The sequence below is a fragment of the Sciurus vulgaris genome (genome assembly GCF_902686455.1).
Source record: "Sciurus vulgaris genome assembly, chromosome: 3".
NCBI classification, from domain to species: domain Eukaryota; kingdom Metazoa; phylum Chordata; class Mammalia; order Rodentia; family Sciuridae; genus Sciurus; species Sciurus vulgaris.
This window is the reverse complement of record NC_136463.1, coordinates 156968796-157112974: the sequence shown is the minus strand read 5'-3', so window position 1 is coordinate 157112974 and position 144179 is coordinate 156968796. Positions and strand designations below refer to the sequence as shown.

At 38.9% G+C, this 144179-nt stretch overlaps 1 long non-coding RNA gene across 1 annotated transcript; it reads left to right on the top strand.

Moving 5' to 3' along the window:
* Nucleotides 1-48137: 48137 nt before the first annotated feature.
* Nucleotides 48138-126983, top strand: LOC306655929. The gene is made up of 3 exons (XR_013762356.1): nt 48138-48238; nt 93174-93356; nt 125640-126983. It is a non-coding gene; the product is annotated as an uncharacterized lncRNA (long non-coding RNA).
* Nucleotides 126984-144179: the final 17196 nt, after the last annotated feature.

Below are 144179 nucleotides of genomic sequence, written 5' to 3'. Positions count from 1 at the left end.
TATGCACTGAACTTGTTGAAAATTTTACCAAGTTCTATTTTGTATTTTATTTTTGTTTCTTTATATAAAACTCAAAATGTGTTCATGTTGTACAGGCTGTTTTTAGTGTAATTTTTTTTCTTGTTTTTTGGATATCCATTGTCCTCCTTCCTACTCTATTCACATTAGACCTTCTTACCTCAAAAGATTATCCATGTTAGCAATCCAGTATACACACCTTCCGTGCACATACACATCTAAACACATATGTGCTAAATATATCCATATACACAGAGGGGACTTTTGATGGTGTTATATGTTATATGACGTGAATTCATATTATACATAATTTCCTGTATCTTGCTTATAATGTTCTCATTTCCATTTGCAATGCACATGAATACTCTTTTGCCCAGGTGTAATGGCTCTTTATGTTTTTGACAAACCAATGCATGCCTTCCCACTGTTACTTTAACTTGTATTTCCCTGACTTGTTTGTAATTTTGAGAATTTTTTTTTTTTATGAAGTCTGCTGCCATTTGGATTTTACTCTTCGGTAAGTCACCTGTTCGTATCTTTGATCCTCCTTCTATTGGGTCTTTTTCTTGTCAGTGTTAAGGAGACCCTGTAGGTTGTAGCTATCATTCCTCCTCTGAATGCTAGCAGGGCACTTGTATGCTACAGTAAGACTCAGCAATGCCTTGTAGAGCTCTTACTCTTCACTCAGATTCCTTGGGGATTCTTCTGTGATACCAGAGTGTGGATGTATTGAACGAATGGTGTTGCCATGGTCATCTTCTCATTAAATTATTACTAGAGTGCAAATGAAAAGTAAAAAAAAAAAAAAGGTACAGCATTTTCCTTCGATATGCCATAGATCATCTTGTATGTCACCTGGGAGAAAGTGCCCACTTGTTTAATTTCGAGAGGAATATACAACCTTCAGGTAACTTCGTTGTGAACTTACTTCTTTCAAGATAACACCTTATTTCGATGAAGCACTATAGGGACCTATTCAGGTCATTTAGGACCTCATCAGTATCTCTTTGATCACTATTTTTCTAAATGTTTTATTAGAAGACACACATTTTTCCCTGACTGAAGTGAGGAGAGTAAGAAGGGGAACGAGGAGAGGGACTTTCAAAGTCATCTGTCTCACATTCAGTGTAGCAAGATAGCAATAAGTAAAAAAGAAAATTGCACAGTTGGGTAGGAAAGAAAAATTACTCAGGAGTAAGGTTTAACCTATAAACTTGCTGGAAATGTGTTACAAGTCTAGTATTGAGCTGTCCTGCAGCCAAATAAAAGAGGGAAAAGCATTGCCCATAAACTTCATAGTGCTCACATGTTAAATATTAATCTGTTGCCCAGGAAACAACTCCAGTACTCCTATAATTTGACCAGAGATTACATTTTTTCCCACAGGGTTTTTCACAGGGAGCATATGCTTGAGCCTTGGCTTTTCCTGAAGAGGAAGCTGACCAAGATTGTTCTCTTGGTTTCCTCTAGCTCTCATATACTCTGACGTTTTGCATTATAGTGATGGCTTTTGCATTTGTAGTTTAAATTCTCAGGTATCATCCCATAAGATACGAACTGTGGACCTGTTCTTCTGATTCCAAAATTTAGTTATGTAGAATTTGGCAGAGCTAAATACAAGACATCAAACTAGAAGAGCTCTCCTTAAAGCTTAATTAACATAGGTCTTTGTAAGTACTTCTTATATTCTATATCCACGATCTGTGGACAGTGAAGGACTTTTCATATCAAAACACTACATCCTCAATGGTCATTATTGTAGGAAAAAAACACTCCTCAATGCTATTGTTGATAGAGCAATTTGCTGAATTGTTTTTATGTGGAATAGCTCCAAAATTTTTTTAAAAATTTTTTTGTTTTAATTAGTTATACCTGACTGTAGAATGCACTTTGATGCATCATATATAATGGAGTACAATTTCTCATTCTTCTAGTTGCACATGATGTAGAATCCCACTGGTCATATAGTCATATACGTACATAGGATGATAATGTCTGTCTAATTCTACTATCCTTCCTACCCCCATACCTATCCCCTCCATCCATTCCTCTAAAACAACTCTTTTCTTCCCTAGCTGCCCCCCACCTTATTGGGAATTAGGATCTGCATATCAGAGAAAACATATGGACTTTGGTTTTTGGGGACTGGCTTATTTCGCTTAGCATGATATTCTGCAGTTCCATCCATTTACTGGAAAATGCCATAATTTCATTCTTCTTTAAAGCTGAGTAATATTCCATCATATATATAATATATATTATATATATATTTATGATGAAATATATATGGAATATTCCATCACAATTATATGATGTAATACATATATATGTACACCACATTTTCTTTATCCACTTTCTGTTGAAGGACATCTAGGTTGGTTCCATAGTTTAGCTATTGTAGTTCAACTGCTAACATTGATGTGGCTGCATCACTTTAATATGCTGATTTTAAGTCCTTTGGGTACAAACCAAGGAGTGGGATAGCTGGGTCAAATGATGCTTCCATTCCAGGTTTTCTGAGGGATCTCCTGCTAGTGGATCTTTTTCCATAATAGTTTTAATTAATAACTATTATAGAATAGTTCTAGATTTATAGAAATTGGGCAGAGAGTACAGAGGTCCCATCTACTCCCTCTCTCTCAATCACACTTTCTCCTATTATCAATAGTTTGTATTAGTGTAGTACATTTGTTATAACTGATGAACCAATAGTAACTTATTATTAACTAACAACTATAGTTTTTATTAGGGTCCACCTTTTGTTCTATAGTTCTTTAGTTTTTGCCAAATGCATAATGTCATGTATTTAGCATTACTGTATCACATAAAATAGTTTCACCGCCACAGCTTTAGGTAGGATGGTCCCAATGTGTTTTAACATTTTTAAATATCTTCTATGGGGATTTATCATTCATGCTTTAAAATAAAAATTATATAATGCATGAGTGCCCCTAAATATGGCCACATGTTTTAACTTAGTATATGGATAATTTGTCTTTCTTAATTTAAAATATGGTTTTTTTTTTTTTTTTGTGGAACTAGGTTGTCATTTTCTATAGACATAAAATGTTGAGGGTGCTCAATCCCATTATTAATTTATTGTTCCAAAAGATCATATAGCTTAGCACCAACATTCTGATGTTACAACAAGATGTTAAATTAAACATCTAAGACAAAGCACCTAAACAGACCTTTTCTAGGAAGCATTGTTATTTTTCAAAATATTTGATGAATTCAACAAAATGAGTGAGTCCTGCAAATTTTGAAGTGTTGTGATTTGTACCCAATAGTAAGCATTTCTATCCCAGAAATATGAAAGCATGCAATGCTTATTTTATTTTACCATCTGTCCCTTAAACTTACTGTGCATGCAATTAAAGGAACTAAGATACACTGACATGCCTTTACTGGATGTTTCCATACTGTTTCCTGAGGTCACAGGGGCACCCATGGTCATCAGTTAGACAAGTGAACACATCCTCAGTGAACATATCCATATGAGTCAAAAGAGATATTTATATTTATTTGCATGTGATTTTTCATTTAGCTAACAAATATTCCCTACTATGTGCAAGGTATTGGGTTAGATGTAAGAACAAAAGACTCTAGGGATGAGACTGATGAGACAGGTAAGTTTAAAGGCAGTTACAAGAGAAGGTGAATGTATATGAATCTACTTTAGAGCTCAGCAGTGGTTAAAGCCTCATTTAAGAGCTGAATAAGTTGAGACTAAGAAAGGTCACACACCAAATGAACACCAGAGCCAGGAATAGAATTGACTCAGTGAAGCACACCTACCCTGTCCTTTTTCTTAAATGACACTATATTGTTCTGAAAGATGTGTGATATCTTTAATATTTTAATTTGTGCCAACTATATTCCTTGGGATAATAGTGGTAGAAGGAAGATGCTTACCGAATTCTAGTGAAGTTTAATTTAATTTGCCTTAGATGACATTGGAGCTAAAATTGTTAGCTGAAAGACATACATAAGGAGGTCTGAAAACCCAAGAGTATTGTTGTTACTCTTTTCCAAGTTTGCTGCAGATTAGAATTTCATCACTGGAGCTAAAAGCAATGGGGACATGTTGAATTACTTTTCTGATTGTATCTCAAAAATTTTTCAACAGCTGAGTTTATTTTAGGCATTAATCTTTGAGACTGTCTCAAGAAAATACAAAAATAAAATGTTGTTCAAATAATAAGATCTTGTAACGAGTTCTGAGGGTCACCTTTGTTCAAATCTGGCTCAGAAAAGACAGATGAACCATTGAGCAATTGAACTGTATCTGTTAAAATTGACCAGATAATATATGTGTCTCCTTCTTCCTATCTCTTCATCTGAGTGATTCACACCAATGCAAATTCTGACCTACCTCTATTATTCAGTTTAAGAAGAGAAAGTATAAAAGATATATTAGTGCATGGTGCTGGATCAGTCACTGTCCTGATTTTATCTCTGCCTTTTCCATTCTTTAAAATGAGATTCTCCATTTTTCTTGAACTTTCACGTTTCTTCATTTTTATCATGCAGCGTCAATAATTTCTCTATATTTGCAGTTAAGTCAGGCTGTAGGATAGATCAACTATATTTTTAATGGTATACATGAAATGGCACTGTAATATCCCAAAGGCAGAAGACCGATTTTATTAAATTACAAATATATGTAGAACATTCAGGGATGCTGGAATTATAACAAATGGTACATCATCTAACATATGGAATAGAATGTTTTCTCAATAGCTTAAAAATTGCTTTTATAGTGTGACTGTCATAAAAGAACTTTAAGTTGTATTTAAAGCAAGCTAATAGAGTGCAACATGCACTTGGAAGACATGTTACAAGCTTAACCAGGTTCTGGGGAGTTTTTCCTCTTTGTGTAGGTCTTGCATCTAAGGATTTACCTTAACCTGTGGTCCAACTGAACCAGTATAATAATGATTCAAAGATCTCAGAGTAACTCCTTTTTGCCTTTTACAGTTTACAATAGTGCTTTCATACAATTATCCTGTTTATGACCCACAAGGGATATGACTTCCAGCACCTTACTTATTATGCATATGGTGCTTTGTCCTCAGGGGGCTGAGTAGAAAGGAACTGACACTCTTGGATGCCTACTATAGGACTCATTGCTGAGAGCTCCTTTTCAGAGTCTTTTTGAATCTTTTTGTTACCAGAAGATGTAAATGTTCTGAGCATGAAGCACTTCACATCTTAATAAGAACCAATCAAGTTTGAAAGTGATGAGAAAAGTGGTAGGGAAAAAAAAAAAAAAAAAAAAAAAAAACCAAAATCATTCCTTTTATTTAGTCAGATCACTGTGAAAGAAAAAAGCAAAGTGAACCTGATCATGGAAAAAAGATTTATCTTTCCCAAGAAAAGTTTGAGAATATTTTCTAAAGTTCCCCTTTCCTCCTGGACATAGAGCATAATAATTTATGTGCACATTTGAGCAAATAAGCAAAGTATAATCCTAGTAGCAGACATTGTCACAATGGTTGCCCTGGTTAAGTACACCAGGAATCACTAAGTATTTCCTCACAGGAGACTTCCTTCATCTCTCAGCTGAGGGTATTGGCTGGTCCTGGGAGCATGTGGACCCAGTTTGTGAGTCAGACCGGAAGCACTAGAGAATTAATGTCCCAGAAGTCCCGCCCACCAGGGAGCGATGGTTGGTGGTGAATATATTAGTGTGGGTCCTCTGAGAAGTGGACATTAAGAGGATAGTAATGGATATGCAGGGGAATTACTTACTGTGCAAAGGAAAATAGGGAGGGGGATCAGGAAGTCTGGGAATGGCCCCAGGTCACAATACAAGTCTGACCTGGAGAGAAGTGGATGGAGAAAATGTTGGATAATGTGTTATATACTGTGATGTGGTCTTAACTTTCGGCAGAATTAACTGTCAGGAAGTCCTTGAGCCACAATCAACGAGAAAGGAGGAAGGAAGGAAAGAAAGAAAGAAAAAAAGAAAGAAAGAAAGAAAGAAAGAAAGAAAGAAAGAAAGAAAGAAAGAAAGAAAGAAAGAAAGAAAGAGGGGGAGGGAGGGAGGGAGGGAAGGGAGGGAAAGAAAGAAGGAAAAAGAAAAGGAAGGAAGAAAGAAAAGGAAGGAAGGAAGGAGGAAGGGAAGGATTCCTAGTCTCATAGGTACAGGTTTGCCTGAGTATACTCAACCTTCTCAGTCACCGACAGGGAGCAGCTCATGGCAGGTGAGGCGCCATCTTACACCTGATGAGGGACTTCAAAGCCTGGCCACTGGGCCTTAGTCAATTAGCCTTGTAGAATTTGATCTGTACGATATGTACCTTCCAGTGGCCACACTGAATAAAACTCAGGCTCTTGCTTAGAACTGTTTTTTTCAACTTTAATAGCACAAGAATGTGGTTACTTAGTACCAAAATAATCATGTCAAAATAGCCACAGAAATATTCTACTTATCTCTGAGAGACACACATGACCCAGGTACGTTTTGCCTGATGGTGGGGCCATGGGCTGACGCAACAAGGACAGAAACATTTGACTGCCACCCTGAGCCCATCACCTGAGCCTGGGGGGTGCTCTGCTTTCCCACTCTGGCAGAATTGAATGAGTTTTGAGTTTTAAATTCTGCTTTATCTTCAACACTCTACTAGAAAAACCATCAGTCAGGTGAACAAAATTGGGGTCTAGTCCCTAAATTCTCAGGTTGGATTTCAAGGTCAGTTTGCCTGAAAATTACAGCAGCAACATGGATGAGCATGCTGCATTGTATGTTGACCTCTGGGGAAGGCCACGGGGCCACTCAGGCACCTCTCAGCTTCCCCTTCAGGGACCCTCAGCGAGGCGGGCAGCTGAAACTGCTTTGTGTGCTGCGTGACTGCAGGAGGCGTTCCTTGCCCCTTCCCACATGGCTGCACTTGAGCAGCAGTTGAGTCATGTCCTTACAGCAGCTCCTCGTTCTTTCTGAGTCTGTGGGTCTCCCAGCACTAGAATGGAGATGTGCCGTCAGTGGTAGCCCTCCTGAAAATCCTCTGATCATAACTCTCTGCTGCATTTTTTCCCCATTTCAACCTCAAATAGTCGTGGGGGGAGGGTAAGAGTTATGGTATTGATGAGGCTTTATGATTCAAATTGGTATGATTCAATCCTTATCACCATGATAAAAGTAAATATATTTCAACACTCAAAATTAGGAAGAATATTACCCCAGAGTAAGAGAAAATTGTTCCCAAGAAAGGACATTTTGTGAATTTGTACTAACATTTATATATTAAAAAAAAAAAAACAAAAAAAACTTTCACTACCAATCTGAGAACCTGTGTTTGGGAACGATTTATATGAAATATCATAATGGATCTTTATTGTGTGCTCACTCTGTACCAGGCACTGTGCTATTGCTTTACAAACAGTATCTCATTCTCACGATAACACTGAGGTAAATCCTGTGAACACTTCCATTTTACAGCTGAATAGAGAGAGGCAATGAGGATAAGCTCATGCAAGATTATACACCCAGCAAAGAGCAAAGCCAGTATTCAAGCCCTGCACTTGAACTCCAGAGTTTACGTTAGAATGCTTTAATTTACTGCAATAATTCTTAAAGTGCAATCTGGGAACAAGCAGCTTCAGCATCACCTGGGATCTTGTTGAAAATGCAAATTCTTGGGTCTCACTCCAGACCTATTGGATCAAAAATGAGGTGGGACCCAATAATCTGCGTAGTTAAAAGACCTCTTAGGGATCTCAAAGAAGCTAAAATTTGGGAACCACTGCTGTAGGTCATTCCAAGATATGCACAACCTCATAACACAGTAATTATTTTCAACTTATTTTATAGCTCTTCAGGGAATATAAAACACTGTATATTTCCTAATGATGGGACAGAGTCAAGTTCTTGGATTTTTCTTTTATTCTTTATAGTACAAGTGATACTGTAAGCCTTCCTGAGGCATATTAAATTGGAAGGGAAATGCTACCAATTGTCTTGAATGACATAAGTTCAATTGGGTATAAAGATGAGATACTAGATTAGAGAACTTTTTGAGATTCTTTGCATTTCTGGCACCCTAATATTGCTCCTGTCTCTCTTTGCATGTGTTTGTGATAATCAGGAATTACATGAATATAAAACTAATATAGCATTTTGCTTGCATGTGCGATAATCATTAAAAACACAGCATGAATCATAGCAACATATGGCATTTAAAAATAAGGTTTTCAATTGTGCCAGGAGATGCAGAGCTCATTTTGATTTGCCAGAGTGTGTATTACTGGTAAGCAAAGGTTTGAAGAAGGGGCTTTCTTTGGAATACATTAGAAAGAGTTTTTTCCTTCTATGCACAACATTGACGTTGTACTTATCTTACAGAGAGTGAGATCAGCCAGAGAATTCTCAAAACTCGATTTTCAAATAAAGCCCTCTAGAAATATGCAGCATTATTATTATTAGAAATATTATAGCACAGAAACCCCACAACTGAATTACATTTCACATGGTAGACTCTGGATATTACATGTGATTGAGCACAAACAATATGCTTTGGAAAGTATCAAGATTTATAATTATAAGAAGAATTTGAAGTGCATAGGTATTCTGCAGTTTCTTATCAAAGATTTAATTGAAGACTTCCTTTATTTCCCTATCTCAATGATGGCATTATATGCCCACAACTGAAAGGGAGAGATAAACAAATTTCATGCTCATTTTTAATCTCTTTACCAGTAACAACATCCTTACCCATCAGGCTAAGTTCTCATACATAATTTGTTAGATTATTAAGATTTAATAATAACTATTCACAGCAGTCCAAAGGGTAATTTACTATTAATACCATCCTCCCAGGTATTTCTATTATCTTTCACTAAATATAATTGACAATATATACCCAAAATGCCAAAGTGTTCTTCCCAGCAGAAGTTTCTCTAGTTTTTAAATTTTTTTTTTAATTTTCACTTTTTCCATTTTCTTTTTCTTTTTAATTTTTTTTTCTTTTTTGCGTAGGCTCTGTCTACAAGGGATAACATGCTAAGAAGAATAACTTTTATTGAGGTTGCTGGTGATTTCAGGAAAAAAATTAAATAAATGAACAATTTTGCCTGAAGATACATTTGTTTTATTTTTATATCTTTGACTTTAGATGCAAGCTACAGAAGTAGTTCTGTTGATTCCAAGTTTAAAGAATTCTCTCAATTGATTTTAAATAAAAGGAAGGATTTTTGTTATATGGTCTTAGAATATTTTCCTTGAGAGGGTGGTCAGGACTCGGGAATGGAAGACCAGAGTGAGGAACTCATGTGGACTCCCCTACCATAAGACCCAAGGGCTTTTGCTTATGCTGCACACCTTTCTTGTCCTCCCTTCTCTCTGCAGATTCCCCTAATGCATAGCACCAAATCAGATGCCTTCAGGGCTGCCACCAGCCCATATGGCTCTTACACATCAATTAGAAATAGATTTCCTTCCTTAATACACTTTGATTCCGTCAGTCAGAAAATTGTCACAATACATTGATTTTGTAGTAGCAAGATCCCTTACTGCCAGATAAATGTAAAAATGAACATAACAAAAATTCTAACAGCTGCAATGCAAATGGCATCCCCTGAGATGTGATTATTTGATGCAGTACACAACCTGCTTTACTGTACACGGTGCTTTGACTGCCATGATCCTGGTTTATATCTTCTTAATTGAAACCAGGAGCAAAAAAAGGAAAGGGTCAATCAGGGATGGCATATTATTAATTCAGTGGGAGTCTAACTAGCACCTGTATTGCATCTAGAGGAAGTAGGTGTCAGGCATAAACATGACTGCCAGGTGGGATAACCAACCATCCCAGTTTGCCTGAGCCTCAGAGATTTGGGGGGACAGGTAGAAGACTAAAAACTGAGGAAGACCTGGATAAACCATGCAAGTTGTTCCCACTACACTGAAGACCAACTCTAATGCATTGGGAATAGTTCTCAACAGGAAGTGTAGGTGAAAAGACACCCAAACAGGGTATAATACATTTCATCTGTATTATTGTTTTGGTTGAATTATCAAAGCTAGTTTGTTATTTTGACATTGTGGAGGCTCAGTTTGGCCTTATAAGGCTATCATAAAATATCCTGGTAATCTTTATTTGTGTATAGTAGGCTATATATCACAGTGTTATTTCTTTTCTGTTCAAATTCTATTCCAGCAAAGGAATTATTGTTCTATATTAAATTTGGGGTTTTTTAGTCTTGACATTTTGCTTAGGTTCATGTTACTATTGTTTTTTTTTTTTACGGAGTTTTTGAAATGTTATATTCTTAAGAACCTTCAAGAGAAAAAAAGCATTTGTGAACTGGGTTGTAGAATTTGTTATAGTTTTTAATAAGGATGGATATTTATACATGACATGTAGATAAATAATAAAACATTTATTTTCTCAAATTAATGTTCCCATTCATTCTGGTGTTTGACACATAGGGACAAAAATATGGAGCAGGATTGGGCTCCTTTTTGGTTGCAGAGCAATGAAGGACAAGGATTATCCTTGGAGTTCTACTCCCCAACAAAAATGAAACTTAATTTTGATTTATCATTTCTATCTTTTGCACAAAAGAAACCCAGAGACAAGTAAAAATAAAATGTCTTACCTGTAATTAAAATTACCTTCCAATTGTTTTTTTAATCTCTAACCCACTTTAAGACCTACAGGAAGAGGACTTATCAAAAATCTTGAATATCTACTGAAAAACTTCATTGACCTGATACTGAATTTTCAAATGAGAAAATATATTTGGTAGCTAAAACAAGAGTTAAAAGTGAACTTCGATTCCTGTTGAGGGATAAGGTACACCACTGAGGGGGGGAAAGCAGAGGAAGCGAGAGTGTTGGAGGCAGAGTGAGATCTTTCCCTGATAGAGAGAAAGAGGTGGAGAGATGGTGAAGAAAAATGAAGAAGGGAGTAGAGCCTCTCTTTTTTTTTTTTTTTTTTTTTTTTTTTTTTGTAGAAGCAGCTCAGCAAAATCGGTTAGTGGAACAAAACAGAGATAGATCTCATTCCACTTCCACAGAGTACCGACTGTACCAGCTGCATCACCAACTTCCTTCTCTTTCTCTGAGCTTCGATACCTCATGAATAAAATCTAGATGATGATGCTTCTCCTGTGGGGCTGTGGTGGAGGTTGGACACGTCATGCTTGAAGGTCTGACACTTAATGATTGCTCCGTAAGTGAATTCTTTTGCTTATTCTTCAGAGTATTTTTATTGTCTTTGAAATGCTAATTATATGGTGCCCTGTTGCTTTTCCAGTTTAATATGATTCAAATAATTTATGGAAGTGAGATGCTCTGCTTGGTTCTAGAAGGGAAAAGGTACAATATTTTTCTTAACCTAATGTTCTCAAAATCCGATTAGAATGAGGGAAGTGGACAAATAGATGTGTTTGCTAAGGCACCAGGGCTGACTTGGCTGGAGTGGCTTAGAGAAGGTGACTTCAAGCTCTGAGATGAGCCTCAGGAGTATTTCATGGGCATGCGAATCACCGGTGGATCTGGTTACACTGTAAATTTTGAGTCAGTAGTACAGGGTGAGTTCGGAGATTCTGGATTTCAGTGAGCTCTCAGATGATGTCAAGATTGCTGGTCAGCAGACCACACACTGAGTAGCAAGTAGAGAAGTGGTTCCCAACCACACTGGCATGTTAATGTCACTTGGGGAGCATTTAAAAGATGGCTGATGTTCAGTCCTCACCTCTGAAATAGTCTGATTTCATTGCCTAGGGAGAGGGGCAGGCCTCAGAGTTCTCAAAGGCTCCCAAGGTGATTCTAATGCACAGGCTGGGCTGAAACCACAGTCTTAAAGGATAAGCTGTAACTTGCCAAGAGTCTTTGGCAAAGGAGACTGCTTTGCAGAAAGGAAGAACAGCATGTGGGAAAAACACGGATGTGTGGATCCAAATGGTATATTTAGGAATCGCACATCATTCTATTTGAAACTGTGGCTGGAGTAAAAGATGGGTGGGGGTGATGGAAGGTGAGACTGGGTGGGCAAACTATGTTTCTTCTTTTTTTTAACTTTAAACTACATATTGTTTATCCATTCATCTATTAATGGATACCTGGGTTGTTTTGACTGTTGCAAAGAATGCTGCTTTGAACAGGAATCCTACTTAGAGATCAGAATAACATGTGGAAATTTAAAAAAATCACTGCTGCCTGGTCCTTAACACAGGCCAATCAAATCAGAAGCTCTGGAGATGAAGTTCAGACAAGATTTTTTTTGTGGCTTTAGACCTCGTCAAGTGATTCTTGCTGTGCCACCCAAGTGCTGCCCAAGTGCGCCCTGCTGATTTGCATAAGGTTAGTTGAATTTAAGTCTTGGGGCAATTCCTTTAAGAGTTAATGTAGAGGACAGTCATTGGAAGGATGGTTGAGAGAGCTTGGACGCAGTCGCCAGTCTGAGAGTGCAATTTCATAAGGTCTTCGACAGGTTTTAGGAATTCTGATGTCAGGAGCCTAGAACTCCACTTCAAAGAACACTGACTTCAAGACCACTTAGCTGACACAGACAGTGCATGTCTTTGGAGCATTTTGATACTCCTATACATCTTTAATTATAAGAAACCATTTATTACTGGAGGAAGCAAATAAGAGAATAGAGGTGACCCAGAAAAGCTACTCACTGTTATGAAAAAATAATTCATCATCAACATCAGCCATATAATACTTGAAATAATAGTCATGCATACATCAGCAAAGAATCCTGGGACTCCCTCTCCTACTTTCTCATTTTTCAGTTCTTTCCATTTTGTATTAATTAGTACTGATGTTTGAAGAATTTTACAACCTGATTGCATCTACTAGTAACTTGAAAAGAAAGCAGCATTAAGATGATTGAGCATCGGTCTTATATTCTTTCTGACCCTAATACTCCATCTGGATCACAAATGTGTATCACATAGAGACTTCATCAAGTTGTGTCCACATTCATTACACTGATGTTTATTTTTTGAGATAATACTTTAGATCATAATATTTTAACTCTGCAGCATAGATACTTAACTTTTTTAGAATTAGACTGTTTCATGTCTTGTTGTCTCCAGTAACACTTTCAGGAGTGTTGATCAATTATTCCACATCTAGATGCCTCCATAATGGAGTGACAATGTATCTTCCACATCCTCATGTTCATGACAATAAAAAAGCTTTCAAACTCATCCAACCTTCTATGTTACTGCACGGCAGGGTTATTGGTATTTGATGTGTCAGACATAAAGAGAATTCTGTCTTTCCAAGCATGGTCAGAAATGCACTTCACTTAAGTGTAAAATTATGAAGGATGTAATTTTGCACTCAAACTTTGATTACAACAATTCTTTCAATTAACATGTCCTTGTTTCTTGTTTGCTCTGGTCCACATATCTTGACAGTCTTCTTTTTCCATAAAGGAACAAAAAGTGGCTGGTGATATATCTTTGTGGTACTGTTCTTGCCTAGTGTGTGCGAGGCCCTGGGTTCAGTCCCCAGCACTGGGAATTCAAAAAAGTGTGGGGAGGGAGAACAAGCTGAATTTTGTCTAAATAAAGCTTGGAAAATAAAAAAAGTTGGCAGTTTTATTACTCTTTCTTATTTTCATTATCCTCTAAGTTTAACTCCTGTATTTTGACAGCTTCAAAAAATACTCTCAAGACTTTGCTGTATTCAAAAAATGAGAGGTTCATGGGGAATTTTAATTTTTGGATATCATACAAGGACGTATCTCCCTTTATAAGGGCTTCCTGAAGGAGCGTGGAATGGCAGTTACCTGTCATCCTTGGGTGTGTGTACAGTGTTTGCCTCCCCCGATATCCAGGGATCTTCTATTCTGGGTTAGGGGGTTCAGTCTTAGTCCAAGCATCCACAGAAGCTCTTACATGCTATAAGATAACTTAGAATACCTAGGTGTGTTAACCAGCCATATTTTGGGATTAAAACCAAACCCAAACCAGAATGACCTGTAAATGGATCTGGCCCTCTTTAGAGGGACTTTCAGGCAAATCTTACCAAAATGAAGATGGAACATAAACACCTACACATTTCTTAAACGATAAATGACTCAGGGATATTTAAGCTAGAGGGCTAAAATGTCTCAGTCGGTGATCTACTAGGAGATTTTTAGGATCTGGAAGAATGCCAGGTCTTGCTGTACATGCAATGAGTGCCTTGGTTCTTTGAATCATGATAGAGCCTCCGAACTTTGAGCCAATTTTCATTCTTGGGAAACAGTCCCGTCTCTTGGTTAGAGGAGAGAAGCAGCATTGCCATTCAGTTACAGCATCATTGTCCTGGCATTTGGTTTTGAACAATAGCGTTTGTACAAGTATTAGAGCTTACAGCAAGAGGAAAGACCTTTATATATATATATATATATATAGTGTCTTTTCTAATGGGAGCTTCTTGTCAAAGTGATAAATGCTGAAAAACTATTAAATTTTAAACTAATAAGACCATCAGAAACATACCTGCCCAGTGGGAGTTTCCAGCAAAAGTCTTGGTCAAGGCCAGCCTTACTGTTCCAGCAAGTCTTCAGCAGACTTGGTGACCTTTTAAAGTCCCTCTGCAACCCATGTGGTGCTTGGTAGTTATTCAGACCACTATGCTTGTCAAATCATTGTTATTCAGTGAATGTAAGGGATGATAAAACAAAATAAATTATTTAAATAATACTAATAGAAACAAAAGCAGCATTCATTTTTGTGGATGCAATATCTTTGTTGGAATAAGCAATTCCTTGAGCAGCAACTAATGCTAATGGGAAGCATTAGTTGTTTTGGCTGCATGTCACGCTGTGTGTTTATCTGATTCTCAGGTTCAAAGATATTGTACAGCCTGAGCCTTTAACTGGTCTACAAGTGTTGTGTACCCTGTGGGGTGCATGTGCTCACAAATCAACTAACCTCCTTTTCTCTTTGCAAGGAATTTCTCATGCAAACTCAACAAGTTTCATTTCATGAATAATTTCCTCCAGGATGTGATTGTGATTTGCTGTAGTTTCCTTGTCACCTAGGCAGAAGCTCACAAATGGATAGTATATCTTCATGGATTTACCTCTACCCAAAGCCAGGCTTTCAGTATTGTAGTTCTGTAAAGCAAAGCTTGTTATCTCCCCAGAAAGAGAAACATTAATCAAACTCCTAACATTGATGTACAATCAGAAGATTAATTCTCATGAAAGTTTAAACCACCTCCTTGGATTGGATGGTCAATTTTTTAGATCACACATCCTGGTCTGTTAGGCAAATCTACACAGGAAGGGCACTTGATAATCAGAAGGTTAGCTTTTTGACTTCATCAAAACTATCATATTCTTTTTCTGTGTCTGCTACTTTAAGATTTGATATTTGCATTCTGATATTGCTACCAAGGATTTTACAATGAAATAGGAAAATATTTCCCTTTTTGCTCTATATTGTCACTTTACAATTGGTAATTGGGAATGTATTACAGAACAACTTTTTATAATAAAATCAACATAAAAAAAGAATGGTATTTATGATTAATGCTTTATGCACTAACAGCTAACATTTGTTGAGTGCTTACTTCGTATTAGGCACATTCTACAGGCTTTCTTTGTTTTCGACTTCTACTGTCCTTGCATGTTAGGCAGTGTTCCAAGTGTTTTTACATATCAACTTATTTTATTTTCCAGGAGATCAGAATTATCGTCATCATCTCATCTTATAGGAGAGAAAACAAGCCCAGAGGGATTAAGTAATTTGCCTGAAGTCACCAGTAAGTGGAAGAACTTGGATTTGACCACAGGCTCAACCCCCAAATATACCCGACATACACTCCCTCTGCTCCTTGGGGATGCATCTGGCACACTCTCACACACTGATTGAAGGGACCCTCATGCCATGACAAAGGAGACTCAGAAAATGTTGCTTCTCACATTCCCTTCCTAGATTTAGGGGCTATGAATCCCACAGTGTTGACCCATGCCTTCTTGGAATATATCAGCCCCATTGAAGGGTTGTTGACAAGCCCTGATCTTGCTGCTGTCTTTCTGGGCCATATTTGTTAAGGTGACTTTTCCACATGTCTGATCTCACCCATCATGGCTGACTTTATTGGTCTGCCTCTCAAGAGTCCTGGGGATGATCCTCTGACAGTATGGCTTCCACTGTACTACCTACAGACAATTTCAAAAGTATTGGGAAAATATACACACAACGAAACAGTGATTAAAAGTCAAAGGTTAAGAGATGAAATAAGGATAACATGATGAACAAAATCATAATATTCCTCATAATATATAGCCCTGGATTTTTTGCTATTATGATTGTAAATGCAGTTCTGTTATTATATATCTTTATTTGAGCACCATGCTTAGCAGTTCACAGCTAATAAGAAACAGTTATTGAAATCCGAAATGTAAGAGATAGAAAAAGTAATGGAGGTACAGACCATACTTAGACCAAAGATACAACTTGCAATTATTCCTTCACATCTCTGAGAGAAAAATCACAAATATCAGTGGAGCAGACAGTTCGCAATGACAAAATTCTATCAATATCAATTGGTGGAGGGTATTCCACCATCAATGCACTTTTGGTACCCAGAGGCTGTGGATGTGTCTGCACAAAAGCAATCATTCTGAACAGCCAGGGGCTTCCAACCATCTCAATATTTATTACAATCTATGGGGAAAAGGAGGTTTTCAATGACTCCCCTATTTAATTAGGAGATTTTGAAATTGTCAGAATAATATTTTACTCTATATTGCATGACTTACATGGCTTGTATACATTGAATATTCCATTTTAAATCTCTATAATAAACTGAACTTTGATTATTCCTGGCATTATTTTGCAATTTGTATGATACTTAAGTATCCCTAGATGTTTTAAGTATTTAGCACTAAAACACAAAAGATATTTTGAACACAAGGAAACCACCTAAATATCCCTATTGGAAGGAGAAATGACTACATCACTTGTTACTCAAAGCAAGTAATATCAAACTTGAGAAAGAATTTACTACTAATATAAATTTACTATACACATTTATAGAATAATTTATAAATAGTACTGAAAAGCTCAAGGATGACAGTATAATTCTCTCTGCTTACTTCTAAACTCTGATTTGCTGAAGTCTGTCCTAATTAGTGGATGCCTTGTTCTGGTTGATTGATTCCTGCCAATTATTAAATATTTCAATTAATTTCTGAAGCAATTGTTAAATATTTGTAATATTACTTCTGCTTCAACCCATGCTTTTAATAAACTCCAGTCAAAGGGGTGCTGTAAAACAATACTTTTCCTAGCAGTCAAAGGACACACTTGGATATATTTGTACTCCAATTAATTTCATAGAATAAATAATAAAAAGGTCACAGAATGGAAAAATAGTTGCAAATTTAAAATCAAAAGATTTTTTTTATAACAGTAAATAAGCACTCAGTTTTACTCCGTGGCAGCCATTGTTTTAAGCACTTTCCATAAATTGACTCACTGAATCTTTCCACAGCAAACTGTGAGATAGGTATGATTGTTATCACCATGACAATGATAAAACTGAGACACAGATGATTGAATAGTTTGCCCAAGTTTATAACTTCATACATGGTAGAGGCCGAACTCAAATCTAGGAATTTGGACCCAGAGCCCTGCTTTCAATATTTGTTCTCTATTGTCTCTATTATAAAAATTGGTAAAAGTTTATATGAACACATACATTTTAAAAAATCTCAAAGGGATGAGCTGAAGAAATACATACTTACAGCAATAAATAACCAGAGAAAAATTGCAGGCTTTGTTGAAATAGAGACACAGGAATAAAAGTCATTTGACAACATTCTCAAATTAGCAAAAATGAATAAAGGCGAGAATGCTGGTTTTATAGGGGACATGGGAAATCAGACATACTGTCGGTGGTGGCTGGCATGAGGCATTGATGAAGCTTCTGGAGAATAGTGTGAAAATTGCGTTCTGAGAGATTTTGAGTGATAGCTCATTTCCCATTCATGGAGGAATTCCAGTTTGGGAAAAATGCCTCAAAGGAAATAACCTAAAGAAGAAAGAAATAGGTGATATCTTATAAAGATGTTTGTGTCATTGGTACATGGAATAGTGGCAAATTTGATAATGACTGAGTTGAAAACTACAAAAAGGAAAGAGCTAAACAAACTGTAGTGTGCTAAGAACACAGAACATTAAATTGGTCTTAAGAAGCATACGAGCTTTAGCTGCATGTAGAAATATGAGTGGAATAAAATGAATCTGAAAATAGAATAGACTCCAAGATAACACACACACTGATTGCAACCACGGAAAAAACATGTGTAATTTGTTTAAAGCCTAGAAAAAATGACATATATAAGAACTGAGTCTTTATTAATGCAGATTTGCTTCTTTATTAATCTCACGTTGCTTAAATTCTCATTGGCTTGCTCCCTTGTGTATGAGAAAACAAAAGGAAGAAAGAAGGGAATGCATTTCAAAAACAGATTTGTTTTGTCCAAAGGGAATTGTGTTATATATCTCTGATCCGACCCCGTATGGAGCTGCCTGAGAACCTCATCTGATAGCAAACACTAGGGTAGGGCACATGAGGAAGAAAAAAGAAGGAAATGCATGTAAGGTCAGGAAAAATCGTCTGAGCATTCATCATAGTTGGCTGAAACAGGCAAGACAACCCCACCCATAACCAGTCACAAATGGCCTGCCAAGTGAAAAAGTAAAATAGCAGCATATGCTGGAAATTTTGCTGTTTTCATGATATGCAGAGACTTAGAAAAATTACATATATATATATATATATATATATATATATATATATATATATATATATATTTCCTTCTTTTACACTGCTGAGAATCCAGCCTGCCATTTACTGTGATTCTTTCAGACTTTTTCTGGGCAAATTTTCCACTTTCTTCTCACCCTGCATAGTGATCTTCAGCATCCAGGCTGAATGTGTCTGTCTGATATTTCAGAAATACCCTTCTTCACCCGAGCCTGCCTCTATCACCAACACCATTTACCATGTACTGGGTGCTCTATATAACATCAGATTTGCTTCAGTTGGTGTCATTATGAATATTAAAAATAGAGTTTTGAAAAAAAAAAAAACACATAGACGCCTCTATGCTGTGCATTTCTCCAAGAAGCACAACCCTGCATAATTTCTCAAATGCAACCCCCTTTTCATCTTGCCAGCAATTTGGCAGTTCTCAAAAGGTTACTGCTCTGAATTTGTTTTCTTTGTAATCTTGCAGTCCATTTGTTCTTCCTTAATGCTGAAAATCTATGTAAGATCTTGACCTCCATATGCCATACACCAGTAGATTTACCCTTTTCTTGGAAATTTTATTCTGTACTAAAATAAGAAAAAGAATGTATTTCATGATTTGTTAAAATGGCACATGGGCTAAATGTTTAAGGTTAAAATCGAGGGGATCTCCAACCTTAGGTAGGACTTAATTATGCTTCTAAGGACTGATGTCTTTGAGAGTAAGTATCTTCTGAAATTTCTAAGACACATTAAAAAAAAATCTTACATCTGAAAAGAAAAGTGCAGTTAATCTACTAAAGCTCTTGGTTACCTTGCCCTGAAGGAAATTCCACCTCTATTTTAATGGCCACATGAAAGGGAATGATTATAGGATCATAAACCAAAACTAAAAAAGTGAAAAGTCAGCCTTACTTACAAAATAATGGCGAGATAAGTATTTAAGTGAAAAGTAAACTTTTTTCCCTGGCCATTTCTTATGCATTGATGCCTGGAGTTTTTCCAAGTGTTCAACAGGTTGCCACATTGTAAAATGGGGCCAGCAGAATCTTAAGGCAAATTCCCCAACCCCAGGAGATTTTTCTCTAATGGAAAGAGATGAAGTAAATAGAAAACAATAAATGCCAAACTATGTGGCCATAGGCATGTGGGGAAAGGAGAGAGTTGCTGGTCTGGATAAGTGGGGATGTTTCATAGGGGAAGCAGGGTATGAGGCTGGCCCTGGAGAAAGAGAAGGCAAGAGGAGAGCAAAGAGGGATGAGAGGAAGGGGGTTGGTGGGCACCGTGGTGGTGTGCCAGGCAGAGAAACAGCATGGCAAGGCGCAAGAAGGTAGTGAGTGGGGTGAGTGTGGGCATGGCCTGGCTGGATGGGAGACCCAGGCCGTGAGTGACTGAGGATGGAAAATGGAGTTGTAGACTCAGTGAGGCTGGCACTAGAGAGGAGTCTCAGGGTCTTCTCTAAGTCACTGGACTACTGTGACTAATTCTGCAGTCTCTGGATTCCTTTAGGAAGTCCTTCTGGGTTGATGGAGATACTGAGACCAAAGCTAGGCAGATGTTCCTCTCACTCAAGAAGGTGTGGGTTCAGAGCAAGCTGTTTTCTTAGAGAAGGAGAACAAAAGGGAAGTCTAAAGAATGCTTCAAAGAAAGCAAGGTTGTTATGTCTAGGAGAAGGTATGGGGGAGCAGGTAATATTAGGGATTTTACACTTGATCTTATACTGTGTATACTTCTGGACAATTGTATATCTATTAACAAAGGCCATGCATTCTTTTTATAGCAAATTAAAAAATGTGATCTTGACATTTACAAAGGACTTCCAAAGTAATGCTACCGCGGGCAAATGGATTAAGTGTGGAAGGGAACTGGATTATTCCTGGCAGCTATGTCTGTGCCTCTGTGCACACTCACATGCACAAACACTCCTCTAGACCTGAGGTGCCCTAGACCTCGATCAACTGGATTCTGTCTCTGGAATCTGTGTATTGGAGGCCCGGGGAACTGTTTTGCCTCTTGCCTGCCTATCTGTCTCTCATTCCTCTATGCCAGAAAGATCTGGTCTTTGCTGCTGCTTCTCATTTGTCAGGGGCTCCTTGAAGATATTCTGCTGAGTCTTCCTTGAGTTTCTTCTGTCTAAAGTCACCCCTGTCCTTTGCGTCCTGCCAGAGCCACGCAGGCTGCTCTGTGATCCATCTTCCACACTTGTCGAACTTGGTGAACCTGACTTGCAGGCAGAAGTGATCCAGTGCTGGTGGATTGGCCCGGTGCCAGGACTCTGTTGACTGCAGCGTGGTGTGGATTAATGTTCAGGGAGCTCACATTCACTAACAGGCAATCAGACTTTCCAACTGATTTCATAATTTATAGAAGTGATGGCCCTGCCCCTATAATGGTGGTGGCATCATACATACAAATTAAGAGGCTGCAAACTAAATCAAGCCACAGAGCCTTTGCAGGCTGCTTGTGTGCCAGCTGGTCAGCAGGAGCTTTGTGACATGCACAGCAAACAGTGAAGAGGCAAGGAGGTATTTGTCTGAACTCTAGAATGTATGCATGGCTTTGCATTGAGAATGTTCTGAGGGGAATAAACCACATTTTATGGGAATGTACAGAGGGTTGGAGAAAAAAGTGTTGGAAGTAGTGTTTTGGTTAATGATCACCATGGAAGAGGAACTGTTTCCTTTAGATTCAGGTTGAAGATCTTAATGCTCAACCAGAACAGAGGCATGAGAAGACAGCAGCAGCCTCTTGTGTACCATATCTGCACATTTCATTTTTGAAACTGTCTACTATCTGACCCCTCAAAAGTTTATTTTTTCCTTAAAGTTCTTAGTTTTTTAATAGAAGTAACATGTATGACATGATGGAATTTTATTTAATTCTTTATTTCCTCAAAGTATTTAAAATAATTAAACTAGAAAAAGTCGAGTCCTTTTATTTTACAATAAGCCTTTAAGTGAAGCAAAATCCATCGATTCTGAACAACTCATGCATGTATATTTTTGACCCTAATTGTAAATATTTTGGTAGCATTAAATGAGATGAAAATATATGATATATATGAGACTTTGGGTAAAATCCAAATAGTTGATAAAATTCTTTTAGTAATTTAATGGTTTGGGAAATAATTTTGTCTTTAAAGAACTATTACAAACCAGGCATGGTGGCCCATGTCTATAATTCCAGTGGCCCAGAAGACTGAGGCAGGAGGAACACAAGTTTGAGGCCAATCTGTTGACTTATCAAGACCCTGTCTCAAAACAAAAAATAAAAAGGGCTGAGGATGTAGCTCAGTGGTAGAGCTCTCCTAGGTTCAATTTCCAGTATCCCCTCAAAAAAGGCACTGCGTTAGGCAGGGAAGTAAATATGTCCTTTCCTCTTAGAGCTTATGTTGTAGTGGGAAAACATAAATGAAAACGCAAAGAAATACATTCAATAATCATAGAACATGATACTTCACAGACAATAAACAAGGTATTTTGGGGGAAAGTTCAGGGATGTGGGAAGGAGTGAGTGGTCAGGATGGACCTCTCTGAGGTAGTGATTTGGGGGCTGTAACTTAAAGCATGCCAATGAACTAGAAATGTTCGAACGAAAATGAAGAGCATTCCAGGCATAGGGAACAGCCAGTTGAAGAAATGAACAGAGGCCAGTGTGCCTGGGGCTAGAGGTAGTAGAATGAGGATAGTAAGGAAAGCTCTGACCAGATTTTGTGGAATCTTTTAGACTATTATAGAAATATAAATTTTGTTCTAAGTGCAAAAGAAAGCTATTGAAAGTTTTTAAAAATTAGTATGTAAAAGTTGCACATATTAATGGGGCTCCATGTGATATTTCAGTACATACATACAGCATACACTGATCAAATCATCCTCCCTTTATGCACCCCACACCCACTTATGAACCTCTTGTAATCACTATTGTGCATTCAGTTTAACATTATTTTTTAACTTTCACATGTGAGAGAGAACATATAGGATCATGTAGATAAGATTTAAGTAGGAAAGTGATCTGATCATATCGGCATGATCCCATTCACATGGAATCATGTGAGGAAAATGGATGGGAAAGGGCAGAAGTTGGAACAGAGAGGTCCCAGGGGAGGATACTGGGGCAGTCCAAGGAAGAGAGAGTGGTAGTTTGATCTAGTGGGTCATTGACAGATGGAAAGAAGTAGAAATGTTTATGTTTTCAGGTAAAACTAATAGGACTTGAATCAACACTAGACTAGAAGAGAAGAAGGAAGGATGACTCTTTGTTTTTTGCCTTTAGTAATGGTGGATAATGGTGCTTATGTCCAGGGATGGGAAGTCTAAGGAAGGAACAACCTTACAGAGCAGGTGGATCAAGAGCTGCACTCTGAGATCTAGGTTTGGATTCCAATATAGCTTCCAAGTGAAGATGTCAAATGGGAAATTGAATATGGGATTCAGAAAAGTCTGTGCTTGAAATATAAATATGGAGGCTATCAGCAAGGGGATTTAAAGCTAAAGTTAAGATGAATTCACCAAAGGACAGTGGGTAGATAGACAAGAAGACTTAAAGTGTTTCAAGAAAGAAAAGGTAGATAGAGAAATGTCCAGAAAGGGTGCAGACTAGAAGATAGAAGACCATAAGTAAATTGTGTTTTGGAAACAAAAAGGAAAAATGATCAACTACGTGAAATGCTGCTGAGAAGTCAAGTAAAATAAGTGAAAGAAACAATCATGAACTTGGTAACTTGTGGAAAAGCATAGTTTCAACATAGAATGAAGTGAGGTGAAATCAGAAAAACAATGAAGGAATAATACAGATAAAGCACAAGCAGTAATTCATTTGTGGAACTTGGGTGAAAAGAAGAACCGGGAAACGGGGAGCTGCCAGAGGGGGAGTGTGAGGTCACAGGACTGCATTTCTTGTTCTTTTTTAAAGATGGAACTTTTTCAGCAGAGAACTGTTTACATAGGTTATGAGACAGCCACACAATGGAACCATTCAGCTGTAAAACAGAATGAGGAGGCCAGAACTGAAGTGAGAAGGAACGATCTCCAACACCTACTGTCCAACGAAAAAGATGAGCACAGAACAATGTGTGCAGGATGAGACTTTTGCTTTTAAAAGGGGAAAAAGAATATACACATCTGTGGAACTATACATATACATTGAGTATTTAAAAAATGATACGTCAGAAGGTGAAAGCAACATTTACCGGGAGGAGAAAAAGGGAACTTGAGTAAATTGGGAAAAGAGGACTCTACTTTGAAAATCTTTTTGTATTTTTCAAAGTTTGAACAATATGAATGCATTACTTTTTCAGTAACTAACTGAATACATGCTAATACATGTTCAAACTGTCAAATGGAGAAAGTGAACCATTTGATGGTGCAGGAATAAGGAACAATAACCAAGGAGTAAAGTCTGGTAGAAGTGAGAGGACAGAGTCTTAAGAGCTGTGGTGGAATAAATCTACCGGGACACCTTCCACCAGGAACAAACAAGAACACTTGTGTCCTGTGTAACAGAAGATAGTGGGAGGTTTGTATTTTTGATAGTGGAAGGATGGGGATGTTTTGTTCATTAGGTTTTTATTTTGTGAATGAAGGAAGGGGCACCAGCTCAGAAATGAAGATGTTGAGAAATTTTAATTGTCTCAAAAGATGGTCTATATAGGGAAAAGAATATACTATCTGTGTAAAATTGGGTGGTCTCAAATTTAAAGAAAAAGCAATAAGGCAAGTTATTTAGTGTTTTCCTGGCACACTGAGCTGGCCAGGTGTATGTCCAAGGAGCAGGTATGGTTGGAGTGTTACCATCCCAATATGACTGATGCCAACCAGGACAAAAATTGTGGGTGTCTGCAAAAGAGGGATTCAAAGAGGGAGCTTGGAATTGAGCTGGATAAATTGGAAAGCAAAGATCAGTATAGGGGCATGAAATTAGTTAAAAATAGGTGGTTTCACATCATGTACAACCACAACAATGGGAGTCTGTATTAATATATGTAGAATATGTCAAAATACATTTTACTGTCATGTATAACTAAAAAGAACAAATTAAAAAAATTTAAAAATATAGGTGGTTTCAACAGATTGGGGGTTTCTGAATAATTGGATGAATTATTACAAGAGGGATTTCACAAGGAAGTGAGTAGGAAGGACAGGAAGTGGTGTCCAACTCTGATATAGGAAACAATAAATGGCACCATTTATTGGCACTCTTTCTCCGTGCCTAAAAATAGTAGAGAACACACCTAAAAGAAGAGGTAGCTGAGGATGGATTAAAATGTTTGTGAAGATGATGACAAAACCCATATAGTCTGGTCTGGGCTGTTATATGAGGCCTTGGGGTAAAAAAATGACCTGTGGAGAGCAAGACAGTGAGCTGAGCTCTGAAGTATTTCATGAAGATGGAGGATGGAGGTGGTGACTGTAAAATAGCTGAAGAGGAGCAAAGGAAGTTTTGAGTTTCATCTGAACTGGGGTATATTGTGTTAATTAATTAAACTTTATTTTTTTTGGGCACATAATAATTGTACATATTTGGTGGTACATTTGATAACTTAATACATGTATACAACTCACAAACTAGAGGTGCAATAAATGATTCAAAAGCTACAGTGTGGCATGGGCCCTAATGAGTGGCGTGTGGAAAATAGAAAGCACAGGAGCCCCTGCTGGAAGGATGTGCAGGGGCAGCACCATCCTCAGGGGGAACGAAGACAAGAGGGTCCCAGAGGTCTGAGAGAAGAGTTTGAAAATGCAGAGGTGTTTCCTGAGTAGGCAGGCATCCCAGAGGGCATAGTGATATGTAACCGATATACATCTCCTATCTTCTTTAACCTCATTTCTTTTTCACTTAGCCAAACATCCACACCTTTGCACCTGGAGCAAAGGCTCTTATCTTTTGACCTGGATCCCCTGGCTCAATACTAATTCAGAGATGTGCCAAGCGGAGGCCAGCCATGACTCCTTCTTGGTTTTCCTGTGTTGGAGGACATTACCTAGCAACTCTGAGTGTTCTGGGTGGTGACCAAGTGTAGCCCCAGGGTAAAAACATTCCATGCTAGCCATGTAAGGAAAGAATTATATCAAGAAACTGTAGCTAGAAGTTGAATATAGCATCATTCTCACATGCAAGCAGGTATAGTCTGTCCTGTATACCTAGGCCTCTCCCTTGCACAGGGGTAATTAATGCACTGTAGTCACTTAGGTTGGGTGACCACTGGTGGTCTACACTGCTGAGGGATGAAAGTGGAATTGGAAGTGATAAAGGGGAAGAATGAACCAGGTCAAACAATTGCTCCTCAGATTTAAAAACAGAAGGGGGAACAAGGAGGAACTTGATTACTTATTTCTGGAGTGGTAGAATCCATGAGTTTTATAAGGCTTTGCATTGGCATGAAGGTTCCTGCATGTAAGAGGAAAGGGCCTTGGGAAGCTTTAATAGAATGCCTTGGGTACTTATATGTGCAGTGCCTGAGGCACGGAGAAAGAGTGCCTGACTCTCACCTCAGAGTCCCTACCATGGAGAAGCTATATTTTAGAGAACTTGAGGTCTGGACTACCTAATGCTTTCTGCCAGAGTCAGAATGAGAACTAGAGGGCCTTTAAAAAACTTACCATCTCTTGCTGGGCACAGTGGCACACATCTGTAATCCCAGCTGCTTGGGAAGCTGAAGCAGGAGGATCATGAGTTCAAAGTCAGTCTCGCAACATAGAGATACCCTAAGTGACTCAGGGAGACCCTATCTCTAAATAAAATATTTACAAATGGCTGGGGTTGTGGCTTGGTTGCTAAACACCTCTAGGTTCAATCCCCAATACCAAAAAAACAAAAAACAAATTAAAAAACTTACCACGTCTCCTTCCTTCTCTATACCTAAAACTCTGCAACTCTAAAATCCCAAAGAGGGACCCTCTCCTTCCCCCTAAAATGAGCCACACCAGCTGTTTGGTCAATTGAGTCTGCTGAATAAAGCAAGTTTGCTGATATAAGCAAACCTCTGGATCAGGAACCTCCTTGCCATTTTGCTTCTGCATCTGTCACCTGCCTTCTCATCTCTTTGGAGTAGGTATACAAGTCTTTAAAGCAGGAAGGTTAAAAGGACATTTTTACCCAGCTGATGTTCTCCAAACCAAAATTGTCTATGATGTCTGTCGAGCAGAGCAGAAATGATTAAAACATCAGGAAAATATGGTTCCAAGAAAAGTTTTCTTAGGGAAACTGCACAATGCAAGCCAGCTCCCAGAACACTCTCCTCTTGCGCCATTGCCTGACTTTTTGAAAAGGAGGACTTCACTCATGACAATCTTGAGGACTCCCACATATAACCCTTTTCAGCTTCAACCAGCAGGGTCTCCATGTTCTCTTCCAGAGCCCTGAAAGGAGGAGGTCCCCCTACTTTGCCCCTCCTCAGCAGGAAGCAGTCAGATGTGATACTGACCCCTGGATTTACCCCGATTCATTAGCCCTTTCAGAGTCTGGAATGAAAGATATAAAGAATAAATTTAAGGACATTTTCTGTATCTGCAGTTCTTCCCCCATCTGCCTCGTCAGGGTTATATTAGAGCTTTAGTCATTTAAAATCTCAGGCCTCAGCCAGAGCAAAGGATCACAAAGGAACTCGAACTTGACTGGCACCTGACCCCCCCATCCAAATGGGTCAACTGACCCCAATACAATAGACCCCAGGAAATTCCTTATTCACATTCCTGTCCCACCCTAATGGATCCATGGACTCCAATACAATAATCCTGGGAATTATCCTCAGTCCCACCCTAAACAAAGCCTATATAACCCAGCCTGCTGCCATTTTCTGCCCTGAAAATGAGCCATGCCAGGTGTTCAACCTATTGATTCCACTGTTGACTATTGAATAAAGAAAAGTTTGCTGATCAAAAATAAATAAATAAATAAATAAATAAATAAAAATAAATAAATAAAATACCAAAAAGGCCTTAGTACCAAGCCCCTTGCTTTGCTATCCATTTCCTGAGCTGGTATACCTCTTCCATCTGAGTACTCTGGGGACTGGTCACTGCTGTTTTCTAGTTCTAGTTTCTAACTGTAACCTATAATTTACAAAGCTGAGTTTCACCTCTTTTTGAACCATCTTTTTTTCTCTTACAAGATCAAAAACTTCCCTTTAATTCTGACCAACTCTAGACAATTCTCAACTCACGTAGAACCAGCTCAGAGATTCACACTGGTCTTGGAATGTAGTCATGGAATACCCCTTGCCCCCTCTTCTTTCCCACCCTCTTAATGATGCTGATAGGATATACAGGAGTGGTTGAAGTTTCGTTCTCTTTCTCTTTCAACATGTAAGCAGTTGCAGTTGAAGGGATCAGAGAATTGGACTTGGTGATAGTGATGATACAAAATATAACAGCAAATCCAGGACAAGGTGTTGACTCATCATCTCAAGTTAAAACTGAAAATACTTAAGCAATTATAGAGGGAAGCTTTGGTTGGGGCAAACTTTGGTAGCCGATCAGAATCCCAAAAGACACAATCCCGAACACCATAATCCCAAATGTTGAAATTTCAAAAGATCAAAATCCCTGAAATCTTAAATTTGAAAAATTATAATCCCATGAGATTAAAATCCCACATATCAAAATTCTGAAAGCTGAAGTTCCCAAAACTGCATTTCTAGTTGGAAAAAAAAAAGGCTTTATTACAGGTAGAAAGCCAAATTCTGGAAGAGAGATTAGTGCATTTTCAGCTGGGCCCAGAATAGTTGCATCACATTGGGGAATGAATATCTAGAGATCTGGTAAAGCATTATTTTTGGGTGTGTCTGCAAGGGAGTTTCCAGAGGAGATTATTATGTGAATCTGAGTGGACTAGGTGGGGAAGATCTGCCTTCAGCATAAGTAAGCACCGTGTGATCTGTGGGACAAAGGGTGCATCAGTCTCCCTCTGAGAGCTAGGACAGAATCGTCTTGGACATCAGAACCCCAGGCTCACTAGAGTTTGAACTCCAAGACTTATACCTGAGACTCCCTTAGGGCCTGTTTCTTCAGGAAATATGGTCCGTCTGCTCATAACTGTTACACCTGTGTGGTTGTTGTTAGTGTACCTGAGTGTTTATGATTGCAAAAGTACATATGTTATTGTTGGCCTAAGAAGTATTCTGTTGTGTTTTTTACCTTTCTCAAATAAAACCCTTAAAACATAATAAAAGCCTTTTAAAGACTTTTTTGAAAGTATTTTTTCCAGAATGAGTTCAGGAATTTGGTCTTTGGAGATTTTATACTTTAAGGAGTTTAGACTTTAGGAATTTTGATCTTTCAGGATTTCAACATTTGAGATGATGGCATTTAGGATTGTGTCTTTCAGAATTTTGGCCCAAAGCTGAGGTATGACTGCAGGGTAGATTTTCTGCCAAATGGTGTGGCACTACCTCTTGATGGCTTAGGGAAGAGTGAGCACTCTATCAGTCAAAACATGTTGGGGATGAGGAGAAAGGAGTCTGTGCAAAGTTGGACTTCTGCCATGGACTCAGAAAGATACTGGAACACATTTTGCCCTGGGAAACTTAGATACAAGGATGCTCAGGCTGTTACGGATTCTACAGACACCACTCTGGTACCACAGCGATAGGACTTTGTACAACTGATTACACAAAGGATTGAATGATAGAATCTCAGCCGGTTGCTAGGAACTAATTACATCAATTTTCTTACTCATGGAGCCGCACATGAATGTGTGGCTTTAGGCAACAGAGTGATATCTTTGTTCTAAAAAACTGGTCATCTTCCAGGCACACAAGGCCTCTCTTCTTAGTTCTATAATTTTCTTCAGACAAAATAATTTTATGGATTGGCTGATTGATTGGTTGATTGTCCTGGGGTTTGGACCCAGGGGTGCTCTACCACTGAGCCACATCCCCAGTCCATTTTATTTTTTATTTTGAGACAGGATCTCGCTAAGTTGCAGAGGCTGGCCTTGAACTTGCAGTCCTAGTTTAGTCTCTTGAGTAGCTGGGATTACAGGCATGCACCACTGCACCCAGCCAGACAGAATGAATTTCTAAAACTAAAAGGTAGCCCAATTCAGTGGGAGGAAATTGGACCTGTATCATTGCAAAGTGCTCAGCCAGTTTCTGCAATGCTTGTGTAGTGACACACATGAAGGTACTTGACTGCTTGGCAGCTTTAATGAAGATGACAACCCTTGCTGGTCACAGCTATCAGACTAGCCCTGGCCCAGAGGAAGTCTGCTCTGAAAAGGTGATGCCTGAAAAACAACTCTTTCTTGGGCTCTTCCTGGTGCGGGTATAAACCCTAATTACTCACTATGCATTTTCTTTTCTGTAGGTTCATTCTCTCTCATTTGGTAAAACTGAAACGTCAATTGATAGGACCATGATTTTCACCAGGAGGATATGTGAGTAGAAGGAATGTGTTCTGAATTCCACTTGGAATCTGCAGTGAACAGAGCTTTCCATGCAAGGATTCTAAATTAGGCCATTGAATCAAAAAATCATGTGATTCCCATTACAATCAATAGTTGCTCCTATTTATACATCTATAGCCAGGTAATAGTAGGATGGATTCCAAAATTATCGCACTAGACAGCTATCTCTTAGAACCCTTGATTTTCTGTTCAATTTTCTCCTGGACATATAAAAACTGTATAGCCATTAATGTCATGGGTATCACAGAAAAACATGAAACTCGGTTTCCTCAATCTATAAGCTGTTTGACTTTCTTCATAAGAAAAATCAGGAAAATCCAAGGAAACCCCAGTGTAGTTCTTTGGCATTTGACAGGACAGTCAAGAGTTGTATTTTCTGATTCCAAGTGTTCAAGGCATCAAGTACAAAAGTGAGGGAAACAGCTTGATATTCAAGATTACCATAACCAAACCAATATTTCCCTCAAGAGTGAAAAAGAAAGAGTAGTGCTTAATAATACATGACACAACTCCCACCCTTGGCAAAGCAATATTTTAAAACTAAAATTATATTGTAATTAGCCTTTCAAAAATGTGAACACTTCAATATAGGAGTCCATTAATAATCCAACTGCTGCTGCAAAGCATGTTCCTCCCACACGAGAAACTTAATTAAACTCAGCTTCTCATTCCAACAGTCAGACAGTCATGAAGAACAGGTGGCTCCCAACTTAACAGACAATAGAAAGATGGATCTTGCTAGGACTTCACGCACCAGGTGAAGTGATCTAAATGCCTTTCTTGTTCTTTCTTTGGGCAATTTCTATTTCAAACACAGATTTGTGTCTACTTTACAGGATTTAAAGTTCAAACGCTACCTAGGACAATTCTAATAAAAATTGAATATAATTTTATATAATTATCTGGGTCATTCCTCATATGAAGATCGCAAACAACAATGAACAACCCTCCCTTTCTTTTTCTTTATTTGTTCTAATTAGTTATACATGACAGTAGAATGCACTTTGATACATCAAAGTATAATTTCTCATTTCTCATTCAGAAGAATGAGTATAATTTCTCATTCTTCTGGTTGTATATGATGTAGAATTCCACTCGTCATATAGTTACATATGTACACAGGGTAATTATGTCTGTCTCATTCTACTGTCCTTCCTACCCCTGTTTCCCCCCTCCCTTCACTCCCCTCTACCTAATCTAAAGTAACACTATTCTTCCCTAGCTGTCCCCCCCTTATTGTGAATTAGTATTCACGTGTCAGAGAAAACATTTGGTCTTTGATTTTTTGGTGATTGGCTTATTTCACTTAGCATGATATTCTCCAGTTCTGTCCCTTTACTGGCAAATATAATAATTTCATTCTTTAAGGCTAAGTAATATTCCATTGTGTATATATACCACATTTTCTTTATCTATTTATCTGTTGAAGAGTGCCTACATTGGTTCCATAGTTTAGCTATTTTGAATTGAGCTGCTATAAACATTGATGTGGCTATGTCACTGTAATATGCTGATTTTAGTTCCTTTAGGTACAAACCAAGGAGAGGGATAGCTGGGTTAAATGGTTCCATAGAAGTGGAAGGTCAGGGAAGTGCTATGAATAATTACATATTAGAATAGTCTGATTCAAGGACACTGACAGAGGATAACATCTTAGAATCTACTCTTTTCTCTAATGTGCAATAGGTCAGGTGTCACGAATTCAGAAGCTTACAGGGCCAGGTGAGCTGTTGGGATGAGGAAACATGGCTGGTGAGGAGTGGTAGAGACACAGCTGACTGGAGAAAGCATCTCCTGCTAGATGTGCAGCGGCCGCTTTACCCCAGCAGGTCTCTGCCTGGCCTTCACAAGGGTCCAAAGAAGAACGTCCCAATTTTTAGGTAAGATATTTTAAAATCTTAAAAATTGCCTGTGAATTAAACATTTTAAACTATAAGTGGGTCAAACCAAATAATAGGCCTACAGTCACCTTTGGAGACCACTGTAGATTAAGACCTTGATCTGCTTTGCCTTCTCAGAAGAGGGGTATTTTAAGTTATTGGTATAAATCCATAATTTGAAGGGAGACTTTGAAGAGAGGAGGGGTCTCACCAGTAAGTGGGAAAACAGGTCATGTGAAGGTCCTCAGCTTCGGAGAAAGCAGAGAGGGGCCTATTGCAAAAGAACAATGAAAACCAGAGATGCTGGGGAAGACACTGCACAGGAAAATGAGCTAAAGTCCATCTGTGTGCTCCCTCTGAGTAGATTTGCACTGTAACAGCACAGTGATGTTGGTGACTTTGAAGACAGACGGTGTCAGGACTCCTGGAAACTCAGGCTTCCATTGGCCCGTCTTGGTACCCTACAGCGAACACCTGAAACTGGGCCTTTCTCTTCATATGGGCAGAGTGCCCGAGTTAATCCCTTTACTCCCCAAAAGAAGAAAATAACTTTTAGACACGAATGGATGGGAATTAGAGGATTGCTCCTCCAGCCTCCCCACAATCGGAGATGAGCCTACACAGTCTCTAGCAGTTAAGCCCCCAGGCTTAACTAGAACACTGGTGACCTGCTCCGTAAAGCACCTTTGCTAGTCTCCCTTCCCGGTCCATTTTTTTCACTCCTCTTCTGGAACTTCCTAGGACCATCTCCCAAACCACTCCAACTCTAATCTGTGTCTCAGGTTCTGCTTCAAGGGAATCCCGATTAAGACCCTGTACTAACACAGCACATCTCCTGAGGTCCTGGTAGTTGTAGGGGACCTCAGACCTTGGGAGCCATTTTCATATGACTTAAGTGTATGGTGCTGTGTCCTCTCATCTGCAAAACTGGGATCATGGGCTCGTTCTGGAAACCCTGCCACTCCAAGCTGAAAGGATTGTGAAGATCAAGTAAGATGAGGTTCTTTAATGTGCTTCATATGTGGAAAGTGTTCCCCAAGTGCTGGTATTGGTAACAATACAACTCCTATTGTTATCAAGACCCAATCATGGTATTTCTCCAAGAGCAAAGATAGGCATGATGGGAAAAGGTGCTTTTTGAACTGCGTGCTAAGTCTCAGAACAAAATGCCTGGTTGGACATGGCAGCTTTTACCAGATGCCTCCAAGTTTATGACGCCACAAGAAGCTCCATCAGTCCATCGGGGTGGCGCTGTGGAGGCATGTCCTATTTACAACACATTTAATGTGTTTGGAAACTGAAGGAGTTACTGTTCCCAGGACTGGGGGAAGATGAGGGGTGGGGACAGAAGGCATAAAACCACAGCTCTGAAGAAAATTTCATCTGCATAAACTACAGTGGCTAATTCCAACAATGAAGTATTTAATGTCTTTGACTATTTATAGTAGAGACTAATGGGTCTTTTATACCTGATTTAATGGCCATTTAAAGAGAAAAAGTATAATCACAGCACATTCAATGGAATAAGTGATATTTACAGATTGAATGATGATTAACTATAGAAAAAGGGAAACATTTTTTCTAGCATTTTTGACAGTTGAGGTAACTTTGAGCTGCAGTTAGAAATAAATAGTTTTTCTTGGCTACACATATATGTATCTGTGTATGATTGTACATGAGAGAGAGACAGAGACAGGGAGAGATAAGAGACACAGAGAAGCTGAAGATCTTAAACACTGCAGGCAGCATGTGCTTTTTTAATTGCCTTTTACAGAAGCTAACCTGCTTGTTAGAATTTTCTTTAGTAGACAGTGGTTTCAGGTGATTCTCCTTTTCCCATACTGCTAAATATGCTTTTATTTTTCATAAACATAGGCATACCTTTTAAGAGGATAACCCTCCAACATTTCCATCAGTACTTAAGATTTTTCACTCATTCCACAAACCTGCTCTTTGCTTGGATGTTTTTAGCAAAGTATTTTCTGCAAAAGGGAGTCTTGTGGGAGCATTTAAACTTGAAACATCTTCAAAAGACAGCCCTATGTCAATATTTCTCAACCTCAGCACTCCTGAAATCTGGAGTTGGGTAATTCTTTGCTGGGGAGCAGGGGGCTGTCCTGTGCAGCATAAGATGCTTAGCAGCTTAATTGACCTGTATGCACCAGATGCCAGGAGCATCCCACCAATTGAGACAACTGAAAACGTCTCGAGACATAAACAATGTGTGTGTGTGTGTGTGTGTGTGTGTGTGTGTGTGTGTGTGTGAAACCATCCTTGGTTGGGAACCACTACACTATGTGTGAAACATGAGGATGCAAAGTGTATCTAAGGTTCCTGTCACTTTGGACTAATGCAGGGAAGGGGCACATGCTTGAGAAACAGAGGACTTGCTGTGATTGCTAACTCTGCCAGGTCCTTGAGTGGTTTCTGAACAATGCTAGTTCCTCTACTAGCATCTAGTAGTGTTTACTCTCACAGGATCGCATGAGAATTAGAAGAGATAGTGTTTATTGAGCTCTTATTGTGTTCTAGGCCCTGTTCTAGGTATTTTAAATAAGTTAATTCATTTAATCCTTATTAATCATCCTATGAGGTAGGTACTGTAATTATCTCATTTTACAGTGGAGGGAACTGAGATGCAAAGAGCTTGAGTAATTGACCCAAGGTCAATGGCAGAGTGAATGGCAGAGTTGGAATACCAACCTAGGTGCTGTGGCCTTTGAGTCTTCCTCTCCATCTCCACACTGTCCCTCTAAGATTAAGTGCATGTAGGTATTTTGTAAAGGTTAAAGGTTAAAGCAAGGAAGTCATTGTTAATGACCTTCCCATGCATGCTCAGACCAGGCAGGCTCCCTAGGGCCAAAACATCCTAAGCATCCCAACAAGAACCCTGTCCTGGTATTTTCTTTCTTTCTTTCTTTTTTTTCTTTTTGAGTCAAGGTCTTGCCAAATTGCTGAGGTTACCCTTGAACTTGTGATCCTCCTACCTCAGCCTCCCAAGTAACTGGGATGACAGGTATGCACCACCACCCCCAGCTCTGTTCTGGTATTTTCCATTTGCATGGTGTATTTTCCATCTCTACAGATTTGAATTCTCCACATCCTTTAAGGCCTAGCTCAAAGACCTTAAAGGATGCCACCGTCTCCCAGGAGCCCTCCCCCTAATTCCTGACAGAAGTGCCCGAGTTCTACTGGGAAGGCTCCCGTGCTTTATCCCAGTTCTGTGGAGCTCATTGTCTATAGCAATGACATGGGCTTGATCTATTTTCTTGTTAGCAGAAAACCACTCAGGTTCATCAGGTTATTCACAGTGACAGTCCCTCACCATGGCCAACACAGAGCCTGCTCATTAGACATTTTGAAAGTGAAAGATTTCTAAGTAAATGTCTTGAATAGAGCACTGGATTGAATAATACTAATTTTTACCTTTAACTCTGTACCCCAATCTTATAGGTGAAACATTTGGGCTGGGAGAAGCCACCCAAACAGAGACCTTTGGACACTCCCATCCTGAAATGCAGCCCAGATACAAATGCCATAATCATCGATGTAAGTAGAAATTAGCTGAGCAAAGTCACTTGCATGAAATAGTGACTGCATTCTGCTGGATGAGCAATTGGGGACAAAAGGGTCCTGAAAGTCCTAATCTGCCTTGTACAATGCTCTCCTCAAACCAGGGGTCATTTTCTCACTCTTTTTTTAAAGCACTGCTGTTGAGCATCACCTTGCACTGATTGATGATTCGCCATAGATGCTGAAAAATATCTCATTGATCAGATTTTTACCAACTGTCCAGGCAAGAGATCATGAAAGGAGAGACCGGCTGACATGGGCCTGATTACTTTGCTTACAAAAGCTTTTTGTAGCTGTCATTATCTGGGATTTGCTCCTGTATTCTGCAGTGTCAATTTCTTAGAGAGATTGAGCAGGGCTGCCAAAGGCATTCTTCTTTGTCAAATGTTTCGCTTATTATTGAGTTTGTACCCAGGGAAACATTTATCTTTTGTGGAAGCCTTGCTGCCCCGCTTGCTCTGATGCCAGGTTCAGTCCCAGTGATGTTTAAGGAGGTCCTGTTAGAGCAGAAGGGATGGATGTTGAGTGAATGCGAGTAATTAGCTGGAAGATGTGTGATCGGAGCGTCAGCATAGTAAACTGCCGGAAGGATTGAGAGCTGGAGGCCTTCTGCAGCCGGGGTTGCCCGAAGTTAGCTCGCTCGAGAACACTGTGTATTTCTTACACACACCTTCGGTTGACCTTTATTCCAAGCTGTGCTTTTAAAACATGTAATTCCACAGGGATTCTTTACTAATGAGAAGTCATAGCTGTATTTGATTTATTGGTGATATAAAAAGGATTTTATCACAATCTCACTGCATCCTAATCCTAAATATATTAATATCATCATAGCACACACAATAGGATTAGAGACTGTGGCTAAAATGGCATTGTGTCATGGACCGTTTCTTCACTTTTCTATCTACTTTTACAATAACCTTGGGATCCAGAGCCTCCCTAAAAGCAGTGGCAACGTCTCTATCTGTTGCGTTGACAATTGCTAAGTGCTACATGAGACCGTGTTTTATGATGCAAGGGGGAGAAAGAATGAAATTTCTACTTCTGATGCAAGAGGCAGAAATAGCCCAACTTTGATGAATGATCCATGTTTGAGCATGCAATCAGAAAAACCTTCTTCTCACTTGTAAGACGAGCAAGCATGATATAGCCACGACTGAAAGAAAATAAAGATCTAACTCTTAAGTATCCTGATCTAAGGAACTCTGCTTGATTTTCTTCCCCCAGGCACAGTATTGAGGAGAAAAAAGCTCAGAAACCTGACAATTTTTTTTTTTTAAAAGGTTTATTGGTTGCATTCAGTCAACTCTACTTCTGACTCTTCACATCATATGAATTCAGAACACAGACCCTGTTTTAAAATATCTCTTCAGAATAGAAAAATAAACTTGCCTGTACATGGAACATTTCCAAAGAGAGAACATGAACAAACAGGTTTCTAATTTCAGGTGGGAAGTAGACCTTCTGGCCCAAATTTAATTGCAGATAAGAAACTCTCCTATCAGTTTATAACCAACTACCATCCAGAGGTGACTTTTTTGAAGTACACAAATTAAGATCGAGTTATTTATTTACAGAGGAAATGGATAATTAACCATATACAATACAGGGCTGCATTTACAATCTTGTCTTCCAGAAACCAAGTAGCTGAGGAAGTTTTGGTCATTTTCCCAGACCCCTGTGTGGGCAGCCAGCCTTATCTAGCAGAATCAGACTAGGTTGAGCCTCATGACACAGAGGCCTGACTTCTCAGAACTGACAGACTCAGAGATCTGTCCCAGATTTCCAGGGGGTATGTGGCACTGTGAAAGTGGTTCCCTGTGTGGTTCTACATAGTTTCCCTGAGCAAATTAACTTCTGTAACTCCATCCCATCCTGTTCATCACAGAAGAAACCCCTCCCATTCTGGGCCACTTTACCTGTGTGACTATAAATAAAAGGGAATTGGGCTACTCTGTGTTGTTAGAGGCCAGAGCTGGTATGGCCAGATCTGTCACACCCCTCTCATTTAAAAGGAGTATTGGCTCTTGTGTTTTTATTGATTAGATAAATGTATGGCTAATTGATTGATTTATAGCCAACATTGACCTCCGGCAGTTAACCCTTTTCTCATCCACGTGAGACGTGGCAGAAACCCCCATTCCCCTGGATTGTGCTCTCTTCCAAACGAGTAGCATTAAACTGCTTTCCATGTAAAAACTGAAAAGCCGAAGAGCTGTTTCCTATGATGCTAAGTGGGGAAGTGCTTGTATGACACCTTCCGAAATCTGTTGGAAGAGTTTAATCCTACGAACTGCATCTTTACCCGTATGACTTTCTGTTCCACAGAGCAAGAGTCTGACTTCTTCTGTTTTATACTCTGCTGGGTTTTGAAAATTGGAAGCACATTGTTCAATTAAGAACCAATTAATGTGACATTCTAGCATGAAAGAAGTGTTAGGCAAGAGGAACCCAACTGCAGACTAATCAGTCTAAGTTTCATTGCTCATGATCTGCTGTTTCTTAATGGCATAAAAGTAGTTTGCATTCATTCCACCTCCAGCTCCTAAACTATGTAGGGTCAAGTTGAATCAGGATCACTGGATGACCTTTCCAGGGTAGCCCAGTTTCTGGGAAATTGTGCACAGCATGGGTGCACTCTTTCTCTCACATTAGTACCAAGCCATCGCTTTAAAGCTGATGCTCCTATGTGCCATGTGACTCAAAAGATAAATGGCAATCAGAAACTCAAAGGGCATGCATTGCAATCCAATCCTCTCAAGCATAGTTTGTGTCTGTGAACTTTAGTTTCCTCATCTCTTAAATGGAAGAAGCAGGATCTATTAAATGGAACTAAGTTGCTGTGCCACTCACTGCCAGAGAAGAATAGGCCCTGGTTTTTTGAATAAATGCCAGCCTCAGCAATTAGTCCATCAACTTGAATTCTTCTTGCAGTTTCAATTAGATTGAGAAGCCTTCCTTGGTTTCCACTCAGCCTGTTGTGCAACATTTCTGCAAGGCTAACAGCTGTCTTATTCCACCCCAGAGAGAGTTCTATTTCGGCGAGCCTGCATTCCTAGTTCCTAAAGCACTCCAGGATCTAGTGGGTGAAAGGCACTCATTAGCATCACAAGATGATATGTGTTAGTAGTAAATAAGCCATGGTAAAAAGGCAGGCAGTGATCACACTCTAGTTAACAAGTCTTCCAACAGTCTAGCTGGATTCACTCTGTACCAAGATCTGGTTGAATATCAAAGAACTTGGAATGGCTTATTTTATAGAGGATTTTTTTTTTAATGCCAAGATTGAGAAAAAAACAGAGAAACCAAAACCCCTAAGATAGAAGTTCACAGTCTGTCAGCATCATCTCCCACTTCAAAATGAATGTGCCAGGGGATATTCCATACAATTCTTTTGGCAGGTTTATTATTTTTTAACATCATTTAAGGCAGTTGTCCAAATAATATTCTAAGAGAAATAGCTTCACCAAAATTCTACTGCATCCCCGAGGGCCGTGTTAGATTTCTTTTTCCTACACCCTATCCACGTCCTCCTCCATTTTCTCCTCCAGTCATTTCACCTCCTCCCGCCATGCTATGTTAAGAGCCCTCAAATACGACTTTCAGGTCCCCCCAACATTTCTGTTGTTTACTGTCAATTTGTTCCCCTGCCCATTTTTTCTCTTCTCCCCTGTTCTGAGCCAGGGAACTGGCCCCTGGGTCTCTTTCTGTCTGGTTTTCCTGGCTGACTTCAGGTCAAGGGAAGATTGTAGCGAGCTGCCCTTGTTACAGGGCTGGAGCCTTCTGGGAAACTGAGGCAGTGCAAAGACCACTCCCCCTTCAAACCCCAATTCTATTAATAAGTCAGAAAGATTTCAGACATGTTGCATGAGTTTTATTGAAGGGATAGGAAAAGGGAAAGGGGACACTCAAGAGAGAGAGGGGGTCCTCTCAGGAGCAGGACAGTCTGCACTCCAGTTTTATTGGGGATCCCAGAGAAGTTTCCAGAGAATTCCACCCAGTTCCACCCAGTTGTTGATTTTCGACTAATAGGAGGATAACATTAGACTTTCGAGCTCCCATAACAACTCTAGGTCACTTTTGCCCATGCTTTCGACCAGCTTTAATTGGATTCTTTTGTAGTTGTTGTTGTTGTTGTAGATGGATACAATGCCTTTATTTTATTTATTTATTTTTATGTGGGACTGAGGATTGAATCCAGTGCCTCACACAAGCGCTCTACCACTGAACCACAGCCCCAGTCCTCTTATGGGATTCTTTTCCCCCTTAGCTGTAGAGGAACACAATACCTTTATTTAATTAATTTGTTGTTATGTGGTGCTGAGGCTCAAACTCAGGATCTTACACATATGAGGCATGTGTTCTATCTCTGAGCTACAACCACAGCTCCTCTAATTGGATTCTTAACCATAAATTCTTACAGATTTTATGGTTAGGAGGAATTATCCTTGTCTCCCTGAGTTTTGGGATCTAGTCTGTGAAAAGGATCACAGACGTCTCCCCCTTCAGGATAACTTGGGTTTCCTCTTATTGACATTATTTTGGGCCTGCGTTTCTCCTGCTGATAACAGGTAGTTTGCTGAGGAATGTGACATAGCCTGTTCATTTAAGCCTAGCAAGGCTGCAGGTAAATTGCTTCTTGGAAAAGAAAGCCCATGGGGGTCAGCACAGTGGGCCTTATGGAATTGTTCTTATGGAATTCTTATGGAATTCCATAACAATTCTTATGGAATTGTTCCCTTTTAACCTGATGTTCCCACCACTCACATCTGTGTGCCCCCTATCAGTTTGGCAGTCGCTTTATCCTCTGCAAACCGAGCTCACAATCCAGAGCTCCAGCTCCTACTCACAGGCCTCTGACAAAGGCCTCTGGCATTTGTCTCTTTGCCCTTCGTCCTGGAGGCCATGGTGGATTCTGCTGTTGCCTGTCTCTGACTGTAACCACCTTTCTTATCCCCTCATTCTGGGTCACACCTCTGCAGTCACTTCAGAGAACCACTGGAGTTGGATTCCCAGTCTTGACAAGACTCTGTCCTGCACCTCCCACCTCGCACACAAAAGGAAAGAAGAATAGAGATATAAAGTCATGTGGACTTTATATATGGGTTATACATAACCCATGCAGGGCTTATGGCCTGGTTTGAATTGATTCACTGCCTGAGTTTTCTTCAATAAAGGCACATACAAGCCTTTATTTCTGTTCTTATTAATGATATAATGAAACTTCTATTATGGAAGAATGAGTCACTGAAGAATCCTATTTCCGGGGGCTTTGTTGATATAAGAGTAGTAATAGGATAACAGTTTAAAATAGTGAGAAAATCATAATCAGCTCAACTACTTTAATGAGAGTGAAATATTAGCCAAAATAAAATTTCAATCCATTTATATTTTTATAACAAATGTCTTTTATATTTATTTATTTTAACCTGGTAATATTAGCAGCTCTCTTGAGGATTAAGCCTAATTTCAGTATGCTCCCAAAGGAGTCCTATTAATTTAAAAGGCAGTAAGTATTTAGGGAGAGGACTCGACTTTAGGAAGTATAAATTTACTCCCATTGCATTATAAAGGACATAAGATATTTTTTAAATGGTAACCAAATATTTGTAGCTGTGTATTTCCTTCCTCATTTCAGTGTTTGTCACAAAGATGAATTAATGTTGTGCCATTTTCTGTTCTCATTACAATTGTGGTTCGGAGATGAAATATTGAATGTTTAATGTCTTTATGAATCACAGCAGAGAACTGTATGATGTTGACCTTTTTAATATTCTGTCTTCTGACTGGCTGGCATTTCCACTGCTCCTCCTCCTAAAATGATTCCTACAAATATGGAAGAAAGGTGGAGGATAGGTGGCCAATGAGAGAGCGGAATATTAAAAAGGTCAACAGAGGACTGTCTTTTCTATAAATTCAAAAAAATGTATGAAGACATTAAAATTCAAATACTAACTCATATTTATGAACAAAATATGCAATCCATAGTTGTAAAAAATAACTCTAAAATCTCGTGATGGTGAAAAACGTATAACAAAATTATTCAAGGCTGAAAATAATCTCTTAAATATTTTATAAAAGACAGGTTTTTTTTTTAAATCACAAAGTTACTAAAACAGGACATAAATTTTTTTCTTCTCTTTCCTTCTGGTAAAAACTTCATTATTTGTTCTGCCTGAGCACAAATGCGAACAGATAACTATAGACATGGAAATCAAGTTTGTGTGATCACAATGTTATTCAGTTTTAGAATAAAGAATTCTTTAGTTAGATGTTGGTAAATAAAAACAAAAATAAATTCAGAGTTTTAGATTCATATTCACTACTTTTTCTGACATATTTAATTGTACAATAAATATTTACCAAATGAATATATACACAGGAAAGGTAGAACAAACTATAGGGTTATAAGAGGTCATATTATTTGGGGAAGGATTTGTGACTCATTGGAAACAACCACCTAGTAAGGGATGGTAAAAAACTACTAGGTGTTATAGTTCACTAGACTGTCCTCTGAAGTGCCTGTTGAAGAAATCTGTATTGGTGAATGAGGGAAGAAAAGAAGGGGAAACAGGGACTGGGGGTCAGCCACAGCCTGTGGATTGTGGGGATACCCATCCACTCCTTGTTCATCTGCTCAGCATTTTTGCCTTTGTGAATTATCCAGTCCTAGCTGTTCTTCCCACACCTATCCTCACCTGGTGGTCAGGTGGTCTTTGTTGACAAATCAAATTTGTTCCTCTCTGTATACCATTTTGTGTGGGTACACAAAACAAGGCAATGGGAACCCGCAACGGGGGATGAGACAGATGCTGCATGAGAAAGTGGATGTTCTCTTTTTTCCTGGATCACCAGCTGTAAGGACTGAACGTTCCCAGAATTGCCTGTGGCTGTCTCTGCCACCAACAAGAGGAAATCAGCTGGAGAAAGAAGACAACAAAGGAGGAAGCAAAGTTAATAGATGGAGAGAGGGAGAGGAAGACAGGGGACACCATTTGGATGCCAGAATTGGGCCTTATTTAAAACTAGTGCCACCTCTTGGATGTCTCATTAATTAATTAATTAGTTCCCGTTTTGTTTATGTTAATTTGAACAAAGTATCTGCCACTTAAAATTAATTGGAAGACTCTTAACTATGGAATTATCGTAAAGGATTCTAAGATTCATATGGACTGCAAGCATCAAATGATTACTGAATAATACATACAACTATTTTTGAAATGAATGGGGATGCTTTGATTAATAAATTATAAGTGTATATGAATTCAGAACAACTTTTTGTCATTATTTAATTAGTGTATATTAAACCTATTAGTATGCAGACTCTATAAAAATATTCTACATTCAGAGGAGATTTTCTTATTTAAACATATTGGAAATCTCTATACAAGATACCTTTATTTATAATTAATCATCAATCTATTAGAACTATAGTTAATCACAGCTAATTCTCATAGAGCTGTTTCTCTAAACAAAGAATATGATTATCCTGCATATGAGTGTCATTAAATAGTCACATTATTTACAATACACAGACCACTGTTCAAGGTATAAAGGTGAGTCCAACCTCTTTGCTGCCTTGGGAAACTTACAATCAAGGGGAGAACACAAAGCACATACACATGATAAGCAAACCAAAAAAACCATGTCAAAATAACTTTTAAAAGAAAGGTGCCAGCTACAGTTATTAAATAATTTAAAACCCATCTATTTTGCATACATAAGAATGCCAAAATGGTAAAAAATAACCTAGGTGGAGTAAATGAGAAGGCAGGGGGAAGACAGGGGGAGGGAGTTTATGACAAATTCCTTTCTTCTATTGGTAAAACAATTAGACCCTCGTCTGGAAAACCTGTATTTTCTGAGCAAGGGAGGCTGCTGTCTGCCTTGGCTTATGTCATTCCTCTTCCCTAGCATGACCTTTCCTACAGTGACCGTTTGGCTGCCCCTTTCTCCCCTATGCCTATTTAGAGGCCAATCTCTAGCATTATGCACTACTGAATAATACTGCTCACTGGGACATTCTTTGCCCTACCCTCTGTTGCTGGAAGCTGAACTTTTGGAACTGCATCAACTGAGCAATTTGGCTCCCTAGCTTCCTGTTGGGCCCAGTCAGTGGGAGACATCTTTGGGAGACCGGATAGAAAGGAAGTAAGGGTCAGGGTATTTACTCCCCTGGTTCCCTCCCTGCTGGGTCACTGCAAGTTGCCTGCAACCTTCTACTGAAAGCCACAAATACTCTCTCTGAGTTCTAAGTAGTGCCCCCTCCTCTTGCCCCTTTTAGGCCCAGGGGTGGTAATGTACCCCACCATGGGTCTTCTCATTATCCATTGACGGTTTCCTTTACCCTACCCACACCCTTTCAAGTCTTCCTTAATTAACCTCCCTGTCATTACACTTCTTGAATTCTGCCTTTTGAATCCTGTCTGCTGACCCTTCTTGATGGCCAGTTCAAATGACCACTGCTTCCTTTGTTCCCCTTCTTGTCCCTGTGCCCTCTTGAATCTTTGCTCTGATCATACTGCGCTGGCCACATTTATCCCCACACTCATGCCCTGGATGGTCTGGAAACCCTTTGGGAGCAGACTGCCCATTCCTCAATCCCCAAGTACATAGCAAACACCTAAAGGCTGAATGAATCAAAGCCAGTATAGCGACATTCATAGAGGAGTACTTGGAATGTGACTGTGTTCTAGAGGCCTTCATACTTCCTTCACCATGATAAACTTTAGTCAATCATTCTAGTGCATCAGATTTAGAAAGTCAATTCTTTATCTCACTTAGACTCTAGTCAATTGGTTCAAGTTTTCTATATTCAAGAGATATGGATTTGCATAATAAAATAATTCCATAACAATAGTTGATAATAAAATTATAATTGCCGAACTAAAAACTGTAATATTTGATGAGAAACCCATAATAAGCCATTCTCTCTGATTTTAATTATCAAATATTTCCAACATAAAAATCTTTGAAAGAATAGGATATCTTTCTAATTACCACCTAGATTTACCACTTGTTAGCATTTTTCATATTGTGTATATACCATCTGTGTATATATGTATCTATACATATATTTCTATATGCATATACATGTATAGATACACACATATATGATTTATTTGTTAACTTATTTGAAAATAAATTTAAAACATCATCAACACTTCAGCCTTATATACTTCTGCAAGTATTTTCTAAAACTAGGCCTATTCTCCTTCTCCAGTATCATTCCCAAGAACACTAACAGTCAATCTCTGATAGCAGCTAATACACATCGATACAGTGTGTTGTCAGTCAGACTTGGGGAACAGGGCCACCTTTGGCCCAAAGACCTGCCCTGGTTTAATCTCAATTTTATCTGGCCTACAGCATCTTTTCTAAATGTCAATATCTGTCAGCTCCTGCTGCAGTGGTTGAAATCAACAAATTCAACTGTATGTGTCCCTGAGAGTCCAGCAGTAAAGGGAGTTCCTTCTGGAAGCTCATTCTCAGGCATGAGGACCAGGTCTGCTAGAGACTGCAGGGGGCAGGGGTTCTGCAAGAAGAGACTCTAGATCTCTCTAATTGTATTTCTCTATCTTCTTTCTAATACAGGATATCTCACTCTGGGCTAGAATTGATTTCTATGTTATTCTTTATAAAGGGGAGAGAAAGATATGAATTTAAAAGATGAGCCCAGTGAGGAACTCATAAAATAATCCATGAAGCTCCATGACTTTTACTGGGAGGCCATCCTGCCACCTTTCCTCATTCACACACACACACACACACACACACACACACACACACGCATGCACACATGCATCCCTTTGTCTCTGCTATTCCACCACCTTTGTGTCCTAGACATTTCAGGGGCCTATTGGGGGGGATGCATGGTTAGCAACCTACACAACCCAACATAACAAATATCACGAAGAGTCGGTTCAGAATCATGGGGAGGTAGAGGAAGAATGAGGAAGTGGGCCCCCCAGTTTGGAGCTCTATGCACACTGGGGGGCCCACAGCTCAGATAAGGACTGGTCTCTCTGGTTGAGCTCTTAAAAGACACCTGCATGGCACATGACACTTCACAGACCTGTGTGATGGCTCCACTTCAGTTGGGAACCTGGCAACTTCTTTAAAGGGGAGCTAGAGAGGAAATCAATCATCTAAATGTATTCTTGCCACCAAGCAATTCAGATAGTTTCCCAAGGACGCTTTTCCAGTTGCTCTAGCATGTGAAAAAAAACCAAAAACTCCTAATTAAACTTATTGTGTTTGAATATTGAATGTCTGCACTGTAGAATTAGAAATAACCTCTTACAAATAATTTGCTTTTGGCTGTTGGACTTACTGAAGTACCTCATATATGCCTCTATGGAAGCACGGTGACTCTTGGAGATGCTGACAGACCACAGGAGGACATTTTTAACCCTTTCCCAGCATGCCAGTCATGGGCGCTGGAGAAACAGTGGTGAACCGAACAACAGGCAGTCATTTCTTTACAGCAACATAAAGAAAGAAGAAAATCTCCACTTGAGGAAAATGCAGTGATTTGAATCATTCTAAGTTGAGTCATAAACGAAAGCAAATTGGCCATGTTATTCTCAAGGGAGTTTTAATTCAAAATGTAGTACTTCCAACAAACTTGCAAAAACGGAAAATAATCTGCTCCACCTCTGGTAAGTGTTCAACTAAAATCAGGTTTAAATCCCTGTAGCAAGTCGAATTTCAAACGTGCTCAGTTAAAGTGGTCAAGGCTGGTGACTTACAGGAAGCCCAGCCCGTCTTCCGCTCTGAAGGAGAATTGGTGTGGGTTTTGTGTGGCAGACTGCAGTCTCTTCCTTAGGGAGCAGAAAGCATTTCGCCTCACAGGACACTTTTATCCTTTTCTCCAGCTGCTCCTTAGGTTTGCACTTAGAATGGGAGCACCACCCCAGCTTCCCTGACCCCTTTCCCACGGCCCTAAAATCTGTGGCCCTTATTTCCTGGCAGTGACCAGCTGCTGGGCTTCCTGTGTGTCTTTTGTGAAGGCAGGAAACACAGAGGTGGTGCCTAGGAGGCTGAGGGCAGCTTTCCCAGTGGCAGGGCCTCTGCTCCACCCCACCGCACCCCATCTTAGGCACGCTGCCAAGGGGTTCCTGGCAGCCATGTGACCTGACTAGGTCCCCAGACACACAAGAATCTCTCTACCTCCACTCTGGCTTCACTAGGACCAGACTCCCCAGCCCGTTCTGCTCCCTGAAAACTAGGTATGGAGTCAGGAAGAACTCACTGGGTGTGCAACTACTGCAAACCCTGCATCGAGACATTGGCGACATTCCAGGCATAAAAAGGGCCAGGACTGCATGCTTCACACTGTGCTGTTTCAACCAGTGCTCTGGACAGAGAGGTCACAGGACATCTTCGACTTTTAATTGTTTATTGTGTCCTTCGCCATGGTCTCACTTCAAATAACAAAAGGCAGGAACAAATCTGGTAAAAGTTAGCTTGGCTTGACATAGCAGAAACTCCTCTAATGACAGTGGCTTACACATTATATAAGTTTAATTTTTGCTCACATAAAGGAAGTTGACATCAACTCAGGGATTTTGTAGCTTCTCTCCCAACTATTCCTAGAATGTGGGACAAGATCAGCTTTCAAGCTCTTTGGTCTCAGGATCTCTTTATAGTCTTAAAAAATTATTGAAGGCCCAAAGAACTTTTCTTTATGTGGATTGCCATATGAGAAATTAAAAAAGAAACTTTAAAAATATTGATGAAATTCATTTAAAATCATTCTAAACGTGCTACATGTTAACAAGGACAGATTAATAAAAATAAATACATTTCCTAAAGCAAAAATATTAGTGAGAATGACATTATTTTATATTTTTATAAATTCCTATCTGACCTAATAGAAGATAATTAGATAATTTGAATCTTTTATCTGTTACTATATGCAATCTGTCGTATGTATTGTTTTGGTTGAAGTATATGAAGAAAGTTCTAGGTTTCATGTGTATATGTGACTAGGAAAGGAAGGATCCTGTGAACCTTCTGAATAATGATTTTGTCCTCTGTGTGTCTTCAGTCTACACTTTGAGTATTGCTGTCTTAAGCCTCATAATCTAAGATAGCTGCTAGAGCTCCAGCCATTATATTTACATCAAGGTATCAAGACAGAAGAAAGGTTGAAAAAAGAATTGGTATCCTTCTGTAATGAGGAATTAATTCCTGGAGGGCACACACATCATTCTGGCTTTCATCTCTTTAGCCAGAACTTTCACATGGCAACAGAAGCTACAAGGGAAATGTTTTAGTGGGGCAGTGATGTGCTCAGCTAAAACTTTCTTTAAAAAGAAGGTGAAAGGCTACTGAGAGGCAATTAGTAGTCTCTGCCACAGGAAGCATGAGTGAAAAGCATTCCAATGACCCATACACTTCATCTGTTGTTTCCATAGCTGCAGATGGTCAAAACACCAGATCCCCCAGGAGTGCCCTGCAAAGAAATTACTATTTGCTTTGCTAAATGATTGGTCTGTAATATTCAAGAGGATTTTAAAGTATCTGCAAAGGAACAGGCTGTGGGAAAAGGGAACTAGACATGGGTTCTCTACGAAGTACTGACCAGCACCATGTTGTGAAAAGGAAATTAATTCCCTACAAGAGAAAGACCATCCTGGTAAGATGTTACTGCAGCCACACAGACATTCGTTCCTGTTTTGGAAGACTTTGACACTCAAAGAACAATTATCAAGGTCAGAGTGAGTTGAGAAAAAAAAAATGAGAAGTTTTCTCTCAGTAAAGGTGATAGATACCACAGGATTTCCCCAGAGTTAAGGAGAAAGTGTTAAGGAACAATTTAGAATGCTTTAGCTCTAGGTTTACTTTGTGCCAGTCATGACTGGAAACACTTTATGTGTATTACTGACCCATTCAATCCTCGTAGCAAATGTAAGGTGAAGATTATCCTCATGTTTTTCTGATAAGGAAATTGAAGCATAGAGAAGTTGAATAACTTACTTTACAGTCTTTGGAGGGTGGATTCAGCTCCCTAGTTTGTGCTCTAAAACTGCTAAGCAGCACTCCCATCTATGCTGAGGAGCTCGGAGCGGAGGCTAAAACATGTCTGCTGGATGAGACTAAAATTCATCACGACACAATTTAGCAATACTGAAAGTTAGTGATAAGCCCTTTATTAATTGTAACTGGATGCTATAGTTCATTTGCTTGTGTACTTCAATCTTCCTTGTATTTAAAAGGAGATATTAGCTATTACTAAAAAGCATCCCTTGTTAGAGTGATATTTCTGCAGAAGTGGTGTCAGTTCATTCAGAAGCCTCCTGCCCTCTCTCCTCGCTCACAGCCTGTGACTCCCTCTCTGCCTTCCATCCTTAACCAGGTGGCAGCTACCTGAAGCATGATCTCTGCGCCTAGCAAGAAGTAATCAGCCTCACGGGATCAGCTCTCTTGGGCAGAGGGTGCAAATTGGTCGCAACGGGGGTGTGTGGGTGTGAAATACTGCTTATGGATATGCTTTATTCGGTTCATAAGGTATCATTTCAAATTCATGCTATGATTTTATAAGCTGGATTTCTCTTTTTTGCCAAAATTCAAAATCAAGATTTTAATAGGAATCCAGAGGAGATGCTCTGCTCTTCTAGATAGGCCAAGTTCCCGTGGGTTCAGCTCGGCCCCATGCCCCTGGCTCCTTACACTTGGTCTCGTCATGCAATTATGTTATCTGTCTGTCCCCTGAAGGCGTTTGCAATTGCAACCCTATCTTTACAGGCATTAGACTTCAAATCACATTAAACTCCATCATCTATTGTAGCAGAACCCGTTCCGAAATTACTCCACCTGCAATTTCCAGTGGAACTGATTATTCACTCACAGCATATCTGTACGGTGGGTTCTGCAATCAGTGGAGACATGGCTGTTAGGATTCTAGCTGCCTGCTGATAGAGAAATGATGGGCTGAAGCCACAGGAGCCACAAAATGATAAGATAAATGCCTGCAGTGTGGTAATGCAGAGTCTGGCACTTAGTAGGAAGTTACACATGTATTTCTGAAGATTTGATGGTGCATGGGCGGTTTTACTGAAGCATCTGGAATTTCTATTCTGCCTCAATTATCAGTATTATCAGTCACTGATACTATTTGCCAAGTATTTCTGGATTTTCAGCTTCAGGCACATGGGAGGATTGTCCTTCCTGTCCTTGAGTCTTGGTGGGTCACATGACTAGTTCTGTCCCATGAGTTGTGAGTGGCATTGATCTGTCACTTTAGGCCAGATCATGTGATTGCCTCAACACGACCCTCTAGCACAATCTTCCCTCTGACAGGGTGACCAGCAGTGTTGGAGACAGTGGTAGCTCCATCAGCCTGGACTTCTGAGCAACAACAAGGGGCTTCTCCCAATCGTGACAAACATGTTGCTTAAACAATGAATTAAACTTTGTTATCATAAACCACTAAGCTATTTGGAGTGTTTTTAATTTAATTTGACTTATTTTAATAGCGGCATAACCAATCCAGTCCTAATTAAAGCATCACCAAGTGTTCGTTAATACGTAGTAAGTTAAAATTGGGAAAAAAAAAATCTGAATTCAGTGATTCTGGCCATCTTCAATTTAGTTATGAAAATGCTTGTTTAGGCTGTCCGTCTCCATGACTCACTGATTCCAGGTCCCTTTTATGAAATCTCCTGTTACCCATGCACACTTCTCCAGCCTTTATCCTTTACCACTGAGCTTGTCAATAACAGAGCTTTTCTTCTTGCTGAAGGAGAGAGCCATCAAGCATCAAGAGACAGAGAGCCTTTGAAAGCAAATGTGCAGGTTCTTCCTGAGCTGCATTTCGTTGGTAGCATTATGCCCACAGAGGATAAAAACTATTTGTTTCCCAGTTGGCACAATTTCTCCTGTGAGAACTTGTGTGTGTGTGACAGTAGCAGAACTAGGTCCCGCTCCTTTTAGAAAAGATGGGGACCTCGAATTCACTCTGCAGTGTGATCCATTTCTTGCACTCTTCTTTCTCCCTCCCCCTCCCCCCTATGTTTGTGCTTTAGCATTGCATCCATCATTGTTTACCTTCTAAACTAGGGATGCATTTTCTTGTTGCTGCTGTCAATATTTTAAAAATCAGTCTCTTTAAAGTTTGTTCTTTCAAGGTGCAAGAAGTGACCTACCCACTTAGAAGCACAGGATGTCATTTGTCACTGGGAAACACCTGGTAAAAACCTGATTTTAGACTTAGGGGATCTGAAGAATTTGAGTTCAGTGTGGTCATTAGTGGTTTTGATATAATGTTGGAGACGTTGGTGTCTGGTTAGTTCTTGCTTCATGCCAAACTTTTTTTTTTTAATTTATTTTTATTGGAAACAAATGGGATACATGTTGTTTCTGTTTGTACATGGAGTAAAGGCATACCATTTGTGGAATCATACATTTACATAGGGTAATGATGTTTGATTCATTCTGTTATTTTTCCCTTCCCCCCCACCCCTCTCACCCCTCTTTTCCCTCTATACAGTCCCTCCTTCCTCCATTCTTGCCCCCCTCCCACCCTTCATTATGTGTCATCATCTGCTTATCAGCGAGATCATTCATCCTTTTCTTTTTTGAGATTGGCTTGTCTCACTTAGCATGATATTCTCCAGTTTCATCCATTTGCCTGCAAATGCCATAATTTTATTATTCTTTATAGCTGAGTAATATTCCATTGTATATATATACCACAGTTTCTTTATCCATTCATCAATTGAAGGACATCTAGGTTGGTTCCACAGTCTCATGCCAAACTTTTTAATATGATGTTTCAAAAAATTTAAGCAAATCTCTGCAGTACTATTAAGTAGGCAGGACCAACCAGTTGTAGGCATCACATCTATTTATTCAATCAGCGAAGAATTTATGGAGCATCTACTAGATCATGACTGACCTCTTCAGTGGAAGACATCAGGACTTGCTCACTTTCTCTCTACTACCAAGCCCAATGACTTTAATATAATGGGTGCCTGATGTATGTTTTCAAAACTGCTAATCAAAGTACTAGGATATACACTGAGAAATAAAGTCCTCATATTTTATGAGAAACAGTATGGTGGATTAGATAATTATGCAGTTCACTGTGGTTTGTGGAAATGAAGAAACATTATTTCTGAGAATTGTGATGGAAAAAGAAGGAATGTTTGATGGGTCCCCCAAATAATGTAGGAATTTGGAGTCCCTGTGTCTTGCAGAGTCTCCACTGAGAAGCAATAGGACTGTGGGAAAGTTGTTCAACTTTTCTGGGCTTCTGAGTCTCCAACTATAACATGAAGGAATTAACAGAACAAGTAGATTTTTGTTGTTGTTGTTGTTTAAATTACAGCTCTGGAGCGCATTCTTAAAAGTTGTAAACAATGGAGATAGAGTTTTCAAGTGCTGTCTTTGCATCCTGTATGTGTTGGTAGGTTTGTTGTTTTCATTTGTCTCAAAGTATTTTCTAATTTCCTTTGTGATTATTTTTCTTTGACCTGGTGGTTATTAGGAGTTTAATTTCCACATATTTGTGAATTACCTTCCTTTTTTTTTTTATTCCTAATTTCATTCCATTGTAGTTGAGGAAGTTATTTTACATTATTCCAATTCTTTTAAGTTTTTTTTTTTAATAGACTAACATATGGTCTGTTCTGAAGAATGTTCCACGTGCACTTAAATATTTATCCTGCCTTTGGCAGAGATTTCTATTGACCTCTATTAGGTCCAATTTTTGTATAATGTTCAGGTGTTCTATTTTCTTGTTGCTCTTCTGTCTAGTTGTTCTCTCCATTATTAGAAACGGTCTATTGAAGTCTCAGTTATTATTGTTCAATTATGTCTTTCTTCCTTCAATTCTGTTGGGTTTTGACTCATATATTTAGAAATTATTTTAGGTCTTTTTCTCTTTCTCTCTTCATATATGTATGTGAGTGTGTGTGTGTGTGTGTGTATACATAGATGTATATATATGCATGTAAAATAGTCTAATTATTAGATATTCTTTTTTTTTTTTTGGGTACTGGTGATTGAACCCAGGAGTGCTTAACCTCTGAGTAACGTCCCCAGCCCTTTTTCTTTTTTATTTTTAGACAGGGTCTTACAGTTACTGAGGCTGGCCATGAACTTGCCTCAGCCTCCTGAGTAGCTAGGATTACAGGTGTGTCCTACCACACCCAACCTACCTTTTTTTTTTTTTAAGTTTTCTTTTTTTTATTAAATTTCAAAAAATTTTTACAGACTGCATTTTGATTCATTGTACACAAATGGGGTACAACTTTTTATTTCTATGCTTGTACACAACGTAGATTCACACCATTCATGTAATCATATATATATACACATAGGGTAACACTGTTTCATTCTACTATCTTTCCATCCCCCACCCCCTCCTACACCATTTTCCCTACACTATCCAATGTTCCTTCATTCTTCTCTCCCCTCCACCCCCTCCTTGTTATATATCGTCATCCACTTATCAGAGAAAACATTCGGCCTTTAGTTTTTTTGGGCTTGACCTATTTCACTTAACATGATGTTCTCCAACTTCATCCATTTACCAGCAAATGCCATAATTTTATTCTTCTTTATGACTGAATAATATTCCATTGTGTATATATACCACAGTTTCTTTACCCATTCAGTTGAAGGGCATCTCAGTTGGTTCCATAATCTAGCTATTGTGAATTGAGCTGCTATGAACATTGATGTGGCTGCATCACTGTAAATGCTGATTTTAAGTCCTTTGGGTATAAACCAAGGAGTGGGATAGCTGGGTCAAATGGTGGTTCCATTCAAGTTTTCTGAGGAATCTCTATACTGCTTTGCAGAGTGACTGCACCAATTTGCAACTCTATCAGCAAAGTAAAAGTGTGCCTCTTTCCCCACATCCACGCCAACACTTATTATTGCTTGTGTTCTTGACGATAGACATTCTATATTTACAGGATCCACAAACATCCACCAGAAAACTCTAGACCTCATAAATGAATTCAGCAAAATAGCAGAATATAAAATCAACACACATAAATCTAAAGCATTTTTATTCATAAGTGATGAGACATCTGAAAGGAAAATGGGGAAAACAACTCCATTCACCATAGCCTCAGAAAAAAAACAACAACAACAGAAAAAAAAATCTTGGGAATCAATCTAACCAAAGAGGTGAAAGACCTCTACAACAAAAACTACAGAACACTAAAGAAAGAAATTGAAGAAGACCTCAGAAGATGGAATGATCTCCCATGTTCTTGGATAGGCAAGATTAATATTATTAAAATGGCTATACTTTCAAAGGCACTATACAGATTTAACACAATTCCAATTAAAATCCCAATGACATTTCTCATAGAAATAAAGAAAGCAATCATGAAATTCATCTGGAAGAACAAACAACGCAGAATAGCCAAAGCAATCCTGGGCAGGAAGAGTGACACAAGAGGTATCACAATACCAGATCTTAAACGCTACAACAGATATTCTTTATAAAGTAGTCCTTTTATCATATGAGATATTGACCTTTGTTTCTAACAACTTTTGCCTTCAAGTCTAGTTTATTTGTTATTCCTAGAGAATTTCAACCTCTCTTGACTAACATGGTGGGTTTATCTTTTCCCATTCATATACTTTCACCTTTTGTGTCTTTGGATTTAAAGTACATCTCTAGTAGACAGTGTCTAGATAGATCATGCTTTTTGTTTTTAAATCATTCTGCCAAGCATCACCTTTGGCTTAGTGACTATTTTATTTACATTTACTGTAATTAGTAAGACAGAATTTACACTTGCCATTTTCTAATTGTTTTCTAGATATTTCTTTTTTTTATTTTAATTAAAAATCATAAATTTACATAAGGCAATATTGTTTGATTCATTCTGTTATTTTTCCCTTCCCCCCACCACTCCCACCCCTCTTTTCCCTCTATACAGTCCTTCCTTTCTCCATCGTTACCACCCTCCTTATGCCCAACCCTAAACCTAACCCTAACGCTAACCCCTCATACCCCCCTTTATATGTCCTAATCCGCTTATCAGCGAGATCATTCGTCCTTTAGTTTTTTGAGATTGGCTTATCTCACTTAGCATGATATCCTCCAATTTCATCCATTTGCCTGCAAATGCCATAATTTTATCATTCTTCATGGCAGAGTAATATTCCATTGTGTATATATAGTCACAGGTTCTTTATCCATTCATCAACTGAAGGGCATCTAGGTTGGTTCCACAATCTGGCTATGGTGAATTGAGCAGCTATGAACATTGATGTGGCTGTATCTCTGTAGTATGCTGATTTTAAGTCCTTTGGGTATAGGCCAAGGAGAGGGATAGGAGAGTCAAATGGTGGTTCCATTCCAAGCTTTCTGAGGAATCTCTATACTGCTTTCCAGAGTGGCTGCTCTAATTTGCAACCTCACCAGCAATGTATGAGTGTACCTTTACCCCACATCCTTGCCAACACCTATAGTTGCTTGTGTTCTTGATAATTGCCATTCTAATTGGGGTGAGATGGAATCTTAGGGTAGTTTTGATTTGCATTTCTCTTATACTAGAGATGTTGAACATTTTTTCATATATCTGTTGATTGCTTGTACATCTTCTTCTGTGAAGTGTCTGTTCATTTCCTTAGCCCATTTGTTGATTAGATTATTTGTATTCATGGTTAGAGTTTTTTGAGTTCTTTATAGATTCTGGAAATTAGCGCTCTATCTGAAGTATGAGTGGCAAAGATATTCTCCCACTCTGTGGGCTCTCTCTTTGCATTGCTGATAGTTTCCTTTGCTGAGAGAAAGCTTTTTAGTTTGAATCTATCCCAGTTATTAATTCTAGCTTTTATTTCTTGTGCTATGGGAGTCCTGTTGAGGAAGTCTGATCCTAAGCCAACAAGTTGAAGGTTTGGACCCACTTTTTCTTCTGTAAGATGCAGGGTCTCTGGTCTGATTCCGACGTCCTTGATCCATTTTGAGTTGAGTATTGTGCAGGGTGAGAGATAGGGATTTAGTTTCATTCTGTTGCATTTGGATTTCCAGTTTTACCAGCACCATTTGTTGAAGAGGCTATCTTTTCTCCATTGCATATTTTTGGCCCCTTTGTCTAGTATGAGAAAATTGTATTTATTTGGGTTTGTGTCCATGTCTTCTATTCTGCACCATTGATCTACCTGTCTATTTTGGTACCAATACCATGCCGTTTTTGTTACTATTGCTTTATAATAGAGTTGAAGATCTGGTATTGCAAGATCCCCTTACTTTGCTCTTTCTACTGAGGATTGCTTTAGCTATTCTGGGTTTCTTATTCTTCCAGATGAATTTCATAATTGCTTGCTCTATTTCTGTGAGGTACATCAGTGGGATTTTAATTGGAATTGCATTGAATCTGTATAGCACTTTAGGTAGTATGGCCATTTTGACAATATTAATTCTGCCTATCCAAGAACATGGGAGATCTTTCCATCTTCTAAGGTTTTCTTTAATTTCTTTCTTTAGTGTTCTGTAGTTCTTTCATTGTAGAGGTCTTTCACCTCTTTTATGAGATTGATTCCCAAGTATTTTATTTTTTTCAATGCTATTGTGAATGGAGTAGTTTTCCTAATTTCTCTTTCTGAAGATTCATCACTTATGTATAAAAATGCATTGGATTTATGAGCATTGATTTTGTAACCTGCTACTTTACTGAATTCACTTATGAGTTCTAAGAGTTTTCTGGTGGAATTTCCAGGTTCCTCTAAATATATAATCATGTCATCAGCAAATAGGGATAGTTTGAGTTCTTCTTTTCCAATTCGTATCCCTTTAATTTCTTCGGTTTGTCTAATTGCTCTGGCTAGAGTTTCAAGGACGATGTTGAATAGAAGTGGTGAAAGAGGGCATCCCTGCCTTGTTCCAGTTTTTAGGGGGAATGCTTTCAGGTTTTCACCATTTAGAATGATATTGGCCATGGGCTTAGCGTAGATGGCCTTTACAATGTTAAGGAATGTTCCCACTACCCCAATTTTCTCTAGTGTTTTGAGCATGAAGGGATGCTGTATTTTATCGAATGCTTTTCCTGCATCTATTGAAATAATCATGTGATTCTTAACTTTTAGTCTGTTGATATGGTGAATGACATTTATTGATTTCCAGATGTTGAACCAACCTTGCATCCCTGGGGTAAAACCCACTTGACTGTGGTGCACTATGTTTTTAATATATTTTTGTGTGTGATTTGCTAAAAGTTTGTTGAGAATTTTTGCATCGATGTTCATTAAGGATATTGGTCTGAAATTTTCTTTCCTTGATGTGTCTCTGTCTGGTTTAGGTATCAGGGTGATATTGGCTTCATAGAATGAGTTTGGGAGGGTTTCCTCCTCTTCTATTTTATGGAATACTTTGAGAAGTATTGGAATGAACTCTTCTTTAAAGGTTTTGTAGAACTCGGCTGAGAATCCATCTGGTCCCGGACTTTTCTTTGTTGGTAGGCTTTTGATGACCTTTTCTATTTCATTGCTTGAAATTGATTTATTTAAGTTGTGTATGTCTTCCTCGTTCAGTTTAGGTAATTCATATGTCTCTAGAAACTTGTTGATGTCTTCGAGGTTTTCTGTTTTGTTGGAGTATAGATTTTCAAAATAGCTTCTAATTATGTTTTGTATTTCACTCGTGTCTGTTGTGATATTTCCTTGTTCATTCCGAATTTTAGTAATTTGAGTTTTCTCCCTTTTTCTCTTTGTTAGTGTGGCTAAGGGTTTATCAATTTTGTTTATATTTTCAAAGAACCAACTATTTATTCTGTTAATTTTTCCGATTGTTTCTTTTGTTTCAATTTCGTTGATTTCGGCTCTGATTTTAACTATTTCCAGTCTTCTACTACTTTTGGTGCTGACCTGCTCTTCTCTTTCTAGGGGTTTGAGCTGTAGTGTTAAGTCGTTTATTTGTTGATTTCTATGTCTTTTGTTGAATGCGCCCCGTGAAATAAATCTTCCTCTAAGTACTGCTTTCATAGTGTCCCAGAGATTTTGATATGATGTGTCTTTGTTCTCATTTACTTCTAAGAATTTTTTTATTTCCCTTCTGATGTCTTCTGTTATCCATTCATCATATAATAGTGTATTATTTAATCTCCAGGTATTGGAGAAGTTTCTGTTTTTTATTCTATCCTGTATTTCTAATTTCAATCCATTATGATCTGATAGAGTACAAGGTAGTATCTCTATCTTCTTATATTTGCTAACAGTAGCTTTGTGGCATAAGACATGGTCTATTTTAGAGAAGGATCCATGTGCTGCTGAGAAGAAAGTGTATTCGTTCTTTGTTGGATGGTATATTCTATATAAGTCGGTTAAGTCTAAATTGTTGATTGTGTTATTGAGATCTATGGTTTCTTTATTCAATTTCTGTTTGGACGATCTATCCAGTGGTGGGAGGGGTGTGTTAAAATCGCCTAGTATTATTGTGTTGTGGTCTCTTTGATTTCTGGAATTTGGAAGGGTTTGTCTGATGTACATGGATGAGCCAATGTTCGGGGCATAGATATTTATGATTGTTATGTCTTGCTGATTTATGCTTCCCTTAAGCAGTATGTAATGTCCTTCTTTATCCCTTCTGACTAGTTTTGGCTTGACGTCCACATTATCTGAAATGAGGATGGATACTCCAGCTTTTTTGCTATGTCCCTGTGCATGGTATGTTTTTTCCTGTCCTTTCACCTTTAGTCTATGGGTATCTCTTTCTATGAGATGAGTCTCTTGCAGGCAGCAAATTTGTTGGATTTTTCTTTTTAATCCATTCTGCCAGTCTATGTCTTTTGATTGATGAGTTCAGGCCATTAACATTCAGGATTATTATTGTGATATGATTTATATTCCCAGTCATTTGACTCATTTTTGTTTTTTGATATGATTTGGTTTCCCCTTTTTTTGGCTATTACTTTAGGCTAGTTCCTCCCGTTGCTGACTTGCATCGTTGTTTTTTTATCTCTTCCTCATGGAATATTTTGCTGAGAATGTTCTGCAATGCTGGCTTTCTTTTTGTAAATTCTTTTAGCTTTTGTTTGTCATGGAAGGATCTTATTTCATCGTCAAATCTGTAAGTAAGTTTTGCTGGGTATAAGATTCTTGGTTGGCATCCATTTTCTTTCAGGGCTTGGTAAATGTTGTTCCAGGCCCTCCTAGCTTTCAGGGTCTGGATTGAAAAATCTGCTGATATTCTTTTTGGTTTCCCCCTGAATGTAATTTGATTCTTTTCTCTCGCGGCCTTTAAAATTCTGTCTTTATTTTGTATGTTAGGTATTTTCATAATAATGTGCCTTGGTGTGGGTCTGTTGTAATTTTGTATATTTGGAGTTCTATAAGCCTCTTGTACTTGGTTTTCCATTTCATTTTTCAGATTTGGGAAATTTTCTGATATTATTTCATTCAATAGATTGTTCCTTCCTTTGGTTTGTTTCTCTAAGCCTTCCTCAATCCCAATAATTCTGAAATTTGGCCTTTTCATGATATCCCATAATTCTTGTAGATTTTGTTCATGATTTCTTACCATCTTCTCTGTTTGGTCAACTTTGTTTTCAAGATTAAATATTTTGTCTTCAATGTCTGAGGTTCTGTCTTCCAGGTGTTCTATCCTATTGGTTATGCTTTCTATGGAGTTTTTAACTTGGTTTATTGTTTCCTTCATTTCAAGGATTTCTGATGGTTTTTTTTTCAATATCTCCAACTCTTTATTGAAGTGATCTCTTGCTTCCTGTATTTGCTCCTTTAACTGTTGATTGGTGCAATCATTTAATGCCTACATTTACTCTTTCATCTCCTCCTTCAATGCCTGCATTTGCTCTTTCATCTCCTCGTTTGCTTCCCTGATTGTTTTAATTATGTACATTCTGAACTCCCTTTCTGACATTTCTTCTGCTGTGCTGTCATTGGGTTTTATTGGTATAGTATCTAGGTTTGTTTGGGACATTTTCTTCCCTTGTTTTCTCATATTGGTCAGATATCAGTGGGACTTTGTGATATTGCAGAATTCTTCTATTGGCTTATATTGTCCCTGTAGATTTCCAGTGTATCACCTTCCTGCCTTCAGTAGCCTGAAATCTTGGAGTAACTTGATAATGCAGTGCTTCCAAGGAAAGCTGCCCCTAGCCCGCTACTGGTTCCAGGACTTGGAGCTGGCTCTTTGTGGAAAGGCTCTCACTGGGGGGCCTGCTCCGAGAAGCTATCCTGGAAAGGCACTTCCTGCCGGAGGGGGCTGGGCTGCGTGCTGCTTGGGGAAGTCCCTGGCTGCCCTTTCCTGGTCCCTGAAGCAACCTGCACGCAGGAACTCACTGCCCTGGTTCAAGGACTTGAAGCTTGGTTCTGTGCAGAAAGGCTCTCACTGGGGGGGCCTGTTCCGAGATGCTAGAGAATCTGGCCCTGTGGGAGGAGCCCACCACCAGAGTGCTCAGAGCTCTAGATATTTCTTTATGTTCATCTATTCCTCCTTTACTGCCTTTTTTTGTGTTAAATAGATATTTTGTATATACCATTTTTATTTCCTTTACTATGTATTCTGGGGTTATTTTCTTGCTTGGGGATTACAATTAACATCTTAATATAAAATTATCTAGTTTAGATTAATACCAACATATATTTCATAAAAGTCTTATTCCTATAAAATTTCTTCATGCTATTATTGCCATAAATATTGCATCTTTATACACTGTGTGCCCATAAACACATTTTTATAATCACTGTTTTATACAGCTCTCCTTTAAATAACATCAGAGGGAAGAAGTGTTATAAACAAAGCAAAACAAAAAAACCCATTTATTCTCTTTTTTTGTTTGTTTTTAATCTGGGAATGTCTTAAATTCTTCATTAAAAGATTGTTTTGCATGAAGTGGAGCTCTTAATTGACACCTTTTTTCCTTCAGTGTTTTGAATATGTTGTTTCCTGGACTTTATGGTGTATGATGAAAAATTGTTTTAATCTTATTAAGAATTCCTTGTATAAAAGGAGTCAGTTACCTCCTCACTGTTTTCTTTTCCCTTTTCTTTATCTTTAGAGAGTTTGAGTAGGATGTGTCTGGATATGAATCTCTATCCTACATATGGTTATTGAACTCCTGGAATGTACACATTAATGTTTTTCATAATTTGGGAAGTTTTCATTATCTCACTATTTTTGCCCATTTCTTCTTCTCTTCTTCTAGGGCTGCATGCATCTATGGTTATATTTATGCTTGGTGCTGTGTCGTGAGTCTTTGAAGCTTTGTTTTTCATTCTTCACTCTTTTCTCCTCTGTTCCCTGGGTTGAGAGACGGTTGCTGACCCATCTTCAAGTTTGCTGATTCTTCTACTTGCTCAGATCTGCTGTTGAACCCCTTCAGTGAGATTTTAAGTTATTGTACTTTTAAATTCCAGAATTTCTATTTGGTTCTTTCTTTATATTTTCTGTTTGGTAAGACATCATTCTCCATTCCTTTAGTTCTTCGGATACGGCTTCCTTTAGTTCTTTGAACATATTTTAAATAGATGATTTGAAGTCTTTGTCTGTTAAGTCCAAAAATCCAGGCTGCTTCAGGCACTATTTCTATTAATTTTCTTCTCTGTATTTTTCGTAATTTTTTGTTGTTATTGAAAAGTGAACACCTTAAACAATGGAACACAACAACTTCCCAGGGGTTTCCTATTACTGTGGTAGTGGCTGTTCTTTTGTGCCTTTTCAGGACAATTTCTCTAAGTCTGCATTTCTTGTCATGTCAAAACTACTGAAGTCACTGCTTGGTTAGCTTCATGGTCAGACAGATTTGTCAGAGATTTCTTTAACCAAGGTGAGAACTCAGGGTCGTCTCAGGTCTTTTCTGATCATGTGTTCCATCCTGGACCTGCCAGAAACCCTGTGCATAACTCACATATAGAGCACACTTAGCAAGCACTCTACCACTGAACTACACCTCTAGCCCTTTATACTTTGAGACATGGTCTCATTAAGTTGCCCAGACCAAACTTCAATTTGTGATTCTCCTGCCTAGCCTCCCAAGCAGCTGGGATTGTAAGTATGCACCACCAATGCTGGTTATCGCAGCTTTTATATTCATATATATTGCTTTCTAACCTGATCAGTGGAAACACTATACAAAACACTATGAAAGCTAACTCAGCTGTTTTTATTTCACTTTTTGATCCATGAACATTTCACTACATCTTCTGCTGGAAGAAACTGAAAGGACAAGGAATTTGGGTAGCTTTCTCTTTCTCTTTTGCTGTGGGATCATAGTGAAAAAACTTAGAAGTTTACCTAATGCAGGCAAAATTAATATGAGCAAGAAGTGATATGATAATTTCTAGGTCATTTTTGTTTCTTCAGTTCTATGTTACTTTCTTTCCCTGTTTGGAGTAAGCTTTAGTTTGATTGAAAAACACAACCTCTGAAGGCTGCCAGCACCCCCTGCTTATTCAGTTACAGATGTAATTAATATTCTTACCTTGTACTCGTTTTGAGTCTCTCTGGACTTCCACGCATTGTGAGGGGCATTGCTCATGAGGCATCATGAATGCTATATGCAAATGGAGCAGCAAGGACCAGAGAGCTCCATATTGTACATGTTTCTTCCAATCATGCACTTGCTCCACTGTTCCAGTGGACTTCACTGTGGAAACAGTTTCAAAGATAAATTATTAAGAATCGTAAGATGTCCACAAGACAGCATTAAACCAACTATAGGGTCTTGTGTGACTGCACAGGTCTCATACCATAGATGCTGCTCAATGCCCACCTATCCAGTTTCCCTTTTTCTTGATGGAAAAGGAAAGTTGTTTTATTTATAGTGTCAGTGTGCCCAGATGAGAATATGAGAATAAATGTGTGTGTGTGTGTGTGTATATATATATATATATATATATATATATATCTCCTAACTTTTTGACATTTTGTTTTTGTAACTAAAAAAAAAATTGTAAGTATTTTTTTATGTATTTATCATATATAACATAACCTGTTGTAGAAATATGCATACATTATGAAATGGTTGAGATAATGACTTCACATGCCTACCCCCCCCCCTTTGTGTGATGAGAACACAAAATCACAATTTTCAAGAGTATGTATGTTGTTATTAACTAAGTCACCATGTTGTACAATAGGTCTCATGAACTCATTCTCCCTATCCAACTGAAATTTCCTCTCCTTCAATCAACACCACTCCAGCCTTCCCTGTACTGAGTCTTAAGTGACGTCATGACAGTTTTTTTCCAGTGAAATGAAAGCATAAATCTCAGTCTGGCTGAGACTTCTGGAAATGTCCTGCTTTTAAGACATATTCTTTCCTCTTTTTATTGCTACCTGAAATGGAGACGTCCCACCAGGAGGGGAAGCAAGGTGCCTATGAAAGGCTGTTCACAAAGGCAAGGACCTGTGTCAAGGAGCTAAACTAAAAAGCTAAAGGGAATGTGGATGTCCCAAGCCTTCGCAACAACCCGGGACTGCAGTCTACTTCTACTGTTGGATTAAGTTACTATTTTCCAGGTTTCCATTACTTGTCATAGAATATAATCATTACTTATACCCACTAATTGAGAGTACCACTTTTATCATGTGCTAAGTTCCCATATTCTGTATTCTTAAACTGTCTCTCCAATTTCTAAAATACCTTTATGTGCTAACATCACACATTTTAATGGCTATAGATTTATAGTATGTTGTGCAATCTGTTAAAGCAATACCTCTTTGTTCTTTTTTTTAAAGTCCTTAGTTATTTTTGACCATACTCATTTCCCTATGAATTTTAGGACATGCTTGTTAAGTTCCATGAAAACGAGTAGAATTTTTATTAGGATCATGTTGAATTTTGAATTAATTGAAGAAGAATCAAAATTTTAACATTTCTGTGGATTTCATCTGGGAAGGTAGTATAATCCTCCATCTATGCAGATCTTCCTTGAATTCTTTAGTAGATTTTAGTTTTACTCACACAGATCTTACATACTCCTGTTAGATTTATTGCTAGGTCCCTATTTTTATTGCTATTATGAATGGTTTTTTTTCTCCATTGTATTGTCAAATTCAGTTTTGCTAGTTTATAGTACAGTCGTTTTTATTAATCTTGACTTTGTATTCAGCCATCTGGATAAATCTCTTATTTCCCTTAGATGCTTTCCGAGAATTCCATTTCAACTTGAAAAGTGCTAGAACTTAGGTATTACCAAACTTTGTGACTAGAAGAAGTTGTATCTGGTCCAGGTCAAAGGACAAGCTTCATGGAAGGAGCAAGATTTCATTGTCACCATTATTTAATTGGTGGTCATATCTCCATATCTTTGTAGTTGTTTTTAGTGACAGCATTCTTAGAGTCCCTTCAGGCTCCTCTGCATTTCTTTCTTATGAATCTCTACCTCCAGGATTGTTCCCAAAGGTGATGTGAAATGACAAACTAAGAATTGCTGCAAAAAATTCCAAAACACAGCCTTGCACACAGAATTTTAATGGTAATCAATATCTCCTTTCATCCTCAAAGCCAAAGATCCAAGACCTAAATTCAGATTCCCTTCGGAGAAAATATACGAAAAGTCCCCAGCTGAAGTTTATACTAAACATTTTAGAGTTTTGACTTACTAAACTAAAACTGAACTTTGAATTGTTCTGAAAGCCAAGAAGTCATAGTATTTTCTCACTTCACATCCTCCACTCACAGTCCCAAATCCTTAAGAAATGTGTCTCCTCTTGATAGTGTTAAAAACTCAACTCCCAATGTATCGGTTTTGATCATGAGAATTACATGGCTTAATGGACCACGGAGGAGCCAAACTTAGACTTCCCACAACAGCCAGGGAGATGTCATGCGTGTATCTATACATCTGGAATGTTTCAGGTCCTTCCATCCTACGTGAGCTGTGGAGGAAAGAAGCAGGGAGAGAGGAGAAGCCTCATTTTCCAAATGAATATAACCCTGAAATTTTTCCTGAAAATTTCTGAAGCTATTGATTTTAGAACTGAAAGGCTTATATGAAACCTGGCTCCACCACTTGTTATCTATACCATATCCATAATTCATTCTTAATTTCCCAAAGTCTAATATCCTCTCACAAGAATGTTGTGAGAATAAAATACCACGAGGTTGACTAAAAAAAAAAAAAAAAAAAAAAAAAAAAAAAAAAAAAAACCATGTAAACTGTAAAGTGCATTGCAGATATGAGTTGCTGGTAATCATGCTATGTTGCACACTTCTCTCCCTTGTCTGCTATAGCATATTGGGGATGTGGATGGGGAGAAAAGAACCTACAACTGACCTCAATACATAAGAAAATTCAAACTTAAGCATGTTGAAAACCTTACAAAATATATAAATAAAGTAAAACTCATGACTTCATGATGAAATATTGATGAAAATGCTTGAAAACAAGTCATAAAATATAAATGCGAAGTAGTTAGCATTGTTTTGATGTTTGAATGAGTGACTTAGAAATATAAAGAAAAACAACCATGACATCGTGATTGAAGCTTTTGATCATGAGAATATACATGGCTTAATGGACCACAGAGGGGTCAAACTTAGACTCTCCACAATAGCCAGGGAGACGTCATGCATGTAACTGCACATCTGGACCACTTCAGAGGCACTGGTCTTGATCAAGCCCTTATTTGTAGATAGGCCCAAGGTTGGAAGCATGCACTCTCTTGTTTGTCTGTGTGAGGTGCAGTTGCAGAGCAGTAGCAGCAGCATCAAAGTCATCGCCGCCTTGATTTCCTGTTGCTGCTCTAAAAATTTTGCAAAATTGTTTTTGAAAAATGGTGGGTCACTACAACACAGACCTGTTATTTTTTAGTTGTGGAAGTCAGAAGTCCAAAACAGGTCAGAAGGAATGGTTTCTTCAGAAGGCTTCAGGGGAAAATCTATGTTTTGCTTTTCTGGATTATAGAGGCTGCCTGCATTCCTTACGTCATAGCTCCCTGCTTCCATTACTCCAAGCTCTGCTTCCACCATTCCATCTCCTCCGACCCTCCCGCTTCCCTCTTATAAGGACCCTGTGATTACACTGAGCCCAATATGACAATTCAGCACATATTCTCCCATTTCAAGATTCTTAATCACACCTGCAAAGTTCTCATTGCCATGTAAGGTAACATACTCACAGATTCCTTTGAATGTGGACATCTTTGGAGTAGAGACATTATTCAGCCCCATCACAGTTATCAATAACTGTCAATGCCTACTGAGCATTTTCATGTGCCAAAACCTGTTCTGAACACCTCATACACATTAAATCACAGAAAAAATTAAGAGGAGGAGAGCATCATTTTCTCCACTGTCAGGTCATGGCAGTGAAGCTTGGAGAGAAAGGTAAGGAACTTACCCAAGGTTACATAGCTAATATCCTCATGGGTTGACACTTGACCAGTATGGTTTTAAGAAGGGAAAAGAGGGGTTCACTCTACTTAGAGGAAGTAGAAGCCCATAAATATAATTTTTAAAAGGCAACAATTTTATAGCAATGATAGCAGCAATGGTAACATCTTATATTTTTATAGTGGTTTATAATTTATAAGCATATACCCTGTGATTTTCCATGAAACTTTCCCATAATTCTGTAGCCTGAAATAATTTTTCCATCCATTAACTTCTTTTTCTTTTTTGGCTTGTGTAAATAGCAAGTGTTCATGTTGTGCCTTTCACTAGAATTTATGTACTTGTTTGTGTATTCTATCTGTTCAACTGTGAACACTTTCAGTAGCAAAAATCCCCCATCTTCCCCAAAACAGTACAATGAGTTGAATACTGAAATATGTGTTTAGTTGAACAGTATACCTGAGGCAGAGAATTGTTTGGGGCATACTCTAGAACTTAAAAAATAGGGTAGTACAATTTTTTTTTTTTTTTTTTTTTTTGGAAAGTCCTAATAAACCGTGATTTCTGGTGTTCATTCTTTCATGTAATCTCCTCTCAGTTTGATTCTGGGATGAGTCTGTAACTACTTAAACCAACTGAATCTGATGAAAGAGATGTACCAGTTTTGGGTCCAGCCCTTGCTTGGCTTAGAAATTCCTAGTTTCTCCATCTTCAGATGCTTCCTTCTGAAATACCACTTTTGGAACCAAACCACCATGCTGTGAGGCAGCCCAAGCAGCCACATGGAGAGGTCCATATGGAAGAGGACGGAACTCCCCACTAACAATACACTTCAGCAGAGCCTCCAGATGAATGCAGCCATCTGACACCATAGGGAATGGAAAAATTGCACAGTCGCCCTGCAGAATTGTGAGGGAGGATGAATTATTTTTGAGCTTCTAGGTTTTGGGGTGTTTGTTGTGTTTGTTGGGGTGTTTGTTGTTGAGTACCATGATATCCATATTTCTGCAGCACAGGGATACCAGGTATTTTTTTCTTCCTATTGAAGCATTGTCAATAAAATCATAGGCTCTGAGTCAAGAAGGCAGAGACTCTGCTACCTCCAAGACATTGAATGGCTCCTACAACTTGGAACAGAAGCTCCTTGCAAGTAGAGAGAATGAGAAGTCAAGGTTGAAAGTGGCTTTCAGAGTTTGGGGACACAAAAGGTCAGAGGTGGGATTTCTGGGACCCAATGCTGATTTGAATTCTCCAGAAACTGAGTCTGGTTGTCTTCTCTTTGCTTTTGAGGATTTAGTATCTGACACTTTTCCTTTCTCCAGTGGTGCTACCTTCTTAATAGGTGTTACTCTTTGAGGGAAGGATGGGTCAGACACACATATGCAGTCTTTTGACCCCCACATCTAGCTACATGGGATAGGGCTTGGACCAGGCACTTCCTTACCAAGGGACAGGGAGCCCATGCAGCCTCTGCTAGGCTTACCACTGTCCCAATTGTGATCCTTTGTTCTGCTAAAGTGCATGTCTTGGGTGATCCAAGATGGCGGACTAGAGGGTGACTGCATCTCCAGTCACTCCAGAACCCAGGATTCAAGAAGGGGAGGCACTGAGAGACTCAGACTGAAATAGAGCCAAGGGATGAGTCTCCCCCACCGGGTGAAGCTCGGCCTGGGCAGCAGGCCCGGATAGGGACGGCTTATCAGAGCAGGGCAGGCCAGCTAGAGTCTTCCCCAGGTAGTCCTGCTCCCTCCGGCAGTGGGCTCCTCCCCCACACGGCCAGCTTCTTGGAGCAGGCCACCCAGTGAGAGCCTTTCTGCACAGAACCAGCTCCAAGTCCCTTCAGCGGCGAGCTCCGGCCCGCAGGCAGCTTCAGGGACAGGGCAGCCAGGGACTTCCCCAAGCAGCCCGGCTCCCTCCGGAGGGAGGCACCTTTCAAGGCTACCTTCTTGGAGCTGACCGCCCAGTGAGAGCCTTTCTTCACAGAGCCAGTCACAAGTCCCGGAGCCAGCAGAGAGCTCCGAACCACAGGCAGCCTCTGGGACCAGGGCAGGGCATCCAGAGACTTCTCCAGGTGGCCCTGCCCCCTCCGGCTGCAAGCTGTTTCCAAGGGGCGATCCAAGATGGCGGACTAGAGGGTGACTGCATCTCCAGTTGCTCCAGAACCCAGGATTCAAGAAGGGGAGGCATTGAGAGACTTGGACTAAAATAGAGCCACGGGGTGAGTCTCCCCCACCAGGTGAAGCTCGGCCTGGGCGGCAGGCCCGGATGGGGCAGCTTATCAGAGCAGGGCAGGGCAGCTAGAGTCTTCCCCAGGTAACCCTGCTCATTCCGGCGGTGGGCTCCTCCCACACAGCCAGCTTCTTGGAGCAGGCCCCCCAGTGAGAGCCTTTCTGCACAGAACGAGATCCAAGTCCTGCCAGCGGCAAGCTCCAGCCCGCAGGCAGCTTCAGGGACAAGGACAGGGCAGTCAGGACTTCCCCAAGCAGCCCTGCACCCTCCGGCGGCAGGCTCCTTTCACGGCCAGCTTCACAGAGAAGACCACCCAGTTAGAGCCTTTCTGCACAGAGCCACCTCCAAGCCCTGGAACCAGTAGTGGGCTAGGGGCAGCTTTCTTTGGAAGCACTGCATTATCAAGAACCTCCAAGACTTCAGGTTACTGAAGGCTGGGAGGTGATACACTGGAAATCTACAGGGACACTATAAGCCAATAGAGGAAATCTGCAATATCTCAGAGTCCCACTGACATCTGACCAATATGAGAAAACAAGGGAAGAATATGTCCCAAACAAATCTAGATACTATATCAATAAAACCCAATGACAGCACAGCAGAAGAAATGTCAGAAAGGGAGATCAGAATGTACAAAATTAAAATAGTCAGGGAAGCAAACAAGGAGATGAAAGAGCAAATGCAGGCATTGAAGGAGGAGATGAAAGAGCAAATGCAGGCATTAAATGATCACACCAATCAACAGTTAAAAGAGCAAATATGGGAAGCAAGAGATCACTTCAATAAAGAGTTAGAGATACTGAAAAAAAAAACAAAGAGAAATCCTTGAAATGAAGGAAACAATAAACCAAATTAAAAACTCCATAGAAAGCATAACCAATAGGATAGAACACCTGGAAGACAGAACCTCAGACATTGAAGACAAAATATTTAATCTTGAAAACAAAGTTGACCAAACAGAGAAGAAGGTAAGAAATCATGAACAGAATCTACAAGAATTATGGGATATCATGAAAAGGCCAAATTTAAGAACTATTGGGAATGAGGAAGGCTTAGAGAAACAAACCAAAGGAAGGAACAATCTATTCAATGAAATAATATCAGAAAATTTCCCAAATCTGAAGAATGAAATGGAAAACCAAGTACAAGAGGCTTATAGGACTCCAAATATACAAAATTACAACAGACCTACACCAAGGCACATTATTATGAAAATACCTAACATACAAAATAAAGACAGAATTTTAAAGGCTGCGAGAGAAAAGAATCAAATTACATTCAGGGGGAACCAAAAAGAATATCAGCAGATTTTTCAATCCAGACCCTGAAAGCTAGGAGGGCCTGGAACAACATTTACCAAGCCCTGAAAGAAAATAGATGCCAACCAAGAATCTTATACCCAGCAAAACTTACTTTCAGATTTGATGATGAAATAAGATCCTTCCATGACAAACAAAAGCTAAAGGAATTTACAAAAGGAAAGCCAGCATTGCAGAACATTCTCAGCAAAATATTCCATGAGGAAGAGATGAAAAACAACGATGCAAATCAGCAACGGGAGGAACTAGCCTAAAGGAATAGCCAAATAAAGGAGAAACCAAATCATATCAAAAAACGAAAATGAGTCAAATGACTGGTAATACAAATCATATCACTATAATAACCCTGAATGTTAATGGCCTGAACTCATCAATCAAAAGACATAGACTGGCAGAATGGATTAAAAAGAAAAATCCAACAAATTTGCTGCCTGCAAGAGACTCATCTCATACAAAGAGATACCCATAGACTAAAAGTGAAAGGATGGGAAAAAACATACCATGCACATGGACTCAGCAAAAAAGCTGGAGTATCCATCCTCGTTTCAGATAATGTGGACTTCAAGCCAAAACTAGTCAGAAGGGATAAAGAAGGACATTACATACTGCTTAAGGGAAGCATAGATCAGCAAGACATAACAATCATAAATATCTATGCCTGGAACATTGGCTCATCCATGTACGTCAAACAAATCCTTCTCAATTCCAGAAATCAAAGAGACCACCACACAATAATAGTAGGTGATTACCTTGTACTCTATCAGATCAAAATGGATTGAAATTAGAAATAAATGATAGAATAAAAAACAAAAACTTCTCCAATACCTGGAGATTAAATACTACACTATTATATGATGAATGGATAACAAAAGACATCAGGACGGAAATTAAAAAATTCTTAGAAGTAAACGAGAACAAAGACACATCATATCAAAATCTCTGGGACACTATGAAAGCAGTACTTAGAGGAAGATTTATTTCATGGGACGCATTCAACAAAAGAAGTAGAAATCAACAAATAAACGACTTAACACTACAGCTCAAAGCCCTAGAAAGAGAAGAGCAGACCAACACAAAAAGTAGTAGAAGACAGGAAAAAGTTAAAATCAAAGCCGAAATCTACAAAATTGAAACCCAAGAAACAATCGGAAAAATTAACAAAATAAATAGTTGGTTCTTTGAAAAACTAAACAAAATTTATAAACCCTTAGCCACACTAACAAAGAGAAAGAGGGAGAAAATTCAAATTACTAAAATTTGGAATGAACAAGGAAATATCACAACAGACACGAGTGAAACACAAAACATAATTAGAAGCTATTTTGAAAATCTATACTCCAACAAAACAGAAAACTTTGACATCAACAAGTTTCTAGAGACATATGAATTACCTAAACTGAATGAGGAAGACATACACAACTTAAATAAATCAATTTCAAGCAATGAAACAAAAGAGGTCATCAAAAGCCTACCAACAAAGAAAAGTCCAGGACCAGATGGGTTCTCAGCCGAGTTCTCAAAACCTTTAAAGAAGAGCTCATTCCAATACTCCTCAAAGTACTCCATGAAATAGAAGAGGAGGGAACCCTCCCAAACTCATTCTCTGAAGCCAATATCACCCTGATACCTATACCAGACAGAGACACATCAAGGAAAGAAAATTTCAGACCAATATCCTTAATGAACATTGACGCAAAAATTCTCCACAAACTTTTAGCAAATCGCACACAAAAATATATTAAAAACATAGTGCACCACGATCAAGTGGGTTTTATCCCAGGGATGCAAGGTTGGTTCAACATCTGGAAATCAATAAATGTCATTCACCATATCAACAGACTAAAAGTTAAGAATCACATGATTATTTCAATAGATGCAGTAAAAGCATTTGATAAAATACAGCACCCCTTCAGGCTCAAAACACTAGAGAAAATTGGGGTAGTGGGAACATTCCTTAACATTGTAAAGGCCATCTGCGCTAAGCCCATGGCCAATATCATTCTCAATGGTGAAAACCTGAAAGCATTCCCCCTAAAAACTGGAACAAAGCAGGGATGCCCTCTTTCACCACTTCTATTCAACATCGTCCTTGAAACTCTAGCCAGAGCAATTAGACAAACCAATGAAATTAAAGGGATACGAATTGGAAAAGAGGAACTCAAACTATCTCTGTTCGCTGATGACATGATTATATATTTAGAGGAACCTGGAAATTTCACCAGAAAACTCTTAGAACTCATAATTGAATTCAGTAAAGTAGCAAGTTTCAAGATCAATGCTCATAAATCCAATGCATTCTTACACATAAGTGATGAATCTTCAGAAAGAGAAATTAGAGAAAACTACCCCATTCACAATAGCATTGAAAAAAATAAAATACTTGGGAATCAATCTCACAAAAGAGGTGAAAGACCTCTACAATGAGAACTACAGAACACTAAAGAAAGAAATTAAAGAAAACCTTAGAAGATGGAAAGATCTCCCATGTTCTTGGATAGGCAGAATTAATATTGTCAAAATGGCCATACTACCTAAAGTGCTATACAGATTCAATGCAATTCCAATTAAAATTCCACTGATGTACCTTACAGAAATAGAGCAAGCAATTATGAAATTCATCTGGAAGAATAAGAAACCCAGAATAGCTAAAGCAATCCTCAGTAGAAAGAGCCAAGCAGGGGGTATCGCAATACCAGATCTTCAACTCTATTATAAAGCAATAGTAACAAAAACGGCATGGTATTGGTACCAAAATAGACAGGTAGATCAATGGTACAGAATAGAAGACATGGACACAAACCCAAATAAATACAATTTTCTCATACTAGACAAAGGTGCCAAAAATATGCAATGGAGAAAAGATAGCCTCTTCAACAAATGGTGCTGGTAAAACTGGAAATCCATATGCAACAGAATGAAACTAAATCCCTATCTCTCACCCTGCACAATACTCAACTCAAAATGGATCAAGGACGTCGGAATCAGACCAGAGACCCTGCATCTTATAGAAGAAAAAGTAGGTCCAAACCTTCAACTTGTTGGCTTAGGATCAGACTTCCTCAACAGGACTCCCATAGCACAAGAAATAAAAGCTAGAATCAGCCACTGGGATAGATTCAAACTAAAAAGCTATCTCTCAGCAAAGGAAACTATCAGCAATGCAAAGAGAGAGCCTACAGAGTGGGAGAATATCTTTGCCACTCATACTTCAGATAGAGCACTAATTTCCAGAATCTATAAAGAACTCAAAAACTCTACACCAAGGATACAAATAATCCAATCAGCAAATGGGCTAAGGAAATGAACAGACACTTCACAGAAGATGTACAAGCAATCAACAGATATATGAAAAAATATTCAACATCTCTAGTAATAAGAGAAATGCAAATCAAAACTACCCTAAGATTCCATCTCACTCCAATTAGAATGGCGATTATCAAGAACACAAGCAACAATAGGTGTTGGCGATGATGTGGGGAAAAGGTACACTCATACATTGCTGGTGGGGTTGCAGATTAGTCAGCCACTGTGGAAAGCAGTATGGAGATTCCTCAGAAAGCTTGGAATGGAACCACCATTTGACTCACCTATCCCTCTCCTTGGCCTATACCCAAAGGACTTAAAATCAGCATACTACAGGGATACAGCCACATCAATGTTCATTGCTGCTCAATTCACCATAGCCAGATTGTGGAACCAACCTAGATGTCCTTCAATTGATGAGTAGATAAAGAAACTGTGGTATATATATATACAATGGAATATTACTCTGTCATGAAGAATGATAAAGTTATGGCATTTGCAGGCAAATGAATGAAATTGGAGAATATCATGCTAAGTGAGATAAGCCAATCTCAAGAAACTAAAGGACGAATGATCTCAGTGATAAGCGGATGAGGACATATAATGGGGGGTGGGAGGGGTTAGCGTTAGGGTTAGTATTAGGTTTAGGGTTAGGGATAAGGAGGGTGGTAAGAATGGAGGAAGGAAGGGCTGTATAGAGGGAAAAGAAGGGTGGGAGGGAGGGGGGGAAGGGAAATAAAATAACAGAATGAATCAAACAACATTACCCTATGTCAATTTATGATTACTCAAATGGTATGCCTTGACTGCATGTACAAATAGAGAAACAACATGTATCCCATTTGTTTACAAATAAAAAGAAAGTCTAAAAAAATGAAATTAGAAAATTCAGAAAGGCAAAAAAAGAAAAATATATAAAGTGCATGTGTTGATGTCTCTCAGAGACTTCTCAGCTTTCTGCCTTTCAGACCTCACAGGGGAGGTAGGGGTTCTTCTACAGCAGCACGGAGTGGGCTGAGTGCAGCCACATTGCCTTCAAGGGCTGTGGTGTTACTCCTGATGCATTGCCAGCGGCTGGATCTTGCTGCTCATACTCTGCTCTCTTGCTGTAAGTAAATGCTGGCCTGATGTGTGTGTCTATTCTCAGTGCCCTCAGATCATGCACAGGGCTATTCCTGGGGTGGCACTTACCTTAACATGAGCTGCACTCACGTTCTACTCTCTCCTATGGCACGCACAGCCAGACCACCCAGTGAAGGGAAGAGGTACACCTTCAGCTTCTCTCGACTTGCTGTCTTTGATTCAGGAATTTTCTCAGGCTCCAGTTTTCTACTGTGAGGACCAATAAGAAATATAGACTAAAATGAATTCCATCCCTGAAATCTGGTGACTACAATTGCTTAAAGAGATGTTGCTTGAAGGCCCATCTCTCTGGGCTTGGAGGCTCTTGCAGAAGATGCTCTGGTGTCACAAAAGGCTCATGTGACAGTGGCGGGAGGGAGGATCCCAGCGACCACTTGGCTTGAAGAACATGAACCAGGAGGGTGTCCCAAAGGGACAGGGGAAAGGGCCCCTTTCCCTGCCACATTCCCCCTTGCTCACCTCTCCACCCTACCCTGGTTCTAAGCCCTATCCAAGTAGACACAGATGATGGGCGTCTGGCCCAGCATCAGCTTTTAGTGCATGTGAGTTTGTTTGCGGAGGGAGGGAGATGAGCGGGGAATGAAATGGGAACTGCGATCTATCCAATGGACAAGAAGGAGGGTTAACAGTGGTGACAAAGGGACCACGAAATGCAGCTGGGGCCTACCTCCTCCCTCCCTTTCCCCTTTTCTACTACCTGCTGGTGTAAACGTCATTCCAAGGTTAGGGTAAGAGGACTGGTGGTGGGAGTGATTGTCTAATTGTCCCCAATTGGGAGGCTCCTGTGGGAACAGTGGAGGCTACTGCAGAAGGAAGGGGAGGCTGGGATGATAGTTGAAATCACTGTCCAGGGAGAGAACCCAACCCTTTGTTCTCTAGCCACACTCAAAAACTGATGCTTGTGTTTTTGTGGAAGAAGTTTATACAGTTGTTAATGTGAAGTATGTATAAACAACTTGAATAAAAGATTGGTTGGTTTGTTCATTTAGTTGGCAATTGCTTATCGCCTGCCAAGTCCTGTTCCAGGCATGTTACAAATAGTGATTCATTGGATCCTTGTAACAATTCTGCGAGACAGATATTCAGAATTCAATGCTATTTTTTTTATTTTTTATTTTTTTTATTTTTACAGACTGATTTTGATCCATTGTACACAAATGGGGTACATTTTTTGATTCTATGGTTGTACATGATGTAGAGTCATACTATTTGTATAATCATATGTACATAGGGTAAGGATGTCTGTCTCATTCCACCATTTTTTATACCCTGCTCCCTCTCATTTCCTTCTATTTAATCCAAAGTTCCTCCATTCTTCTCTCACCCCCTACCCCCTGACCTCCATTATATATCATCATCCACTTACCAGGGAAAACATTCGGCCTTTGGTTTTTTTCCTGATTGGCTTATTTCACTTAACATGATATTCTCCAATTCCATCCATTTATCTGCAAATGCCATGATTTCATTCTGCTTTATGGCTGCGTAATATTCCATTGTGTGTGTATACCACATTTTCTTTATCTATTCATCTATTGAAGGACACCTAGGCTGGTTTCATAGATTGCTATTTGGTTACCTAACTTTTAAGAGTAGACTTACAGTAAGTGATGGATTGGAGTTTGAATCCAGAAAATGTGGCTTTCTAGTCTAGGTTTCTAATACTTTGCAATGCTACCTCTCTGCTAAAGACTGGATTAAATAAAGTCCTAATCCGGCTGTGTTTCCTCTGCTGTAGACCCTCTAAGAAAGAATAACAGGTGTTTTTCCTCTTGGAAGAGTGACCAGGGGTATATGTCCCATGATCTAAGCTCCTCTGGGTCCAAGAGAGAATTGACAAGTATTCATTTCCCAAAGTCCAGGTCTTTGAAGCCATGGGACTGGGTTGTCTAAGGGAGTTCTTCTGGATTGAGGGATCCAATTCCAAAGCTGAGAAGTTGGACTATTCTGCACTCTCACCAGGATGTGTGGAACCCAGAAAGGCTGGCTGCAGGTGTTTCTGGAGAGGCTGGACACTGCATGTCACTTGGGAACCTCAACCAAGAGCCTCACAGTCCAAGGCTGGCACCAAGTAGGGAGAGCCACGAGCTTTCCAGTGGGCCGTGACGGCTGCTGGTGAAGAACTCACAAAGGGCTGCCATGATGCCACCCTGCGCTTCTGCCTGGATCACAGAACTCAGAATGACTTCAAAAGGAAGGAAGGAGTGGATTTCCATGCCATTCTGTGTATCAATCCACCCCTGTTGTGTTAAAAGTAATACATTTACTGAGTAGTTACTGTGGGTCTAGCACTTACATACCATGCTTTCTCAGCCGACCTTCACAAACCTCCCTCTTGCCTTGTAGACGAAGTCACAGAGCTGGAAAGTGTTTGCATTTGTAAACACAAACCATTTCCATCTAAAACTCTGGTCTTACCCACCCCATTGCACCATTGCATCACCTCTCTCTGTTCAAACCCCAGTTTTAAACTTGAGCCAAATTTAGCAATCTCATGCCCTAATGCTGGAGGTTCTCATTCAAGAACATAGTGTATAAATCTATTTTTTTTAACCTTGGATTCTATTAGAGAAAAATCATCCTAAGCCATTAAGTGCTTCTGGATTAAAGAGATTGTCTTTTAATAGAGTTGTTATTTTCTTTTTCAGAATTAAATGCACTCCTTTTTAAAATCTTGGGTTGGAAAATGGAATGCAGATACCTGTTGTTAGACAGCTTTTTGCCACTGTGACTAACATATCTGATAATAACAACATAGAGGAGGAAAAGTTTATTTGGGCTCATGATTTCAGAGATTCAGTCCATGGTCCACTGGTTCATATCTCTAGGCCTGAGTGAGGCAGAACATCATGACAGAAAGGCAGGGCAGAGGAAAAGTGCTCAGCTTATGACAGCCAGGAAGCAGAGAGAGAGAGTGCAGGTGAGATTCTAGGCACACAATATAAACCCCAAAGGCACACTACCAGTGGCCTACTCCCTCCAGCCACCACCTTCCTGCCTACAGATACCACCTAATCAGTGCATTCAAATAATAAATCCACCAACTTGCTTAATGTACTGCTTAGGTTACAGTTCTTACAATCAAAGCATTTCAGCTCTGAACACCCCTACATGAGCTTTTAGGGAGGACACTTCATCCAAACCATAGCACCTATGTAGGTATTGTGGAACAGTAGCTGAGTGGGGTTTGTTCCACAACACAGGCTCTGGTGTGATGTGGCTCTGGTCTCACAAATGCATGCCCCCTGTCTAGATTCCTGTGTCACAGTCATGGCTGAGTCACCATTTCTTGACAGTCAGAGCTCCAGGAGAAACCTCAGAGGGCCTTGCAGAGACCAGAAATTCAGTACACTCCAGAGCCAAAGATGTTTACAACATGAATCAGCAATTAACGGCAACTTTTTCTCCATCTAAAAGTCACATATTTCATATAAGCAATACTAATTATGCTGTTTAGTTTTGTTTTTCCAAGGCGAATGACAAGAAAAATGTATAACCAGGGGACTGGTTGACAGGAGTGAAGAAATATGAGACAACTAAAACAGAGAACGAAAAATAATGAGAAAAATGATTAAAAGAATCGAATTGCATGGCTTGCCCCACTGGTAATGAGCCTGAACTAAATGAAGAAGTTGCATGTATTGATGGAAGCCGTAGGAGAGATAGAGGGAGTAGTTTTACCCCAGTGTCTAACTGGATATTGTTTTCATCTGGGTGAATAATGTGAAGCAGCATGAGAAAGCTGTCTTGTGGTCACCCTCTACATAGTCCTTCAAGAGGAGCTGGTTCCATAGATAATTTTTGTCTTTGTTTTCCCCTCTGCCCTTCAATTTCACTCTCTCTGCACTGGCCTGGAATTTCACATCCATTCAAATCCAGTCCTATCTTTCCACATCTGTATATCCATTGCCTCCCCAGGACCCACTCCAAGGCCTTAACAAGAATCTGATATTTATCTGCTCAGTCTACCTTCCACATTAGTTTCCTGGACTGTGTAACAAATTACCTCAAACTCGATGGTTTTGAAACAACAGAAATTAATTCTCTCCCAACTCTAGGGACCAGAAGCCTAAAATTAAGATGTTGGCTGGACTTTATTTCCTCCAAAGTCTCTAAAGGAGAATCTCTTTGCTTTTCTTCCAGCATCTGGTGGTCCCAGGTGTTCCTTGGCTTGTGACTGCCGAGGTTCAGACTCTGCCTCTCTTCACATGGCTTCTTCTTTCCTGCCTTTCTCTTACAGACACTGGATATAGTGCCCACCCAGATAATCCAGGATGGTCTCAACTCAAGATCTTTAACTCAATTACATCTGTAATTCTTTTGAAAAGACCCCTTTTCAAAATAAGGTCAAATTCACAGGTTCTGGGAGGACATACCTTTGGAGGGAGCCATCCTCGAACCCATGATCCCTCTTTTCCTAAATACAAGAAACTCTTGCTCTCTAGGTAAGAGGAATCCATTTCTAATCCTCTAATGCAGTTTTTACACATTTCCTTCCTTCACCTCTCCAATTTTCTTACAGGTCAAAGCTCGTCAAGTTCATTCTCTTGCCAACTCCTCTGCAAAACTCCCTGGTCTACTTGGTCTTTGGGTTCTATATTCAGCTTTCTTTCTGGTAGGAAGGACATTTTCCAGTCCTGTCTTCACTGCTTTTCTAAGTAGATCAGCTTAGGTTTCCCAGCCAGAGGCCGCACAGTAATGCTGTTTTTTTTGAGACAGTCCTGCTTTAAGCCTGTTTGTCTCAGTGTCTTTTCTGGTTGGCATACTCTTTGATTCTCCAAATCCTGCTTTGGAGCATACTCTGGGCCAGAACACATTCTCTTCTGGAGAAGGATTTGAAGGACAAATTACAGAAAGCATTTTTTTCGGCGAGTGATGAGTGAGTGAGGAGAAGGCATTTGCCTGAACTTGCAGATTTGGAGGCTAAAATAGGAGTGGGGACAATCTGAAGGAGAGAGCTGCATACAGAATGTGTCACCACATGGTTTAAGACAAGACTTCTGTTTCCACTCAGTTAGAAGAATATGCATCTGCTAATAGCATGAAGACTCAGTTTCCCTACCTAAAAGAGTCTAAAACGAATTGGTTTATGAAGTTTGGATTTCCTATTATTTGGTTTGGTGAAATATGATCTGTACATATATGTATGCCAACACTCTCCAGAATAATTTAATAGTAATATGGGGGCCTTTTTGGTTGTTGTTACCTCTTCTACCCAAGGAACCAAACAATTCTGACTCCCAGAGAATGTGCTCATGGGATTATCTCCTTTTCTTCACCTCATTGTTTCCCTTAGCACACAAAACATTGGGAGCCAGCTAAAGAGTTTAACCTATTGTTCTCTGGTTTAAGGGAACCTGTTAGATGCTCTTGCCACCCTTATAGTCTAAGACATCACCAAAGGGAGTATGAAATAGTGCAATCACTTTGGAAAATAGTGTGGCAGTTTCTTAAAAAAGTTAAATATACACTTTCCCTGTGGCCCAGCAGTTTTCTTAGGTATTTATCTAAGAGAAATAAAAGTATATGTAACAAATAAGAGCTGCATGGGAATATTGATGACAAAGTTATTCATATTAGCCCCAAACTGGACTAATGTCAAATGTTCTTCACAAGGAAAATCAATAAACATATTATGATACAGTCATGTAATAGAATACTAATCAACAATTTAAAAAAAACTTACTGTTTAATCAATCATTCAATCACTCAATCAATCACTGATTCTATGGATCCTACCTACAAAATATGTCTACTTCCCTCTATCTCACCAAACTTGCAAAACCTTCCATATCATCCCTTGCTATTGTTACAGAGCTGGGAACTTCCAGGAAACTGAGGCAGCACACAGACCTCCCCACACATACTTTCAACCCCAATTCTTGCAGTCAAGTCAGAAAGATTTCAGACATGTCACTAAAAGTAACATGCATGAGTTTATGAAGGGATAGGAAAAGGGAAAGGGGCACTCTCAAGGAAGAGGGTGGGTCCTTGAAGAGAGGAGAGGGCCAGTTCCTCTCCTGCATTCCAGTTTAATTGGGGATTCCAGAGAAGTTTCCAGAGAGTCCCACCCTAGTCTATTTCTTGACTTTGACAGAAGAATGACATCAGACTTTCAAGTCCCTACTGCCATGACAACTCTAGGTCACTTTTGGCCCACGCTGACCAGTTCAAATTGAATTTTTAACCATAAATTCTTACAGATTTTATGGTTAGAAGGATTTATCCTTATCTCCCTGAGTTTCAGGATCTGGTCTATGAAAAGGGCCACAGAAGTCTCCCCCTTCAGGGTAACTTGGGTTCCTCTCATGGACATTATTTTGGGCCTGCATTTTTCCTGCACATAACAGGTAGTTTGCTGAGGAAAGTGACATATCCTCAGTCCACTTAAGCTAGGCAGGGCTGCAGGTAAATCGCTTCTTGGAAAAGAAAGTATGTGGAGATCAGCACAGTGGACCCATCTTAGAGAATTATTCCCTGAACCTTGTGTTCCCAATGTTCACATCTCTCTGTCCCTTTTTGCTGTGATGAAGGCAGCAATCTTCATCTGGTGTCTTCTTATTTGCTCTTCCTTCCTCACATCCATTCCCCACACAGCAGTCACTGAGATCTTTTAAAAACGCGACCATTCTCATCTTGGCACCCATTTACTTCTACCCTTCAGAGGCTGCCTCTTTTCCTTTTGAATGAACCCTAAAATCTTTTCAGTCCACAAAGCACCACAAGGATCTGCTCCTTTCTAATGGTCCTTCATCAGCCAACCCCATCCTTGAGATGCTGCAACCTCTCTGGCCTCCTCCTAGTCTCTAGAAAGTCAAATTCCATTAGGCATCTGGAGATTTGCTAAGATTTTCTTCTGTCTGCAACATTGCCTCCCATCTTCTCCTGCCAGCTCACTCCTAGGTCTGCTCCAGGAGAGGAGAAATCAAGGGGCACTGGCTTGGTCCCACTTTAGCTAAGGCCTCCCTTTTGCTTTCTGGTGAAGTTCTCAGAGATCGTTCCATGGCCTTATCACAAGGATAGTGACATGAAGTATGGAGTGATTATTTGCTTATATTTTTTCTAATATTTTTCTACTGCTGCTGTAACAAATTACTATAAATGTGGTGCCTTAAAACAATGAAAATTGGTTATCTTGCAGTTCAGAAAGTCAGAAATCTGAAATGGATTTCATGGGCCAAAATCAAGGTGTCAGAGAGGCTGTGCTCCCGCTGGAGGCTTTAGAGGGGTATCTACTTTCTTGCCTTTACCAACTGCTAAGAGTCACCTGCATTCCCTGGCTTATTGCCCCTTCCTCCATCTGCAAATCTAGCAGCATAACATTACTCCTCTCCCACTTCTGCTTTGTTGGGACATCTTCTGTCCCTGACTCTGATCCTCCTGCCTCCTTCATGTAAGGACCCTTGTGATTACGTGGGGTTCACCTGGATAACACTACTAATAATCTCCCCATCTCAAGATCCTTAATTTAATCACATTTGCAAATTCCCTCTTACTGGGTAAGGTGCCATATTCCCAGGATCTGGGAGTTAGGATGTGGACATACTGGGGCAACTATGCTGAAGACTACCACGTTTGTCTTCTCCCAAAGTTGTAAGCTCCATGAAGGAGAAGAATCATGTCTGCGTCATTGAACTCTGATTGCCTAGCAGAATTATTTATTATGATAAATAATTCATTTGCCAGATAAATAATGGCATGGAGGCCACTTACATATACAAATGGTTTCGATGTTATAATATTTATTTTTCAGTTTCAATTCCAAGATTAAGACTGGATCATCTTTTGCACCATTAAAGGAGGACCTGTTCTACTTGGACTTCCTAGTCCCAGGACAAAGTTCAAAAAACCTGACTAATGACTCAGTTATTCACTAATTCCATCCGTTGTGTTTTCCTGAGATAAACTCTCTTTACTTAATTATCTAACACCTAGGAGCAAATTGTCTTGAATTCCTCCTACTTAGAAGTGTTCTCACCTGCCTCACCAGAACTCACAGGCTCAGCCTGTAGACTCTTGCTCAACAGGTTTTGAAGAGCTTTCTGCCCCCACAGTGCCTCCATGAGCCAGATTTCTTCACAATCTTCCCAACCTCAGCATCACCATTTCACAATGGAGAACCCGATGTCACTATTCTGAGAGCAAAATGCTCTCATCAAAAACATTAAAATGATTCCCACTCAATTCTATAGGTATTGTTTTGGTCTTTGCCATTTGGGGCAGCTCCCAGATTAGAAGATGGAAAGAAGAGATGCAAGAAGAAGTGTGTGTGTGTGTGTGTGTGTGTGTGTGTAAGACATAATACAACTGCATATTGAATACTTTTCCAATTGGAAACTTTTTTTAGATAAGTGAAATGAATGAATTCTTCCAATTGACTAAAACAAATATAAAGTCAGCAAACTGGTTTCTTGATGCCATTTGGGTCAAATAAGGAAAACTTGAATCTAATTTTTAAAAGAATTTATAGTTTTTTTGATTTGTGTAGACCCTGAATGAATGACACATTACTAATCTGGTAAATAAAACAAAATTAACCAGACAGATTTAGGACACTTTAAACCTAATTCTGTGAACGTCTTCTTGTCCCATCTAGTCTGTTTTGAAATCTTGTCTTGGCTTGTCTCATAGGACCTTATGAACAGGCCAAATTAAAAAAACAAGTTAAAATAAAAAAGAGGTCTCCACCTAGCCTTGTCTGGACTTACAGCATGATGCCTGGACACAGGAGGCTGTGGAGCATTATTCATTTCTCACAGAGAAGCCAAGTGAGTTGGGATTATCTTCAACAATGTGCCCTTCTGTTTAGCCAGGAGCAAAGTTCTCCTGCAACACAATGCATGTGCATGATCAGCTCATTGCTTGTCTGTGCATATCCCCACACACACAGAGAACATTTACAACCCAGAGTGACAACCATTACCCCCTGGCTCCATTTCCACCAGGGCCAGGGAGGAAAGTGCTCAGCTCTCTGCATTTTATCTCCTCAGCCACTGACCCTCTAATGCCATTAGCAGGACAAAGGACTGGAGAGTACTTGGAATCTTTCTTCATACAGACAACTTATGTTTTTATTAAGAAATTTTCATCCATAAAAAACTATTGTGGCTTAACCTCAGGTGAGCACACAGGTATCCAGGTATCATGACAAGGAGTTCACTGAATAAATGTTGTAAAATTACTTTAAGCAATGGGAAATCAGGCTAAAGAGAACTATGACTGAGTGTATCATATATAAAAAGTCTCCTATTTTTGAATATGCAGACCATGTTTCTGAAAATGTATGTTTCAAGAATAGACTTAAATTTTATCAAGGAGGCAGAGTATTACATTCATAGCATTGAAAATACTAATTCTAGGTTTGTAAGTCCATTACTTCCCTTTTGCCCTTGTGTAATTTGGGTTCCTCTGGAGGTGGGGGTGAAGGTTGAGGACACCCTTCTGAATCTCAGGAAGCCAGTGTTGCTACAAGTGCCTGCCCGGGAGCTACCCTTATTTTTGGCCCATTTATTCCAGCAATGAAGACTGACAGTGACATGCACTTTGTTTGAGTTTGGTTCTTCACATACTAGCAGGTAAAGAATGTTTACCACTCTATGAGGAAGTCTGCAGAGGGGAAGTTTACTACCCTGGCAACCTCACTGTTAGTATAGAAACAAAAGTCAGCCTTCTAGTCAACACCTATGTAAGTTTTGGTTGCTGCTATAACAGATTATCACAAACAATGATTTAAAAAACATAAATTTATCATCTTACAGTTCTGGAGTTCTGAAATTGAAACTGGGTTCAGCTAGGCTAAAACTCAAGATTTCTGCAAGACTATGTTCCTTCTGGAAGCTCTGGGGAAAAATCTGTTTCCTTGCCTTTTCTAGTCTTGATTATAGCTCGTGGCCTCCTACCAGCCTATAATCCCATCACTCTACCCCCTGTCACATTTCTTTTCCATAAAACTCACAGTTTTTAAAGAAATAGGAAGTTTACATTGTGATGTCTTTTTCTTACCTCAGTCTCATGTAAGGACCTTCATTATTTCATTGCATCCACTCAAATATCCTGAGATAATCTCCCTATCTCAATATCCTTACAATGTTTAATCCTATCTGCAAAGTCCCTTTTGCTATATAATATATTTACAGTTTTATGATTAGGACTAGGACATCTTTGAGAGGTACGCTCTTCTGCCTAACACCATGCACTTTTTCATTTTCAAACCAGAGCTATTGGTCATTTCTACTCCTTAGCCCTTCTTCCTTCCCTTACTTCAACTTACACTTGATTCTTCTTTGATCCATTATTTGTAAACTTCCTATTTTTAAAATAAAATTCAGAGTTCCTGGAAAATCCAAATATTGTATTTTATTTATTATTTCTGAAAATTCTTAATATCTGGACAAAATATGTGGCATAATGGTTGTTAAGACTTTGTGCATCAAGCAATGAAAAACAGTGAGCCCTGAGTGGTGGGAATCAAAAACAGAGAACCCTGTCATTGTCCCTGTTTGCTGCCTGGAGGGAGGGAGTCTGTGGCCAAAATGCAGGTCTCTGGCAGAGTACAGTGGTCTCTTGGGTGCAGGGAAGAGGTGGGATTCTGTGCTGCAAGGGTCTGTAGGGTTAAGAATCAAGAGAGAAGAGAGATCTACTGGTCTCTCCACTCTTCAGCCTTTACCTGAGTACTGATCAGCATGTGTAAGGAGACCATCCAGACCAGAGGAAAGAACTCTCTGAAAAGATTACAGGTGTTCCTACCAGCCACGGTGCAATACTTCATAATTTATGACCACTAGGTAGAGTTCTTAGATCCAGCTGAAGAATTGAGAAAAAGGTACCCGTACAGTAAAGACTGCCCCAGTCCCACAAATAAAGCAAGCTCTAAAGGGTCCAAATATCAGTAGCTCAAATGCATCCCACAACAAAACTCAAGAATATTACAGGAATGTAAATATATCTAACATCCATAAAGGTAAAATTCACAATGTCTGACATCCATTCAGAAATTAGCAGAATTAGCATTCAGAAGCACTAAAGAGCAACTCAAAACAAGGACAAAAATCAGTCAGTTGATAGTGATTATACAGATAAGGTTAGTAAACAAGACATTAAAGGAATTATTATAACTATTTCATAAGTTCAAGAAGCAAGAAGCAAGATTGCCTATGACGGTTAGAGATGTGGAAGACATAGAAGACCCAAATGGATCTTCTAGAGATGAAACCTATAACATCTGAGAAGGAAAATACAGCAGATTAAGCACTGTAGAAATAAAGATTTGTAAACTCAAACATGTAGTACTACAAGTGATCCAAAATGAAACCCAAAGAGAATATCTTTTAAAATTTTTGAAAAATAAAATGAGCAGAGCATCAGTGAGCTTCAAACATCAAATATACATGTAAATGGAGTCCCCAGAGGAAGGGAAGGACTGTTTCCAGTTTTGAGTAACTTTGAATAAAGCTGCAATGCATACTCATATATTTATGTGGGCAGATGCTTTCAATTCCCTGGGGGACATACCCAGGAGAGAAACTGCTGGGTCCTAGGGATTATGTATGTTTAACATTTTAAAGAAATTGTCAAATTTTTTCTAAAGTGATTGTACCAATTTATAGTCCTGCCAGAATATATTAAAGTTCCTGCTCCTCACCAACCTCCTTACCAACATTTGGTGGTGCTATTATTCTTTTTACTTTTATCCCACCTAGTAGGTGTGTAGTAATAATATTTCAGTATGGCATTCCTGATGGTGAATATGACTGAGCATCTTCTCAAGGGTTTATTGTCCATTCAAATATAAATGTAAATATAAATATATATTATGAATGTCATTGAAATCTTCTGCCCATTGTTTTATTGGGTTATATCTCTCCTTATTGACAAGTTTAAGAATTTCATATACTCTAGAGACAGGTCAAATACATTTATTGCAAATCTCTCTTCTGTGACCTTTATCATTCTTGTATTGGTGACTTTTTAATGGCTTTGTTGAGATACACTTGGCATCCAATAACTGCATATATTTAAAATATAAAATCTGATCAGTTTTAATATATGTGGACACACATGAAGTACTCAATCCAACCCAGTAAATGAGCATATCCATCACCACTAAAAGTTTCTTAGTGTCCCATTTGAGTTTCTCCCTATTGCTCTTCCACTCAGGCAGACATCACTCTGCTTTGTGTCACGACAGGTTACTTTTCACTTTCTATAATCTTATATAAAGGAAATCATATGATGTGTCTTCTTTTGGCTTGGCTTCTTTCACCAGCATAATTGTTTCTGGAGGCTTCCACACTATATAGCCATCCTTCCTTTTTATTGCCAAGCAGTTGTCCTTTGCACAAATAGACCACAATGTATGCATTTATTCACCTATTGATGAGGATTTGGGTAGTTTCCAGGTTCTGATCACTAGAAGTATAGCTGCTATTGGGGCTGGAGTCCTGGCTCAGCAGTAGAGCGCTTGCCCAGCTCATGTGAGGCACGGGGTTCGATCCTCAGCACCACATAAAAATAAATAAATAAAATAAAGATATTGTGTCTACCCACAACTAAAAAGAAATACTTTTTAAATAAAAAGTAAAGCTGCTATGAACATTTGCATGAAAGTCTTTGCATATACAAACGATTTCATTTCTCTTTGATCTAAAAATCAATAACCTTGAGATGACAAAAAGTCAGGTGCAGTGATGCAGGCCTGTAACCCCAGAGGCTTGGAAGACTGAGGTAGGAGGATTGCAGGTTCAAAACCAGCTGCAACAACCTTAGTGAGGCCCTCAGCAACTTAGTGAGACCCTGTCTCAAAAGAAAAAATAAAAAGGGCTGGGGATGTGGCTCAGTGGTTAAGTCCCTGGGTTCAATCCCTGGTACCAAAAAACAAAAGTGAAAATAATAAATTAAAAAAAAAAAAAAAAGAAAAGCAGTAGAATGTAAAATAAATAAAAATCTAGCAGACCAATTGAAGAATGAAGAAAGAATATGCCAGAAGAGATACCATAGGGTCCCTTTTTCTGTGGGTTCTACATCTCATCATTCCTTAAATGATCAATGTAACAACTTTTTATATAAAATTTACATTTTATTAGATATCACAGGAAATCCAGAGATGATGTAAAGCACAGAAGAGGATGTGCCTAGGTTATATTTAAATACTTTCCCTTTCTATATACGGGACTGGAGCATCTTTAGATTTTGATATCCAAGGGAGTGAACCCTCCCCTGCAGATACTGACTATAACCAAGGCTGAATGTTTTCTCTGATAAGTGGATAGTGATACATAACAGGAGGGGCGGGGAGAGAAGAATGAAGGAACTTTGGATTGTGTAGAGGGAAATGAGAGGGTGGGAGAAGAAAAGATAGTGGAATGAGACAGACATCATTACCCAATGTACATTATGATTACACAAATGATGTGAATCTACATCGTGTACAACCATAGAAAGGAAAAGTTGTACCCCATTTGTGTACAATGAATCAACATGCAGTCTGTAAAAATAAAATAAAAAAATAAAATTTATGCTACTCAGAGTTTGGAAAATATATAAGTATATAAAGAGAGAGATATGCCTTCATTAAAATTAAGAACATCTGCTCTTTAGAAATATAGTGCCAAGAAAATGAAAACAGAACACTCAGATCAGGAAAAAATATTTGCAAATTATATAACTCATAGAAGACTATTTCCAGAATATATAAAGAACTCACAAAATCAATAATAAAAAACACTGTAAGTAAACAGATTTGAATAGGCATATCACCAAAGAAGATAAAACAGATGGCAAATAAAGATATGGAAAATGCCAAGCATCTTAGTGACTAGGGAAATGTAAATTAGAACCACAGCAATGTATAAAGGCATAGATATTAGAATCTCTCAAATTAAAAGGACTGATCACATCAAGTGTTGATGAGAACGTGAAGGAATTAGGACTCTCATGAACAGCTGGTGGGAATATAAATGGTGCAACTACTTTTGAAAATAGTTTGACAGTTTTTCAAAAACCTAGGCATACATCTGCCAAGTGACCTAGACTTTGCACTCTCAAATATTTACCAAAATACAACTTTTCTCCAAATTTGAATAACCCAACCACTGGAGCTTCAAGTTTGTGATTTGATTTCTTTCAAAAGGAAATGTCATGCAAATGTTAATACAGATAAAAATTGATATTTTGAACATACATGCTCCTATTACTGGCTGAAGAGCCATGTGCCACCTCTAGCTTGAAATGTCATTTTATGTCTTTCAAAAGTCTCAACATTATTTGAAGAGCATCCTTCATTCATTCAATCTTTATTAAGCTTGCAATAATTATAAACTTCTCCTCCATACTTGCTGAAATAAACATCATAACAAAATTTTTAACTTGAGCACTTTTAGACTTCCTTTAAACATGCCAATATTTTGTATACTTGTATATTCCTAATATCTAAAATCCCTAATGGCTCAATTGCATTTGCAGTATTTTCCCCCTGGCCCAGCTCAGTTCTGTTATAGTCTCTAGTTTATATTTTCCACTGGGAAAATAATTTTTTAATTAAATAATATTCATTCTGGAGACTTCAAGACAAAAATTTCAGCCACCAAGAACGTGACTGATTGTTTGGAAGCCGAAAACAGATCTGATTCTTATTTCCTTTGTGCTGTCTTCTCTCTGGACGTGCCCAGCAGCTAAACTTCCTGATCCAAAGGTGTGGCATGAAGAGCACATTGGGTCAAGTCTCTATTTTAGCATCAGGGAAGATCAGTTTGCTCTTCCATAGAAGCAGAGCAACTTGTTTTCAAATCCTCCCGTTTCCTGCAAACGCTGGCATTTCCTTTTGGTTCCTGAAGCAGCTCAGCCTCCCAGTCTCCTGCTGTTGTGACAGTCTTTGTCTCTGCCTTGGCAGCCCAAAGACCAAAGGAGATCTCAGAAAAGGGGGCTGGTAGCAGCTTCCCTTGCAGTGGCTAGATCTACATGATTTCACAGTAAGAAAAGATATCTGATCTTTGCAGTCCTCTTTGTTTCCCCTCTCCAAGTTTTACAGCCCTTTTTATCTGTAAATAATAAAAAAAAAAAAAAAAAGTTGTACATACATTTTCAAAATGTGCTGCATAATACAACTTCATACATTTAGGAAGCTGACAGCTGCCCTCTGAGGTATAGCCTGACAGCCTAAAATCCAGAAATCAATCATTTAGATATAGCGATGCTATGCTCTTGCTCCCGGTATGTATTGCGGCACCCAGGAACCACTTATTTGAGATATGCCATCGTAACTCTGATAGATTAAAGCTCCACATCCAGGAAACAATTGTGTGTGGGGGAAAATGCTATCATAGATCTGCCATGTTACAGCCCAGAATCCAGCAGCCAGCCCAGCAAGTCTGTGCTGCATCGGAGCTTCCAGAAACCTGCGAAGCAGCAGGATGACAGTTCTGTTCTTCAACAGCCCATTATGAACTAATTAGCATACATGAATTGCAGATTTGAAGCATTAAAGTGATGTACAAATCATTAATTTTTTGTCAAATCCATGTCATCCTTGTGTATGCCTTCCTATTTTAATGTTGCATGACAGTGAAAAGAGGTACAATCCTCTGTATATAAAGAGGAAAGATTCGGTGTAGCTGATATAATGAGATCTATTTGAACACTAGGTATTTTTCTGCTTTGAATATATCTGCTTAGAAAAATGCTGCACTTGTCCCATTAGGGTTAATTGTGAAAGGATGTTAATATATTCAAAACCCCAGGGGTAGTTCTACATGTTGTCTGAGTGAAACAGGGGATGTAAGACCAACTTCACATTTGAGCTTTCTTTTTGAAAAGTCCTCCTTTTGATTAATAAAATCTTTCTCACTGAGTGTGGAAGGTGTACCTATCTAGGATGAGAGCTGAGTTTTTAGGCATGTGAGAGCTCCAATGTAGCAGATCTATTCTTGTTAACCCAGTGCCAAACTTAATTTATAAAGATGTAGACTGTAATGCGGTGGAAGAGGCAAAACAACATCAAAGCTGGCTTTCATACTGCAAAAGGCTTCTAAATATTAATTTGTGGTTTTCTGTATTGTCTCTGTGTATTTAATTACTAAAGCTATTTGTGCTTAAACAAATGCTTGGTGTTTCATTTGAATTTCTTGTTTCATATTACAGTGGAATCACGATGCTTAATTTGTTAGTGCTGTAATAGTTTCCATGGCAACAGAATCTAATGTTATATATAAATATGTATGTGGTATGTATATATGTGTGTATTATAAATGTGTACTATAGATGATTATGACTTCATTCCAACAGCACATTACAAGGATCTTAGATCTCAATGAAAACCCTAATTAAAAATACAAATATACTTAGTGAATGTGAAGATGGTCACAGACTTGGTTCCCTCTCTCAAATGGGAAAAATGGGAATTCTGAGAAAGGAGAGATGTTTGTTTGCTTGGAAACAGAGCCATTCATGCTAACTCTTGTTCCCACCCTCCTCCTCATCAACTTTTTTTTAACCACACAAACTCTGGATAATGAAAATGTAAGCCAAACTCTGGGGGGAAGAGAGAGGCAGGGGTGTTTTTTTCCACAGGATCTTAAACAGGAAGACTGAGGGATGCTTTGAGAAAGAAGTTGTAAAGGGTAAGAGGATTTGCTCTGTTTGTGTTGGTGAGAGAAGGGAATTCATATTAAAGAAAATATATATATATATATATCATTTGCATTAGGCATTTCACACTTTCAATTTTTATTCTCTCAGTAAATATCTAAGGTCTATATTACCGTCATTTTAAAGATAAGGAAGCTAGAGTGGGTGAATGAAAACTGGCCATGGGTAAACAACTAGTCATGAAGGTCACTTTTGCTAAATGTCACCTTGCTGTTCCAAGGCCTTCTTTAGTGCAAAGTACCAGAGGAATAAATCCACTTTTCTGCAGTCTAAACTTCATACCTGATCTCTCATGCATTGGAGGCTAGAGCGATGACAATAACATGCCCTGTGCTGGAGATGACACTTCTAAGATTAACCTGATTGGAAAGGAGAAATAACATGGCCATTTCAGTCAGAAGAGCTGTTTTCAGTCCCATGTAACAGCAATGTAGCTTCTTTCATGACTTCACTAAATAGGGGTTTATTTTTCATAAATCATTCGAAATCCAGAGATGAGCATTGTCTCTCTCTCCCTTTCCCCAGTCCTCCTTTCTCTCCCCACACTATGTAGTAAAGACACAATTTCAATATTGGATGCCACACATTGCACTTTGACTCATTTCATTTCCTTGGGGTTAGCCTGCAAATTGTTGAGCAACCTCCAAGAACTATACAGAAAAATGGAACACTAGAAATTTGCATGCCATTCTTACACAGGGGTCACACTAATAATCTCTGTATCATTTCAATTTCAGTATATACACTACAAATAGAGCACAAGATTGTCCTTTTTATAATAGCAACTAGCGTAAGTTTTCAGGTAATCCTAACTAAAACCCTGTGCTAACTTACTATGACATTGGCCAGTCTTTTGACATATGGCCAGCTGTAGATGGTTATTGTATAGGCAATAAACGCAGTTCTCTTCTGAGACAGAGATTTCCTGTGGCTTCATCAGGAATACAGATCGATCTAAGAAAAGAGGCCCACTGAGGCATGGGAAAATATCAAGCACGTATTCCGGCACTGGGTGTTTACCATCTGGATATGACTTATCTTCTTGCTATTTCTTAAATCTTCAGTTTCTGTTCTCAGGCCCCTCCTCTGGTAAATCATTTTAATTTGGTGGAATACTGATAACTGCTGCTCTGGTTTGAATGTGCGTCTCCCTCTGTAATGGTTAATTTGAATTATCAACTTGATTGGAATAGAGATGCCAAAGATTAAGGGGTTCTGGGTGTGTCATTGAGGGTGTATCTAGGAATGACTGGCATGTGGGATAGCGAACTGAAGTGCACACCCTCCCTAAGCATGGCAGCACTGTCCAATAGGATGGTGGCTTGGATGGAATAAAAGTTGAAAAAACAAGGAAGCAGCAGCAGATGCAAGCTTGATTCTTCTTGAATAGATTCTTGATTGCTACTGCAATTGCCTGAAAATATCAAGACTCTTGATTCTTCAGAGTCAAAGAGAACTCTGACAGTGATTCTCCAGGGAGTTCCAGAAGCCTTCGGTCTTGGACTAGGGTAGCATAATTTATTCCTCTTGTTCTGGGGCTTCAGCCTCTTGGACAGCACAGCTACTTATTCTTCCAGCTCTCCAGCCTGCAGACGGTCATTGTGGCCTATTCAGCTTTTGGTTGCATAAACCAATCTAATAAACCCCTTTTTATAATCATTCTTCCTTTTGATTCTGTTCCTCTAGAGAACTCTGACTAATACACCCTCCAAAATTTATGTGCTGGAATTTAACCTCCAAGGTAATGGTGCTAGGAGCTGAGGCCTTGAGAGGTGAAGCCATGAGGAATCCACCCTCACAGATGGGGTTAGTGCCCTTGTAAAAGGGTTCAAGGGAGCTAGCTAGCCCCATTCTGCCATGTGAGGCTGCAGCAAGAGGCACCATCATGAAAGCAGAGAGTAAAGTTTCACCAGACACTGAATATGCTGTTGCCTTGACCTTGGACCTCTCAATATCCAGAATTGTGAGAAATATATTTCTATTACTTAAAATTACTCTGTCTAAAACATTTTGTTATAGCAGCAAGAATAGACTGATACAGCTGCCTCATAGGTATTTGGTCATTGGTTTATTCACTGGTACCTCTATGACCTGCTTAAGATGGCAGCGGTGTACGCAGTTTGAGCAGGTGGGTTTTGCAGAAGTTGTGGAGTAGAGTGGTCTAGATCTAAGGAGTCACACAGAACTGGGCTCAGACTTGAACTTCATATCTTACAACTTGTGCAACTCTGAATAAGTTCCTTAGCTTCTCCAAGTCTTGGTTTCTTCAGATAAACAAGGACAATAAAAACACTTCTTTCAGAAGATCTCTATGAGATGAAATGAATCAATGCACAGAAAAAGCACCTAGAGGCATTCCTAACCCATGGCAAGTACTTGACTAATGTTCATTGTTATTACTGTTGCTATTAGTCAAGTTGACTTGGATTCAAATAAGAGACCTGCCATTTTCTTGAACAAGTCATTGAAATTCTTTGATACTCAGTTTTATCATGCAGAAAATTGTTAGTGTGTAAGGTTAGAGATTACAGGTATATTAAAGTATCTAATAAAGTGACTCATTAATACTAGGATACAATATTTGTTACTTTCTTTCTTATTATCAGGATTTTACTATGTTCAAGATTGTGATTCACCTGGATAAGATTATTTCCTCCTCACTCCCTCGCAGATAGGAGGCCATAGGGAGAGCAAAATTCTGGCCAATGTAATTTAAGTGGGACTCCTTGGAGAGAACTTAGCCCCCTCCTTTCTCTCCATCCCCATCATACACCTGGATGTGCTGCACTCATCTCAAGAGTGTGAGGACAAGAGCCACGAACAGATGATGACAGAGCAGGAAGATAGATCTTGGGTAATGATGGCATCATGTAACTTTAGGTGGCCTAACTCTAAATTTGTGATATGACAAAAAGAACCTTACTGGCTTAAGCCAATATTTCTTGAGATCTGTTTTCTGTGCAAATAATCCATGATGGTGTAGGTTGTTGCCATGTTAAAATTGTATTCTCTTTCTCCTCCTCCTCTTCCTCCATCACCATCACCATCATCATCATCATCATCATCATTCTCTCAATGAAATGACCTCAGCATATCTATACCTATGTTCTATTTTTATAGACTATTTACCAAAGTAGTTGATTATGGGTCCATGGAAGAAATTTAGGCAACAGAGAATATTCCATTGAGGGAACTGAAGAAATCCTAATTGACTCTGAGACTCATGGGCAAGGACCAGGCAAGTGTTAGACCAAGCCCTGTGGTCCTGAAGTGTTGCTAATCAGGAGAGTCCTATTGAATCCCCTGGAATCCTGCAGGATGTGTTCTCTAGAGGTCTTTAAGTCTCATCCTTCTTTGCTAGTTTATATTGAAAGTAAATCTCTGACCAAATTTAGTCACACTTAAAGATGCATATTAAAGGTTTATTCAGAAGCAGGAACAATATAGTTCATATAATCTATTCTACAAGTTTGATGAAATTCTATCTCATGATCTTTTAATTATTCTAACTGCACTGGGGGATGCAATGTTCATTTGGTGCCAATATGAACAAATTCTAGAGGGTGGGTTTAATAAACCTCACAATCTTGAACATAGTGAAATCCTGATAATAAGGAAGAAAGTAACAAATATTGACATGTAACTAGAGCGTTTGCCATCCCTAGTATTCATGAGTCACTTTATTAGATACTTTAATATACCTGTAATCTCTAACCTTGCACACTAACAATTTTCTGCATGATAAAACTGAGTATCAAAGAATTTCAATGACTTGTTCAAGAAAATGGCCACTCAGAACCTGAGGATGGAGTCAATGGCCAACCCAGGACAATCTAGGAATCAGTCTCCAGAAAATATCCCTGAAGGTACAGGACACAGGGTTTTCTATTCTTATTCTGTTTTTGCAGAGGGGGAGTCTAGAATATTGGGACAGTCCTCATGTCTTTGACATCACTATTTTCCCTAGTTAAATCCCAGTTCCAATATCCCTAATATAATTGTCAAACCATTGATTTCACTGATGAAAACTCATTTTTAACATGAACTATGCTAATCAGGAATACTCTGATGTTGGTGAGAGATTAAGATAGTTGAATCACCTCTGGAGGGTGGATTTTCTAATTGAAAAGCTAATTGATGACACCTAAGATATGAATTTTTGGTTAGGGCAAATGACCACCCTTAAAGTGTAGCCTAGGCTAACTGACAATTTACATAATTTTGTACTTTCTATAAAGTATGGGGAGGTTTCAGTTACACAAATGCTACTAAGTAGTCTATGTTATTAATAAAAGACAAATTTCAAAGTCTTACCACTATAGCAACCCAATTTGGTGTTAAGCCTAAACTGTCCAAACTCATTGATTTAAAAGATAATCTTTAGTAAGTTATCCTACTAATATCATCACTTAGAGTGAAAATAACAAATTCAGTTGCTGATATTATTTTGGAGCAGTATATAATAGAGCAAGGCAGGATTAAAAATCAGATCCAATACCATGCCGTTTTTGTTACTATTGCTTTGTAGTAGAGTTGAAGATCTGGTATTGCAATACCCCCTGTTTCACTCTGCCTGCTAAGGATTGCTTTAGCTATTCTGGGTTTCTTATTCTTCCAGATGAATTTCATAATTGCTTGCTCTATTTCTGTAAGGTACGTCATTGGGATTTTAATTGGAATTGCATTTAATTTGTATAGCACTTTAGGTAGTATGGCCATTTTGACAATATTAATTCTTCCTATCCAAGAACATGGAAGATCTTTCCATCTTCTAAGGTGTTCTTTAATTTCTTTCTTTAGTGTTGTATAGTTCTCATTGTAGAGGTCTTTCACCTCTTTTGTGAGATTGATTCCCAAGTATTAAGTATTTTATTTTTTTCGAGGCTATTGTGAATGGGATAGTTTTCCTAATTTCTCTTTCTGAAGAATCATCACTTATGTATAAAAATGCATTGGATTTCTGAGCATTGATCTTGTAACCTGCTACTTTACTGAATTCACTTATGAGTTCTAAGAGTTTTCTGGTGGAATTTCCAGGTTCCTCTAAATATATAATCATGTCATCAGCGAACAGGGATATTTTGAATAGTAAATATATTCATAGGAGGTATCAAATGTAAAATAACAAAGTTGGTTATTATAAAACTAGAAGAAAACATAAATGTTACTAAGAAGTTCAAAGCAAACCTTATATTGTTATCATCCCTCTCCATCTTGACCCTGAAACATCTACATTTTCAGGCCTGTTCTGATTTCACAATGATTTATGAGCATCTCTTTGATAATTTCTTTTTTGTTAATTAGCATCCACTCCATGACTTCTAAAAATTTATTTTTAAACAAGAAATTATGAGAAAGCCAATAAAGAATTTTCAAATGTGATAACTGGTTTGTAGTTCATACTTTCAAAGAAACTAAAGATAGATTCCGATGGGGGACTTGAGGGTCATCTGAAGACATAAAGAGATTCTGAAGCCACATTCCCCATGCTTCTATATTAGAACACCATGTTCTTCAGGACTGGGCTGACCACCTGCCCACCCATCCACACAGAGGGGAAGTGTCTCATCCCCATACTTGCTTTATGGCTTCATGTAAATGTTTTTAATATTCTTTGGTTGTTCTTGGGAAGAAAATTTATTTTTTAACTGTGCATTTTGTTTGTTCCATCACGGTGGATATTGCCAATAGACCATATCTTAGTCCATGTTCTTGCTAATGACACAGAACGGTAGATTGGATAAGTTAGGGAAAAAAAAAAAAAAAAGAGGTTTATTTTGGCTCATGGTCCTGGTCCAAGGTCAAAGGTTTGCATCTGGTGATAGCTTTCTTGTTGGCAGAGATCTGAGGCATTACAGGGTATCATACAACATGGAACAGGGAGTTTGCCAAACACCTAGTCCAACTGGCTTTTATAGTAGACTCACTCCCAAGATAAGCCATCCACCCACTGATCCATTAATTATATGAATGGGTTAATCCATTCAAGAGTGTAGAACTTAATCACCTGGTCCCACCTCTTACTATCTCATAATGGCAATTAAATTTCAACTTGAGTTTTAGAAGAAACAAACCATATTCAAACCACAACAGAGAATATTAAGAGGAGTTCATTCCATTGGAGAATTTGATTCAGAAAGAATGAGTACACCAAAAATTCTGTCCTAAACATCCTGAAATTGGGGACTTCTCCTAAATACTAATTTGGGGCACTAATGTGAATTCATTGAGATCATGACAGACCTAGACAGGATTCTACTGGAAGTGGCAGGAAGTTTAAAGAGATGACAAAAAATATGTCAAGGACTCAAACATACCTTTTCCATTGTAATCTACTTTGTGGAAAAACTGTTATATTTATTTTTATCACAGCTAATGATTGCTAGAGAACTCAGTATATAATCATTCTTGTATTAGAGCAGACACATTCCATAAGTGAACCTCTTGAAATGTCTCTAAGTGAGCCTCTTGAAATGTCTCTGATTTATTATCTCTGAATTATCTCCAAATGAAACCCTGCTTTGTACCTGTATCTGGTCTTCTTTTGATGTTTTATTTTTTGTTCTTACTAAACAGTTCTTCATTGTTAAAAAAAAAGAGTGCACACAATGATTGAAGCCAAAACTATGATGAAATTGTTGATTATTGTGATGGGAGATGGATAGAAGTAATTTCTACTTAAAGAAATTGCTCCTTTATCATCCCCCGAATGGAATATTGATATCTCACATTTTCTTTCTCTGTAATTTTTAGTTTCCTTTATAGAAATAACAAAATAAAGACTCGTATGAAAGGCTTAGTTAGATACTAAATATCAAGGCAGTTCTTAATGATAATCTACTGAAGTCTTTATGGCTTGATCTGCTGGGAATTAGAAACCACTAGGCCTTCCTTGAAAATCTCCACTGGTAATAACATATGGCTCCTAGATTCTGTGTAATTAACCTTCCTGGAAGGGAAGGGACTGGGAACTCCATAGACCACTGAATCAATAGATGAAAAAGCACAGCCACAACAATAATTAAGAGGTAAAGGGGTTAAATGGCTAAACAGTGACCATCTGCATATTGGCCCTTTCTCTATTAAACCTATTATCAAAGAATGAATGCCATGATGAGGAGTTCAAAAGCAACCTAGCTCGCAACAGCTTTGGAAAAACCAAGCTGGCTTAACTGATGTAATTATTGTGGATTCACTGAAGTCTGAACAGTCAACTATTTAAAGCACTGTCAGGAAATATTAAATCTCCCTTCTGAGACTACGATTGAAAGAAGGTAGGACATCTCATTTTTTACATTAAAGCAGGATTGCACCTGATTAGTATATGAAATATTTCTTCCCCAATTTTGGGCAGCATTAGATTTTGGCTAGTGAAATATAAATGAACATCAATTGTACATGACAACTGCTGATCCAAACCACTTAAAATTCCCCGAATGTTCTTTTCTCTCTTAGACTGGCTGCCAGGGTCTCATCATCAAAGCCAGCATAGCCGACCAGAGGCAGCTGTGTCGGGCGAGGCCCCCTTTAAGCCGTGAAGGGTTAGGGAGATGGCTGTTTGTTTTGTGAGGACACGAATCACTACCAGGGCCATTACAACATTTCAAGCTAGGTCACAGTACTCTAAGTCACTCTGCATTTTGCTCAGAGACAAGGGAGCTCAGAGGCGCTCCGTGCCTTTTTGTTTAAGTGGGAATATTATCCATTTGCATCATTACTTTTTCCTGCTCCAGGTTGAGATCAAAAATTTTAAGAAAACATACAGACCTCAAATGTTACAGTCACAGTAGTAAAGATGGCCAATTTACCTAATAAATCCTTTTGCTCATGATTTGGAAAAGTGAAAATTGGAAAGTTTTAATGACACTTGGGTTTGTCCTTGGAGAGAAAATGGAAGCAGAGTTAGTCATTGGGTATCTTACTGGGTTCCTTGAAGGAAGTTTTTGGCCAAAATAAACAGTTCTTTATTTTCGAACTAATTCAAGAAGTAGCGCTGATTTGGCTGTTTAGAAACAATGTCTTCATCCTTCTATTAGTCGAAGGTATAAATACATAGCCAGATCCAACTGAGACAGCAACACCTCTCCAACACTCCTCCCCCACCCGGTCTTGATTTCAAGATGTTATCTCTAAGATCTATCAGAACAAAGAGTAAATTAATTAAAGAGCTAACTCCAAGACTATGCCATTAGCCTGGGGGCACTTGTTTTATTCCATTAATTTGAGAGCTGCTACTTTATATCCAGTGGTAATTGGTATAAGTCTTTCTCTACCCACTTATAGGGGAAGATACCCTACAATTTCACTTAATTTAAACCAATATTATACCACAATTTAGACTGGCTATCCCACATTTTTCATGTTAGTGAACTTGAATAAGGACACTTTTTGTTGTTTTGGAAGACCATTCTATTTTGATCTATTATCTATGCAAATATTCTGTGTTTGACTAAGGTTAGAGCCGACAGAACCAAAATGCTTAGCAGATTTTGGATTGATTTCACTCTCCACAGCCCAGTCTGCTCCTTGCTATATGAATTGAGCATGAAAGGTCACAGTGAATCAATCCTGGCCAGGGTTTGCAAAAAAAATGTGAATAGAAGGTAGTCAGTCATGGTAGCTCCCTTTTGTGAGAAGGTTATTAAAGTTCACTGGAAAACAATTTCCCCAATCTCACATTTATAATTGAATACTGCTGTTGTGAGGTTTCAATGAGATGAAGTACGTGAAAGTGCTTTGTAAACTCTGTAAAATAAAAACTCTTTAAGAAGAGCTGCATTACTCTTAACTGTGGTAAGTGCTGAAGAACAGGATTGCCAAGAAAATTCTCTGTATAATTCATACCTTTCTCTAATTTAAAAAATTTAAAACTACTAGTACGTTTTACTTATAAGGTCAGCAAAATATGTGAGAATTTTTCCTTGTTTCACATGTTTTCCACAGGAAGGGCTATAATAATGGGCTACATTCTGCCTTTATAACTCACTATGCCCTCGATTTCAAATGACTAAAATGGATAATTATCAATAGTTTTTCAAGGGAAAAAAAATCAAATATCATTAATGTAGCTGAGGGAAAATGTTAGATTTTTCTAGAATCATAATGGTGTGTGTGTGTGTATAGGGTTGCTGGGTTGAACCCAGGGGCCTTGCACACATGCTAAACACATGCTCTGCATAGAGCTATACCTCCTGCCCTGAAGTTATAATTCTGAAGTGTTTTATAACCAAATTTTGAAATGAGAGCCGGTTGTACTATCAGCCAAGTATGTAAAAACAACACAATTATGAATATTCTGGGGAACCCAAATTAAGAATTGTTTGGCAATAGAACATTGGGCCATTCCAGGTCACCATGAGGAGTGCCCTGTAGTTTGATATAAGTATAATGAGGACAAATTTAAACACCATGGGGGCATTCTAAAGGGGTGTCCTTATGAAGGAGACAAGCACCACATTCCTGACCCTTCCTTAACAAGTCCTTACCTGCTGCTCCCTTGTCCTTGAGTTTTCTCATCCTGAGCTCCAGATATCCCAACTTTCCTTGGGCTTTGGGGCTTCAGAAGATTGGAGTTGCCATTCTACCTCTGCCATTTTTGAACTGGGATCTGTGCTTTCAGTTTGTCACACATCTCTGTTAGAGGTCTGTGAGAATGAAATGAGATTGGCAACAAAAATAATCCATAAAGTGCATATCCACGAAGAAACACAAGATGGAACATCAGTTACTTCTTTTCCAGTCTACCTTGCTGGCCAACATTTAGCCAACCGATGTTCCATTGCCTCTGGACCCTGTTTTCTGTTGTTAATTTGATAGACTAAGTGCTGCTTAGGAGTTGGTGGTGCTAATGAGTTAGCTTAGTACCTTCCTCAGGTAATATATTTACATTCCAAAGGAACTGAAAGCACTTTTCCTACTTAGGTTTGGGAAGGGAAGGAGATTGTGGGAAACCTGTCTATCTCTACTTCATTCCTTTCCCTTGTGCCAGACAACCTGATGGGAACCTTCATTCCTTGGTTTTAAATCCACACAATAAATCTATCAGGTATGGGTAGGTATAAGATTTCAGAACAAGTATTGACTATATGTAAGTGGATCAATTCATTAGGGAAACTTAAGTAACAAAATGATCAAATGGGAACTGACACTATGATGGGGAACTTGCATCTTAAGAAAAGAAGCTGTGATTTGGAATTTATGCATTATTTAGTGCTTTGTTTATCTTAATAATAGGTAATCAGGACTGTTGGAATGTGTGTGTAACCCAGGACTAATGATAGTGCTGAAGGAGACAAAAAGAAAAGGACTCCCTCTCTCTTTCAGTAAAAAATTGCAACCATAAAAACAAGAGAGAATAACACAGTGCCACTCCACAGAGAAGATTCAATCCAGAGTCAACATTTATCAAGATTTTCCATCACTTGTTTTCTTTGTTTCCCCTTTTATTCTGAGGTATGTTAAATCAAATCAAAGACTTCATATTATTTCTGTTTTATAAAATGATGATGAAAAATATTCATTTTCTTTGAAGATCTTTCCTTCGTCAACCAGGATTGATTGATTACCCTAAAATACAGTTCATTATAGGAAAGCTAGGTTAAATGTTTAATTTTCCTCATAAGTTGTCAATTGTCAGAGTGAAGGATAAATTACCAGACAAGTTACCTCCGGTTGTGACCAAGAAGGTTTTGTGTGTGTGTTTGTGTGTGTGTGTGTGTGTGTGTGTGTGTGTGTGTGTATGTGTGTGCTTTTCATTTTGATTTCACTTTTACTGCTTTGGCCACCCCTCTCTGTTTGAGTACCTAAGGGGCCCAAGGGTTTTTAAGTAGTCAGTGTTTTAGCAGATGTTTTCTATGCCCTGACAATATTACCTCAGTGCTCACCATTTCTGCATATGAAGCTGCAAACACCCTAGCTCTCCACCTGAGAGTTTTATCTTGTCCTATGCCCGGGGCAGAAAGAAGTATCAGAGAATTAACACTCCAGGAGCATCCTCAGTGAATAATGTAGGAAGACAAGTATGAGTTATATTCCACACTATTTCCCAGGATTACAAGCAGGACTGAACACCTGTTGCCCTCCACAGTAATGTGCTTATTAAGATCTCTAATATTGACCTCCTACCTTCTTCTAGAATCATGTCCTAATAAACCACATTCTCTCAATTCCTTATCTCGGGGTTTTTCTGAGAGAGCCTGAGTTAGACAAGCTAATCCTGGGGTAGTTATAGGAAGCATACACTTGGGATAAGATGCTGATGGGAGAGCTGGAACAGCCTTCACTGCTGGTAAATGGGGTAATGACATCCCCTAGCACCATAGAACACCAGAGTTTCTCAGGTTCTACGCACGGTGGATGGATATGGGAAACATGTGGTAAGGATATATTTGATGCAGTAGCTCTAGTGCTTGAAAGATGTGGAGCAGGAATAATTTGGAAAATTGGCCAATGTGTTAACATCCACAGGAAAGAAGAAAATAGTAGTCAGGTCAGTAACTTTTCAATTCACGACAGCATATAAAAGCCAGAATGCTTTGGTGGTTGTGTTTAATGAGACCCTCATCTTCTACATCCAGAAGACTAAATTTCAGTCCCAATATTTAAATGTAAGAGAAGTGGATGTACAGTCTGAATTCACAGTTCTGGTGTCTCACACCTTGAAATTGGTACCTCGAAAGCTAGGTTGAGAACTTCTGGGTGAATACTCTTTTGAGTGCTGTCAATGCCCAGAAATTCCTTTGAGTCCTATGAACCCAGAGGTGGTCCATGATCTCTTCTCTCTCCTGACTTCTTTCATTGCTTCAAGACCTGTGTTACCTAATCCAGCAGCCAATAGCTATATGCAACTCTAAGTCAAATAAAATGAAACTAAAATAAAAATCAGTCACACTGCTACATTTAAAGTAATCAGTAACCACATGTGGCCAATGACTTCCAGGTTGGACAGCACAGATTAGAGAGCATTTCTGTCATTGCAGAAAGCCTGATATAGCAACTGATCTAGGACCAGGCATTGACAAACTTGTTTTTAAAAAGTCAGATAGTAAATATTTTAGTCTTTGCAGTAAATGCTTCCTGTTGCCACTGTTTAATTCTGCCATTCATCACGGCATGAAAGCAGTCATAGACCACACAAACAAATGGATGTGTCTGTGCCCCTTAATTTTACAGCAGTTGTAGGTTGCTAGTTCGTGGGCCCTATTTTGTCAAGCCCTGATCTTTACCAAAAACTGGGATCAATTCCAAGCACTGTTCATGGCATGGAAAGAAAGGGAATTATTCACTAAGGGAATAGGTATGCCAACAAGTTTGAGGACAACTTGCCTGGGAATGTAACTTGAGGCTGCTCGGAAAGGATGATTATAAGGTTAGATAGTAAAGAGTATTGATATGAATGCAGGCAAGACTTTAAATCCTGGCAAGGACTTCTGGAGCCAAGCCTAATATACTACAGACTGACTCCTTAACTCTCAAACCTACCATTTTCTGGAGACCTATAGTAAATGAAGTGGAGATGCCAAAACTATCTTGGCAAGAGTATTAAGGGTCAAAAGGGTCAGAGATGTAGACATATTTGAATGCATTTATTGCATCACATCAAAGCCTCAGCTATCTCTGTTCCCTGTGAGGGCCCAGAGGATATCCCTTCACTAAGGTAGTAAGGAATGAGATGAGCTAATGGTTATCGTCATTTGTGGGCCCAGGGGTGAACTGGGAGGTTGTTATTGACTTGGGCTACTTAGTATCAAAGGAGAAAAAAGGATTCTGGCACACAAGAGGCCAAGTGGTAGCATTTAACCATCAGAAGCAAGGTGAATGCAATTTCCACAGTGGGTAGAATAGCTCAAATGACAATGCAGAGCCCTGGACCAATAGAAGTCTGTGAAGATATCTAGGAGACCATGCTATTTCTATTGTATTCTTGGGCAGTCAATGATGGTGTTATCTGATTTGAACAACCCAAGAAGATCAGATGTGGGTGAGCAAAAAGCTGGTGTTAAATGCCATATTGGAAAATCACACTGTTCTCTGACCCAAAATCCATTAATTGAAGAGGAGGCTGTTTAACTTCGAGAAAATATGTTACGATGCTACAGAGCACATTATAGTAGTTATTCTCCCAATTCAACCCCCAAATTACAGTCATTTACCAGATAACTATATATTTGGGGAAAACAGATCATTCAAGGAGTGTTGAGTGTTGGATTACAGGTGATACGGATTAACAAAGAGAACCAGAATACCTATGGGGACTTGGACTTGGAAGCCATGAAATAACTAGAATCCCATCTTAGGTCCATTTCCTAGTGAATATAATGGGTCTGTGATCCTACCCAGTGATGATTTTTTTTCCAGTTCCTTAGTGCCTCATCAGGATGGATTTACCTGGAAGCTGATAAACCCTCATATTCATTGTTTGATTTTGGGAGGTAGGAGAATTACTGTAGTGTAATTGGAAATGTAATAGGCAGAATAATAGCACCTCAAAGATGTCCATGTCCTACTCCCTGGAATGTTAGGCTGTTACAAAGGACAGTTAAGGTTGCAGATGCAACTAACATTACTCATAAGTTAATCTTGAGCTGAAAAAAATATTCTGTATGATCTGGGTGGCAGAATATAATCACAGTCTTTATGAATGAAGAGGGAGGTACAAAAGAAAGTCAATCAGAGAGAGAGATGAAGATATGATGCTGCTGGCTTTGAAGGCTGAGGAAGGAGTCATGAATCAAAGAATGCAAGTGACTCCCAGAAACTGGGAAAGTCAAGGAGGCAAATTCTCCTCCAGACCCTCCAAAATGAACATGGCTGTGCCAACATCTTGCTTTTGTCTCACTGAGACCAATTTTGGATTTCTGATCTCTAGAACTGTAAGACAATATTTTTCATTGTTTTAAGCATTACGTTTGTGGTAATGTGTCACAATAGGAACAGAAAACAAATATAGGAAGTTCTTGAATCTGTACCACTTCCTATTCTACCTATAGGGAATTAAAGCTAAAGCACTTATACATCCTGGATGAATGGCAGAGATGAGTGCCACTCTGGAGAACTTAAAGGCTGCTGAGTGGTACATCACATTCTCTTTTAATTCACTGGGATGGTTCCTGAAAAATTAAATAGATTAATTAATGTTTCTTTTTTTCAAGATCTAGGTTGGTTTTGTTTGTTCCTTTTGGTAATTTGTCATTCTTTATTGTGACATAGTACTCCATTGTGTGGATACATCAACATATATTCATCTCATCTCCTGTTGATGGATGTTTAGTCTATTTGCAGTTTGGGGGTATCATGAATAAAGTTCCTATGAACATTCTTGAACAAGTCTTCTTGTAGCTCTATGCACTCATTTATTTGGGGTGTATAGCTAGGAAAAAAAACTGCTATTCTTCAGGTGAACATATATTTAACATTACTATAAACTGTCAATTTTACAAAGTAGTTGTACCTTTTATCCTGCCTAAGAAACATATGAGAGTTTCAGTTGCTCAATATCCTTGTCAATATTTTGTTTTATCAATCTTTTTAAATTTTAGCTTCTCTTGTGTATACATAAAAGTTCCTCATTGTGGTTTCAATTTTCAGTTCTCTAATGATTGATGATGTTGAGTGCCTATTCATACATTATTGGCTATTTGGATATCTTATCTGGTGAAGTGCCTATTAAGACATCCACCCATTGTTTTATTGGGATATTTGTCTTTTTCTTATTGGTTTGTAGTTCATTATATATTCTGGATATTAATCCCTTGTCAGATATATGTATTGCAAATATTATCTTATAGCCTAAGGCTTCCATTTTTACTTTCTTAAACATGTCTTTTTGATGAGAAGTTTTAAATTTTGATGAAGTCCAATTACAATTTTTTTGTGGTTACTACATTTTGCATTCTCCCCAAGAAATCTTCCTTTACCCGAAGGTCACTGATATTTTCCTCTAGCAACTTTAGAGTTTATGTCCTTCCATTTAAGTCTATGATCTGACCCAAAGTAATTTATATGTATGAGTTAGTGGTCAAGGTTTCCTGTGTCCCTGTAGGGATAGCCTGTTGCTTCAGGATTGTTTATTGGTAAGACCTTCCTTTCTTCATTGAGATGCATCAGGGCCTTTGTTGAATATTAAGTGATTGAATGCATGTGGGTTATTTCTGAACTTTGCTATTCTGTTCCATATCCAAACACCACACTGTATGAATTATGTAGCTTTATAACAAATCTTAAAATCTGACAATACTGCAAATTTCTTCATCTTTCAGATCGTCTTGGTCATTCTAAGTCTTCTGCATTTCTATGTAAATTTTAAAATCATGTTGTCAATTTACATAAGTAAACCTTGCTGGAATTTGATTTGGATTACATTAATCTATAAATCAATTTGTGATTTTAGTAGATTGTTTTAATAGAGTATAGATTCCTCTTGATTATGTGCATAATTAGATCCTACACAAAGCTTTACATTTTTCTAATCTATACCTATTTATTTCATTTTTTCATTTTATAACACTGGCTAGGACCCTAAGTGCAGTGTTGAATAAAAGTTGAGATAGTGGGAAAAAGGCAATAATTTATCAGATTCATTAACCTCTCAAAGGATTCAATTCCCAAACTTTGGGAGAAAAAGTACTGGGCCCACTCAGAACCATCAGATTTCCAAGCCATCCAGTAAATGGCTTGGAGAAATATTCCCAAATGTGATCTGTGCTGTCTTGGTTTCCACTTCTAGTCAGTATGAGATCTTGACAGATCATTGTTCCTAGGGTGAAATGAAAAATTAATCTTATTAAAGTCACATTTTTTAATAGATTTATTTTCAGAGAAGTTTTAGGTTCGCAGTAAAACTGAGCAGAAAATACAGAGTTCCCGTATACCTCTGGGCTTCTTCAACCCATAGAGCCTCTCCCACCATCAACAGTACCCCAGAGGGATACCATTAGAGTTTAGATCTTAAATGTCTCCAAAGGTCCATTTGCTAGAGATTTGATCACCAGCCTGTGGTGCCATAGAACCTTTAGGAGCCTAGTAGAAGGAAGTTAGGTTATTGGAGGCGTGCCCTTAAAGGGGACATTGGAACCCTGGCATCTTCTTCTTGCTCTGTTTCCTATGAAGAGGTCACCACCCACTCCCTGCCATGAAGTACTTCCAGTGTTTTTTGTGAAGAAGTTTTTAAATTTAATAAACTCAAGCTTATCAGTTGCTCCTTTCAAGAATCATGCCTTTATTGTTGCATTAAAGGTCATCTCCACACCCCAGATCACCTAAATTTTTGCCCATATTATCCATTTTGGTTAGCAACCTACTGTGAGTTAATAATTCTTGTAAAGGGTATAAGATCTAGATTCTGTTTTCTTTCTTTCTTTCCTTCTCTCTCTCTCTCTGTCTGTCTGTCTGTCTGTCTGTCTGTCTCTCTCTCTCTCTCTCTCTCTTTCTTTTTCAATGTTGGGGATTGAACAACTCAGGCCCTCACATATTGTAGACAAGCAGTTCTACCACTGAGCTGCATCTCCAGCATGTATTTATTTATTTTTTTACTATGGATATCTAGCTGTTCCAGCATCATTTGTTGGAAGGACTATCTTTTTTTCCAAGTTCATACATTCTAAAAACATGCTGAAGCACTACATTTGCAAAGAAGTCCAAAGAAAGTAAATTCCAATAGGGCCTGTGTGATAAGCAGAGATTTCATTTACCTTTGTTAACAACTCCATGAAGTAGAGATTATTATTAAATTACTTGTTCAAGGTCACATCACCCAGTTCCACTAGTACAAAGTAATAAGAGAAAAATCACCAGTGACCTGACTTGCCAAAAATCAATGGGAACAATTTAGCAACATTTTGTCAGTGTCAACTATAATCTTTTTGAAAATCATCCTCCAAAATTCCAGTGACACTGAATTTTTCCTCTCTTCTCTCTAGCATTTTCTTCTCAGTTCTCTTCTCTCATCTTGTTAGTTGTTGGCATTCCCAAGAGTTTATCTTATATCCACCTCTTCTATCCATTTCTGCTAATATCGCATTCCAGATCTTTCTCATTTCTTGCCTATTTATTGAAACAGTCTCAAAACATCTTTCCCACCCACAGCCTGATTCCTGATTCCTCTCCAGAAGGCACATTTAGTCATGTGCCTTCTCTACCTAACACCCTTTGAGATCATCCACTAACTTTGAGAAAAAGAAATATTGCTTAATATGGTTTCTAAACCACTCAGAAGGGGTAGATCCCAAATCATCTCCAGTGTAATTTCTAAGACCCCACTTTGATTTCCTCAAGTAAGCCATGTCTCTCTCATCTAAGGAGCTTCTTGTGTGCTCTTTCTACTTCTTAGGAATCCAGATGTTTTCCATGTATGCCATCATCATCATCTCCTGTTATTTTCTTTGCTGTATTTTCATTAGAAGTTTACTTTTATTTTTCTCTGTTTCATGGTAGACACCTTAGGGGCAAGCCCATGTTGGCCTTACATTTGCAGCCTCTGTAATTTGGTTGGCACCTATTAAGTGGGTGCATGAATGGGGGGTCCCCTCTGAGCAGATGAGCTTCTTGCTGTGATGACAATGAACTGGCTGCTCTGGTGTTTGCCTGGTGCTGTCTATGCCTCAGCATGACAGTCTAGCTTCTATTCAACACTTCATGGTCTGATTTCATCATATATATCCAGTCTTGCAGTGATTCCTTTCTGATATTCTACTATTCTCCCCCTGACATCAGACTTCCTGCCTTTGAAGATATAGGCATTTGCCTGCAGACTGGGCTTATTTATAAACAGCACTCCATCCCCTGTAATCTCCAGACCCACTGTAGTGCAGCTTGGAGCCTCCCTAGCTGACAATGTCAGGCAGCATCTTCCCAAAGAGTGGTTCTCTGCCACCTACTGGCCTCTGCTTATCATCTGAATAATAATTGATCCTTGGAGTTCCAGCAGCCTCAAAATGAAACAGCATCAAGATCATTAAACTAAGAGTTTGGGAGAGCTGGAAGGTTATTAATTATAATTAAAGGTTAGAGCTGAGGTAAAAATCTGGTAGAAATTCTTGGTGTAAATTAAAAGGGAAAACAAGGTGACATAATTAGCAAATGGAAAAAGAGAATACCCCTGCCCCAGTCATGTACCTCTGCTGCAAGGAGGGAGAGAATCTGGGATGAATAAGCAACATAGAAAACAATGAGCAGAGGAGAAAGAGAGCCAAGAAGCCTGATCCTGTGCAGGATATTCCTAGTAATTTTACAAAGGAGATTTTCAAAGAAGATTCTCAGCCATGGTATGAGGCTCAGGCCCTTTTGCCAATGGCAGGTAAGGAGCTTTAAGCCCTTGTGAGTGGAGGCAGCAGAGCACGGGGGTGAGGGGCAGGTGGTGGTCCTGAGGGAATGGCACAGGTGCTGAATATGTTCTGCAACTAGACTGTCTGTGTCTGCTCACTGGCTCCACCACTTACTATGACAAATCTTTAACTTCTTTGTATATTGATTCGCTCTTGTACTTTTTGGAATATTGTGGTTTACAAGATTCCAGTGAATATCACATAAAACAGCTTATGTAAAGTGCCCGGCCCCACGGGGTTTGGGAAATTTCCCTCTTGTGCCAACACTCTGAGCAGGGAGTTAGCTCAAGAAAGATTGGTGGGGACTCTGATGTACCTACTTTGAATTGCAAGGTTAGATTATGAGTTCCATCCCAGCTATCGATTCCTCCCACCCTCTGCAGTCTGCCCTGGTCTGTTTGCTCTCAGATCCACCCAGCCTATACTGCTGGATGGTATTTCAGGCTCTTATGTCTGATGTCTTTTGAATCATTTAGCAAGAGGCATAGGAAGAAGATCAGAGAGCGGAAGGAAAGGAACCAGTATATTTCTTCCCCTTCCTGTCTGATCAGGAAGTACCTGGTAGTTGCTGGATCTCTTCTCTGGCTTCAGATCTCACTGGAAAAGCCCATTGTGGTTCTGATTTCCAATGAGCTCTTCTGGTAATTTTGCCTAACTTTTATTCCTTCTACTCTAAAGAATTCTTACTTTGACTGATTTCTGTGTTCCTTTAACTGTCTCATATTTGATTTTTCATTCTTTCATTATTTGTGCAACAAATCCTTACATTCAATTTTTTCTAAGAAGAGAGTGGGTTCTGTTTTCAGGTTTGGATTCTGAGCAACGCTCTCTCCATTCCTGTCCCGGTCATCCTATTACTGCCTGGGGGCCTCCTGAAATTAAGGGACACTACTTGGAGCTTGTGTGGTACTAAGAAGTGAACACTGACTGATCTCCTCTCCCTCCCATTCCTGGAACTTCTCAGACTCAGGGGTGGGAAGTCCCTCAGCATGCACAAAGACTGTTAGGCAGTGACATTCCCTAGCCTGAGCTGTGTGGGATGATTCCCCAACAGTCCCAAACATTGCTGCTATCTATATGACAGCAAAGAAGTGTTTTGGCAGAAGCCAGTCTGGGCATCAAAATGCTGAGGCCCATATGTTTCTGCTAACTTCCTGCCAAAATGTTGTTGTTCAAGAGTATAACTTTTTAATTCAGAATAAAAAGGGAACTCTAACCCAGGGAGATACATATATATATATATATATATATATATATATATATATATATATATATATTTTTTTTTTTTTTTAACAACTTCCAACACTATTAGTTTTTTTTTTTTCCTTTTTTTTAAATTGTAAACAAATGGGATACATGTTGTTTCTCTGTTTGTAAATGGAGTAAAGGCGTACCATTTGTGTAATCATAGATTTACATAGGGTAATGTTTGATTCATTCTGTTATTTTTTCCTCCCCCCACCCCTCCCACCCCTCTTTTCCCTCTATACAGTCCTTCCTTCCTCCATTCTTGCCACCCTCCTTAACCCTAACCTTAAACCTAACCCTAACCCTAACGCTAACCCTTCTCACCCCCCATTATATGTCATCATCCACTTATCAGTGAGATCATTTGTCCTTTGATTTTTTGAATTAGACAAACCAAAGAAATTAAAGGGATACAAATAGGAAAAGAAGAACTCAAACTATCCCTGTTCGCTGATGACATGATTATATATTTAGAGGAACCTGGAAATTCCACCAGAAAACTTTTAGAACTCATAAGTGAATTCAGTAAAGTAGCAGGTTATAAGATCAATGCTCATAAATCCAATGCATTTTTATACATAAGTGATGAATCTTCAGAAAGAGAAGTTAGGAAAACTACCCCATTCACAATAGCCTCAAAAAATAAAATAAAATACCAGGGATATATTTTAAGGCAGAAAAAAAGAAGCAAACAAAAGTAAGTTTAAAATATAATACAAATGACAAGCAGGACAGTGGGATTGAGATTGGGGGATGAAGCAAACGAATAAATAAAAGGCTAGCAGCTCCTATCATCTGCCTCAGCCTGGACCTCAAACCTCTTGGACAATAATCTAACTGACTCTCAGAACAAAATTGTACATAAGAATTTCTATGCAATTATATCTTCCTGCCTATACTCAACCAACCCTTGTTCATCTCTGGTCTCCCTGATATTTGGATTCTGGAGACTTCTTCAAGGTAGATAGTATTTCTTCCCACTTTGACTTTTGGGACTCAGCCATCTCTCCTTCTTCCTCTCCACTTATGGGCTCAGGTTCCTAGTCTACTTTCAGCTCTGCTTTCTATCTGGAGTATACACATCTCTTCAGTTTCAGGAAAAACAGTTCCTTGCATTTCTTAGGAATGTACCAGCAGGGCAGGCCTGAGTTCTTTAATATCCTCCTGACAAAGAAGGAGAGTCTGGCATTTTAAAAATATAAATCAAGAAGATATTGAGAGAATATCATGCTAAGTGAAATAAGCCAATCCCCCAAAACCAAAGGCCAAATGTTTTTCCTGATGATGATATATAATGGGAGTGGGGAGTGAGGGGTGAGAGAAGAATGGAGGAACTTTGGATTACGTAGAGGGAGATAAGAGGGAGGAGCGGGCAGGGGTATGAAAATGGTGATTACATGAATGGTATGAATCTACATCGTGCACAACCGTAGAAGCGAAAAGTTGTAGCCCATTTGTGTACAATTAATCAAAATGCAGTCTGTAAAATAAAAAATAAAAAAATAATTTAAAAAAAAGGAGTTGAGTGACAGAACCTAGCGTAAAGAGATAACACAACAAGGGTCTGGGAGACATGCAAATTTTCTAATGTATAACCTTTTCATTCCCTGTTGCAAATTATCATTTGCAAACTTTAAGGTGCATTCCAGAGTTGGCAATAATGAAAACGAGATGCTAGTCAGGCATTATGGATACATGGCCCCAGTGATCCAGAGATTTCAAGGAGAATTATTTTAAACATAGGCTCTGTGCTGTTGATCATATCCAGATCTCCACGGCCTACTCCACGGATCGTTTGCAGAGAGTTCCCAAATATGCTGATGGTGTTTTACCTATTTCTGTTCCTTGGCTTGCTCATTCTTACACCAGACAGGCTGAAAGTGTTGGAGAGGAACAGCCAAAGAAGGAATCTCGACCATTCTGACACAAGCATTGATGGAAAAATATCTAGGTTCTTTAAGCCCTGATGGGACGATTATAAACCACCTTCTACAGTGTTCTAGAAGTTCCCAGGTAACTCCAAGTTGCCCACCGTGATAAACCAGTTATGAATGTATCTTTCATTTCCTTTCTTTCTTTCAGTTCCTCATTTCTCCACTGTGCTTCCTGAGATCATCCCCCACCTGAAATAACTATTTACACTGAAATTCTTGTCTCAAGTACTTCTTTAAGGTTTACTCAACCCAGAGGCAATAGTATTCCCCATAGTTCATGAGTTGGCCCTTCCTACCTTTTCCTTCATTAGTTATTCAACCTACAGTTGAATTAGGGCTTTTGAAAGAGGGAAATCCACCATCAATAAGAAATTCCAAGAGCATAACAAAAAACTAAAACCTTAACATTAAGGATGCAACAGACCTCTGAAAGAGAACTCGCATGGCTACTAACAGACAAAATTGTTTCCTGTGATTATTTTATAAAGAACACTAAGCCCTGAATAAGAATATGATTCTCTTTTCATAAAACCTAAAGCAAATTAGAAATACTCTATTGCATTTTTATAAACCTTCTTAGGAAAGCCTATCCTATATCAGGTATTATGCTCAGTCTTTACATAGCATGATTTTAAATTCTCACTGTTTTTCTAGTATGATTATATAAAATTAAGGTCATTTTAAAATGGGGAAAATTAAGACAATGTTAAAGTGACATGCCCAAAATTTTAGATTTCTTTCGTGAATCTTCTTGGATCTAATATTATTGGGATGTACGTGACGGACTGAATACTCATCCCCAAATTCATATCAGGAAGTTTCTAACTTCTAAAGTTAGATTGGAGCTATTGAATGGGGTTCTGGCCAATGAATTATAAGTCCATAAAATGTAAGCCATGTTCAGACCATCCCTAAAGTCTTCCAGTATGATTTTCCAGCTCTTATATTCCCCCAAGTTCAGCAACCTTGGAGGCCAGATATTCAAGATGGCAGCAATATAGGATGGAGGAGGGCCACTTGTCAGGTATTACACATCAGGTGAACTGGAAATAATCTTTTTAAGGTCATTGAAAGTTGGGAGGTTGACTATTCTGGAAACTAAGAAGGGATATTGTTTTGTTTTGTTTTGTTTTTATTATATCCCTGGAACTCAAAGTACTAGTACACAGCATTGGATTTGTGGACCACGAGTAGGTGATGAAGAGACTAATGTTAGAGACTTGATAATGTTGGATTTATTTTAGGTAGAGGCAAAACATTTGGAAAATTTGCCACCTGCAATAATTTGCAAAGTAGACCATATGATTATTGAGCTGGCACCTGTAGAGAGAAAGATTGGATTCAGTATGTTAGTTTGTACTGGCTCCGATTAACTGTTTGGCAAGATATTAGAAAGAATAGGTGAGTTCCAAAGAGAACTGACCAGTTTATATATAGAAATCAAATCCAGAAATTTGAGACATTGTGGGATTGAAAAAGCTTACTGCTTCTAGATTCCAAAAGGTAAGAGGTGACATTTAAGGAGATATTGCGCAGTGAACACCCAGTAGGATGTGGAGAAAGTGACTCAGAGCCCAGATCAGATTAAGGGAGAGATCTTCCTCTCCAACTTCAGTGTCAACGCAGTCACCATGAAGTTGAAAGAAACAGAGGTAGAGGTAAAAAAACAAAGAAATAGAGTATTTTTGAGAACTATATCTAGAAGTTTATTTTAGATGTGTTTATTAGCACAAGGAACTCATTAGAATCAAAGAGATCAAATGTTTACTGAATTTTTGAGGAAAGGTATTCGCCCCACCCAAAATAACTATAAGCCTGGAATATAAAAGGACTTTGATGATTTGGCATATAAAAATTTTGGTGCCCAGTAATCCATAAGTCAAAGCAGGCATTGGAGAGATACTGGAAGAGATGATTCCTTATGCCCATTTCAGATGTGACTGAAAAGATGATAAATAATAGAACATTTTTCTAGGGGGTAATACGGGGGCTAATCAAGGAATATCTCTCACTTGCCGGTAGGGAAACCTTCAAAAGGTATCCAGCAGGATTTCAGAACTACAGATCTGTGATTGCTTTATATCTCTTTTTCTTCCATTTTCTGAATAAAGCATTGATCTAGTGGTTCTATAATCTATTCTACCACTGTACATTGAACAGGACAGGTAGTTCTTCTTTGTAAAGTTCACTGCTCTCTGGACCAGGAGAAACCAGACTTCATAGAGACTGATGCATATCCCCAGAGGCCATGGACTTCAAGTTGAATGCAGTGGATTTGGGATTGACTCTGGCTGGAGAGAAGGGCTGACTTCTCCAAGGAGGAAGGAGCACAGGCAGACAATAAAGCAGCCTGAGTCGGAGCTGTGTTGCTCTGTTACACATGCTTCTGTGGATTACCCAGCCTCCCTAGTTGTTAGGTCATGTGACTGGAATGTGACCACTGGGGGTAGACAGAACCATTCCACATGATTTTTTACCTCCCTCTTCTGTCATGGTGACCTTCGAGACTTTCCTGATGGTGTGTTGACAAAATGAAAGAAGACAGCCATGCACACATTGTACTTTGTGTGCTGGAGATAAACATTCATGGAATTAAATTATTGAGATTTGGGGATTTACTTGTAACCATATCTAATGTATCCTTTCCTGACTAATATCCTCTCCTATCAGAGAATATTAGTAATGTGAAGGATTTTGAGACACTTTTTTAAGGATAGGGAAATAAATGGTTTTGAAGCATTGTTGTGCCTACTAGAGGCTGAAGTGATACAAACAGGTTACTCTAAGCAAATTTGGGATGAAGGCAGGCAGAATTGTTTTTATTTCATAGTAGAAATTATGTGTAAGATGAAATAAGATTTTAGAATTTCATGATATGACATTTTATATAAATGGAAAATTAAATCCAAAGGTCTATTTCCAAACAATTTTTGGAGAAAAGCTATTTTGAAAAAGGTTGCACTCTGCCATTGCTAAAAATATTGGTTTAGCCACTCTATTAGATTTTTCTTGCCTCCTCACCATCTGGTATGTCTTCATGCTTATAGCATTCTCTCTTCTGATGCACAAATTCATGAATTTGCTCAAAAAAAATTTTTTTTAGCAGTGTTCTTTCATCTTCTGGGTCAGGAAAGAGAATGACAGTACTGTGTTTAGCAAAAATGAACAACGTTAGGGCTCTTCAAACTGTAAACATCTTTAAAAACCTTTGACAATGCTGTAGATGGACACTCCTACCTGGAATGCTAGAAATTTTATTATCAAATAATGTAGAGTAACTACACATGTACATTACTAGTGGCAAAATCCAATATCAAGCATTGAGGAATAACAGTCCTTAGTTGGCATTTGTTCATTGGAAATGAGAAGGAAAACTATTATTAGGGTACCACAGTTCTTGCCCTTCAGAGATGTCTGGAGCAATGATTGTATATCCTTATCAATCCTTATTGCCATGATCCTTCTCTCACTTAATCTCACATGTATCAGGAATTGGACTTTCATCAACTTTATAAAGCTTGAATGATAATCACAGCTTTGCTTTTATGTTGGCCAGATTGTTGATATGAGACTTGAGATGTTCACCTAGGAATTCACACCCCATTTTGCTCTACTGTGATCTTATGGCCAATGTTATATGGACAAGGAAGAGTGCTGTTAGCTATTGAAATGATTATGATTTTCTTGTTATGAAATGAAAGTGCAGATCAGAAATTACTTGCTCCAGCCATTGGCCTCACATCTGCTTTCTAATCAACAGGAAGAGCAAAAACAATGAGAAAAGGCTTCCATTTCCCCCAAACTTTTACATTCTTTCTCACTTTCTCTGTCTAATAGAGTGGCTAAACCAATATCTTTAGCAATGGAGAGTGCAACCTTTTTCAAAATATCTTTTCTCCAAAAATTGTTTGGAAATAGACCTTTGGATTTAATTTTCCATTTATATAAAATGTCATATCATGAAATTCTAAAATCTTATTTCATCTTACACATAATTTCTACTATGAAATAAAAACAATTCTGCCTCTCACTTCCTCATGGAGACATCTCCTTCCAAGAATCTACCTTACCTAACATTTTTACCAAGAAATAAATTCTTAGTGCTGTTTGACACTATGAGCCACCCCCAGGTTTCCCTTCTTCCTTTCAGGGGTCTTGTTGTTTTTCAGATCTCCGCCCAATCCCTAAAACTCGGGTTTTCCCTTAGAAATTGTGCTTCCACCTTCGTGGCTAGTGCTGAGGCCGTACTGGGTCTGTACTCTTCACCAACGTGAAGCCACTCTGGTAGTGAAGCTGCTGTTTTTCGTGCCCCTATCCTGGAAAAAGCATCTTCAGCCCTTTGCCCTTGTTGGTCCCTCTGTGTACAGTGATTTTCTTCCAAATAACTGGTCACCATTTCCTCATTCTTTCAGATCTTTGCTCCATTGTCACTTTCTCAGAGAGCCCTTTCCTGACTACCGTATTCAAAATTGCAGTTTCTCACTCAACCCTGTGAATTCCATATTCTCCTTATCTAATGCATCTGAAATACTGCATATTTTATCCATTTTTTTTTTTATTGTCTATTTCCCACACTTAAATGCAACTCCATGGAGGCAAAGTGTTTGTTTATCTGCTGCGATATCTTTAACACTTTGAAGTGTGCTTGGCATATATAATACAATTCATGGAGTAAGTGACAAAATTAAATTCCACAATCACACAAGGGGTTGTAAAGGGTGTACTCTGAGGACTATAAGGGGCCCAGGAATGCAAGCCCAGTGCCAGGATAAGCCATTTTGGGTCTGATGCAAAAGGAAAAATCAGTAATACTGATCTTATCCTTATTTAACATTTTAATGTTTTTTCCCAATGGGTTTTATTTCTAAATTTCTATTTTTGAAGTATTGTATTAAGATATTATTTGATTATTGAGATTCTGTCTGTTTAATTTTGTGCCCAAAGCAGGTACCTTGCTGACCTTCCCTTACCCCCAGCCCTGGAAGGGGTATAAAGGACCCTGAAATTAGTCATTGAGTGTGACCTGGTTGATCCCCTGAGAGCCTGCAAGACCTACTGCTTCCCTCCACAAGGTGTTCTGGGGAGGGTTCTGATCTTACAGTGTGTGAAGAAGAGAGAATTTCTAAATGCAGCTCTTTAAGAGGAAATCTGAGCACAATGCCAAAAGAGGGGATTTGTGACAGGCCATTATGAAGATGATGTTAATGATGATGATGATGATGACAAGGATGGTATTTAGACTACCCATGTACCTAATAAGGGAGTTGAATATTAATTTAAAGCTTAAGGCAAAAATGACATTTCATTAAATGTTTCCTTGATAAAGAGTCATCCTGGAAATAAGAAAACAAACAATCAAAACCCCAACCAACCAACAAAAGAACTAAAACACCAACCCACCATTTTATATAAGCCTAACACAACTAGATTTCCTTCCAAAATCAGAGCAATCAGTGTTTTTTCATGTGTACACCAGATGAAGTAGCTGGCTTCCATTTAAAGGACATAGTATGAAACAAATACATACTTTACAGATCTCCTGGGGCTTGGGAGATGCTCCTGGTATGAGAGATATGCAGGGGCTGAGACTGACAAGGGAACCCAAAAATTCATAGCTCCCTTCTCATGCTTAATCTGAGGCATGCACTCATTTAGCACCCACACAAATTAAGTAGATGTTTGTCTTTATCTTGATCCATTGATGACATATGTTGAGCTGAACTCACCCAAGTTAAAGGTGTTAAGATATAACTCTGCTAGCTGGACTTCTTACTATCTGCACACGTGCTATTGGCTTTTATGCATGATCACTTAGTTTTCCAAAACATCTGTCTGATGTACTATGCTTACTATGCTCTTTGGAGAAGAAAAATGAGAACCAGAAAGGTCTATTTTCCCAAAGGTCATATAACAAATCTTGACATGGAAAATTCAAGAAGGAATTCAAAGACCCTCCTCTTCAACATTGTCAGTTTGGGCCTTAGGTCTCCTTGGTCTAAGATATCAGAAGTTGACCTTAGACTCATTCACTGACATTCCATGCACTATTTAGCCTTATCTGTGTTTTTCCCATATAGTATGTAGAAAGGCTACCTGACCTGTAAAATGGGTGACATTTTTCCCCCTTGCTCTGCCACTGGCTTTGTTTGTGACTTTAGGCAAGTCTGTTGGTTTCTCAAGGACTGCATTAAGGTAACTATAAAATCAAGGTTTCATATTAATTTCATACCATCTTCACAGCTCAAACCTTTCATTGTTCTATTTCATGGCTCACACGCTTGTAGTTGCCACAGAACTCTTAACTGGAAAAAGCCTCATGGCAACATTTTATAGAACAGTTGCCACTTTCAAACCATTGCTCCAAAACCAAGATGGGATACAAAAGTGAGGTAGGAAACAAGTACAGATGAAAGGGAATTTCAGAGGAGGGAATCCAGTTAGCCTCAGAGACAACCTTTGTAGGTGTTCTCCAAAAGCCAAGAATATCTACACCATGCCTTTGCTGCAAAGGCAGGAGATATTTTGAGAGAAGAGTGCTCTTTCACACAGAGAGAGCTCTGTTGGCCTTCCACAGCTCCAGTGTTACAAGGCTGAGGGTGAAGGCAACTGTGAATAAGCGGCTGTTGCAGTAACAGAAGTAACATTTCTAAACTCTGTGCCTGGAGGGAGAAAGACTGAAGCTTCAGGCTGACTATTCAGTTATTCAGACAGACTAACTGAAAAGGTTTTAAAAATCAACACCAAAGCATCAATGCCAAGATTTTCAAGGAAGGAGATGAGCGAGAGATACAGAAACACATGGTGATCATGACAATGGCCTGACCCCTCTGCTTCACTAAGACCTCCAACCCTCCTCAGTGAGGCACCATACAGGGCAGAGGATGAAACCACCCGTAGCCATGTTATATTTTGCCATATATTTTGTGTTTTTATGTAGCTGTGATTTTGCTGTATGTACTCTGTTTTAGAAGGTAAATTGAACTTTTCTCAAGTAATTTTATTTAAAATCTCTTTATAATATGCCTTCTTCCTTCTGCTCTTTCTTTCTCCCTCCTTTCCTTTCTCTATAACCACCTATTTGTTGGTTGCCTCATTTGTATGAAGATGGTGAACAAAAAAACATTATTCCTGTTTCACAGAGATTTTAGACTTTGGGGACAATGCAAAATCTCTTCCAGTCATACTAAGGAGGAGTAGATGAACCAGGGGGAAATAATTGACATTTTCATTCACTATTAAGGTTTCTGGGACTGCAAAGGACTCCTCCTGCATTAATGTCCCTGTTAAGTGACACGGCTTCACATAGCGCTCCTGTAGGTGACATCTACTTAACCTTCTGGAGAAGCAGCAAGTAACATAATTAAAAGTGCAAGAAGTGTCAACAATTATTTTCACTAAGTTGGGGACAATTCCAGAACAAATACTTTAGAACTTCTTTGGAAAATGACTTTATACCATCTCAGTTCATTTCTTCCCACATTTATTCAACACAGGCATGGTGTCGCCTACCAGAGCATTGGCTGAAAATTAGTAATTGAGCACCCACTGGGTAGTGTTTTTCACTGGAGATTCAAAGATGAGGGAGACATGATTCTTGCCTCCACAGCTTTCACAGTTTAGCTGAGAAGAAAATGCATACGTGAATCATTACAAGAGACCACAGAGGAGGACAATAAAGCAAGTATGTGTAAGTAGTGCAGAAATGAGGGATAACTCTATCCTGGGTAGAGGAAGGCCAGGGAAGTTCTCCCAGAATAGAATGCTCTTGAAGAGGTTCTGAAAAGTTGAATAAAAATTTCTAGAACTGGGGATGGGGAGCTAGGATGGGGTGATAGAGCCAGAGTGTGAAGGATATTCGAAGCAGAGGAACAGCATATGCAAGGGCACAGAGGCATATGCCAGGAAGGGAACAGAGCACACAAGGCTGGGTGAGCTGGAAGAGGAGGGTGAGGCTGAGGCTGAGGTACTGATCCTTGCTTGTCCACTCAGAGCTCAGATTGTCATCTTCTAGTCTAGGTAGGGAGAGCTGAAGTCAATTGAGTCAGGTTCAGGAAAAAAGACAATGTTATATTTGCTTCTCCCAGTTTTTCTGAAACTATATCAGACAAGGACTTTTTGCATGGGACCATGAAGGTTGTACCCAAAAGTGTCCCTTCCCCATAATCATCAATCATGCATCATGGTCCAAATGCTTCAACTTGCCTGCCCTCGGGCTCATCTCCACTATCTGAAAAACTGGAGTTGGTAGGTGACTCAAATCTCATGGCCTGGGACCGGACCTCCCACCTCTCAGGGAACCCATTCCAGTTCTGAGAGAGGCTGGACAAATCAGTTTCCTCTTGGGGGTGAATCTATATGTATAATGTGTTAGGTGTGATCTGGTGCGTTGAAAGTAACAAAATAAACTCAGTCTAACTTATGAATAAATAAAATATTTAAAAATATTAGTTAAGGATGCAATGGTAGCTCAAGGAACCTAACTTCAGTGATATGTTCAGATGTCAGGAAGAACTCTGGGAAATATAGATAGAAATATACTTTTATCTAAATTCATGTCTTCTGTACTCATTTATTCTTTCTCTGTTGACAAGCTTTCTTGCCTTTCCAGTTCATATGGATGTAGAAAACTTTAGTTTCTTACTCTCTCTGTTAGAGATGCAGTCATATGAAAAAAAATTTCCTAAGTGTGAATTCCAAGTTTCCAAGAGAGGATTTGATTGTCTTGACTTGGGTCAGATGTGACTACTTGTCCAATTAGCCACCTGCAAGGGTTGAAGTCACACTTTCAACATGGTAACAGAGTCCCACACGTATGACTTCAAGGATCAGATACAAAGGAGGAGAGTTTCAAAGTAAGGGAATTAGTTGAGAGCTGGGCAGTTACCCTGAAGGTAAGTCCTACAAATACAAACACATCATACTGACCACACACACACACACACACACACACACACACACACACAGCATCCAAATGTTCACAGTAAAAAATACAAAAGCAACTAAATAAAATTGTAATCACTCAAGCTTCTGCAGTGGAGAAAAAAGAATATTTTAAGATTTTACCATTATGGCCTTTCTATTTTTCTCAACTAAAGGGTTGAATTCTATAACTTCTATAACTGACTTTGATTAAAGGCATTGGGGATTGTTAGGTATAGTGAGTGCTAATTTCCACATCTTGGGTTTCCAGCAGGAAATTAACTAAGCTCTGTGGACACTTGGCATTACAAGGCTGCACTTATGGAAGAAGATCTTACAATAACATCTCGCTGCTTATTCACCAGTTACCTGGATCCACATAATACTTGACTACTCAAAAATCAAACCCACTCTCAAATGACAAAGATTTTTCTGCATTGACCATAGTAAATAGAAAATGCTATTGGTCTTAGTAGCAATTATCACTGTGGTGTTACAACATAATAAAATTAAAAACAAAAACAGTATTAAAAACTAAATATGACAAAAAACTTGGCCTCTTGAGGTCAAGAGGTCTGTAACTTTTAAGCCATCCACATGTAAAAGTCTGGATTATGTATAAAAGTTCTGGTATATTTGCTTTTAAAAAGTCAATACTATTATTATTATTGTTGTTATGATTATTATAAACACATAGGCATTAATTAAATATATAAACATTAGCTTAGATAAAGAATTCAAATATTTGACCCATACTCTTAAACACATTCTTTAGTTACCCTTTCGCTTTTCCAGGTTAAAAGAAGACAAGGGGTTAAGAAAAATATACAAAAAGATCCCAAAGTAGATATGAGTTCCCCTGAAAATGGAAAAGAAAGGGAATAGACAATGTGCATTAATGTCATCTTGGTCTCCTGCATAATTTAGGGCTCTCTGCAGGCTGATTTGGTTTAGATCAGTGGTCCTTCACATGACTACATTCACATATCCTTACATTATAAATCTACTTATTAATTTTTGCAGGAAAGAATTCTGGAGGCGATTTCTACACAGAGCTCTTCACACGGATGATAATGGTAGACATGTCATCAAAAATTCTTCTGATTTTCTTTAGTCTAACAAGTCATTTCTTCCTATCACAAATTTAGAAGCCCTGAAGCACATGGGGCAAGGCAGTATTTTTAAATGGACAAAACAAAATCTTCATCTCATATATATATATATATACACACACACACACACACACACACACATATATATATATCCATTAGGAAGAAAAATATGCAAATCTCTTCTCAGAGCGCAGCTGAGGGATACACAGGCAGTTGAGGAAAAGACATTCATTTGAAATACAATTTCTCTGCAGTTGTTGGGTCCCCCTCCCCACACTCTCCCCAGCTGTCTGGACTAGATGGGGGGGAGTTTACTGAGCTATGAATGTGTTTCCCATATTGGAGAGGAAGCAGGAATGGAGCTAATGTACTGTGTATTCAAATGAGACTCTTTAAAGCAGAGTGGAATTGAACTCACATGCAAATCACTGTGGCAGGAGCACTTTCTGCTGCCCTTTGTCCTTTCTGTCTGTGTCCTTAAGCAGGCAGTCAAGGACTCCCAGCTGAGATGTTTAGCCTTCTGAGAAAGTAAACAATCTTGTCCTCCCTCCCTTAATACAGACGTGTTCCTTATGTGCCCTGCCTGCTGAAAGTGGCATGGCCGAGCCTTCTGGGCTGAGATGGGATGTGGTGGGGGAGGGCTCCTGAAGGACTGACCTGAAACAGCAAAGGAGAGTCAGCAAGCCAGCTCTGTGCTGGGGAACAGAGAAGCACTGCAAATGAATGGAAAAGAGGTGATAAGGAGAGAGAAGGACCTGCAATTCATTACAGAGAAAGGAAGTAGGAAAAAATGAAAAAGAAAGATGATCCTATAAAGATATGAATAATAGTGCATGGTATTTGTAACTATCCATGATTAGTTCTCTGCCCCTCACAAATAAATGCAAGACTGAAAAGCAAGTCCAAAACCTCAGTGAAAAGGACTGTTTCCCACAAGAAATGCTTTATAAACAAATAAAATGAGATAAAGAAAATTTATCCTTCCACATTCCTCCCAAAAGGTGGTATATTTTAATTTAAATGATACATGGGGATTAAACTTGGTTCTTCAGCTGGGCTTGGTGATGCATGCCTACAATCCCAGGGGTTCGGTGGCTGAGGCAGGAGGATCTCGGGTTCAAAGCCAGCCATATCAACAGAGAGGCACTAAGCAACTCAGTGAGACCCTGTCTCTAAATAAAATACAAAATAGGGCTGGGGATGTGGCTCAGTGGGTGAGTGCCTCTGAGTTCAATCCCTGGTACCAAAAACAAAACAAACAAAAAAACTTGGCTCTTGAGGGGAAGATGCTCTCCTATACTCTCTTCCTGCTAATGCCTCCATTCCTCAATGAATTCCTATAGTACAAGGTTTTCCCATCACACATGGTGTTCCACGGACAGCAAAGCAACAAGCCCAGGTACACTCTCCAAAAGTCACGCACTGTCAGTCAGAGTGAAGCTGAAAGGAAGTTTCTCACTCCATGTGCTCTGTGCTCTCTTGGTCTCTCTCATCTGCCCCGCTCCTTCTCTCATCTACTATCCCTTCCTTCAAATAAGTTAAAGATTCACTGGAAAAATGATGCCTAACATTGAGAGAAAACTATCCAGATCATTTGTCTGGAAATGGAGCCCTAAACAGCCTTTCAAGGAGAGATTGGAGTTGGGAAGTATGGTGGGAGGTGCTGTCTCTGTGTACTAATGGCTAAACTAATGCAAGAATAAAATCGCTTGCAAGCTCCTTAAAAATTACTGAATATAATCCAGCAGGCCAATTTAAAAATATGAGCTAATTAAGTGTTACAAGTGAATTAAAAATATGCAAAGTTTCACAAAGCATACTGATTTTTTGAAAAAAAAAATTTGCTTCTGCTACTTCTGCTAACTAAATGTCGGCTCATTGGCAGGATCCTATCATATTCGCTTCATTTTCGTGATTCTAATTATTATTCATAAGAAAGAAAAGATTCCCATCTCACAACTCTGTAATGAGAAACATCCTGCTCTGAGTGGACATGAGAAGTAAAATTTCGAAAGGGAGGACACCTTATGGTTTTCTTTCAGGTACTTGGTTGTTGCAACACTGAACGTCATGTGTCTGTGAGTTAATTTGGGCCCATCATTCATGTAGATAGAGTCATCATACATTGAATGTACAGAGAAGCCGCTATGGTGGAATTTAATCCACAGCAAACATAGCCCCAGTTTCTTATCTATGTGTTTTTTTTTTTTAATTTTGCCATTTTTATTTGTTCTTTTTAGTTATACATGACAGTAGAATGTATTTTGAAGTATCATATATACATGAAGTACATCTTGTGGTTGTACATGGTGTGCAGTTACAATGGTCCTATAGTCATATATGAACACAGGAAAGTTACGTCCTATTCATTCCACTTACGTGATGAGTTTTGATCGTGGCATCACACCCATCACCGAAAGGGGCACTGTTATTATTTTTATAGCATGTGGCCTTAGAAGGTACACATAGAGTTGGTCCTAGCTTCCTTATTTTTCCATTACTGGTGGTTGCTGATAATTATTCCCCAGTGTGCGTAGAGCTTCATTCAGCTGAAAAAAAATTTTATATAAATTTATTTATATATATTCCTATGGCTTGTGGTGGGTTGGAGGGTTTGAGAGTATATTTTTTATTCCTGGAAAGAAAATTATCCACCCTCCCCCACATCATGCCAAGTAGCATCTCTGTCACTTCAATCATTTTATCAAATGGAAAACCAAGAGAGAAAAATATGCAATAACACTTGCATCAGAGGGATCTCCAAAAGTGAAAAGATGAGTAGTGGACAAGAAGGAAGACTGTTTTTGGAAGACAGGTCTCTCTGACCACCGAAGGAAGGCAGTAGGTCTAGCCTTCGGAACACTGTAGAGCTAATTCACAGTATCAGCGCTGGGCAAGAATCATCAAAATAAGTGGTACCCTCAGGCAATAGAAAAACCAAAAGTGATGAGCCAGAGGTTGGTTTTAGCAGGCAGCATTTTTGCTTGCTGCCTTTACCCAAATGAGCTTCCTGTTGAGTCACAAAATGTAGCAGGTTCCTATGGGGCTCATATATTTGGAAAGAAAGCAGCGCTGGGCTCAAGAGCTTGGTCTGGATGATTCTGATATGCTCTGTCTCTCTCAAGACAGCACAGCTTTCCCCATTTTTCAATTAATCACCTCTTCCCAGAATTTTTCTTGGGTGAATGAAGAATGCAGCAAGATATTTTGTAGGGCTGCCAGGAGTTCAACAGGTCAGCTCTAGAAATGATGTTGAAAAATAATTAATTAGCTGCCATGCTGGGAGAAAAAGCTCTCTTTGGAAAAAGTCTTCTAATGTTGCAGAAGGATTAGCTGAAAAGAAACAGGAAAAGAGAAAGGAAAGAACAGAAGGCGGCATGGCATAGCGATTTACAAAAAAGGGAGACAAAATTGCTTTTATTTGTCCTTTCGAAAACATTTGGAAGGGGATTTTCCTTCAACCTACCCCACAATATTCCTGGTCTGTTCCCCCCAGTGAACAAACAGCAAACTGCTTCTCTAGGAGTGACTTGTATTTACTGCATCCACAATGAACCATGGTTCACGTATGCTCACACGTCTTTAACGTTGTTTTCGTTTGCAGTCTGCTTGTGTGGAGGAACCTGGGAAAACACAGATGAGAAAAACTGAGCGAAACTGACTCTACCCTCTTCTCAAGAAAGCCAATCTGCTCTTCCAACTGCCTGCAAGATGTCAAAGATGACCTCGACCTTCCTGGAACAATGAAAGCTAAAGGCCAAATGACTGATTGTCTATCTGACTTCTCAAGACTTTTCCTTTCATTTGGGTGGCTTAATGTATCTGGTTGAAATCTGCAAGGACAGAGGATGTGTATGTTGATGTTTGCCCTTTCCATCTCCTAGTTATTCCTATCCTTTGAAGGTGGCCCTGTGGCTGGGGAGTGGGGCAAAGTCCTGAGGTCTGGGGGGGCAGTTAGGTGTTTCAGTCTTCTGCTTAATTTTAACTCTTCACTTACTGAAGGCACTTATGAAATTTTCTTGTGGTGCCTCTGTTGTGTGATTTCTGGTCCACACAGAAGACAGTGTGTTTAGCAAAACCCGAGAAATGAGAAAATGATCACTCAAGGATGTGGTTGCATGTTTTAAACAGTTAAGGGTAGCATAAGAGTTCAGATATTTTCACATCTGAAAGAAGCAGAGATACAAAGTTGAAATCAAGGAACAACCCAAATTAGAATGATTTCCAGATAATAATAATAATAATAATAATAATAATAATAATAAATTTAGAAAGGACATAATAATTGAGCTGCAGCATGGAGTTTGAGGTTTAGATTCAAATAATAGTAATAATAGCAACACTGGCATGCATTTAGAATAAACCTAGTGGCTATTTGAAATGCTTTAGTGTAGTTAATTACTTCATTCTGACACCGACCCTTTAAGAGACCCTATAAGCAAAAGAGTTTTTTCCTTCTTATAAATGAGGCACCACTCACTCAGAGTTTAAGTGAGTCGACTTCTATATCTAGTGAGTGGTGGAGACAGACTTGAACTCAGACAGGTTGGTTCTAGAGCTCCCGATCTTGGCTACTACGTGAACCTACTCAGGCAAAGAGATGTGTTTTCTATCTATATTAACATAAAATTTCCCATATCTACAGATATTTGCTTGCTGAATTGAGAAGATGTTTCTGACACATTCACTGCCACATTTTGAATATTCAATGACAGGAACGTGTTAGCAAATAAAATGTTAAAAGATGATTTTTGAAAATCCTCAGTGAAACTTCTAGTTCCCTGGGTACTAACTCCCATGTCACTTGTTATTCAAAGTAGGCTTAGAGTGATTGAGAGCTTGTACATTTCAGGCAGCTCTCAAGGAGAAAGTAGTCTGTAATCCACACTCAGAGCACCTGAATCTTTCTCAAAGAAGTTATTACAGTTGTAGTGAATTAATTATTTGTTTTTGTATTTGTTCAATGTTCTCCTCCCTTGCTGAGCTTGCCACTGATCTTCTGGTGCATATTCTTCCTGTGCCAATCAGTAAATGCTCAGGACATATCTGTTGAATAAATGAAAAACTACATGAATGAATGAATCATGAATCATTGAATCAATGAATGAATGAATGCAGCTCAGCAGTATCTTCCTAGTTCAAGGAAGTCAAATTTTCCCTCTAATGCTTATTACCCCCATGGAAATGCTGGCAACATATGGAATGTTTACCCTATGCTCTTATTTGGCAATTCACCAAGGAATTTTCCTGTTCACCAGCAGATTCACATGCTTGCTTTGTTTAAGAGGGATTTCAGTGTGTCACACAGGGGATTTTTTTTTTTTTCTTCCTAAGGATGTGATTATTCCTGGCTTGATCCTGCTGCTATGATATGGCCACGTTTGGCACAGAGCTCACGTGGCATGGGATTAGGCTGTCCTCATTGTATGAAGTGACTTGGACACGTTGCTGTGCTTATTAGAGTGGGGTATTGTGGATCACTTTACAAAGGCAACAGCTGCAACAGTTATGTCATAATTTGGTGCATGCGACACCTCTGCACAGCTCACGCAACAAAAACATTTATTCTTCTCATCTGTCAATATATTTGTGCCTCTCATCTCTCTCTCTTTTTTTGCTTCTTTTCACAAGTGGCAGAATGCATCCCAATTCCCGAACAATTGACTTCTCTGCAGAAATATTCTTAAGGCAGCTGCTTTCTTATAGCACATTTTTGAATGATTATATACATTTTTTTCTTAATAGGAAACAGGTTTTTGAAATGCAGGGACAGTTTCAAAGCACATAATGATATTCAATTAACCAAATATGGGTTCTATGGCGATGTTGAGGGTTAGCACAAACACTGTGTTTGACTCTTGAGGAAACTGAGACTTTCATGGGATTATCTGGTCTAAAAGACACTGAATTCTTAGAACAAGCCAGAGGAGGGCACTTTTCAAAATGCACTCATTCCACCTCTGCCCCCAAATGATACAGGATCTGAGATAGTGTGAGATAATCCCCCAGTTAGGTGCCGGAGGAAACTGAGCTGAAATGGCTTATCTGAAGTCACACAGTTAATCAACACTGGGGCAGGATTAAGCTCAGGGTTGTTGGATCACAGCCATGTGCACATTATATTCCTTTAAAGCTGTGAGTGAACTTGACAGTCATTGGTGTGACGAGCGTTGAAACATTAGGCTTAGGTGGCCCAAGTCAGGCATGACATGAATGTATGGAGAAGGCAGCACTGGGACATGGGAGCAAGTTTTTCCTGTGACTCCATTTCTTCTTGAGAAAGGAGACATTCTGGCCCTGTGAGCTATGTGCCTTCCTCTGCTTACAGACCCAGAAAATGTTGATGACTGGCCTTGAACCTGGGCAATCAGCTATTCCTAGTATGAGTGCTAGTCCTACCTGCAGCTGCAGAGTGTGGGCAGTATGGGTAGAACTAGCCATCCTGCCAAGCTGAAGGATGTGATGAATACCCAGGAGGAGGAGGGGTGGGTCCGAAGTTAGCAAACGCATTGAGGAGATGGAAGAGGAGAAAGTGAAAAAGAATAGTATCTTCTGGGTTTCAAGCATGGACCGGGCATGATAATAGTCTGTGTTGTTCTCATTTTATGAATGAGAGATGAGGCTCTAAGAGGAGGCACGACATGCCCACGTTCTGATAAGAGCACAAAGCTTTGAACTTGGTTTGTCTGATTCCAATATTCTTGACCAGTATACTACTTCAGGCTGTGTCAGTTGTGTCCTGGTGCAGAGAAGCTGGGCAGAGGTAGTAAATGGGAAATGAATCCAGGCAAGACTTTATTTGCCACACCGTCCACTGGGAGACAGGCATCTTTAGTTAGCAACAGCACTGCCATGATTTCCACTTCATCCCAATATCCCCAAGGACTGAGAAGTCAGAGAGGGTGGTATCCACTCTTTTTATTCGAGAACTAACAGTGTATCCAAAAGCTTAGCCCCAGATAAAAGGATCACTTGAGATTTCAGGGAGGGTTTGCTTACCTTGCTGCCTCTATTTTTGCCTGCTTGTTGGCTGCTGGATATTGGTGGGTGGCCCAAGACCCTTATAGGTGTTGATCACAGTTGCAGAAGGCTCATACCTTTCAGGTAAATCCTAGTCCTGAGGGAAGCAAGACCATATATACCCAAATTTCCTGGGGAATACATTTGTTGAGTTTTCTCTTTCCTTTTGCCTTTGACTCAGAAGTGTTAGGAGAAGTTTCGGGATGAGAGAGTTTTCAGCAAGGATTGACTCCCCTTCCAAGGACTTGAGACACATTGGTGGAAGTCGCAAAGTAGGACCATCCAGACGTGGTTCCAAGTGACTACGAACGGTATAGTACAACTGAAAAAGAAAGAGTCTTCATCTCAAGATGATCAAGTCATACAATCTTTAATAAATGAAAGTAATTTGTATCCAAGGTCTAAACCAAACTTTGAAGCTACTTAAAGAGTAAAACAATTCCAGCTGGGTATAGTGGCACATGCCTAATAATCCCAGCAACTCCTGAGGCTAAGGCAGGAGAAGCACAAGTTCTAGGCCAGCCTTAGCAACTTAGCAAGGCCTGAAGCAACTTAGTGAGACCCTGCCTCAAAATAAAAAATAAAAAGGTCCGGAGACATTCCTCAGTGTTTCAGTGTTAGGTGCCCCTGGGTTCAATCCCTGGTACAAAAACAAATTAATTAATTTAATTTAATTAAAACTATGTGTGTGTGTGTGTGTGTGTGTGTGTGTGTGTGTGTGCGCGCGCACATATGTGTAAAACAATTCCAGCTAGGCTGGCTTTAAACCATAGGGAAATTTATTATCTCATGCCAAAGAAAGCCAGAAGTAGGGAAGGCTTCAGGGTTTACTGATTCCACAGATTGAAGATATTTTCAGACGTAGATTCGTTTTGGCTTTGGCTTTGCTGTAGGTGGTGTCAACTTTATCCTAAAGCTCCCCATGATCACACAATGGCTGCCAACAGCAACTGATAGAGCATACTTGTGTTTATTTCCAGTTGGATAGAGACAGACTCACTTTTTACTTCCAGAAACCCCTCTTCTTGCACCACATTGGCTTAAATTGACTTAGTTCTGCCCAACTCCAAACCAATCCTGGCAAGAGGGGGGAAACCACTAGTTTGGAAGAGACTAATTACCTGGAGTTGAGTTAGTGTTGGGAACACTTCCAGCTCTCCAGTGTCACTACAACCTGAAATTCCCACTTACATGCATATCTGTCATGGCTCAATCTGAGAAGCAAAACTGCTACCAGTAACATAGAATATAAGATGTTTTATAGGGATTGGACTCTATTGCACTGTAGGAGCTGATGAAGATGACCTATGCAAGCTGCAGCCTCTGTCTCATGATGATAGGCCAACTAGACCAGCAATTGGGAGGGAAGTCTCAACACAGGACTCAAACTGGAAAAGTGGATCTGAGGAACCGATGTTATGGTGTCATCTGTGCCAACAAGACAAGCTAGAAAACCAGTGACAGTGAACTCAGGCTGTCACAGTGCCTGGTACTCTGCACTGAACAAACTTCAGAGCATAACCAAACAGCCGAGGCTTCAGTGAAATTCCAAGATCTCATGTAGAAAGTCTCTTGCCATCAGTGCTAACCTGGAACCATATAAGGGAGGGAATTCTGGAAGGAATTAGCTCCAGCTTAACCAAGTTGATAAAACACAGTGCAACTACAATAAGAATTATCTAGTGTACTGGTAATTCCCTACTAAGTGGTTTTGCTTCCTAGAAGATATGTGGCTATATCTTGAGATATCTTAGAAGGAAGCTCCTAGCATTTATTTTTAAAGTAGAAACCAGGGGCACTGTGAAACATCCTACAATGTGCAAGGCAGTCAGTCTATCATGACAAAGAATTATCTGACCCAAAATGTCAGCAGTGCCATGATTGAAAAACCCTGATGTGGGGTGACTACCAATTGTGAACAAGACTTGTTCAAACTTTGTCTCCATTTAAAACTCAGAGCAGGGAAAAGCAACTTTTTAGGTTTATTTATGTATGGGAACTAGTGACATAGGTCTGCCTTTGAGAATGTAGTACATCCCCAGGATATGTGGCATCTGTCACACATACCTACTATTAGAGGGCCTTTACTTAAGATGGATGAATGGATGCATGAATGGATGAATGGATGGATGGATGGATGGATAATAGAGACAGATATACCTAGCAGCATACCTTTAATCCCCAAGTTACTTTCAAGTTCATTAAGAATATGGACCATCTTCTGCATTTCTTTGGCTCTTCCCTGACTCCCCATAATGACTTGTATGCAGGCTGATATCTGTTGCTTCTTGAATGATTTTGCTAGGGTATGGGAGCTCAATCAGCATTTTATATAAAATCACGTTTATGTATATACACAATCTCTTTGAGGCTAGAAATTGTACATGACACCAGCAGCTGGATCATAGGCCTCTTGAGACATAGTTTACAGGTAAACATGGATCCTGTCTTAGGGGGATTTTTATCACATTGTAAAAGAGGATGGAATGCCAGCATTGAAATTTCCAATTAAATTCTCAGCAAAATTCTTCCTGGTGATTTAATGGCAACATTTGAGGCAGATGTCACTTTATTGATGAGATGAAAACTAGAGAAAAACCTAAGCCAAGAAGAGTGGTGTCCCTTCACAGCCTCTGTTTTCTGTTAGATTGTTGGCACTTCCAGGGAATTCCATGGCACGGATTCTACCATACCCTTAGAACAGTAGGAAATAGAAAAAGATGGGAAGAGATACTGACTGATAGCAACTTGTTTATGGATCTGATGCTGTAATTGATTAGGACTTTCATACATTGAAGGAAAGTCTCAGCTAAATAGCCACCAACCCTATGTAATTAGTAAGATGAAACATACTTTGCCAAATCAATTCTCTATTATTGAAATTTGGGATTTTGCTTTACAAGAACTATAAATAATCTCCACTGAATAGACTTGCTATGCAAATCATTGCGTTTTTTGAGCACTTGAGTATTTCCTAAAGATAAAATTCTGTATATGGAGTCACTGGGTAAAAGGGTATTCATATTTAAGGCCTGAGATATTCATTTTTAAAAGGAGCAATTATTTCAATATGTATAGACTTAATCCTGGAGGAGGGTTGTATGTGAAATGTAATCATGACTTTTGCAGAATATGAGACCCAATTCTATATTGTTCAAGAGTGAATGTGCCTGCTCATAGTAAATATTAAACAAAACCTCAGTTCTGCAATCTGCTACTCAATTGTTCATTTCTTCAACATTGCAGGGGGAAGTGGTTTTGGTAGTGTAGCAAACATATTGATCTATTGAAATATTACCAAAGACGTTTAATTTCTATGAAAATAATTGGGTCTGCAGGAATAATTATAGCTATCAAATTGTTTCAGAGAGAGAGAGAGAGAGAGAGAGAGAGAGAGAGATGGCAGGGGGTGGGGGGAGGAGAGAAAGAGAGAGAGAAGGGGAATTTAGGAAGCGGGGTTTAAGCCAATAACTATCAGAGTCCTAGATCTTTTGATCCTCAGGAAAAGAAGCATGAAACTTGCTGTGAAATTGTGGGTGGGCAGGGAGGAAAAAGGGAAAGGGGTAGTTCTTATTGCCCGTCTTCCCCAACTCCTAAGAAGTTGGCAGTATATCAAGTTCTGCTCATTTCAGGTTTTTCTCCCATGGCCTCTGGCAGTACCTTCTGATAGTATCTTGACTTGTGGCATGTTAACCCCAATCTTCACATAGCATCCTCCCTGTCTATGTGTCTGTCTTCAAATTTCCCTTTTCTACCATGACTCGTCATGTTAGCACCCACCCTAGACCAAGATGATGACCTTGAGTTCATTGAAAATAATCTCATCCTGACTTAACTTATTTTATCTTCAAATAAGGTCACCATCAGAGATCCTGGAGGTTAGGACTTCAGTATATAATTTTATGGGGATACAATTCAACCTGTAACACCATCTTCATTTTTCACAAAACAAAATTAATTGATCTAAGATTGCTGAGCATGCAAATGTCAAGGTCAAGTTTTGGAATCAGCTGCTCTGACCAGGACCCACAGATTTTTGCTTTTATAGTTCCCCTCCCCCTCAATAAATATAGATTCAATTAGAGTCAATCTGACTGAGGAATAAGCAGTTGTTATGCAAATAGTACATTAGAAATGCAAATGAAATGTAATTACAAAGATGATTTAATCCCAGACCAGCCCATTTGGTGGAATTAAATGGGCTGCAAAAGGCACGGGAGAATCTTGGTTTGGAGAACATAGGGCCTTCAGATTTGTGAGGCTGCCATAGGAGAAGAGGATTAGAAGCTGGGAAGAGAATAAACTGACTCTTGAGCCAGTTCATAGGAGCTACTAAAGAGAAAATTAAGGACAGGTTGCTAAGTGGGGTGCAAAGAATGCATACCAGAGACTGTTGTAGCCTAGGCTAGACAACCCATCTAGGTGTATGGTTTAGACATTCGGTGTCCCCCAAAAGCTTATGTGTGAGACAATGCAGGAAGGTTAGAGGAGAAATGATTGCATTATGAGAGTCTTAACACAATTAGTACATTAATCCCTTGATGGGATTAACTGAGTGGTAACTGCAGGCAAATAGGACATGGCTGGAGGAGTTAGGTCATTGGAGGGTGTGGCTTTGGGGTATATATTTTGTACCCGGCAAATAGAGTTTCTCTCTTTCTCTTTCTTTCTCTCTGCTTTCTGATCGTCATGTGAGCCACTTCCTCCCCCCCCCCCGCCCCCCCTACACACACTCTTCTGCCATGGTGTTATGCCTCACCCTGGAGCCCAGAGGAATGGAGCCAGCTGTCTAGGAACTGAGACCTCTGAAACTATGAGCCCTAAATAAACTTTTCCTCCTTTACGGTTGTTCTTATCAGGCCTTTTAGTCACAGCAGTGAAAAAGCTGACTAAAATACTAGGCTAAGGGGGGAAAAGACTGAATAATCCCAATAGAATGATTGATAAATTAATAATCCCAAGAGAGGCCAGTTATTTGAGGTAAGGTCACCAATTCCCTACTCTATATAGAACTGAGGGATTTCTCAGAATGGAATTTACAGTGCTAAACCTGACAGTCCTAGACAAAAAGTTGTTACCTACCAGGGAGTGAAACTTGGAAGTCTTCAAGAGAACCTGGTTAATTAGCAAAGGAAAGCCTCCTGATTGAAGTCCCAGGATAGACAGTGTGTTAGTAATTTGCCACAGGAAGCCTTCAACTTGTGCTGGAAATAAGAATGCTGTAAGACACTGCAGCTACTCCACACATAGCTTTATCCCTAGAAACACACACCATAGTTGTATTATGATGCTTTCCTCTTAGCAGAGGTAGAGGTTTTAAGAAATGGGGGGAGGGGCAGTCACAGACAGAGTTGGTCCTCGGTTGGCAACTGTGACATGTATCCAAAGGTTAAACCCTCCCTCACTGATGGGCCTATTCAATCCCATCTTTCCACTCCCTTCTCTGGTCCCTAACATGAATAGCAAAAAGAGAAGGGAATTTCTCAAATTTTCCTGATCATAAAAATCAAGTAAGGCCCTTATTAAATACAGATGCAGAGGCCAACTTATTCACACTCTCTAGGGGTGAACCTAAGAAGGTCTATTTTTTAAAAAAAATTCCCAAGTGATTGTAAAAAGTGGGCAGCCTTGGAAATTCTGGAGTGGATGCCAGCAGGATACCATGTTCTCATCCTCCTCTCAGAAGAAACAGGGAGCCCCTCCCCTGCTTTATATCCACAGTCAGGCTGTGCTGGGGAGATAGCATCTGAAGAATACTGTCCTGTGTCACTTTTTATAAGCAGGATTTTTCTTCCCCCTCAAAACAAGCACCTAGGCAAAGGGGCAGAAAAGGACTTGGTTTTCCATTTATAATTTATCCATGAGGAATTCTTTAACACAGTCTACCTGATGGAAATGTTTTTGGCAGCCAAAGAAAACGTGGGATGAAGTAGGGGGTACTTTGCCTTGATCTGGGGTGGTTTTATCTGGGGGCACAAAGGGGAACCCAGCACGAGGTAGGTTACAGAGATTTCATCTGTGTTGTGTTCAGGTCTGGGTGGAGGAAGGGGAGGGTTCCAGATTGTTAACCAGTGGCAGCTGGCAGCTTTATTGTTTTTTAATTAAATAACCCCCAGCCACACAAGCACACACCAATCCCCCACCTCCTCCTCCTCATGAAACCTCATTAAGCAAGAGGACTATAATTAAACCCGGAATCCACGGTTGACACTCCTACCATCAGTCTATTCCTTGTGCAGCCTGGCTGTGGGCAAAAAAGCAGCCTTTGCATTTTATGGGCAGAGGGCGATAACACAGAGAGGCCATCTTTATTTGTCACTTAATGGACAACTTGGCTCACCCTTCAGGGCAACCAGATGTGTCTCTTGTCCTTAACCACCTCCACTGTGGATGGCTGCCCATCAAATAAAGCAAGACATCTGCCCGGAAGGGCCAATTTACCTCAAACAGGTGAGGACTTTGATTCCGAGAGCAAGGGAATTTTCCTGACGTTACTTTGCCGCGCGTTTGGGCCCAATATGTCAGGAATATTTTCACATGATTGGAGGTGGATCGCCATGAGCATTTTGAACTTATTATGCCCGCTACCAGGGACATATGGCTATAGACAAGGCTGTTTTTCCTGCCCTGCCACTCATTCTTTCCTGCCCTCCTCACTTGCTCTGCCTCATCTGCCAGCTCCCTCCATTTCCATCTTCTCCATCTACCTTCTCCCCTTTCTACAGCTTTTGCCCCCAATTTCTAACTGCAGAGTTCATTCATGTGGTGGCTGTTCTCATTGATATTAGGAAACCAGTTTCTTGAGTCAGGAGTGGACTCCTTTAAAAATTCTCCTTGGTGGGGAGAGGTGGAGGAGGAAATGAACACAGAAAGGCAGGGCCATTTTCAGATGTAATCTATCCTGTGAGGCCAAGTTCCGTGGCCCACCCCCAGCTTGGACAAAGCTCTGGTAATATTGTTTCCAGCTAAGTCCCCAAGCCCAGTGAAAATGAATTTATCATTTACATCATTTCTCTTTGTAGCTCTGACAATTCATATTACCCCAGAACCTGACATCTCCACTTTCCTCCAATTGATAAATAATCTCTTTTTGATTTCTGTAACCGAGAAACATCATAAGCCCAACATACAAAGGAAGATTCATGGGTCTTTTATTTCACATGTGAGCTCCTTGAAAAATGGAGTCTGCGTCGCCATTTGGGCATTAATTCCTGACACACCACTTATCATATTTTGATTGTTTCTAAGAGAACACCATATTTTAACTCTTTGGGAATGATTTAACTGATCAAATACACCAGCATCTGGTTGTTATGGTAACTATGGTTCTAAAAATAATATAAAGAAAAGACCACCTTTAATTGAAATCACAAGAAGTTGTTATGGTAACTGGAATTTTTTAAAGTAACTAGGTTAGACTACATTTCATTTTATCTAGCACTTTGCACAAACAAATTCTGATTAAAATATCAGGTTTAATTTAATCAGTTAATTAATGTCACTAAATGTCATTTATCTTATAACTCTCATTTACATTCAGTGCTGAATTATCCAACTTGCTAATTTGTAACCGTTCTGCCTTCGATTTAACATTCAGGGACCTGGGGCAAAGTGTGCAGGGAGTGTGCCAAGCTGCGTTTGGCTGTGCACTAAGGTCTGACCCTGTCCCCTCTTAGACCCTAGAAGACCTTTCCTTTAACTGTGAGGTGGTGATGTTATTACCAGTTCTGCTTTTGCTACATACTTGTATGGAACACATAAGGTTATGTGTCTGAACATATTTCAATATCCCACAATGTACAATGTAATGCTTTATTATTATATTGTATTCCTTTGTTGGTACATTTTTTGGATATTGAATTTTAAAAAGGAAACCATATGAAAACAAGCTGGAAATATTTATACTTACAACACTGAATACAGAACTTTGCATCTAGCGACTAAATTAATTGAGGAATGCAATAATACATCATTCTTATCTCCCATGCCAAAACTCTCAAAGAAAAATTGGAAGTGTCTTACAGATAAGGATAGTTCTAACCCCTTCTTTGGTATCCCCTAGAGTGTCTTGTATATAGATGGTGCTTGAATGCTACTTAATGAATTTATATTAATGGGCAGTATTTTAGCAATGTGTTCCACATGCATGTGGACCCGTGGTGAAGTAAACTCTTAGGACATACAAATCATCCCATCTTGAGAAGGGAAGGTGGCTTGTTAATAAGTATTCTCATGTCAACTTTAGAGTTTCTATGATGCAAGAGGGAGGGGTCGGCTCTGCAGGAAGGTGGGTGGTGTGAGTCGATTTAAGAAAGTCCCAGTGAAAAGGTCAGTCTTGAGGAGTATATAACAAGGCCTGGGAGGGATTGGGGATATTGGAAGTCATTCCATTTGGTGGGAACAGTGTACATGTTGGCCTCGAGCCTATTCCAAAATCTCTCCTTGGTGATGTCCAGAGAGACAGCAGGAGCTATAACTGAAATATTGAGAGCTCTGGGCTATTTTCACCATCTATTTTTTTTTTTCTTTTTTTCATTTTCACCATAGACCTAGAAAGGCCAGAACTTAGTATCTGAGACCTAAAAAAAAGAAAAGAAAAAAGTAGTCATGGTATTGGGTCCAAAAAGAAAACTGTAAAATTGAATTCAATAAATATTTAAGCAACTACAAAATCTAACATCGGGCCAATTTCATTAATTGTCATGTTTACAACTCCTAAATATTTCATTACACTTAAAACAATTTGAAGTTTACATTTTTCTCACTTTGCAAGAACTTCCAACCACGCAAAGTGATTGCCAAGGAATCATAGCCAACCTCAAATTACATTAGTTATTTGTAGTCAAAAGCAAAATCACATTATTTTACCCCCAAAGTAGATGTATGTTATTATATTCAGTTTGGTGTAAGGTGGAACTTCCAAAAGTAAGAATTCCAAGAGAATATAAAGTTTTTAATAATATATGCAGGTCTTTTTTTTTTTTTTTAAGTAAAAAATTCCTAAGAATTAAAAATAAGAGGAAATGACATAGCAAAACATAGGCAAAGACAGGGATATGTGTGTCAGAATGACAACCACACACATTTAATGAGAAGTAAGACTGCATTGTAGAAACTGTGGTGATCTGAGAGAAACACCTGCCTTCTATTCCTGGTTCTATCACCAAATGGGAGACTGGAAGAACAGCTGGACTTCTCCCGAGTTCCATTCAGGTGCTGGAGTGCGGTAGACTGCTGCGGTCACATCAGCTTCTCACAAGTTCTTGCAACTCCCTCACTCTCTGAAAGCCAGTAGCAAAATTGAAAGGAGGGGGTGACTTTTTCTGGTCTTCTCACATCCAGCCCTTCCAACAGTTTTATAATTACCCAATCTCCTGCATTAAATGCCTTCCTACCTGAGATACCAGAAACTGATTTTCTTTCTTTTTATTTTAATACGCTTCATTTTTCCTCTTTTTTCACCATATTTTTATTGGTGCATTATATTTGCACATATTGATGGAATTTGTTGTTACATATTAGTTACTGCACACAATAGAATAATATAATTTGACCAATGTTACTTCCTCAGCCCTTCCTCATCCCTCCCCGCCTCCAACCCCTTGGTCCCTTTCTAACTCCTTGATCCCTTTCCTCTACTGATCCCCTTTTGATTTTTAGGAGATCCACCCCCACCTTTCTTTTCCTTTTACCTCTCTAGCTTCCACATATGACAGAAAACATATGACCCTTAACCATCTGACCCTTAATATAGTGATCTCTAGTTCCATCCATTTTCCTACAAATGCATAATTTTATTTTTTTTCTATGGCTGAATAAAACTCCATTGTGTATATATATATATATATATATACCACAATTTCTTTATCCATTCATGCATTGACGGACACCTAGGCTGGTTCCATAGTTTGATTATTGTGAATTGTGCTGCTGTAAACATGGGTATGCATCACTGTAGTAGATAATGCTTCAGAATAAACACCAAAAAATGAGATAACTGGATCATATGGTGGTTACATGCCTAGTCTTTTGAGGAGCATCCATACTGATTTCCATGGTGGTTATATTAATTTATAGTCCCAGCAACAGTGTAAAAGTGCTTCTTTTTATCCACATCCTCTCTAGTGTTTATTATCATTTGTATTCTTGATGGCTGCTCTTCTGACTGGTGTGAGATGGAATCTCAAGTAGTTTTGATTTGTATTTCCCTAATTGTTAATGACGTTGAACTTTTTCACATATTTATTGGCCATTTGCATTTCTTCTTTTTAAAATTTTTTTTTAGTTGTAGATGGACCCAATGCTTTTATTTTATTTATTTTTATATGGTGCTGAAGATCAAACCCAGTGCCTCATATGTGCTACCACTGAGCTACAACCCCAGCCTGTATTTCTTCTTTCAAGAAATGTCTGTTTAACTCATTTGCCCATTTATTAATTGGGTAATTTGATTTTTTTGGTATAAATCTTTGAGCTCTTTATATATTTCAGATATTAATCCTCTGTCAGAAGAATAGCTAGCAAAGATTTGTTCCCATTCTGTGGATTTTCTCTTCACATTCCTATTTCCTTTGCTATGCAGAAGTTTTTAATTTGATGTTTTCCTATTTATTAATTCTTGGCATTATTTCCTGAGCTTTAGAGGTCCTATTGAGAAAGTCATTGCCTGTGCCTAAAAGCTGGAATGTTGACCCTGTGTTTTCTTCTAGGAGTTGCATAGTTTCTGGTCTAATTCCGAGGTCTTGGATCAATTCTGAGCTGATTTTTGTGTAGGGTGAGAGATAGGGTCCTAACTTCATTCTTCTACATGTGGTAAGCAGTTGTCCCAGAACCATTTGCTAAAAAGGTTGTCTGTTCTGCAATGTATGCTTTTGGCACCTTGTCAAGGGTCGGATGACTGTATTTGTGTGGGTTTGTCTCTGTGCCTTCTATTCTGAGCCATTGGTCTATGTGTCTGTTTTTGTGCCAGTACCATGAAGTTTTTTTTTACAATTGCTTTGTTGTATAATCTGAAGAGAGGTATTGTGAGGCCTCCCAGCATTGGTCTTTTGGCTTATTATTGCTTTGGCCATTCTGGGTCTTTTATTCTTCCAAATGAATTTTAGGACTGTTTTTTCTATTTCTGTGAAAAATGTCATTGGTATTTTGATGATGATTGTACTGAATCTGTATATTGCTTTTGGCAGTATGACCATTTTAACAATATTAATTCTGCCTAGCCATGAACATAGAGGTATTTCCATATCAGGTCTTCTTCAATGTTCTATAGTTTTCATTGTAGAGTTTTTTCACCTCCTTGGTTAGATTTTTTTTTTTTTTTTTTTTTGAGCAGGGCTAGGGTGAAGATTTGAGGGATACAGGAAAGGTGACTTTCCAATTGCCATAAAACACCTCTAAAATCACCTACCTGCTTTCCCTAAAGACCTAAAGATTGTGGGGACTTTGGGGAGGAGTTGAACTGGGAAGTGTAGGTCATGTCTCCATTTCCTGGACAGGCAAGGCCTCAGTATTTCCAACACCTCATCTTGAGTAAGTTTGAATGGGTGATTCGATTTAGTCCTAGTTTATTTATGCATTTATATATTTATTTGTTGAGGCTAACATGAATGGAATTGTTTTCCTGATTTCTTTCTCAGCAGATTCATTGTTTGGTATATAGGAAAGCTATTGATTTTTGTAACATACAATAATTGATTATTGTAAAATACAAAATCAACATACAACCTACATGTACCTGCTATTTTGCCAAATTTATCAGTTCTAGCAGTCTTTTGGTGAAGTTTTTTGGATATTCTAGGCATAGGGTCATATCATCTGCAAACAGTGATAATTTGACTTCTTCCCTTTATATTTTTAACCCTGTTATTTCCTTCTCTTGCCTACTTGCTCTGGCTAAACTTTCTAGCACTGTATTAAGTAGAAATGATGAGAGTGTACATCCTTGTCTTGTACCAGATTTTAGAGGTTGGTTTTGGGTTTTTCATATATAGTTGAGATGGGTTCCTTCTATGCCTAATTCTTCAGTTTTTTTTTTTTTTTTTTTATCATGAATGGGTGTTAAACTTAGTTGATTAATTCTTAGTTGAAGAATTTCTCTGTACCTATTGAGATTACTAAGAGATTCTTATCCTTACTTCTGTTAATGTGATGATTTACATTTATAGATTTGCATATACTAAACCATCCTTGCATTTCTAGAATAAAACCAATTCGGTCATGGTATACAGTCTTCTTAATATTTTGTTGAAGACAATTTGCTAGTATTTTATTAAGAATTTTTCCATCTAAGCTTATCGGGGACATTGGTCTATAATTTTCCTTCCTTGATGTGTCCATATCTAGTTTTGGTATGAGTGTGATATTGGCTTCATAGAAAGAATTAGGAAAGGTTCCATCCACTTCTATTTCATGCAATAATTGGAACAGTATTGACATTAGTTCTTTAAAGGTTTGGTAGAATTCAACCGAGAATCCATCTGTTACTGAGCTTTTCTTTGTCGCAAGACTTTTTATTACTGCTTGTATCTCATTACAAGTTATTGGTCAGTTTAGGTTTCCTGTGTCCTCTTGATTCAGTTTTGGCAGATCATATTTGTCTAGAAATATATCCCTTTCTTATAGGTTTTCAATTTATTGGTGTATAAGTTTTCAAAATAGTCCCTAATGATCTGGATTTTTGAGATGTCTGGTGATTTCTCCTTTTGCATCTCTGATTTTATTAATTTGGTTTTTCTCCCTTTTTCTTTTGGTTAGTTTGGCTAAGGGCTTCTCAATCTTTTTTATTTTTTCAAAGATTCAGCTCTTTGTTTCATAGATTTTTTTTTTATTATTATTCTCAAGTTCACTGATTTTGGCTCTGATCTTAGATGTTTCCTTCATTCTACTGGTTTTGGAATTGGTTTGTTCCTTTTCAAGGGCCTTGAGATACATCATTAGGTTGTTTATTTGGGATCTCTCTGATTTTCTTATGTAGGTGTTATAGCTATAAATTTTCCTCTTAGAACTGTCTTCATAGTGTCCCAAAGGTTCTGGTATGTTGTATCACTATTCTCACTTGAGTCTAAGAATTTTTAAATTTCTTCCTTGATTTCTTCTATCATCCATTCATCATTCAATTGCCATTGTTCAATCTCCATGTATTTATATAGTTTCTTCAAGTTTTGTCATGTTGATTTCTAAATTCATTCCATTATGATCTGATAAGATGCAAGGAACTATATCATTTTTTTTTTTTTTTTGTATTTACTAAGAGTTGTTTTGTGACGTAAAATATGGTCTATTTTGGAAAAGGTGGAACTGATTTTTCGAACCTAACTCTGATATACTATAATTATCGATAGAATTATTCTCCCCTAGTCTTAGGAACAGGATTTTGTCTCTTATATCATAATGCCTTTGAACCAAGTGACTTGTGAGGAGATTGTAATCTATCTTTGTGCTATTTTTTCTTTGTCCAGTGCAAGATCAATTGAAAATCAACTGGTTTACTCAGAATATCTTCTTCCCTTTCAATACAGAGCTCCAGTCAGCTACTACCAGTCACTAGGAGATGGCATTAAATATGAAATCAATTTGTCATTCCTGACCCAGCTGGAGAAAAGAATGTTAAAAGAATAAATTAGTTCATGAATGTAAAGTAAGCTTTAATTTAACTCTTTGCTCTTTTGAAGACAGAGCACACACCACTTGGCCTTCTGCTAATAGCTATGGTTGCTATTTAAAGGTAAGAACAAGTAAAAATAAAGGCACAGAGAATTCTGGGGAAAGTTCCTTTCTTATTTTCCTCTTAATGCAGGAAGTAGAGAAGGATTAATGACATAGGCAATGTGAAAGTGAGTAAAATTGTATTTATAATAATGTATTTATAAGAATGATATGATTTTAAACATATACCTGTTACAAAAGATATCCCCAGTTCAATCTGCTTTTCTATCCCTCAATTAGTACATGTCCCAAATATATGCAAACACTACTAAATGAAGGAAAGACATTTTCTTTGCCTTTTCTAAAGAACTAGAACAGGATGTCGATAAGGTGATACTTTAGTTGATGGTTTATAAATGAGGTCTATTAAGGTAATAGCTTTAAATTTTTTTGTTTTTAATCAGAGAATCCTTAAACCAGAGAAGTTCTCCAGGGGTCTGAGGCTCCAACCCTCTGCCCGTACCTAAATGTTCCCAGACTAATGATCATCTTTTCTTCCTCTCAGTAACTTACTTCAAAGGAATTGATTTTTGGTTTTACTTTTATCTTTTAAAAACTCCACTTTTGTCACTGTTTCTCCATAATTAGCATATATGTGTTTAATTGGCTTACTCATGTCCCATCCATCAATTGGTTCTTTCTTTTTTCACTGATTTTTCAAGAATAGCTGCCCAGTCCTTGAGTTGAACTTTTGTCACCAAGTCATTATTTCACCTGTACTACTTTTATGACTAGGCATATATTTGAAAAAAGATAGTTAATTTTATGCTGTTTTACAAGTACTTTTGTTAAAAAGAATCTGGAGTTAATGATGCTGCATATACCAGGTAATAGTAACATTATTTTCTTATGTATTAATATTAGCTACTTGTGCATTAACACTTTAGGAAGTCTATCTTAGAAATAACTGGCTTGGGTTTCCATTTGGGGCAATATTGTAGTTTCTGATATTAGATTTGCCCTCCCATTCTAAACAACAAGAAACCAGGAAATATTTTCCAACTATTTTCAGACATTGGATAAGAGGCAGCAGAAGACTGTGATCCAGGATAGACAGTAAATAAACAGGTGAGCGCTAGAATTACACTGACTTTCTATCTGAAAGCATTTTCTGGACTGTGGCCCAGGGAAGGGAAACCCAGGCAGAGCATGGCAGTCTTGTTAAATTAAAAAGACAGTGATTGGAGTTTGGGCCAGCTGAGTCAGCTGGGATTTGTCTTGTAAGACAAACCACCGGAGAAGAGAAAGATAAGAAGAGACATAACTCTAATAGTCAATTCAATCTCCACTGTTGTCTCATTCTGTAAGTTGTTTTGTTCTCTCTTCCCTTTCTCTCTGAATGTTCCTAGGTTACAATATACACTCTTGATTTAGTCTTGATACAGAGCAAAAGCAATTTATAAAAAGTATAATATGACCA